We start from the raw sequence: 144,179 nt of genomic DNA on the forward strand, positions 1-144,179 counted from the left end.
CTTGGCCTGGATATGACGAGCCATTGGAAGGGAGATTTTAAGTCCAATAAATGAAAGTCTTTGGAGACCACAATAAAATGTGATTTTAGTGACAGTGCATGTGTATGAAAATTCCCTGCAGTAGCAGACATCCCAGGTGCCTATTTTATCAGGAATTGTTATGCTGCTCAGTGTTCCAGGAACAGTTCTGGACAATGAAATAGCTTTTGCGTTCAAGGAGGTGACATTTAGTCACCAGGTATTTTGCTGCCAGGCATAAAGTCCCCTGCTTGTAAAAGGGATTTGTTTTAAAGAAAAGAGTGCATGTATGTTATTAACTGGAGACAAAGGGTAAACTCTTAAATTAAATGTGCTGCAGCTCATCAATATGTTGAGCTCAGCATCACTGATGGCAGGTGATGGGGAGGTCTGAGTTCCTGCTGATCTTACTTAGAGTAATGACTACCACTGAACCTCACCAAAGATTTAGTTTGAAATCTTGCTTTCGTGAATACATATATCAAATGTAAGAATCTAATAAAGTGAGAGTGTGCATCTGAATTTGCCTCTGATGAATACACACCACAGAGCAAGTAGTCATTTATATACCAGTGCTCAGCGGAAGGCTGCATCCTCTGGGAACCGATGTAATTCAGCAGTCTTCTCAGCTCTGGGAGCAAAGAAATAAGAAATAGTAAGCAAACAGTTACAGTAAAGCTAATTAAACCAAAGCAAATTGATACTGACCAAAAAGCCCCTCCAAAATGTATTCTGACCAGAAAACCATTTTATAAATTAAGGAATCTTGCATTCATGGGAAGAATCTTGTAAGTAAAAGGTGGAACAATCATGTGATTGGTAATAACATTATGGGGTTGGGGGCACTGAAGAGGTCTGACAGGCAGGCTCATGACACAGCCCTCAGACATGCCTGCTGTGAACAGTGTTGAATACTGTCACTGTTCCTCAGCTGTGACAAATAGAAGTAGAGCTAGAAAGAAAGAGATACAGAGAGAGAAAGAAATATTTCTTTAATTTTTAGAAAGTTTTAATATGAATCATAAGAAAAATGTGGTTTAGCACAAAAGCCTGTTGGGAAGTTAGTCATTATTTGTAAAGATTTGACCAGGAAGCCTATAGAGATTAAAATGCAATTTAATATTTACTGGGGAAAAAGCATTACAATTTTCGGTTTCTTTTCCACTTTCTTCACCTGTTGGATTCTATTTTGGATTGCAGGTATAAGAAAGCAGACTCATGCTGCAGCAGGAGCTCCTGCAGTTTTAAAACCCAGGGACTGTTCTAACATTGAGTATTCCTGTGGAGACACACTGTCTTTCCCTTTCATTTGCAGTCTGGTTAATGAGCCTGTAAATTGAATTAGCTCAGTCTAAGTGCTCAAAATCCTGAGCAGAAATGAAAACAAGATTAGTATAGTGTATGGAGGCTATGCTTATTTTGGTGTCTTTGGTTTCCTGAGGAATGCAGTAAGGCTGAAATAATAATAGTAATAGCAAACAAATAAGTGACTGAAGGTATATAATTCATTATAATGTACAAGCCGACCTATTAAACAGTGTTCAAATATCAGAGTGCTGGGTACTCAGCTGATGAATTGGTGTTTTCTGGTTCTAAAGAGATTAAGGGCACTGTATTTGTGGTTCCTCTCCCCCAGTTCTATGGTATGTGCGTACCCTGTTGGACAATGTTTGGCAATGTTTAGCTTTTTGTTTTTTTTAATAGCAAGTGAGTGGCCCAGGGAAATGACTGCAAATTAGAGTTGTAAATAACTGGATTTATGGTAGCAACAGTGCACTGAAGCAGAAGGAAAAATCTGGACAGCACTGCACCATTTTTTTCCCAGTGATTTTGAAGCAATCAGTGCCAAAAGAAGAAAACATAATCTGTCCTTCTAAGCTTTTCCTTCTTCCATCGATCAAAAAGTACTCATTTTTCTGTTAGTAAACAGAAAAGGAAAGGTTCTCTCCTCTGTTGGTGGTGCCTCTCTAGCTCCCGCTGCACCTGCCTGGGGCTGCTGTGTGCCAATCTCACCCAGTGACTGGCTCCAACAGCACTTGACATCCCTGAGCCCACATGAATCACCAGCCCAGGCTCCTTCATTTGCACTAAGCTCTGAATTTCTGTTGTTATAAGGCAGCAATCATTGGCATGTTTTCATCAGTCAGTCCAGACAAGCATTTGCTGACATTATTTCCCTGAACATAGTAAGGGTTTCTAAATCACAGAATCAAATTAAGGCAATTCCCAATTCAGTGGCTGAGATCCACAGTCAAATTGACTTAAAGATTAATCCCTCTTGCAATTATCTCAGGCATTAAACAGACCAATACCCTAATCACCTGCCCTCTGCCTACTTGTCCCGGTTCAAGCCCAGCCACGCAGCAGCTCTCTCACTCTCCCCCCTTCCTCCCCCCAGCTCCCAGAGGGATGGGGAGGAGAATCGAAGGGATGTAACTGCCATTGGTTGAGATAAGAACAGCACAGTAACTAAGGTATAGCACAAACCACTGCTGCTACCACCAATAAGAATAACGATAAAGGAAATAACAAGAAAAGAGAATACAACTGCTCATCACCCACTGACCGATACCCAGCCTAACCTGAGCAGTGATCTAACCCTTCCGGGTAACTGCCCCCAGTTCTACATCCTGGGCATGACGTGCTGTGGTATGGAATACCTCTTTGGTTAGTTTGGGTCAGGTGTCCTGTCTCTGCTTCCTCCCGGCTTCCCCTCCTCCCTGGCAGACCATGAGGCTCAGAAAGTCCTTGACCAGGGTAAACATTACTGAGCAACTAAAACCATCGGTGTTATCAGCGCTGTTCCCAGGCTGAAAGTCAAAACCATAGCACTGCACCAGCTACTGAAAAGGAGAAAAATGACTGCAACTACTGAACCCCGGACACTAGTCTTTTTCTGTTTTCCCTAGACTTAGTTATTTGTTACTGTCAAGTGGAAAAGTCAAAGCAGTCTCACCTCTTCTGTGTCTATGGATGGCTCTTACCTTTGAGAAGGCAGGGTGATTAAACTCTCCTCATGGGCACACAAGACATAGCTGATATGTTTCTGATATCATGAAGGCTGAATGAAGTGTTAGCCTTTCCTTTCCAACTAGCATTTAATACATTTGCATATACGTAAATAACTCCTTGCCAAAAATTGTATCTTAAATTAAAAATTTAATTGGGGGATTGGACATATTTTCTTATCAGTTACTGGCCATATGGGAAAACAGTGTATGCAGATTGTCTTCCTCAAACAGGGGTCAGTCTGATGTTTACATACATGAACAGCAGTTAAAAAAACCCAAATTCACAAGATTTTGGACTCTTTCTTTTCTTGGAAATGATCTGAAGACATGGAGAACAAACAATATGTAAGAATTTATCAAGTTTTGAATAAAAGAAATTCACAGAAAGAATACTAGTGGTAATATTTACTAGTAGCAATAGAACTAAATGAAAGTCCTTTGTCTTTTTTTCATCACTCTTATTCCCATGTGTGAAATAAGAGCTAAGCTGCATTATTGTAGGTTACTACCTTTAGAGTATCTACTGTCTACAGTCACAATGATGATGTAGTTTTCTAAAGAGGATAAAATGATAGGAAGAAAACTTTGAATGTGATTTTCTTCTGTGAAAGCAAGAAATCAAAGAAATTTTAAATCACCAGTAGTCATATTTTTTACTCAAAAATCTATGCAAAAAATACTACATAGTGGAATGTTTGAGAAAGGCATGAAAGATCGGTGCTTCAAATCATATTTAGGGTTTTGATTGACATTTGCAGGCTCAGCAGCAGATTTTCCATACAGTGTGCAAGCATTAGCTTGTGTGTACTCCCACAGAAGAATAAATATGACCAAAAGACGGCTGCTTACATGTTAGCATTGATTCACTCTGAATTAAAGTCCCAAAATAAATATTGCCTATCCAAAAACCCAGGTGGATATAAACTGACCTGAAAAACATTTTTTTAATCTAAGAATAAAATTTAAAGACCACAAGCCTACTCACAGTATTTATAAATACTTTTTGTTTCTTTATAAGAATCTCAGAGTTCTTCCAGTAAAAGTACATAATTAAATCTTTCTTGTCTCCAAGGAACATTTAAGAGATGTGTTTAAATAAGGTCACTCACTAATGAAGTATTGACAGCTCAGCAGTAGGACTCAGCAGCTGTTTAACGGAACATAACAACATGAGGGGAAGACCACCAGATATAAAATTTAACAATGCAGCATTCAATGATTTATTTAGAATTTATTCAAAATATTGGAAGCAACATGTAGGCCTAAGATACCTTCCTTACAAAAAAGCCTATAAGGATTTTGTGCCTGGAATGCATATGTGTTTATGAGTCGAGAGATGACAGAAGTTTGATAGAATTTGTTTTAAATTTTATTCAGTTGATATTACCCAGAGATGCTATCCATGAACATGGGTAGCCTGGAATGCTATCATGGATGGCTATTAACAAACATAATTAATCGTATGAGAAAGAGCAGTATTAAACTGAATTTCACCAGAGTTAGTTCTTTCCACCCATTTTATTTCAGTGTAACTGAATGCCAGATGCCTTTAATCCCTATGCTTGTGTTGTTTTCATTTTTCAATTATAGGCCTGACACAGAAAGATGGCCTGTGTCTCTAGGGGGAGCTAAGAGAAATAGATGCATGAGGAATCTTATGACAGGGTTCAGGTATCTTTGCTTCCGTTTCATGTGGAGTTCTGAGAATGGAAATGACTCTCAGAAGCTTTCATATTGATTTTTTCATTTTTGTTCACAACAAACAGGGGCTGTTAGCAATCCCTGAAAATTAGCCTTGAAAAATACCATGAGTCTGTGCATCATTTTTCTTTCCAAGCAAAGAATTATTTTTTTTTTAAAGTTCCTGTTGTTCCTTTGTCATTGAAGCAACGAAAAATTAAGAATGGGCACAGAAGAGGATGTTCTTCCTAATGAATCAGTGCTTCCTGTAGCAGGTTCTTCTTCCAAATCTTTGGTAGTATTTGGATTGTGACATTTGATGGGCAGTCAGATTTTAGGCCAGATTTCAAACAAAGGTGTTATAAACCACACCAAAAAAGAGGGGAGCACATTTTCACATTTAATAAGTTTAAGCAGAACTTACAAGAAATGTTTACAAATATTTTGCTCTTCTAATCTCCATTTTTTTTCTTTTGCCACACAGCCTCACCTATAGTTTCCCATATTAATGACAGTAAACCTTATCTGAGATGGGATCAAGCAGAGCCATTGTGGAAACATCAGACAGAAAACAATATTTTTGTCATATATTTTTATGGTTGCTACACAGCAATCCTTTAGTTGACAGTGACCCTCAGATACATCCTATGCTAGATTCTGGCATCTAGACCTTCTTCAGGGCTCACTTGTCGTGCTCAGTTGGGAGGTAGATTGTGGGAGAGGTGTATGTTCTGTTCTTCATCTTACAATGAGTAGGACTGGACTGAATGTCTGTACTGAATATGTGGCCCCACAGACTGGTAAGTTCACAATTCACCGCGATGTTACTTGGGTAGACAGAACTTAATGTCTTGCTTAATAACTAGCCAGTACATTATATAAGGGAACAGTCTGGCTGAGCAATTACCTCTTATGACATGCTTTTTTGTTCTCTGCTGAATTGTTTTTTTTTTCCTGATTCATTTTATCTATAAAACAATCTTTTTTCATAGAACATTTCTTTCCTCTACAAATTGCTGCTAGAATGGAAATATTTTTCTGTCACTATTTTTCCTGTTCAGCTAGAACACAGGAGCAAAATATATCAAAGGTCTTAATGGAGATTAGCATAAAAATTCAATCTTATTCTGGACTCTAAAATTTCTGACCACCAAAGATTTTGATGGCCAGCTACTGATTAAAGCTTATGGAGAGAGAGCTAACACCTAAACACAGCCTTTGGTGACGACTTATGTGACTAGAAAAAGTGGAGCTACAAACAGTGAATTTTAAGACTGGCTGTGTTAGAGAAGAAATAAACAATTATGCTTGTTATGAACCATAGGACATGGATCAAGGTTCCCAGCCAGTATTCCTACTATTCTTACTACTGTAGTCAGTAGGCTAGAAGTATGACATACTGTCCTGAAGGAGAACTGGTCTGTACCTCATATAACTCAAATATTTAACACATTTAAGAGCTGATCTTTTAATTTATTTAGAGTAAATAAACAAAACACTTCTTCAGCAGAAGCTGAACTACTGCATAAAGACAGAAGGTCTTCATGAGCTGCTGCTTCTGCATTTGGCTCTGCAGCTTGGCTCCTGTGTAAACCTACTGTGGAAAAAAGAAAAAATAAAAGAATATACTTGAATGGCTGTGAATTTCAAGTTAAAGATAGTCTTTGACTACCTTTCCAGGTACAATGCAGAGCATTTCTCCCTAAAGAGTTTGGAAATGGAGGCTTTCTGCTACCCCTGCAAGAAGGGTAGCAGAAAGATCCCATATGTCTTCTTACCTCCATTTGCACTTGTGTACATGGCCTAGATACATGTGTTGATTTCCTCATTCAACTCCTTCATTATATAAATTGAAAAAACAATGCACCCAACTGTAAATGTAAAGAGTAATAGAGACACAGAAACCCTGCCATTCTGTCTAACAATTGTTTAACAGAAGTTAAATGAAATCTACAAATAAAATGAAATGGCAGTGTAAAGCACTTGTCATATGAATAATTAGACGTTATAATAGCAACAGTATGGTCTGTCTGTTTTCATCTGTAGTATTTCAGTTTAGCAGCTGCTATGCCTAGCAAAGAGCTGCCAGATGCAGAAGTTCCCTGATGGGTACCTGAGCATGCTCTTTGTCCTCTTGAACTTCACTACAGTTAAAATGTTATTCTGGACCAGCAGAAAAGTAGACAGATGTTTTGCCAGCTTGGCAAATATAAATATTCCTTCTCTGAAAAAGTGGGAAATGCACTATATTTGTCTCAGCTAGAAACAATATTTGTGTTCACTCTTCAAACCATCTGCTTTTGTAATATCTAAAGCATAGATCATGTTGTTAAAAAAAATTACATATTTGTAACTGAACAAACTCAACTTTCCACACACGCTTTTACAAACCAAAATACCTGCTTCCCAACAATAGATGGGAAATGTAGGGCTCTTAAATATCTGGGTTCTGATGACTGCTCTGCTAATTGTGCTTTAATAATTAGAGGTTACAGATTAGGCTTCTGATTACTACCCATGTAATGTAGTCAGAGGCAGGTGCAAACAGACTTTGTAGAGTGAAGAAACATTAGTATCACAAGACATGTCACTGTGAATCCATGCCATCTGTGTAATGATGAATGACACCAGTTTGGATGGTATCAAGTCAGCCTACAGATTTTCTATATATATATTTAATAATCTGCAAATACATAAGGCAAAATGGCCCTACTTACACATTGCATCAAAACAGAGAGTGTAACGCTTTGTCATAGCGTAAACTGGTCTATTAAAATTATCACATCATCATAAATGAAGAAGGCACTTGTTTATTTCAACCTATTTCATTTCTTTCTTCTTTGGACATGTTTCTGTCTCATATTCACGATTCACCTTTCATTTTACTGCTATTTTAATGCTACCAGTTCTAACAGTTCTTTATAACTTTTATTGTCTAATCAATGAGAATGTCATGAGATCCATTTTTACAGTAGTTTCAAATAACATATTTACATTTCTTCAGAAAAATGCAAACGATATTTGCTGCTTAAAACACATGGCTAAAGACTCTCTCAAGAATTTTGCTACAGTTTAATGTTATCAATCTGTGGTCCTTTCCTGAGGTGAAGCTGGTAATAACGGAGAGTCTAGGACAGAATCTTTACCTGTATAAGCTGATGAAATTGAAGTATATATGTGTGATATATATGATGAACTCTGACAGCTAGATCTCACCTATATATTAAAGAAATAATGTCAGGGTTATAAATGAGACTAGAATCATGGGACACCTTTCTGCTAGACCAGGTTGCTCAAAGCCCTATTCAGCCTGGCCTTGAACAATGCCAGGGATGGGCAGCCACAGCTTCTTGGCTCAACCTGTTTCATTGCTTCACCACCCTCACAATAAAGAATTTCTTCCTTATATCTAACCTACTTTTCATCAAATGAAATAATGCTTTGAATGAAAAAAAAATTGTTTAAAGAAGCTAGAAAAAGATACATACAAATATAACGACTGGCAGGGTGCAGTGTCAAAAGGGGTAAGTGGAGTTAGTGTCAGCATTAGCTACAGATTTTATTCTATAAGAGGGACAGAGATGCTTAGTCAGTTCATCCTTTCTGTCTTTGTTGAGAACATGCACGCAGCAGATGGTACAAATATATTCATTTAAGGTCTTGAACTCTCAAATGTCATATCATGAATACAATCATGAGTACACACGAGTCTGTAATCTATTTTGTGCTGGCTCTGTGCGCTTACCCCCAAAGTCACATGTTTCTTCAGATAAGGTCCACAGCTGGAACATCAAGATGAAATCCCAATGAAAGTGTGTGTACATGCCTCTATCAGGGGTACACTCCACAGTCAGTTAACTTATTTTGCTGCAGAGAAAACTGTGCATTCAGTTTCCCATTTGTCATAACCAAACATAAATATAATGGAATTGCCATGAAATTAATGATGAACTAATTTCCTACTAACAGAGAATAAGATACTAACAGTATTTGGAGTGTTTTTAAAATGTGATGCTGATTAATTCTTCATTTATTCAATGCTACGTTAACTCTTTAAATCACTCAGCATCATGTCCTTTGTACTACAGACTTTCCCAGTGGTTGCAACAAGAATAAAGTGGTTTCTATGTTAAAGAGTATATAGCATCAATTAGAGGGGATAAAAATATTATTAAAGTATTGTACAACATATTTCTGTTATCAAAGCTCAGAATTCTGTATCTGTGGCAATTCATTGCAAAGGACTTGAGTTTTATTATTTAATTAAAATTAATATAAAAAAAATTACTGCAGATTTCTAAGAGGAGATCTCTCAGATAATCATGGAAACACTATGATATAGTTAACTTTGGGTTTGGCACCAAGCAAAGTGGTTTCTTTAGGTATCTTGCAACCCTGCTTGGATAACTCCATAAAAGATATTTCAAAATATTAATTTTGCTACTAAGAATGTTCTTAGTTCTCAGTTTTTAGTAATAATAATCTGTACTTGTTAAAGCACCTGTGGGCAAGTAGCTATATCACAATCAGTGATTCAAACCACCCCTCCCAAATGAATTTCACAAGGTGTCTTATAACTGTATTCATTATTAGTACAGACATTGATTCAAGCTATTTTTCTTCTCTGAAAGATGAGTATCAATACATTTTAACTCTCATAACTTTATTTTTACCTTTTTTTCCTGTGTAAATCAATAATTGATAACACAGTGAATTATCTCATTTTAGAAAGAAATGTGACAACCACAAGAGCTATGAGATGCCGCTAGTAATTTGTTTTTCCATTTTGTAGATGGAAAATAAGTAATTTTAGAGTTTAGTCACAAGAACTGTGATTTTGCTTAAGCTGAAGAGCAGTATTTTCATGCCTCTTGTTCAAAAGAAATTTCCAATAACCACCACCTTAATTGAAGAAAGATTTGAGCCTGCATTTCCAAAGTCTTGGCCAGAAAGCCTCTTCAGATGCTTGAAGCTCTGCAGCTGCTCGTGACTGCAGGCTGGTTTGGCTGAGTATCTAGGGACTCATTTCATACCTATACCTGTCAGGGAGTCACAGGTTTCAGGAAGCAATTCAGTATTCATGAGTCTAGAAAAAAAAATGAAGCTGTAGGGAGTGTGTAGGGAATGCTTGCCAGGAAAGTGAGAAGGAGGTGGAGTTCTTGATGCTGCTGTAATGAATGCTTTGCATTTTGCTTTAAATGAAGAAAATGCAGGAATAGCACTGTAAGTAGGGATCATCATGCAAACTCAGGACCAGCTTGGGGGTCTAAGGTGCTACTACATGATAGAGAGTTGACATAGGCTAGAAGCTTCAAGCATGGCTTTGTTATATTTACATCTAGTGCTGGGTGCTTAACACCACGCCAACCTCTACTTGTGATTTGCTGGGATAGGGTAATTTGCTTCCCCTGTGGTTGATTCCACCTTTTCTTTGGTTTATGCCTGTTGCCCCAATTAATTAGCTTTCTCCTCTTCCTTGTTGAGATTCCTTGGCCCAGTCCCTTGAATAATTGACAAATTAGACAGAGGCTGTGGTTAACGTGTGGTACTAGCTGTGGCTCAGTTTTATTTAATAATGCTGTGTTACTCTGTGCAGTGAATTGTGACTAATTGCTTCTCCACTATTCTGCCAGTCTGTGAAAAGGCCAGCATTGCAAAGACCGAATCAGAACTCCCCACCAAATCTCTGTAAGCATATATAAAAGGTAAACTTTGATGAATGAGGTCTGATTGGTAGAGGAATGAAGTGTTTTCATGAAAGAAATGTGCTCATCTCTGACTCCTCTTCAAGTTTGCAATTTTCCCCTCAGGTGTAATGATAGAATCAACTGGTTGGAAAAGACCTTTAAGATCATCAAGTCCAACCTTTACACTAGCACTGTCAAGTCTACCACTAAACCATGTACAAAACAGGTTTAACCTGCAGATCTTGTGAAAAGCTCTTCCTCTTTGTCTTTCTCAGCAAACAAAAACTGTGTTATATAAACCTGTGTAGTTTCTGTTATTTAGTTTATCACGTGTGGTTTTGATTTTTTATTTTAATCAATAAATATAATTTCTCCCTCTCTTGCTTGCTTTCTTAGTGGCAAAAAGTACACAATGGCTTTTTAATATTTAATTAATGGGATCATTTTACAGGTTTTAGTTTAAAGGTAACCATAGCACAAATGCATTCATTATTAACTGCAGAACGGCAGCGTAGCTTCTTGGGAACCCTCTTTAGTATAATATGAGAACCCCTGTCAACAGAAAACAGCGCTGATATTGTTGTTAAGTGTGACAAACTGGCAAATGCAATGGGCACCACACTGGAACAATGCAAACTGCTCATATCAATGGAAGAGGCGATGTTTAAAAGTGAGGTGAAGGGAGACAACGAGAGGCTCTCGAGGAAGGTTCGATTCCGTGTTGCATCCTCGCACAGTGGGAGAGTGCTGAAAGAGGTATATGCCGACGGGGAGGCTGCTGACTCACTGGACTCTGAGTATGCTAGTAGCTCGGAGACCGACCAAACCAGCCGGCTGAGTGAAGTGGATGGGCAGCAGAATGGACACGTAGGGTCTGAGTGTGACGAAAATGAGAATGAGCAGGACGACTTGCTCATTTTAGTCAGAGCCACTAAAGAGAGAGGTTTTGGTACAAAGCGAGTCAACATCCTCAGCAAAAATGGCACAGTCAGGGGAGTCAAGCATAAAGTCAGTGCTGGTCAAGCCCTCTTTGACAATTTGTCAAAAGTATTTCAGGTAGGTGATGCGGTTCTGCTGGCTTTAAGCCCTGTGTCTGTCCCTTTTAACTCCCCGTGTTATTCTTCCCTTTGTCCGAACCTCTCTCATTTTTGATTTCTCAATATTATACCTCATTCCCATTGCTATCCAATTGCTGCTGTTGCACAGAAGGGGCTCATTGCTCTATCTGGTACACGACAGCTCCACACTCCAAACTGACTGAATCTTTTCTTTCAAAATTGAGCTAAGGTTTGCTGAGTTGAAATGTGTAAGCTGTGCTTCCCATCTATGGACCAGGAAAGAAACATAACATAAGAATTAACTGGGGCTTTATTGGAGATCTCTATAGATCCACTGTACACAGACAGATCCTGTTTCCACTCCTATTATATTAGTCCTAATGAGTTTGCAATGTTATCTGCTGTCACCCACATGTAAATATGTATACTTGCAAATTCCATTGTGTTTAAACTGCAAAGTAGATCAAATTAGGTGCAGGATGGCAGCAATGATGGTTTCCCCATATGAAAACTTCAGAGGAATTAAACTGTAGTCAGTGGTCTCTTACTAACATCTGTTTTCCATTTGTTTTGTAGAAGGAGCAGAATATCTGTATTTGAAAGAGTATATGCCATATTGATGCTTTACACAGAGAAACAGAGGCCTCAGAAAAGTCAAGATGAAAGTTCTAAAAAATTTAGCTCATGTATCTAATTTATCTATATACACCATTCAAGCCTTTATATCATTAATATACCACTGAAAGAGCAACAAATACGAAACCAAACACTTTCTAAAGGTTTTTATAATACAAAATTATGAAGGTCAGTTAAATTAACCTATAATTGATTTCAAGGCATTGTTTTAAAAAACATTTATGCAGTTTTAAAGCATGAGAAATTTGATATTAGTAATGACTTTTTGTCAATTGAAATGAAATCTTCAGTTATTTTGTACTTTGAGGCTAAGTAATTTCATAATTCATTTAGGAATGGCTATAGAATAACAGTTTCTTGCTTCTGAGTATAAATTTATTCTCTGTGTTGTACATAACTTATAACAGTCTTTCTGTCAATACCAATGTTCTTGTGAAAGTTGGATGTTTCAAAGATGAATTAGCTGCTCATTTCTGTTCTTTACATCACATAGCACTCAAGCAGCTTGCTCTCTTTCAAGCCACTCATTGAAGAATTTGTCCTTGAGTTCTCTACTCTGATAAAATGTGTAACAAACTCACTTTCTCTAAATAGGTATGAGTTAGGAAGTGTTAACTGGAGCATGTCTGGGTTCTCCAAACTCGATTCCTAACACTTTTCTGTGTTGTTTCACTACATGGAGTACATCATTCCATCTCAGTAGCCTCATTCCCTCCTAAAAGCTTTTTTCTGTTGCATCAATGACACCTAGATAAGAAATCTGAATCAGCTAAAAAAATGGGCCCATCTGAAGACATATGTACCTTATTAGTGTCCCGGTCACCATACTGTTTCTACCTCTGTTTTTGGGTTGGAAGTTCTTCAGTCGAGGTTCATGAAATCAATGTACTTTGATTGCAGTGTTCTTTCTTTCATTCCTAGAAGAGCTACAGCTAGAACCAGCACTATTGCCATGAGGTGTTTTGATGGAAGAAAGTAATGCTTGAGAGGAGGCATGGCCATTTGATAACTTCATGAATTTCTATGTAGCTAAGTTTACCACAGACCATAATTAAAACCTGTAAAACACTGAATGGTTTACAAGATGATGAGGATTTTGTATTGACAATATTTTACAGCAGAAGAAAGTGGAAGAATTAAATTGTCAGGTGAAAACAAACAAAACAGTTTTTCATTGAGTATGTAATTAAATTTAAGAATTCTCTGCTACAGGCCAAAAGAATAGAATCATAGAATCACAGAATCAAGTAGGTTGTAAAGACCTTTAAGATCATCAAGCCAAACCATTATCCCAGAACTGCCAAGACCACCACTAAACCATGTCACTGAGGGCCTCATCTACACAGGTTTTGAACACTTCCAGGGACGGTGATTGCACCACTTCCCTGGGCAGCCTGTTCCAATACCTGACCACCCTCTCTATAAAGAAATTTTTCCTAATATCCAATCTAAACCTTCCCTGGCACAGCTTGAAGCCATTACCTCTTGTCCTAGGCAGGTTTTGAAAGCAGATGTGGGAAAAAAATGGGAAACTGAGCAGCTTCTGCTTAGGCAAGTCTGGATGGCTGATTTCCAGAAGTAGCTGTATATTCTTACCTAAAGCATCTACTGGATCAAAGACATAGTAATACAGAGAACATAATGATTTGAAGTTTCTACACAAACAAGTTCCCATTTCCCCAGAGATAAGAGTATAGTGAAGCAGAATGACAATTTGCGTATCTTTTATGTCATACTGTGAGCCAGTTTTCTGTGCCACATAGTGAACACAGAGGAGAGAAAAGCACAAGGGTTGGCTTTGGGACTGATTTGGAACTGTCTGATCCCAATGTGAAATATGATAAAAATCCATCCAATTACAAGTGAAGTAATGACCTTCAGGGTGAGATTAGAGGATGATTTCTAGTTTTCTGTAAGTATATTCCAGATAAGTAATTGCACAGTAATGCCACTTAGAGAGCACTAGAGTTCTTTATTCAAATATATGACAAAATAGAAATATGTCTTTATTAAAAGATACAACTCAAAATCTCTTGATCTGGGCATTTTTGTAAGTTCTCTCCTTGATTATGGGAGGTCATCTGCAGTTACAGGTTTCATTTCTCTTAGGTAAGAAACAGCAGGTATATAACTATAGTTAACATGTACAAAGTCCCTCACCCCTGAGGAGAGCCCATTTATGCCCCTTTGATGATTCAGCAGTAGATGAGCTCATTACACATTTCTAAGAGTCAGTGTCAAAGCAGGTATTTATAATCTGAGCATGCACATGAACTCTTGACACTCCTAAATCCAGAGCACTGATAAATTCTTGAATGCAGACACTTCTTATTCTTATTTAATGGATCACTTATTAACTAAAATGTGCATACAAGAAGCCAAATACTGAGTATGTTTGTATCCTGTGAGCAAAAAACTAAATTTTTGGTGATTTTCTGCAGTGTCAGCATTCTGATTCTTCAGCTTTTATCTGCAAGCTCCTCTACTGTGCTATTACTGTAAATCTACAGATGCTTCCTGTGATGGAGGAGAGGTCCTTTAATACAAATAATTCTGCTCAGATAGTCAGGGATTCATTAAATGGGCTTTGTTAGGTCATGCTGTCAAGATCTTTGGTGTTTTCTGTTAAAATATCTGTGCTAAAAGCACTCATGTATTTTTATGTTCCATACAATATTTTTTCCATGTTTTCTAACTACAGCCTTTCTACAGAATTGGTTCAGGCAGTTTCTTTCCACACCAGACTCATCTGAAAAAGTCACACCTTCTGTAGTTTTGGGGAATTTTAAGAGAGTGATGTAATACAGGAAGTATTTCTAGATGAAAAGGTGGTTTTAGTTGTTGTTGTTATATGATACAAGCCTGGCCTGAGAACGTATATCTCCTGCCAAGCAGGCATGCATCCCCTACTACATCCTCTGTACACTGAGCACTACTTCTGTATTATGCTTTTATACACTGAGCACTTCTATGAGCAGCAGAACCAGCGATTTCCCATTTTCACTGTTCTCTGAGAAGAGAAGCTTGCAATGACTGTCTGTGTCCCTGGATGTGAGCTGCTCCAGTTCTGTGATAGCCAAAGGCCTGCCCTGCACCACTGCTGAAGCTGCTGTGAGGCCATTGGGAGCAGCTGTGTATGTGGCTAGGACCAGCATGGCCATGGGGACAGGGTTGGATAGAACAGGACATGTCCAGGGATTTTCTGAGCTTCATGGCAGGACATTCTGTGAGCAGAAAGGTGAGGGAAAGACCAGCCTTATTGATGCTTACAGGGATTGTGGTTTCTATGGCAATCTCTGCAGCCTTTCCCTCCCAGGGGTGGATGCCATAAGGAGAACGTTGACATGGCAACCACATCCTGGGGTGGATCCTGCTTGGTGGAGAAGGCAGAAGGCCAGTCAGTGGTCATCAGTGGAGGGCAGGGATGGTCACATATGTCCACCTGTCATGTGCACCTATCCTGGGACTGGAGGGGTGGCCTCCTACAGGGCTGGCAATACAGCAATCAAACAGTTGAGAATATTTTATTTGTGAAAAATGTGCACTACTGAAAAACCTGAATAATGGAAAGGATCTGGAGCTCCCAGTTTCCCTATTCATGCACCTCCTTGGTATAAGTGAGATTATCTCCTGCTGAAACACTAAAACTGATGGCATCAGCAGCTCTGGATCTGACCTGGGATGTGACCTGCTAATTGCATAAGAAGCATAAGTCCCTTCTCTGCATATCCAAAAGCAATTGTGGTCTTATTTCAGAACATTACTAAAATTTTATTCTCTAATGCTTGGAATACTGTTAAAGTGCAGATGGGTATGAGTATTTCTTAAATTTTCCCATAGAAAGTAGTAGAGAAATGGTTCTTGTTTCCTTGAAATAAATATAATTCTCTTCATTTCCAATTTTTATGACTAGGCCAACCCTATGATGTCTTCCAGGTGACACAAAGCAATAATCCTTGGGTTTCCTGCGCTAAGTAGTGCAGCAATCATTTCATGCCAGACCGCGTTTCCTTCAATGTAATGGAGCTCAGCCAAGGTTTTACACAGGTGTCTCCTCATTTGCACTGTTTCAGCATGTGTCTGTTCCTCCATTTCTGTACTTACACACTCCACTGGCCTTCCAGCCTCCTCTGAAAGGTCACCTTCTGCTAAATTAGCTACAGATCTCACTCTCAGGCAGCACCTGCTGACATCTATTATGAAAGGGCAGGCCTGGTTAACAAATGTGATTAATGCCTTTGTGAGCATTGCATCAGAGGGCATATGGGTCAAAAGTCAGACATAATGTACCTTGCCTTTACCATATTTTCCAGCTCAGTGTCTCAGGTAGAGCTAACATCTAAGGTTGCCAAGTGCAAGTCAGTGTTCAGCCTGATAAAGAATTAGCTTATTAATGCTTAGATAGAGAGGTAAGAAAGAGTTAAGAATTCAATGGAAGCTTGTTAAGAGGAGAGCTTCTGGGATATTTAGGTTCACCTTCGCATTTCTTTACTTCTAGGTGACCTGGAAAAATGAGTACACAGCAGGACATGCAGAGTTTACAGATCAGCAGGGCTAGGTGATACCATAGAGAAAATAAAATTAAAGTCAGCAGCAAAAACAACTGTCTCCCAAAGAAGGCAGATACAGAAAAGTGCCATTAATGAAAGTTTCTGGTTCAATAGTACAAGCAAAGGTTCTAGGGTGAGTGGTGCATTGGATACCACTCCAGTCCCTGGAGCATCTATCACTACAATCCCCCAATCTCTGGGGAAAGGAGAGAGAGAGAGAAAGGTCTGCACTTCCACTGGAGAAATCATGAGGTTGTCCTTCTCACTTCTTCGGTAGATGATCAGAGCTGTCACTCCAGCATCAATGGACTGTGAACTCACAGACTTCTGATAGGACTGGACTAAGATTGTAAAAGGTCTCCTGAATTTTCCCTTCGTATTTTTATCCATACACACTGATCTGTGACTCCCAAGTAAGCATAGCTTGTAAAATGAAAATACATGCTTGTACCTACTAATAGCAATGTTAGGGAAACCTGACAATAACCTAAAGCCTTAGCATTTGCTGTGGTAACACCGCTTACATGGGTGGAGATGAATCTCAGTTAGCTATAGGTATGTAGGTACTTCCTCTGAGATATAATGTTCCAGTCTATGCTTCTAGTGCTAGCAAGTCTAGAAAACTAATTATTGAACAGTGTCACACTGAAATCCACTGAAGAACAGGAAAAATTGTAATGATGCAGGGCATCAAGTGATTATGAAAAGTAGGTTTCTGTTGTTACAGAAAAACTGTTAAGACAAGTGGATCACCACTGGACCAGGCATCATGTACTTTCACCACTTCCTTTGTGCTTTCCTAAGTGCTTTGATCTGTGATCACAGTGCATGGGACAGTGTTTCAGCTAATCCAGCTGATTAAATCACAGTTAAACCAGGCAGTTTCTGGAGCTGGTGGGTGAACAGCCACACTGTTCCTTAAAAAGGGTCTGTGAGATTTTAAAAGGAGCCTGGGGTTAGTGGGTAGTTAGGATATTGTATTGGCATTTATTGTTCTCATAGAATCCTATAAATCAGCTGTAAAGCACTGAGCTCAGACAAGTGTATTATTAGACTGTTCATGATATTTTGGGGTTTGCTGCTATTGGACTTGAAATACATATTTGACATGGCCTTGAAATGATCATTAAATAGACTTTAAACCTCTGAAAGTGATACACAAACTTTGAGTTAAATATGTAAGTAATAGATAAAGGATATCTTGACTTTTCAGCACACTCAACACTAGGAAGCTTAGTAACAAAACCATGGTTAAATTCTCTACTTCTTCAAGACTGAATCAATAACTGAAGAAAAAAAAAACTGTTAAACTTCTGTGCTGGTGGTGTGATGGGCATGCACTGGACACATTTTGAGAGCACCACATAGCCTCCAAGTTATCTTTGCTGCGATGCATCTTGATCCTTAAATGAGGATATATAAATGAGGACGTGTTCTTGAGACACTCAGGTGCACTGTATGAGACAAAGCAGAGGGAAGCCCTAACACAAGAAATATTTCTGTTCTGTGTTCACACATATTTCTGCTTCAGAAGATATAAAAAGCAGGTACTTCGTTTGTTTCTTGAATTACACCTACATTTGCAAGTGAGTGAAAATTGTTATGCCACTGAATTAATATTTTTCCACTCCCTCCATAAACATATTTTTATGTTTAGCATAGGCAATGACTACATAAAGTGCAAGACAACTGAGAATTTTCACAAATTTTGCAGTAGACCTCAAGCATTAGTGGCATGAGCCATACAATTCTGAATCTGTGCACACCAGCCTTCCCTGAGATAGAGACTGAACTGACACACTTCCTAGTAAGGGTCTGTGCAACACACTGAAGTCTCACAGAATCACAGAATCAGCTAGGTTGGAAAAGACCTTTAAGATCATCAAGTCCAACCATTACCTCAGGACTACCAAGACTAAACAATTTTCACTGAGGGCCTCATCCACATGTGTTTTGAACATTTCCAGGGATGAAAGCAGCAGTAAGGAAAAGATAATTTTGCACTTCATTAGCACATTCTCTCTTCTGTTGCTAGAAAACAGCTAATAACGACTGACTGGTACTGAGTAGTATTGTCTCAGGCTTGCCCCAGCCAGGGTCTCAGTACCCGTGGTCTAAGCAGGCTGTGCAGCCTGTAAGAAAATACAGAGCTGCTGGCCCTGGGCTGTGAAAGAGAACAAAATTAAATTGTTCCCTCTTGTAAAGTCTATGCCATGTGTCTACTTTCCCAAACAGAGTCACTTATTAATAAGCCTCATTCCCTGGCCTGACCCTTTGCATGACAAAAGGCACAGTACCAAAGAAGGTATGGTGATACTGCAGAAAATATCACTATACAGAATATGTAGTACTAGAGTGAACTAAGACTTCAGGTCTTCAGATTCAAAAAACCCATAGACTTCTGTCTTAGACATCAAGATCCAAAACCGTAATACTCCAAACCTCTCTTTGGTGCCATCTTGTCTCAAATGCAGCAAAAGCCTTTCAATGATGAAAATTTGACTAATGATCTGCCTTGGCCTTGTGTCTCAGTATCTCAGGTATTGACAGGACATGACAGTTACCTCTCACTCATGTCCCATGGAACCACAAAAACAGGCGTTTCTTTGCCTGTTTCACCTGCAGAGGACTTGATGCATTCCTAGTGGATCAGATCCTACACAAACTCTACATAAGCAGACGCTGCTTTGTACAGATTGTGTCTGCAGGAGGCAGTGGTAGGAGTTATACTTTTAATTAGACAGTCACAAGACAGCATGAATAAGTTACTGGAGCAGGAGTGGGACATAGGCTTGCTGATTCCCAACTTGCCATAACAGATACTACTAATATACAGCATCATGCTTGACTTCCATTTCTTTCTTTTCTGCCATTAAGCATTATAGTGATGGCATTGCGTTAGCATGGAGATATTCTATGAAAAAGCTAGAAAAGCTGTGACTTGCTTGCTAGGGACAAGAGGTAGAGAGGAGATTGTATCCAAGTAGCCCAGACATGAGAGACTGTGAATATACATGTTTTCCCACCTTGTTTCATCCTCTCTCTTTAAATCTAAAAATAATTTTGCTTTCTTTTTGAAAGAAAGAACCAGTGTACTTGCTCTCAGGCAATGTATGTGAATGCCAAATGGAAAAAGACACCTCCTAGTTGTACTGAGATTCCTGAAACATATTGGCCTCAGGAAATTCTCTGAGCTGAAAATAGTAAAAAAAATGAGAGAATATTAAAAGGAAATACCATATATGCTTGTCATCCTCTTACTTTTAATTATCTGTTTGATAGAAAACCTGGAATACCAGGTGAACACTAAGTCCATGCCTACGTAGTGCTCTGGGACTCTTGTATAATGTGCCTTTGTGGAACTGCTCAATAAGGTGCTCAATCTTTGAATTAACATGTAAAATCCTTCATCTTACTTCAAATGGACTTGAAAAAGAGTAATGCTATATAAACAGCCTATGAAAAAAATCTTAGGATGCCAGTACAGAATTTCTTCTATTTATTCTAACAGCATTTTTTTTTCTGAATTCCCCCTTATAACAGAGATGAAAAAAAACGAACTGATTACTCTTAATCATTATTAGTAGCAATAACCCTTCACTTTTTCAAGCTGTGAAGCTCAACTCAGTAGCTCAGCAGGACAATTTAGAGAAAATATTTTTTGAAGTATTCTTAAAACTAGGAATGTCAAGAAAATTTGGGGCTATTCCCAACTTGCTAGCTCATCTGCTCCTGAATATCTTCATACAATTGGCACAGCACATACAAATTTTGTGGAACATATAAAGCTGAAATAAATTTCCTACAAATATGAGCTGTTCTATATGCTTAATTGCTAGCATAATTTTTGGCCCTTATTTTATGACTCTGCAAGCAAATATTTAAGGGTCCTCATTGCATCTTGAGTGTCTTAGGTGAGGTGTGTTTTAATTAAATTTACAAATACGGAAGCAAACATTTGGCTACACTGGACCAATGTGTCACAAGATCGCACAGCTCTGCAGTTGTGCAATTACAGAAATAGGGTAATAAGGAAGATGAAACACAGCTCCATTACCAAAAAAAAAAAAAAATTCAACAAAGTGAGGAAGTTTTACCTTAGTGGTGTGATTCTCCAGGCATGAGCTAATGCATTGGTTTCATGCCATTATAAGGCATTAGCAAAGTTCTTCTAATAAGTTAATTATATTACATCCCATCTAGTTTACAGATTTCAGAACTTTTTGAGTTCTGAACTAGGATTTTCAATTAATTTTACTAGAAATCTGACACAAACTGCACAAATATATATGTACATATGCCCTAGTTACTGTGTTACAATGACCCAGGAAAAGTGTATTTTAGCAGTTGACCAAAACCACATTTCAGGAGTCACCTGCTGCCAATTTAATTGGCATATAGGTGTCATTGAAGACTATTTCCTTCCCTAAGAGAGAAGAAATGATGCCATGCTTTATTTGCAGATAACACTTGCGAGACTTCTCTGGTCTGTCAGCAGCCTGCTCTGACATTTGTCTCCCAGTATTGACAGTTTATTACTCGCTACACCAAACACAAGGTACACGATTAACAGCTTGAAATAAATAGTCAAGAAATACTACTTTTTTTTTTTTTTAAATTTTTCTGGAGCTATAACCTGTGTTTGGAAGCATCGTAAATTTATAGCTTAAGTTCAGTAAAATGTGCTTCAGAATGGAATTTGCAGCTAGAGAGAAAAGGGTACAGCTTTAATCCATCATTGCTGCAACATTCAGTACTAGGTAGTACAAAGCATGAAACTCGGATATCACTGATTTTTTCTAAAACTTGATGATGAATAATAATAAAGCATCCCCATTCTGTTGATTTTGAAAAGGAGCTGGAAAAATACATCTCCTCATCCAAACAAGGTAATACTGTGGTTTTGGTCGACAGAGTAGTTATGTTGTGGAGAGGCTGCCACAGCGCAACTCTTTACAGCCTCCATCATACAAAGCAACAGAAATGGTCACAGATGAGCAGCTGGAGTCAGTGAAGTAGAGACTCATTTCACACATGGCAGAAAGAAGACAGGAAAGCCATCATTCATTGCTAGTGCACATTGTGGAAAGCATTTTAACAACCATAGTACAATTTTGCTTTGGAACTATATCTGGAGACACCATCCATCAGTAATGTCAGAGGAGAATGTCTTCTGTACTGCAGAAGTACCACACACAGGCTTATTCTTTCTCCACTTCTTACAAAGAAATATAGAAAATCTTACTGGCCAATACTTGCACATGGTATATTCTGCATTGACAAATCAGTCAATGCTGGTGCAAAGGCATAGAATTTTTTCTTTGGGATTGACTCCTGCTAGCTGCGCTTGGAATACTACTGATTGATAGTCATCTAACAAGCTTTAAAAATATTAAGAATTGACAGCAGTCATACACTATTACTTAAGAAAAGTCTATTTCTCCATATAACTTCGGTAAGACAGAAAGCAGTCAGTTTCTAAATCTGCAACTGAAGTTACAGTGTTTTAAAGAAAATGGGATCTTTTCTTGCCCAGCTTCTCATGTCCTGCTCTTGGTCTACTAAAACTAAATGCAAAGGACTCTGCTTCCTAGCCCCACAGGCAACTGTGAAGGATTCTGTTGCTGCTCAAGTGGAGAATGCCATAAGAGACATATTGATCGACACAGCAAAATATGAGACTTTAAACATTATTGCTGGAGTTTTTGCCATGTATCACAGGTCTTAATCTACCTCTTGAGAACTTCCCTTTCCAGGTGTGCCTGATGCTTTCAATCATATTCTCAAACATGCAGCGGATAAGTCCAGTTGCTCTTCCAAATCCCACCATGATTCAAAAATATAGCCACCTAATATAGTCCCTCCAAGCCCAAACTTAAGCTGTCATAAAGATTTAAAAGAGACAGACATTTCTAAATGACTTGTTCGGTAAATAGATTCTGTTCATTTAAATCCGTCTGCAAAATTTTGCTGGGGCATCTGGTGTTTTTGTATCTGCTGGGTGGTCAGGCAAACAGACAAACCTGTGTGCTTGGTACATGATGTTCTCATGGATCCTCATGTGAGATATTGTGGGGTAGAAGGGTACTTCTACAGGCCAGTATTTGCAGCTGGATACAGGTGACTGATACTATTTTTTTTTTTTTTAAATCTGCTGCCACTGATCAGAAGCAGCCTTGAACCATATAATTGCTTCAGCCAGGTTGTTTTATCCTCAGCTGCTCCAGCAGTTCTCTTTTGAAGTCACAATAGATAAGGGCAAGAGTTGTCAAAAGAGGGGAGATGTCTAGTGAATTTTCTGACCTGTCTTTCATGCTGCCTCAATTCTCATTTTGGCGCAAGGTTACACAACTGGCAGAAGTGTAATCAGTTTGGAGTTTCAGCATTGTTTGAAGACATGATATAATATTAGACTAAAGCTTATTATTGATTTGTCTTGCTGCAGGGGATTAAATGATACCTATGCAAAGGAGACACTGAAATACTTTTCCAAAAGAAAAACAGCCAATTTAATCACCTCAGTATCTGCAGATGTAGTCGTATTCCTTGACAAGAATGCATTTAACTCTATGACACGATATAGATTTTAATCCTATTATATGAACATTATGATATGAAAAGCATGATTATACGAATATCAATTTTTGGTTCATTTTAAAAATAGACATCTTTGGGCCAAATTCTGAATCAGACTACAGCATAGAGCTGTTCACACCGACCTTTCTGAAAAATTACCCCAATCACAGATATGATATATATGGAATAACAAACTTGGCAGTTATTTTGACTAACAGGTTTAGGAGCCAATATAAAGCATACAACATGGTACAGTCTTATTTTACCTGTTTGGTTAAAAAGTAATAAAAAAAAAAAGCTTACACCTTAGGTTTTTTTTCAGCAACAATATTTGTAACTCTGCTCCATGGAGATGTGTTCTATTTTGCTCACACAGAAACGGTAGATGAAACATCTGTCCCCTTTTGTACACCAAAAGGGTAGCAGCTGCCGTATAGGCTATTCTAGGGCAGAGCTGGTTTATGTATGCTGTCTAGGAGTTGTATCCTCTATTTCTGTACCAAAATATCAAGCCCTTTATCTTTCCTTTTGGAATCTATTGTATGAGAAAATGAATGAGGCACTTTATGTGTGCAATGAAGATGAATTTTTAATTTAAAGAAACGAAGATTGAGTGTATAACTAGTAATTAACTACTCCAGCTTTAAAAATGGAGGTACCAAAGTGCTTGGTATTATTAAGTAATGAGATAGCTGAGAGTGTAGTTCCAATTAGATTAAGTAATATAGGAGGGAAACAAGGTCCTTCTTCACTCAGTGCTAATACAAAACAAAGTAGTGCTATAACAACAGATTCCATTTCATCACTCCTATATATTGAGTGATATAAGGCTCTCTCTCATTGAGGAGTAAAGACTGAATCAGCACTTTATCAGCACTTTGTTGCACTAAGCATGATTTAACTTTGCCTCATTCAAAGACCTGTGCAAAATTCGTGACAGGTTGCAGAGTGCTTTGTGACTCTATGTGAGTGAATGCTCTGTGTCCACCTGCACAATGGTCATCCTTTTCCTTAACTGTGCAGTACCAATGACAACTTCACCTTTTACAGAATAGCCTGTTTTTATCTCAGCCCAGATGAGTAACATTTTTAGGTAAAATTTTAATTGTATGAAGTGTCAGGAGGAAAAAAAGTACATTTGCCAGATGTCTGGAAATGAAAACGAACCATACTGGGAAGGGCAGGGTTTCCCAGTTGTGTTCAACACTCCTTGGGAATTTCAGGATCTCAATGCATCTCACTTTAGCTTCCATTCACAGGAATGCAGTAAAATAATAACTTTTGACAGAAACCTTTTTATCTGCCAAACTTAAAAAAAAACCCAGGTATCTGAATCAAAACCAGACTTCGTTTAACTCTTTCCTCTGATTTTATTTCTTAGGAAGACCAATTGTGAAGAATGGATTGTAATTTTGAACTTTCTCTGCAATTGCAGTTGAGAATTCTGCAATTTCATATATAATATATAGCATATATTTCATATATGCTATTACATTCTTGAATTGTATTCCAAATGAGAAGTAGTTCTGTTGTATAAGCCAGACTGACTCTAAGGTGTAATTAATCCATGATGAAAGGCTGAAATATCTGCCAATGGAAATGCAGTAGATTTTCAACTGAGTTAAGTCTAACTGAGATGAGCTTTCCTGAACACCAGTTTTTATATGCTGATTATCTTTAACGCTAAGAAAATCAGCAGTTGCAGTACAGGTGCAAATAAGTCAGAAGTCATTCTTTCTTGGACTCTTGTGCTCTTTCCTATGATATTCTGGTATACAGAAGGTAAGTCTCAGGAAAACAGATCCATTAACCATGCAAAGCATAGCCTGGCAAAGAAGGAAGAGCCATGTAAAATCATAAGCAGGAACTCACCAGCTAAATGTTTTATTCACCAGTCAGAAATATGATGAATCACATTTGTAATAAGCTCAACAGACTAGAATTCGTTTTCATAGACCACTAATGCCTTTTAATTAACCAAACTGTAATTGACATTTGAGAACTATAAAGGGGATCACTGCATGAGTAAACTGCACCTGGCTATGTTTAAATGTAAAACGACTGAGTCAGAGATTCATGTGTTTTTTCATTATTATTATTAGCATCTGCCAGTGTCTCCAGCAGTATAAGGATACATAGGGAGTATTTTAGAAAGCATAAATGAGCGTTTCATCAAAGAGAAAAGAAAAAGAGGGAAGGGATAACAGTCTTTGTTTTTTTGAAACAACCTTTATCTGCCTGCCATAGAACACTAAACAGGGTGGGTTTTCCAAAGCTGCTGCCAAGTTAAAGAGAAATGGACTAGGGCAGGCATAGTAATTTTCATGACAGCCATTTGCTGCTGATCGACACAAGTCTGTTTCTCTGCAGTATGAAATATTCTGTTGAGTGAAGCAGCAGTCTTTACAGACAGATGGGCCAGCGTGCACATGATCTATCAAACACCTCCTTCTTTAACTGCCCCCCCTCAGCAAGTCCTCCTCTAGTTTACTTCTGGCTAAAGCCATCCTTACTTACAAGGATGTTAAGTGCCTTACCTCAAAGAGGACATGAGCTCCTCAGTGATCCTCCCCAGAGAGGCGACTAAAGATTTAAACATCTGAACAGTGTGATAAATAAGCAAAATAAAAAGCTGCTTACAGCAAGAGAAAATAGGATTTGGCTCCCATAGCTAAGGATGTTGTTTAGGACAAATGTAGTGTGAGGTTTTGTTGTTTTTTAATAATTCTGGATGACATCCTGAGAAACGGTACATAAGTAAACAGTAAAACTACCACCAAAGTCTGTATAAGTAACAGGACATTTCCTCTCAAGACAATTAAACATATTTGAAAAATCCTATTTGTATTACTGAAAAGCAAGCCCTAATGTAACTTAAAATTTGAACTGATAGTAAGAAAAATAACTTCACAAGAAAAATAACTACTCACTTATTCAAGTATTTCATAGAAATATAGCAAGTCTAGATATATTTAGCAGTTCTTTTTGGGTAAGTGACCAGTGATAGTCATAACTCATTCAAGTTGACCTACATGCTCTCTTCTTTTATTTCTAGACCTCCTTTTGTTTTGAGTAGAACCAGAAAACAGGAAGGCCCAGAAAAAAATGAATGCAAGAAAAAATGAACATTTTTAAACTTTAAAGCTCCATTTTATTGAAGTTTGATTCTCATTTTACTGAGTCTATTTCACTCCGTTTCTAAAGAGATAGAAGTAAAATAAACACTGATCAAATGTTGAAGAATAATTATTGTTCATACTCCTACATTTAATTGTTATCACTTGGTTGTAATTCACTACTGTTAAGCAATAGGAAATAAAATGGAGGATAAATCTTCTTCTAAGAATAGAGACTTATTTTCAGCTTTCCAGGGCTTGCACATTGTTTGGAATTGTATAATTAATACTAGCATTCTTTTCATGACCCATCTGCTATCCGTTGTTTCAGTTCTCTGGTCTTCTACACTATTTACAGACATGACTTTAGGCAGGCAGATGCTATGCAGCTCAAGCCATACATTTTTAATTTACTGATAGCAGCATTTCTTTAGGTGACATACAGTCGGTTTGTTTTTTGTTTTTTTCTTTTTTTGCTTTCCTTACATTAATTAGTTTCTGTTTGCAAAGTATGTTGGAGAAGTAACAATGACCTCCCGATTTGCCTGTTCTCTGACTAACTTCATGTTGTCTTATAGCAGGCACAGAAAATGCGTAGGGATGATAAATTGTGAATCTACTATTTTTATGTTCAAATTTTGTTTGAATTCCTGACTTTCTGGACATTTAAAGATGCCTGCTCCTTTCTCATGTCAAAGCTACATTGCATAAACTGTTATGCATAAACTGTTCTGTGATCAGAGTCTTCAGAAAACTGTCTCAAGGTAAACATCTGCAGACAGTGAAAGTAGAAATTTAGCTTTTTTTCTTTCCTTGTTTTTCTTGTTGATGTAACACAATCATAAACCCTCACTGGGTTAATTAAAAAGCTATATCCCCTTAGTTTTGCATACATCAGATATGCTACTGGAGCCAAAATTAGTCTAATATGCAATGAAAGTTCAGGTCAAAATTTAGACCTAATCCAAAACACCTCCAAGTGGTCACATGGTTTATGCAAAAATATTCATACGATCTTCATATGAAAGAATAAGATGTGTGACACTTTCAGCGATTAAGACATCTCCAGAAACCTGGAAACTGTGTTCACTGCAAATGCCTCTAGGTTTCTATCTGATTAGTGTTGTGGGTCCTCTGGTGGGCTTCTGTCCCGTTTCGGCTAATTCATTATATGCTCAGCTCTACTGAAACACAGGGCGGAGGCACTGGCTACTTTTGTGCTGGCACCATGGACATCTCTGTCTCCCAGTTATTCTTGTATCCCTTGGGCAGCTTCTAACTCTAACCTTGCGTAAATCTTAGGGAAAGATAAGGGCTGCACTTAAATCAGTTCCTCAATAGCTGCCAAAACCATCAAGTGTGGCAGTGAAGAGCTCTGTCCTGAGAGAATAAAGCAGAAAGCAAGAGACAGAAGAAAGGCTTCTGCATGCTGGCAGTGTTCGAAGAAGCACAAATCTCTCCTGGAGGCCTGGGGAAAACTGCTTGTTAAAGTCCTGAGAGATTACTTCGACCTGGAAGAGAGGTGAAGAGTAATCAGCTTTGCTGGAGGGGTAGGAAATATTAGTCTGCAGTCCCATCAGTTCTCTGAAGTAAAGAGAAAGAAAAATAGACTAGGGAAACATGAGGTTTGAATGAAACATGAATTGAACATGAAATGAAACATTTGAATTGAAACATGACCTTGAAGTCAGAAGGTTTGACAGAGCCAGGTGAATGGGAAGACGTAGCTTGTTTTTTACACTGCACCGCAACAGCACCTGTTGGTGAGCAAAATTAAGAATAATCCTTTTGTTCATTCTTTTGATTACAATTTAAAAAATACCTGTATGTTAACCACATCTATGGAGAATTTCCTCCCTAACTTTGTTTTAGCCAGAAGAACAATCTGTAGCATAATTTTCCACCAGAACTTCAGTCTTGACCACAAGGGAATTTGAAGTTTTGCAAAATTTTTGCAGTTTTTACCATTTAATCTTCCTGAAATAAGCTGCTCATCTGGCACAGCCTATTTTTTAATGGGTGATACAAAAATTTAATAAGCATTTCTAATTAATATTTATTTTCTGCATTCAAGGACAGAAGCAGCAAATCAGAGAGATTATATATCCTGTAATTTTTCAGAAGTGTAGTGTTCAATTTCCTAGTCGAGTAATTACATCAAACAAAGGGAAGTTTTTTATGTTGTCTCTCACATTGTTCAACTAAGAGGCGTTTATCAAACATAGCAGATAATCAAATATCAGCAAAATTAGAATCATAGAATAGTTAGGGTTGGAAAGGACCTTAAGATCATCAAGTTCCACCCCCCCTGCCATAGGCAGGGACACCTCACACTAAACCATCTCACCCAAGACTTCGTCGAACCTGGTCTTGAGCACTGCCAGGGATGGAGCATTCACAACTTCCCTGGGCAACCCATTCCAGTGCCTCACCACCCTAACAGGAAAGAATTTCCTCTTTATATCCAATCTAAACTTCCCTTGTTTTAACCCATTACCCCTTGTCCTGTCACTACAGTCCGTAATGAAGAGTCCCTCCCCAGCATCCCTACAGGCCCCTTTCAGATACTGGAAGGCTGCCATGAGGTCTCCACGCAGCCTTCTCTTCTCCAGGCTGAACAGCCCCAACTTTCTCAGCCTATCTTCATATGGGAGGTGCTGCAGTCCCCTGATCATCCTCGTGGCCCTCCTCTGGACTTGTTCCAACAGTTCCATGTCCTTTTTATGTTGAGGACACCAGAACTGCACACAATACTCCAAGTGAGGTCTCACAGGAGCAGAGTAGAGGGGCAGGATCACCTCCTTCGACCTGCTGGTCATGCTCCTTTTGATGCAGCCCAGGATACGGTTGGCTTTCTGGGCTGCAAGCACACACTGAAGCCGGCTCATGTTCATTTTCTCATCAACCAACACCCCCAAGTCTTTCTCCACAGGGCTGCTCTGAATCTCTTCTCTGCCCAACCTGTAGCTGTGCCTGGGATTGCTCCAACCCAGGTGTAGGACCTTGCACTTGTCATGGTTAAACTTCATGAGGCTGGCATCAGCCCACCTCACAAGTGTGTTGAGGTCCCTCTGGATGGCATTCCTTCCCTCCAGCATATCAACCAAACCACACAGCTTGGTGTCATTGGCAAACTTGCTGAGGGCGCACTCAATCCCACTGTCCATGTCAGCGACAAACATGTTGAACAAGACTGATCCCAACACCGATCCCTGAGGGACACCACTCGTTACTGGTCTCCAGCCAGACATTGAGCCATTGACCACAACTCTTTGTGTGCGGCCATCCAGCCAGTTCTTTATCAACCAAGTGGTCCATCCATCAAATTGATGTCTCTCCAGTTTAGAGACAAGGAAGTTGTGTGGGACAGTGTCAAACACTTTCCACAAGTCCAGGTAGATGACATCAACTGCTCTACCCCTGTCCATCAGTTCTGTAGCCCCATCAGAGAAGGCCACCAAATTGGTCAGGCAGGATTTCCCCTTAGTGAAGCCATGCTGGCTGTCACCAAGCACCTTCTTGATTTTCATGTGCCTTAGCATGCCTTCCAGGAGAATCTGCTCCAAGATTTTGCCTGGCACAGAGGTGACACTGACTGGTAAGCAATTCCCCGGGTCATCCATTTTCCCCTTCTTGAAAACGGGGGTTATATTTCCCTTTTTCCAGTCATCGGGAACTTCACCTGACTGCCATGATTTCTCAAATATGATGGCCAGTGACTTAGCAATTTCATTTGCCAGCTCCGTCAGGACCCGGGGATGGATCTCATCAGGACCCATGGACTTGCGTACGTTCAGATTTTTAAGATGGTCTCGAACCAGATCCTCTCCTACAGTGGGCCCAAGGTCTTCATTCTCACAGTCCCTGCATCTGCCTTCCAAGACTTGGGTGTTGTGGTCAGAGCCTTTGCCAGTGAAGACCGAGGCAAAGAAGTCATTCAGAACCTCAGCCTTCTCCAAATCCTGCGTAACGCCGTCTGCTGATAGCTTCTGGAGGGGGCCTATGTTCTCCTTAGTCTGTTTTTTATTCGCTACATACCTGTAGAATCCCTTCCTGTTATCCTTAACATCCCTAGCCAAGTTTAATTCTAACTGGGCCTTAGCTTATAACTCTTCTACTAATGCTGCACCTGTAGAAAACAATTGTTTCCGTGGTTGGATGCCAGGTTACAGCACACTCCAATCAGTCTTTCCACAGAGAGTAGGCACAGAGGGCAAATATGGAATAACCCTTGCCAAAGAAAGTTCATTGTTAGGACAGGTGCTGGCTGAAGTTCGTATGATGTGTTCTCTATAGGTGAAGGTAGGTATGAAGTGTTTTCATATTAAATATACTGTAAAACAGCTATGAAAAGTGAAAACTGTTATAAACTTCAGCATTTCCCCACTGAAAACCTGAGTTTGTTCTGCCTGAGGAAAAGTCGTATAGATCAGTGTTGGTCATTGGCTCAAAAGAGCCATTCTGCAAACGCTGTTTATAAGTAATCTAGCACATTTCCTCTTGTATAAGAAGTCTTGTTACTCTGAAATGAATTGATGAGGGAAAAGGAGGGTAACAGGCTATTTGATGAGTAGCATCATTTGATGAGCAAATTTTAACTTCCTTTACTCTCCCTTTTCCCTATTAGCTGATTTCAGAGCTGATATTACAGTTACTGAGCTAAGAGATGAAAGAACAAGACTGGGTTGTGCTGTGGCCCTGCCGCTGAAGGCTGAGAAGCAATCAAGCTCTCAGTGAAGACAAAGATCAGTATCAGGAGAAGCAAGCATATTTCCCATGTGGTTTGAGGACACTTTGCTCACCTGACAAGCAAACACTGTACTTTGTAAAATGCATACAAGCAGGAACTCCCTTGCAACTATATCCGGGTGAATTGTCACTGATGTGTGCCCAAGGGATTGTGGTCCAAGACACAGGAAATCACTGTAATTTACTTCCAGTCAACCTTCTTAGTGACAAATACTTTCACTTTCCATAGTGTATTCTAGGAAATCCTACTTTTTCATTCACTTTCTTTAATGAATGCCTCACAAATTGCAAAGTATTCCCTCCATCACGTTTACTTTTACATAGCTGAATCTTGGTTATCAATTTGAACTAGCTAAAAACCTCCAAATGTGTCTGTATCATTAGACAAATTAATTGATGTAAAATAATCATCACAGAGTAATACTTTCCATGACTTGTAATGATTGATATGCTCAAAAAACCTCTAAAGCAATGGGACAACACCAAAATCCTGATTTTAAGAGCTACTTAATCCAAGAAATATATGTCTCCAGAGCCATATTTTGTAGGCAAGATCATAACACTGAAAGATAGCATATCAGGTTTCAACTATTTTGGTGTAAGATCCCACAGCACACTTTGCAAAGGGAAAAGTTATATACCTTGCTGAAACTTGGTTTAGATATTTCTTGACTGCTGCCTTAAAATTGCACTGAGAGTTTCCTGTGCAAATGGCAAAGTAAGAACTGAATCTGCCTGTCCTAAAAACATAATTGCACATTATTTTTGCATGGTTATTGCACTGGTTTATGAACACTTTCTGAAATCAGTTTCTCTGGCTATTGCTGTTAAGAAAAGTGATGAATTATATGTCAGATTTTTCAGATATGGACAGAGTCATAAGAACTTTCTTTGTAATGGTAGTGGCAGTTTCAAAGTTATTAGCAGTCCAAAGTTTATACAGGCCATCTTTAAAAAGATTATCTGTGGGACCATTTGTCTGTCTCTAATATTTTGTTGCTATTTTCTTTGTGCTTCCTAAAATTGCATTTTTCTTGGTGTCTTTGTAAGGCTGATGAGAGGGAAGGAGGATTCTAGCCAAAAGCATCACAGAGACCTCATTATTTTTAAATGAAAAACTGAAATAAATTAAGTAACAAACACCCATGCTTCATCATTGGACTACCTGAGAAAGATTTTTCAACTGCATTTTAAGGACAACGCAACAGCATTTTGTAAATTAACACTGTAAATTATATTTCACTTATAAACAACTTTTTTAGGCAGTTACATTAATAGATACATAAACAGTATTTGATGAGAAGTGTGTCATTTGAAGGCTTTTCACAACACACCAGGACTGTGTTGGAAGGCTTTGCATGGAAATTGAAAAAGGGAGACCAAATTTTGGCAATTTTGTGGTATCTGTTGTTTCCAGAATGATATTTTGGCCATTATTACTCTTTGCTGTAATATTTTTATCTACTGTTCTCCATGAATAGATGGAGATTATGATGGTTGCATCATAAAAAGGGATAAGAAAGATAACACTTCACTGAGATGTGGTTTGATCCTCTAAATGCTTACCTTTTATCAGCTATAAAATACATTACTGTGCTAACTATGTAGCATAAGGTACTGCAGGGACCAAAACCACACTACCACTTCTTCTGAGTCACCTTTGGAAAGAAAAAGAAAAATAAGATCTACTAATCTGACAAAGACTGTAAGGTATGGAAGACAGAAACACAACTTGTCCATTTTCAGGCCTCTTCTGTTGAATGCAGGAACTGTTCAAAGATCTGCATGATGTGAAACAAGAGTGTTGGACACTTCTTTTTTTAAACAGCTTCTAGTGCCTCATGTAAACTGCAAAGGACAAAACCTCCTTGTTTGGACCAGATGACCTTTGAAGGTCCCTTCCAATCCAAACTATTCTATGATTCTATGCTTTTCAGTAGCTCTTTCTTCTTCCCCTTCTGTCTTTGTGGCAGTTTCCTTGCACAACAAAGAAATGCTTCTCCTTTCTTGCAAACCTATGTACCATTTCCAAGGGTCTTCTGAGAGACACTTTATCTTTTTAATCTGGGAAGAATTTATTGGAGATGGGTAAATATGAAAAGAGAATTAAAGAGCGAGTGAGCAAGCAAGAGATCAACAAGCATTATATCACAGTGTTGTTTCTTCCTGGGACAATTGCAGAATGGCATAAATAAACTAATAAGAAAATATTGATAGTTCTTCCAGTGCTTGGTAAGTAAAATCCAATTAGGAATGGGCAGATATGGATCTTCTTTTGACTCATTTGAATACTGTAATAAATTTTTCCAGGCTGAATTCCACAGCACAGCTGTACCTCATTGAACAGCAACTACTATTTTCCCAAGAGTTAGTGCCAGCAGGCAGTTTGACTTTAGAAAGTCTATGCAAGAAGAGGCACCAGGGTCTATCAGAGACCATGAACCCAAGGGAGATAACCTGTTCTCTTATCTGAGCTCTGGTCAACTGAGAGCAGGATGTAGCATGGTTGTATGGGTGTGTGCTGGATGAACAGTAATAAGGACATTGGAGACAAGCTCAGCTGTGGTCTTTGTACTTTCTGAACCTGCTGATAGCTGAAACATTGCAAAGAGCAGGGAGAGGCAGGGTCATGCCCTGTACTCCTTTGCTCTGGTATTGTAAGTATTTTATCTGCTTTGAAATGAAAACAGTTTGACATCCCCTGAATGGCGATCTGAGCCAGAAGATACGTGGGAAAGCCTGCAGTGGCAGAAAAAAAGGTATGATGTTACACCGTATTATCTGAGGAACAGAAAGGTTAATAGCACACATGTACATGGTGTCAGAGCATGGAAAGACCTCCTTCGGATTTCTTTTTTTTTTACTGTTCAGTCAAGTGATTTTAGGATGAAAGGAACAATATAAATATCACATGCAATATTATTACTATTTTTGTTATTTTCATCTAACCTCTCCCCAAAATTGATACAGCCTGAAAAGCATGAATTAGTTACAGGCATATATGAATATACAATACGGATGTCTTAGTTAAAATGACATCCTATATTTTTTTATGCTGCAGCTGATGAACAATTTTGAGGATGCCAACCTTGAGGTAAAACTGTGCTATATTACAATCAGCAGTGTGTGGCAATTGTGTGGGTAAGAGAGACAAGAGTTGCTCAGGAGTTAGAAGGTCAAAGAATTCAGGTTCTTCCAGGATCACATCCTTTCTGTATAACTGTGACCAGCTCCTCAGTTATCTATCCCTATGAAACTGGATTATATGGTACATTCCCTGAGTTGGAACCCTTGACCCAGCAGAGGAGCCTGAGCTCCTGTGCAGTTTTTGGAAAATGGTATATTCCTAGGGTGTTCTTTGTGGGGGAGGTGAGTGTCAGAATACAGGCACATGAGTATTTGTTCTGTTTTAAAAGATGAAAAGAAATGTGACCTGACTGCTTTCTTAGGGAAAACAAAACTAGTATCTTTGTTTGGGAGTGTCCCAGACTCTTTGGCTACCTTGTTTAGGAGCGCAGCTCTTGATGCTCTCGATTGTAAAGTGGCATTGATAGACTTTCCTAGTTTGCTGATGGTTATGAGGATGATAACTGGTGATATCATTCCATTGTAGACACCAAGTCCTACAGTTATGGTCCCTGTAGCTACCAAAACTGGTAGGAAAAAGTGCAGTGTTTTTGAAGTGATGTATTTAAGAGAAGGTGACATGAGTATACAACTTGCACTATTGCAGAAATTAGTCTTTATTCCACTGAGCTTTGCTGATATGCATAGTTTTCTGAATTCAGTATAATTCAAGTTCTAAATAAATATTGATATAATGCCAGACACTTGAACACAGTGCAAACAGGGCCTAACATAATAAAGCACTTAAGAAAGTACTTAAATTTAACTGTGCACTGTGATCTGCTGTGTGAGATCCAATGGAGAGTTGGAACTGCAAACAGTTAAGTAGAAGGGAATGTGATTTTGTACTGAGTGCACTGTGGCTGGGAACTGCAGTTCCTCCTGTATGTGTACATAGATCTTACCTGCCAAAGAAAAATATTTTACTTTGGTTGATAAAGTCTGTTTGTTGGAAGAGGTCTTCTGGCAAGTGAATCAATTCTTGCTGAAAAATGTCAGTGAACCTTTCATTTGAAGCAGGCAACCAGCAACGACAGACAGAAGGGACTGGCTCACAACTCCATTATCATTGTATGATGGTGTTGTGATAGCAAATATTGTAGTTTTCACTAGAACACAAACCTTCAGTCTCTAGCCATTTATTTCAAAGAATGTTGCCCATTTTCATCTAAACAGTGGCAAGATGGAAAGTACACTTTTCATTAAAAGCTATACATTTTGGAAAATGTATGTTCTGATGAAGTGTCATGTAGATAAAAATTGATACATTTTACTGATAGATTTTTAATTGAAAATTATCTTTCAGAACATATTCATTACTTTCAGTATACGATTTGAAAGCCTTTTAAAACTCAGAAGCTAGTAAGAGCTTTTCAACCTTGCAGAAATGAAAAGTTTAAATTGATTTTAGTATTTTAATTTTTTTTTCCTGCAGAAGTTCTTCAACAAGAAAGTCATAGCTGTTTTCTTCCCTTCTGTTTCTGAGTGGAAAATGAAAAGCCCAAACCAAACTGTGGTCAGAAAATTAATGTTAGACAATAATTCTTCTTGCCACTCAGTTATTGGTACTAATTCAAGCTATAAGCTATACAATACTGACTACAAAGTGAGCAGCTTAACTCAAAGCTTCTACAAATGCAGGGCTACATAAATATATATATGTATGCACATATATGCATAGATACATATATGTATGCTTGTTTTCTCTTGCTCAACATTTTCACATTTCCTCTACATCATGAATGATGCATTTTCTCACCGAAGTATCTCTGGAACAGGGATTGTAATGTGCTCTAGATTTCTGCCTCAGCCTACTTAGCGGACAGCAGATACTTCTTCCAGTCTGATAGTATCTAATTACAGAGCCAAGGGGTGCGTATTTCAGTAGAACAGTCTGGGATGCTGAAAGGTGATATTCTGAGACAGAGAAGGGCATATCAGCCATTAATTTAGGTCACAGAAGCAATTCACTATCGTGTGAATAACATTAAGTTGAATGTTATAGCCGAACATAATAAAAACCTATACGAATCTCATATGTGAGACAGGTTTGTGTTAACATTTCAGATTTGTGGAAGTACTATACCAGCCCACTACTCTTAGCAGAAAAATATTCTGCCTTTTCTGGAATACAGTTGCTCATATAATGAATATTATGTATAGAGTGGGTTTGGTGGTGGAAATTTTTTTTTTTCATTTTTTACTTTGTACTCTGAAAGAACTGACTCCAAATTTATGAGTGACGCCACCACCGAAATAGACTATACATGGATGTGACGGTAAATAGCTGTTCTTTTCACACCAATGAGGTAAAAAGGTTGATCCTTTCTACCCAGAGAGAAGATTTAAAAATTAAATAGTCCATGGTTACTTTCGCAGTGGTGTTGTCATAGTTTTCATTTACAGCAAAATAGAAGTGAGGCTGAAGTCATGAGTGTTCTTACTGCTGGGCTTGTCTGCCTACTTGCTTACAGACATGATTGTATACAACGGTTTTCAAAAACCAAATATTACTGCTGTTTCATGAGCAATCTTTTTATTCCCCAGGGTCCAGCAGTGGTCCTTACACCACGAGTAGAAAAGCATTGGCTTGGACCACTTCCTGTGCTCTGAATTTGGCCAGCTCTTAGCTGTGCTGCAAAAATATCCATGTTATGAGTTCTGGTCCAAAGATAAAGAGCCACTCAAAGTCAGCAAGGCAGATATAAAAATGCCATGAAAGATAATCTATAGTCTTGGGAAAGCAATTTGTGTCAGACATGCTGAAGAAATTATCTAGTATTATTATTCAGTAATTCATTTTATAAATTCCCCTCAGAAATAGAAGTGTGAGAGATAACTTCTCAAGGTAGGGGGGCAGGACAGAGCAAGAGCAGTTATGGAACAAACAGAGAAACACAAAATGCTGTTGCTGCTACTTCAGTTGCAGCTGGATCCAGAAGCTAAGGATAGAATACAGTGGGAAAGGTCTGAACCCAGTGACGTCCATGGGAGCTTAATACCATACATATTCAGCTGGTTTTCAGAAGCACCATGGAAACACCTGGCTGTTACACTATATTTTCAGAGCTGCTGAGAAGATTGTTATTATTGTCATGGAAGCTAAAAGGGAAATTCTCAGACACATATTTTAGGAGTAAAATTGCCAAATATTTTATATTTCTGCAGCTCCAGTAACACACAAAGCTTTCTTAAAAAATATTCCAAAATATTAAAACCACTTGGAGATTCACATATTTGTTGTTGGACACTTACACTGACTACCAGGATTTCTTTTAAAAAAAGATGTCATATTTCAGTGACCTTCTCTACTTTATAATTTACCTTGTTTTGTTTTACAGTCTCTTTCTTGTTAGATTTTTAAGCTGTTTGTTTACACATCTTTATACTACTCTTCCTTTGTCAGTATCCTGACATATCAGATTTTGGTTTATTATATATTTTTTGTTATTTCTGGCTTTTTCACCCGTTTCAAGTTCCTTGCATCCCTCCATTTCTTGCTTACCTGCTCGCTCTATGAGGCTTTCTCTATTTCACCAGCAATTTCTTCCTTTGTTCTGTGGTGTCTCTTGATACTAAGCTCATGTATTTAGCCTCATGGGATTACATCCCTTATGCTTTTTGCAGAAGATTTGCTCAGTTAATGATTGCAATTAATTGCAAGCATGTCAGATGGATGCCAGTGGGATGGCAGAGGGATAGATTTCCCCAGTTGTGCACCAAAGTGTAACTAACTCCTCATTTGCAGAAGCTCTGATCCACCTGGTAGAGAAGTCTGTGAAAAGACTGAGTCAGGTGCAAAATAAGAAAGATCTTTTCTCATGTATTCTCATGTTCAGCCTTGAACTGATAAAACAATTCCTTTTTGTCTCTGGACTGATCAAAAAAGGGCAGCTGTTCCTAAGTACTGAGAGTGGCGTGTGTGCCATGAAGTGATGCTGGTCGTGCTACTGCTATTGCTGGTTGCTTGATGCTCCCAAGCAAAAGACAAGCTCTGCAGGCTGATGTAGTAAAACAAATACTGCATTTGGACCTCTGGGGAGATGGTATCACTGTTAAAATAAGACCCATGAATGTTGTAGAGGATTATTACTAAAGCAACTTTAATTCCCTCAGAAACCTTAATCCGTCTTTGGCAGCCTTTCTACATGGATGCTTTCTCTGAAGCAGGTTCTAGGCCCATGTGCCTGGGGTTTTCTGAATCTGACACAAAAGTTGCCACATGAGGCCAAATGATATCTGTAAACTTTAGGTTTCAATGAAAATCCCACTTAGAGGAAGTATGAGAAAGTGGTCAGTTGCTCCAACCTTTTGTTCCACAGCCTAAGTAAAGTTTTTTCATGCTCACTAACCAGAAAATTACCCTCTTCTTAACTTCAGCTAAAATTTTATGTGTATTTGTGAGTTATATGAGATTATTCTAATTTGAAGCTTGTTATGCAAAAGTGCCTAAACTAATTTTCTACAATATCTTTCTATTCATTTGTTTACATAGCTTGTCATTTGTTATGTTTTTGCCACAGGAATTACGCAACCTGGGAAGAGCACAGCGTTCAAACATTATTCAAAGGCATATTCTAGTAACTGAATATTACAAGCTGTAGCCAGTGAGTTGGGTAGCAAAAAAAAATTAGTATATATTCTCATTAATAAAAACCTTGTAAATCTCTCTGTCTTGACTCCTATTTTTAATTACCAGTGTGGTTCCAGGCAGGTGACAGGAAGAATTTTCCTGGTATGATAAAGTCCTACCAAGGACAAGTTCTGTGGCATTTGTAGGAAAGAAAACAAGTGTTTACTAAAATGTCCCTAAAGAATTATTTAGTCTTTGTGCTTGATGTTTCTTCACAGGGGAAACAAGGATATTTCTCCACTGCCACATGAGGAAAAAACAAAGGAATAAACATAAAAGTGACTCTGCATACACACCTACCACTTGATATCTTTCCAGATCACTTTACAACTTTCCATTTTTCCATCTCTTCAGCTGCTTATTTGTATGCTGCAGAGACACCACAGTCCTGATGCTTCACTAGATAGTGACTGTCTGTATCTATGCTGCCAGCCTCTGGTGTCTAGGAACAAACAGAATTTCCATCCAGTTGAATATTTTTGTACTTCAAAATGTGTTTTCACTCCAAAAAGGAGAAAAGCAGCCCCCCTTTTTTATACCATTTGTTAATCTGGATTTTTGCATCCAAAGAGAAATAAATACTGACCTACCACAACATGCTTCCTTCCAGAATGGGAGCTGGAAAGACATTACATTACATATGTTTGCATTTACACTTCCAGTGATCTATAAATGAGCTGTGAAATACAAATGTTTTTCCTAAGAACTCTTCTCTGTATGTTGAACCTTGTAAACACCTTTCTAAGCAGAATATGATTTTTGATAGGACTTTTTTTTTTTTGGTAAGATAAATCATGACTTTGTTATGAGGCAAAATCTGCAATGGCATCTGCCCAATTTTACAACTATGTCTTTACAGTTATTACATGGCATTGTTAAAAAATTACCTATTCATCCATCAAGGTTCATTTTCCATAGGTTGCTACATTATTGTCTAACTTGTGGTTTTACGCTGAAATACTGCTGAAATAATTAAATATCAGCTGGTGAATGTAATGGATAATTTGAAAAGCTTGAAAATGTCTTTTTAAAAAAGCTAGAGTTTTAGCTATTTTTCTGAACATAATATCTTCATTTAAGGCAATAATTCTCAGGCTCTTTGAAAAAGTACCACACTCTTGGGCAAACTAATTCCTGCAATGTTTACACTCCCTAATTGTTTTCATCCCAGAAAGGAAAGATGTTTATGTGCAAAGAAGTGGGTAAAAAGTGAAAACTGAACTGAATTGTATTATGAAACTTTTTACAGCCAAGGGAACTGCCTCCTCTAGCTGCAGCAGGCTTTGAATCAGATGCTGAATATTCACAGAAGGTACTTTTTAAATTATCTGTTGGATGTTAGAGTAACTCGATGTGGATCTGTGCTAAAAATTAGAGATATGACTGTCTCCTCTGCAGTCGTAATCTAGTTTAGAGTGGAGAGACCTAAAGTGTTCTAAGTTAACAGTGGCTTATGGATGTGATGAGGCTTAAACTTAGGCTGCCACCCTTGCTTAAAGGAGGCTGTCAACAGCACCTGAGCTAGCACGTTTTGACTTAGTCTGGGTACTACTAGGCTGTGATTGTGGAACCATGAGTCACTGTTATAATAGAATCAGACATCAATAAAACAGTGATGATTTATTCACATTTCAAATTCTGCCAGGATCTAAAATATATGAAACATTGAAACTTGAAATGTTTAACTTGTTTCACCATCTCCAAAACTTTCCAAAGGAAATAAAGTTGCATCTTGCTTAGAGAAATGGCTTAAATTTCCTTAAGTTGGGCATTGCAAGACCTTAATTCCTCCCTTTCCATCTTTACATTTGGAAAAAGTAGAATGTTGGATTGTGTTTTCAAGATGCAATTCTTTTTTTCTTAAATAAGAATTGAAATGAATTTTTTTAACACTTGGAAGTTATTAACATCTTAATGATAACAGAACCTTTTTCTTTTTGCAGGTATCAACGGTGCTGGAGTTTGGCCGCATAGTGATTTATACTACCAGCCTTCGTGTGGTGAGAACCACTTTTGAACGATGTGAACTGGTTAGAAAGATCTTTCAAAATCACAGAGTTAAATTTGAAGAAAAAAACATTGCTCTGAACAGCGATTATGGAAAAGAACTAGAGGAAAGATGTAGGAGGGTCTGTGAAGTTCCCTCACTCCCTGTGGTGTTTATTGATGGCCATTATCTTGGGGTAAGTAAAGCAGAAGCCTATGTTTTATTTTGCAGTTTGGAAGAGCAGATGAAAATCTTGATGAATTAGAAACAGGGCTTTTAGAAAATTGCTTGCAATGCTGGAATGATGGGTACAATCAAAGACTGAGATCCCTTTGGGGTATGTGCTGCACGGATACACACTAGTAGGTTTGACCTGAAGATGCAATAGACAGCCCAAGAGAAGCTATCAGGAAGGGAATAAGAGTTAGTAACACAATCTAAGCTGTCCCATGTTTCTTCAGTAATAGCTTTGTAGCTGAAACTGAAAATCTAGAGAAATAGATTTTATTTTTTCTTCCCCTTATGGGAAGTTGTATGTAAGATTGATGCAAGAAGATGAATACATATAGCATAAGCCTGTATTTTAGTAATATCTATTGTGAATATGAAACTAACAGCTGAGGAGCCAGACCTGAAACACATACTAAATTTTATGATGTAGTCTGTATGAGGATCTGTAACCAACTGAACATTATTTTCAATACAGAATTGATCACTACTTCCTTTTACAAAAGTCCAGCAGTAAGAGATAAAAAAACAGCCCAACTCTGTCCTGTTGCCAGACATAAATTCCAAATGGATAACTCTAGTCCAAGTTTGGTCTCTGGTACTCTGGGTATAAAAACCTGCTGATATTTGAAATTACCTTTCCATTAACGCCAGCCTGTACTTTCGAAATGCGTTTCTTGGAAACTGAAGAAATCAGAGTTTAGAAGAAAAAGATTCTAGAAAGTGGCATAAAAAAAACCAGCTTGAGAGCTCAGACAAGGTATTTGTCTTAAGTGGTAAAGAGCTAGCAATTAGCTCCAACAGGGAGACTGTGATTTGTGAAGGCAAACTATATTTAAACACAGTGGGGTTATTGTGTTTGTATCGCTTAGCACTTTCATTTTCACAAAAGAGTTAAGTAACGAAAGGAAATGTAATCAACGATCAGCCCTAATTGATATTGGGCCTGTATAAACACTTGAATACCCTTTCTCCTCTTCCTCCTCATCTCCTTGTTAGCTCTCTATGTGCTTTGCATGAAGCAGGCTTTCTGAGCACCATAACAAATGCATTTGCTGCGACAGGGCTCACCAGACTGCTACAGCAACTGCAAAATCACCTATGTGCAGAATAATAGCAGACAGTAAATTTTACTTCATAATAGAAGATGCTTTTATCAAACCCCTGAATTGGAGAGTTCCCCAGGAGGGGCAGAAGTGCTTTATTCAAAAGCAGCTTAAAATTCAGCAGGATTCAGACTAAGATTCACACACCTAATTCTAATGTTAAAAATAAAAGTAATGAATTATGATGGACTAAGAAAATCTCCGTGAGTGATCAATTTGTCAAAAGAATTTAGTTAAAGTACTGAAATGGATTGAATAAATTATTTGCTCAGCTGTAGGGGAAACCTGATTACAGTCATTTTGATATGATGGATAGCTCATTAATTCACTGCTTCTCCTTTTTTTTTTTTTTTCCCTAAAGATGATAGAATCATCATAGAATCATAGAGTAGAATCATGGTATAGCTAGGGTTGGAAAGACCTTACGATCATCTAGTTCCAGCCCCTCTGCCATGGGCAGGGACACCTCACACTAAACCATGTCACCCAAGGCTCTGTCCAACCTGGCCTTGAACACTGCCAGGGATGGAGCATTCACAACTTCCTTGGGCAACCCATTCCAGTGCCTCACCACCCTAACAGGAAAGAATTTCCTCCTTATATCCAATCTAAACTTCCCCTGTTTAAGTTTTAACCCATTACCCCTTGTCCTATCACTACAGTCCCTAATGAAGAGTCCCTCCCCAGCATCCCTATAGCCCCCCTTCAAATACCGGAAGGCTGCTATGAGGTCAAAGCATAAGGTCATGGGAAACTTGTCTTTTAACAGAGGAACAACAGTGTAACAAGCAACACAATCTCGTTAGAACTCTTAGCATTGTATTAGATTCTTTGGAGAGGTATAGGAATAGAAAGCAAGTGAGTTAGGAAGGTAGCTGTCTGTGGGAGAGACAAATCTAGCTGGCCAACTACCTGCTTCCAGGTAGTCAAGAGGTTTTATCTCCTGTAGGTTAAAAAAAAGAAAAAAGAATTTTGTGTTCTGGTCTACAGACATTTATTACAGCATGACAGCGTATTCACACTGTATAACACAAGAAAACAAAAGGAGTTGATCTTCTAAAAATAACAGAAGAAAATCAGGCATGGGCAGTGTTTTTTTTCTTCTCCCCCCCCTTTTTCTTTTTTTCATTAAATCCATGGGGAACACTGTAATTAAATGGAACAGATGTTAGGTTGAGGGGAGGATTAAAGTTACTCCATGTAAAAGTGCTATTTTTGTGGAGAATCTGCTTTGTGGGCAGGGAGAAGTCCAGGAGATGCCAGCCAGGATAGCAGCAGCCCTTAACTTTGCCAGTGTGGGAGCCCCCAACCTCTGCTTGCAGACAAGGTATCTGTCCTCGAATGCTCTCCACTAACTGCCATCGTGCTGGGGGAGCACTGCTGCTTGCTACAGCACCACTCTATTGTGTTTTAGTTAAGATGAACCAGGATGGGAAAACCAAGTTCATTGTGAGCCCAGGGGGCCACCAATGGAGCACAGTCCGGGTGATGGGAAAGGAGACCCCCCAGAGTGAATCTGTCATAGAATCAAAGGATCAACTAGGTTGGAAAAGACCTCATCAAGTCCAACCGTTACTTTAGGACTGCCAAGACCACCACTAAATCATATCGCTAAGGGACTCATCTGAAGTTTTTTTTGAACACTTCCTGTTTTGAACACTTGCATGGGCAAGGGACCTGTGCTCACACACTCTGGTAAATGTGGCAAACCCCATTATTTTATGGCAGAGTTTTTCCTTCATAAGAGAGGCTGGCATTCATCCATTTAGGAAAAGAAATAAGAATGGGGGAACTCTGCTTATTGTCAAGGTCTGGAAATGAACTATTCATCTCCCAGATATGTCAATGCCTGGTGGATTTGGCACCTTAAGAAGACAATGCATCAGTGACTCCAAAGACAGCAAGTTGGTTGGAACCTGTGCTGAGGTTCCATTTTTATGTTTTTCATTTTTATGTTTCATTAAAATGAAATTGAGAACTATTTACAGAATTTGGTCTCATTGGTAACAGTGGACATTTCTATAATGCTTTTTATGATAATTATATTCTGACATACAAGCGCAACACAAGTTCAGAAGCCTGGTGTGTTGGTGAATTAATAATGCAATATCTTTTTCCCTCTTCTCTTTTAATTTTGAATATTTTTTTTTCTGGCAAATCCCTTCCTGAAGGAGTATGCCTGTAGCAATACAAAAGGGAATCTATATTAAGCCATCCATGCAACTTTTGGTGAGTCATAAGGAACAAAAAACCCACAAAACCACACACAACCCCTAATTAAAATAGGTACAGTTTTGAAAGGGAACAAGATTATTTTTAATGAGATAAATGTAACAAAAGCACCATAACACAGCATATGTGCATCTAACAGAGTGTACAGTATCCAAGCCATTAGAAGCATGGACAAGGTTGCTACAGCACTGCAGGCTGTGAGGGGAAATCTTCACAGTGCTGTGGAATTTACCGTTATCTGCACAGGAGGAATGAAGCAAACCTATGACTTGGGCAGAAGCAATAGAAAAATCATATTTAGCTTCTGTCAAGCAAAGCATGACAGAGGCTAAATATGAAGTACAGCAGGTATTTTAATCTTCTCATATTTTTAGGATTGATTTATGGTATTTCCTGACACACACTGTCTAAATATCAGTCTGTCAGGAAATTGCAGGTTCTTTCTGCAGCATGCTCTTTACCAGCTGATCTAATCCCTCCTTTTCACCTGAGGCTGTTTCCATTTGAAATAGAATTATGCCATCTGCTGGGACACCAAAGAAGAATAAAAAGTGACTTCCAAAAAATAGCTACACAGAAAAAAAAAAAAAAACAACCAAACATTTATTTATGCTTTTACAAAGGCACTTGGACTGTTAGATGCTCATGTTGTGCAAAGACCATTCTGCTGGAAAAGGGATGCACATAAAAAAGGCCAAATAGAGTAATCCTTATTAAACATGTTACCTCACTGTATAATGGATTTAAAATACATTTATTTTTCACTTTGAATACATGATTGAACTGTGTTCACTTGCTATGCAAACCTACTTGAATCTTTTTCGTATATGTGAATTCAACATTTTTTTCCTGACGAAACTCTCCTATTTAGTTTTCCCGGATGTAACGAATTCACAACAGCATGAGATTTACAGTAAAATTATTTTAACTCATTGCTTATGATTATTTCCCAATGAAGCTATTTTTGTAACTGACTTTTAGAAAATATCTGTGTAACATATTTTTAGTTATGCAAGAATTATTATATATATTATTTATAAGCTTATTTTTGCTGCTCACCAGTGCCCATATATAATTAGTAGCTCTCAGTTGCCTCCAGGTTTTGTCAGAGTAAACACATTCTCCTGGTGTTCACTTGGTGGGGTGGATATGAATGGCTTTGTGTCAGTAGAACCATGATATAATTATTGCAACGAGTCACCTAGCATGTTCCCATGTATTTCCTCCATTCTGCAATTTAACATTTCAGGAACAGCAGGGTTCAATTCATTTGATAGCTCTTTATTTAAATCTTTTCCATAACAAATCCAACATTTCTGGTACTGGTACTACACTGCAGTGTCAATTTTCTCAGTTAATGGGCAGATTTCCAGGCATTTAATCATGCCCCATGTGTTTGTGACCAAGGGGCACCTCACTGTAGGAGGTGTAGTGGTGTAGGTTGACAAGTGTGTGAGCTCTGGGCAGACAAGGGTGTATATACAGCCTGTCTCCTTGGTAAGCCACAGTGAAAAATCATTGCAGTTCCAGCGTTGGTAAGATGTGTGATTACATTCTGATGCCTTAGCAAGAGGTCTTGCCTGTATACATACCCAAAGTTCATTTTTAAGAAAATAAGGGACACAGAGCAAGTGTGCGTCACAAAAGAGATGTCCCAGTGACATGCTGATTTTTGCCTGTAGAGAAAAAAAAGATGTGGAAGAGAGACTGCTTCCCAAAATAAGCATTCTGTATTCTAGTATAGCCAAATGCAGAGCCATATACTGACCTATGTGTATTCCTTGATGAAGAATTACATCATGAAAATTGTAATGTTGCATCCAAGACAGGTGAGCAACAGACAGGTTTAATGACAGGTCAGGACTGGGGCAGTAGGAAATGTAGCGGACTTTGGATTTGTCCTAGTTCTGCAATTAGTGCGATAATACCTGAAATACTATGCTAATTTCTGGATGTTATCAAGAGAAAACGGGGAAAATATTTTGAAGAATGAAAATGATCTAAAAATGTGTTGAGTGATTTGTCATTTCCTTGCAAAAAGAAGGGTGAAGACCTGACCACAGCTCTGAGGCTCCTCCACAAAGATATGGAGCTATTGAAGGGAGTAGGTAAAGATTCACAGGCTGGTAGTTTAAAATGTCACTGGTTAACAAAACTGAAAACTCAGTTCTCCCTGCTGCTTCTCTAACTGTTATGGCCACTGTCCCTCATGCTCCCTATGTGTGTCTTAGGGGGGACAGACTCTTTAATGTTCCACATCCCCTTGTGGGTAAATAGTGACTGAGCACAATGCAGGAATAAAAAGAAAGCATTTTCTGGTTAGAAAACAGCTAATGGGCTTATTAAACAGTTGCTTTAATTATTCTGTTAATTATAGACTCTTGTGTTGAAATTCACAGATCCAAAGGGAAGGTTAACCTCTGCAAAGTATCTTGCAAATTTCACTTGAGGCAGCCATTAATCTGAAAAGATATGCTGAAACACTTAAAAATTTTGATAGCCATTTGGATGTTTGTTTTTTAATTTTAAAATCATAATAACAGGGCTTTCCACTTTGCAAGTAACACAGCTGGCCAAGTGAATGTCATATGAAATATAAACCTTTTAAAGTATGAATCTATAACGGAAAGCCTGTCAGAGTTGTAATTATACTGCTGTAAAAGCCAGTCAGCATTGTCATACAGCAGCACTGTCACATGGAGCAGGAGTCACAGGAATGTTTTTGCCAACTGCTGCCTTAGAGATCCTTTCCTAAACAGCAGCAAACCGGGGCTTGTCTAGCTTAGGTAATTTGCAGTGCTGCAATTACATCAATAAGCTGCAAATTCTTAATGCCTCTGCATTAGATGGGCAGTGAAAGCTTTCTCTTAAGCTGCTGCAGTGTACTCAGGCCCAGAGCAAACACTTTGCGGGCTGCCTTGGCAAACCCTCATTTTGTAATGCCAATCACTCCTATTGCCTGTTCTGTGTGCAAGAAGAAAAAATTAGACAGCAAGTGTGAAAGGGGCCGATAGACTGCTAATAGCTGCTCTGCTGGGGACACAGAGAGCCATAATGCATATGTCAAAGTTGGTAGACCATGTACCCATGATCTGTAACAGATTTCAATAGAAGAATCAGCACAAGTAGGGTTACGCAATCTGTCTTCTGTCATTTTCTGTGACTAATTGATCACACTAAATACCTTGTAGATAGTTTTTTTTTTTTTTAAATAATGCTTTTTGTCATGCACATCCACTAAAATACTATTTTGCTTTCTAACTGAAATGAAAATAAAAAAGCTGAGTCAAAAGTGCTTCTTTTTATATGTATATGTATTTGTGCAAAGCCAGAATAAAACACTTTCTGTAGGGAAACTAACCTTAGTAGGGTGTCATATAAAATCCTTTGCAATATTTTGCTGGCCTTTAGTTGACTTTTTGCCTGCGCACTTGCAGCCTTTGCAGTCCCCAGCAAGGCACTATAAATGGCTGGACACTAACAAGTACATTAGTGATCCTAATGTGTTCATTGCGCTCTGCAGCAGCTTTTCCTGTGCCTTCCAGTAACAGGAAGAGCAGTACTGGTGGGGGGCTGGGGCTGAGACCCCCTTTGGCTGACTGTGGGCAGCTCAAAGTAATGGGACATTCCAGCCATGTGTCAGCATCCCACCTCACCTCAGCTGTGTACCAGCATCCCACCACACTGCAGATGTGTACCAGCATCTGACCAAACCTTGCAGCTCATGCCAGAAGCAAACTCAGTGATAAAATTTAACAGTCTACACCTGCAGGGATCAGCAAACTGGGGCAGAGTGATGGCACAAATCCACCATGGTTTAGATGTGGCCAGTCACCCTTAGCAGCAGGTACCTCACTTTCAGCCTCAGTTTCCTCAATTTTCATTGATTTCTCTTGATCCACTGATTGAAAGGGCCTATAAGTATTTGGTAATATTTAGTATTCAGTGAATTTGGTTACATAAGTAAAATGTAAACCTTCAAATGTGTCCATCCAATTAAAAAAAAAAAAATAAAGTTTTATGTCATCTTTGACACTTTAATTTTGTCTGCAATAATCCCTTAGCATTTACCTTCAGGAGGAAAATAGAAAACCCACTTCAGGACTGCTCAGGTTCAGATCATAGAACCCCTCAGAGGCCTAATGCAGTTGCACTAAATTATTATTATTCATTGCTGTGTCTGACTTTAATGTTTTTACAGTATTTTCATTACCCTTTCTCTCCTTGTGTTATACATTAGGCATATTATGTCTTAATTCAATGCTCAACTGCCAGAATAGTTGAAATACAATTTCCTCCTTTAATTTTGCTACATTCTCTGATGTGTTGTATATTTCTGTAATTGTAATTTTTGACAAGGTAACTAGACATATTTTTTTATTCTGTCAGGAAAGAGAATGTTTGTAAAATAAAGAGAACCATATCAGAATTCCAAAGCTGTGTCAACTTTTCCCAAAAGGCAACGTGATATACCACCTGGTAACAAACTTCAGGCACTACTGTCAGAACTGCAATTCTGTTCTCCTTCTAGCTTTCCTAAGTTTGACCTAAGGACAAAATACTTTATTTTGAGTCAAATTTGTCCTCAGCCTGATAAAATTTTCAAACCCAAATCTTCTAATTATCTGTGTTTTTTTTTTTCATGCTAAAATAGCTGACCTTTTCCTTTTTCTTCTTCAAATAGGGTGCTGAGAAAATTCTACTAATGAATGAATCTGGGGAACTGCAGGATCTCTTAACCAAAATTGAGGTAATTGTATTTCTGCAAATAAATATAAGACATTGCATTGGATATTTTCAATTGAATAAATTTCCTGTTTTAACAGTTACTTGTCTTCTGTTATGAACTTATGATCCCAAATGTTTTTTTCTCTTTGAATGAACGATATGAGAGTATCACAACCCAATTAGTTTGAGAAATGTGAATGACAAGAACTTCAAACCAAAATGTCCACCCTTATTTTCTCTTGATTTTGTCACAGCAGGAAAGGCAGGTAATTTTTACTTTCCCATAACTTTTGACACCATTTTTAATATTTAACCTTCACCATGCCCTGGGGGATGCAAGCCTCTTGTGTGGATGCTGAACCCCTTCCCTGTGTACTGCCGTGAATAGGCTGGGTACCTGCACATCTGCATTCTGACCAGAACTGAAGCTGCGCATCTACAAAATCTGGACAAATGCTGGAAGTTTCTGAATCCACCAATTTGCACAGATTTCAAATTACAAGTTATCACGCTTTTTTTCCAGCTCCTAGCTTGCCATGTACATTGAAGTTCTCTGGGTTAAGTTTGCCTCTTATCGTGGTCAGCTGATGCATGCTCCCTGAAGACTCTTGAAGTGTGAGTTTGCTCTCACAGCTTTGCTGTAAACTAGGAGCTCTACTGGTCACCAGTTTTCTGCTGGTCTTGTGCTCTTGGCCGCTCAAGGCATTTTCTGTTTTCCTTTGCATAGTCTGCATCAAAGTACATTTTGGGGAGACCTGCGTCATAATGTCTGGGTTATACGGATAGCTGTGTCCTTAGAAAAGGAATGTATTGCTTTTAATTATCTTGTTATTTTGAAAACACCCCTAATCAAATTAAGATAACACATAAACTTCAGAAGTATGTAGTATCAACATTAAAAATAGATAATGAGGATATGATATTTGTAAAACACACCGCTGAAAAAGCAAAGCTTCATCTAGTTAGTTTAACCCCAAAGTTTTTCTTGCCCTGCATTTAGCCAAACTACAGCATATGCTTTCCTAACATGCTCTCAGTAACTCTTTGTATACCATACACCTTTGAGTTTACCACTTTGTGAGGCATGTTGGTTTCTCATAGCCAATCTCCTTCTTGAGTTCCACCAGAAGTTCCAGTTAGGCTGAGCCCAAGGGTTGTTCACCCCTGTCTTATTAAGGAGATAGATTTAATACTGTCCAGCAAATCATGAACTGCCTCATCCCCTAAAAATACAGGTGGTACCTTCTGCATTTGTGTGGCCTGTTCCTTAACTCAGCAAAACTTTCCTTGCCTCATGATGTTTTATGTGTTTCTGTATAAAATGCAGAAGAACCGGTTGATATTGAACAACATTGGATAACTAACCAGAAACTATTAAACAAAACTACAGATATGATTAAAACATGCATCATTCTTATGGATGAATGCGAAGGTTAGCTAATACACCTCCTTAATATGTTTCATTATTTCGGAATTAAAGATCCTCAGATCCTACTTTGGGGGGGTTGCATAACATTATTACCTAGAGCAATGTGTGTCCTAAACTTGGGAAAGAAATTACATCTCTAAACCAAACAATGCCAGACTATAGCAGACTGATAACTGCTTATTGAATACAATCACTGCTTCACTGGCTTTTGTTTGTTAGTTTTTTGCTATTGTTTTTTTTTTTTTTAATGGGTTTGCTACAATTGTAAGGGTCAGTCAGGTTTTTCCATTACTGAAGATGCAGAAGGTGATGATGGAAGCTGTCATCAGGTCAAGAAAGGAATGGCCATTTTTCAAGGAACTGAGCTAAAGCAATTTTTCATTTGTTTTTTTTTTTTTTTCTGTAAGTTCTCTTAACTACATGGAAGGGTAGTTACTTACAAACCTAACAAACAATAATGAATGTAGAGATTAAAATATTATTCTCTTAAGATTTTAAGATTATTTACAGCAATGTCCAATGAAGTAAAATGCCATCATAAATTATAAAAGACGTGAGTACTTCTGAGATAATAGGAATGTTAATTTTACATTAAATATTTATCAAAAAGTTAATAGTAACTTTTAAATTAACATGTAGCTAATCAAGTAGCTTGCACGATGAAGAAGAACAGCAAGTTTATGAGCTACTGAGCAAAAAGCACCTTTTTTTTGTGTGTTCATCTGAGTTGTCTATAAGTGACTGCTATTATTAATGGTTTTGCAGAAAACTCTAGTTTTCTCTATGAAGCTACAAGAAAGACTATCTTATCTGTATATATTTTAGTATACGCTGGTAACAATTTGTGACTGATTTTTTAGTGGTGCATAATCCTCAGACTATGGAATTGTCTGGATTTTTCTTCCTTTGTCAATAAATCTCTAAAGTCTTTACTCAACAGTGTAATGTTAAAACCACTTATCTGTACTGTGGTAAGTCCCCAGCTTGGTGTACCTTTTATTTCTCTGATAGAGAACTTTAAGGCTATCGTTAAACAAACCAGCCACATTTTCAGCAAGTTAAACTTAAAAATGTCTTTGAATTTTCTTATTGTGTTCCCCAGTGCCTTTAATCCAATACAAAATAGAGTAAAATTATTGTTTTACTCAGGAATTAGGACAATTGAGGGAGCCCAAGCCTTGCTTGCAACAATTTTCTCTAGGTATAACTGTTGAACACAGATAATTCTTCTTTACACTTAAAGCTTCAGCATTTTACACCCATAAATTTGAATATACCACTTATTTCCTCAAGCAGTACTTGTCAGAAGCTATGAATTGCTTTCTGATATGATCAACTCTAACTGTAATGGGAACAATATGTTCAACACAAGCATGCAAATGCTAGAAATCATAATATCTTAATGTACAGCATAGGAAATATCAACATAAACTGCCTAGAGTTTAGATTCAATCAATTGCAATACTTCTTAAAATTGATCTAGACCTAAACTATATTAGCGTAATGTACAAAAGCTATCCTTTAGCTAACTATTTTGGCAAGTATAGACACAGGCTACTAAGGTATAATGTGACTGATGATCCTGCAGTGAGCCTCTCTGACCATTGCATATAGATCTGACCAAAGGAAAAGGCAGACATAATGGCCTTCCATGGTGGTATACTGTGAGATAGGGCAGTGGGTGTTGCTCAAGATGGGAACCAGAATGTGTGCTTTCATCTGTCCTGAAGCCCTCATTTTCTAGAGTTTATGGTAGTTGATAAGGTAACATTTTTGTCTTTCTCACACTCTTCTTTAAGCAGAGAGTCCAGCATCCTCACGAGTGCACCTCTTGTGGTGGCTTTGGTTTCCTGCCGTGCTCAGCGTGCCATGGGAGCAAGATGTCTGTGTTTCGGAACTGCTTTACAGACTCATTCAAAGCCCTCAAGTGTACTGCTTGTAATGAAAATGGGCTACAGCGCTGCAGGAGCTGTGCAGGCTAAGAATGGCATCTCCACATGTACAAACTGATTTTATGGCACTGCGCCAGTTTGTAATATGATTTTTTAAAATTAATCTGTTTATCCAGTTCAGTCAATAAAACTCCATTTGTAGTATACTTCTGTTTGCTTGGTCATTTCTGCTGTTTTAAATTTAGGTCTCTAACCATAAATATATATTTTCTCTCTAACCATAAATATATTTTTCTACTTCCTTTATAAAGACATTTGTAGTCTTTAAAAGTTATTGTATAATCAGCCCTTTGGATGTGGTGTCTTCCCTTTTTCTATAGGGTATCATGAGTGAGAGTATGTGTTTCTGCACAATGCCCTCAACATTACAGCAAAATGAAATTTAAGCTTCAGATAATTGAATAGTTGCTGCTTTCAAGATCAGTGAGAATGCAGATTTTGTGATATGGATTAGCCCAAGATGGCTGAATTTTAAGTAGCAAGAGAACAGAAATGTTTCTTGAAAGTCTATGAATCAGTTTTCTCTTTCAGTACTGCTTTGTGTTTTGTACTAAATAAATGTTGTTAAAGTTACATAAATTATTAATATAGTAGATATTAATAACTGTTGTACTATCTCAGAGATTTATGATCCTATATATTACAGTAGATCTTACAGTGATCAACTGAGAATATCAAATAGCTTTATAAATTGCATATAAAGCAACTGAAGATGAGATTTCTGCTTTTTCAGGTTAGTAACTGTTGTGGTTTGATTGGCTAGCCTGGCATGAGTGGTTTAGGGGTTCTGCTCCCTACAGGAGGGCCACTTCTCTATCCCTAGACAGTACAAACACTATACACACCTTTGTCATTTTTGGTGTGTTTTCCCACGAGCACAAGAGACAGCAAATAGACTCATTGCACTGTGTACTTTCCATATTGAAGATATTTCAGTTTGGAATAGCACTTATGCACGTCCACAGAGTATTTTTTAATAGGGTACTTTACTGGAGCACCACCTTCTGCTTATGTAGACCTTGCACATCTTCCTCCTGTTCTTATAGTCAGTTTGTACTGGCACAAGCAATACATAGGTTTAGCATGTTGTTGAAATTGGTGTTGGTTGTAAAAGACTTCCAAAATAAATGGTAGGCATTCTATCCTGCCCAAACTGCTTTAGCAAATGTCAAGCCATGTAAATTTTTTTGCTTTTTGTTCATTCTTTGTAAAGCTGTGCTCATTAGTGTTAGGTAAGTGGAGTTGACTTTACCAGATGCTGCTTAATCTGGTGGGGATCCCATTTTCCTTCTCACTTCCCCATACAACCTTCGTTTGTCTGTGATGGGAAACTCGGCTTTCCATGTTTTTGGGCACAGCATAGTTGTGGTATAAAACAGGATAGCTACAGTTGCACAATGTGTGGCTTACAAAAAAAAGCCTCTTCTGATAACGTTTGTGTTTCCTGATGCCTTATTTCCCTCATCTGAAACAGCAGACAACAAACTTTCCTCTACCTCCTCTCACTTGCTATGTCTAGAGGTGGCAGCTGTGCTGGAGAGTTGGACAAGCTGGGCTAACTAATCTTTTTGACCATTTCAATCTAAGGGAATTATACATATTCTATGAGATATTGAATGTGCAGGCTTGATTCTACTGCTCCTACAGCTTCTACAGTGAGCCTCAGAGGGAGTGTCTGGATTCTGTTTCTGATAAGAGGAGAGAGACGGTTTTCTGCAGAGGTCATTCACAGTGCTTAGCATCACTCCAGCTATAAAACTCTGAACTGCAGATGTGCTTAACTTATTACTGCCTGGATAAAAAGAAAAGAAAGAAAATACAGTTCCCTTTTTCTATTACTGTCATGTAGCCTCCACTTCTAGCTAATATTGTAGACTAGACTGCTATGATAAGGAATGGAATGTAACATAAATATTAATACCTATATGTAGAATGTTGTCATTACTGATGCACGAAAACTTACTTCAGTTGTTAACATGCTATGGATCTAGGGAGTGAGCACATTCGCAGTAGTGAATACTGCACTTAAGATGTCATAAGCAAATCTGTCCTTGAAGGAAATTACTGTTGAAGAAAATGCCAGTTTTTTTTTTTGTGATACTGCAATTCCACAGTCTTCACCCCAAGACATTTTGCTTGATGAGATAGTCCATATCACCATTCTTCTAAGTAAAGAACCATGTGTCCAAGCTTCTATAACTCGTCAAAGTATGTTACACATTTTCAGTTTCATTGAAAATGTTCTTCATTGACCTGGAATAAGGGTTTGAAGTAGGTTTTCCCACCACTCAGGCAATCAAAAGATGACTTATTTTCAGAGTAAGACAAATATACTAAGAAACTAAAAGTTTATTTCCTGATTTATCTCAGGGGCCATGAAAGAAACCTAGAGAGTCCTAGTCAAGGCACTACTTTTCTAACAGAGGCGCTTAACTTCTTCAAGCAAAGATGCAGGAAAACCTCCTTAGTTCTCCTTTTAGAAGTAGAAATGATGAAAGCAAAAGGTCATGTTCAGTAAACCCTTTTTTTCAGATACTTTTTATGGGAGACTAGAAGATGACAAAATAAAACACAGGAAACGTAGTACTCTCAAATGGAGCATTCCTCAGACACTATATATTTCTCAAGACACCTATAACAAGTTTCCAATACTGGAAAAGTTCTTTTCTCCTCTGTCATTGACTGAATTACCATCTTTTTCTCTCCAGCTCTATTTTCCTTGTAACAGCCTTCATGAAAAAAAATAATAAGTTGTGTGTTTTTTTTTTTTTTTTAAAGAGGGTGTTTTTATTACATGCTTTACCACCTTTGCTGGGGTTTTGAGTCTGGCTTCTCTGCTTGCTCTGTCTTATAAGGACTAAAGGTGACAGAATGGCAACATTACTAAGGCAAACCTAGGAACCAGCTCAGGGATATGACAGTTCCTGGTATAAGGTATGTATCAGGAAGCTAGCAGTACAACTTTCAAGTCATTCTGAGAAAGGACAAAGGAATGCAGCTCAGGTCTGATTTATACTGGTATTGCAACTTTGCTTTCAAGGAGTTAGCAGCAATCTCCTCTGATAAATAAAATTAATTCAGCTTTATCTTTGTATAGGAAACTTTCTAAGTTCATCAAGCTCTGCTGCTCTTGTTTCTTCCCTCATCACTACACTAAAGTAAGGATCCAAGTAGATGTTCTTTGGCTGTCGGCTCAGCATATTAACATATATTATAACATCTGTCAGAGAGCAAGGTAATCCATAGGCTTTGCAAAATACTCTTTTTGATCCTGAGATCTTGAGTTCTCAATCTTGTAATTTGCAGCATGTTTTCCAGTGGGCTATGTATTTTCCATACTTACATGCTACAGCCATCAGATGGCTTGGCTTTACCAGGATTCACGTCCTAGTACTTGACATGATGTAATTTGTTCTCTGATGTTTCTATAAATTCAGTTTTTCACTTCTTTTTTTTCCTCATGGGCTCTAGCTAGTGGTTACCTTCATGTAAAAGAACTAAAAAGTAGAAACTGAAATACAGGGAACTGGCTTCTACATCAGGGGCATGTGAGGTCTTGGGTGCTTGAACCTTCATGGTTAAATGCACGCCCTGCCATGGCAAAGGCTCTTACTGACTGACAAATAAAAGAATTGTTTTAGGTACAAGCAACAAACACTTTGTGACTCTTGCTCTGGGGACTGTATATATCGCCCTGACTGACTAAACAAATATGATGTTGCAGTATATAATGACCTGCAGAATACACATGCTTTGGTGACTTCATGACAATTCTGAAAGGAGAAAACTTTTGAACTAACTTTACCTAACTGGAGAAACTTGAAACAAAAAGAAATAAGAAGAGTGTTTAAAACAGAGGGGGAAATGAAACAGATTTAGACAGAAAACACTAGACTGGATATGGATAACTTCCTCTGGTGAATTTTTGGGAAAGAAGCAACTGCCTGTTGTGAGGTAGAGGAAAATATAGACGAGTACTTTCTAAAACAAAATCAAATGCTGATGTGATAGGGACTAGCAACCTAATTCATACCTGGCCCAAGATGTCTGCAGAGGTTAGGTGCCTGTTCAGTATCTACACACAATCACGCATGTGAATTCAGACCCATCTGAGATGAAAAAGTACTCGGAGAAGTTGTGTATGTGAAATTTTAGTGACCAGATGGTGATTAGGGGCTTTTTTTGAGATTTCTTTTCCTGAAGTTTGACCCCAAGGCTGAAGTAGTAGGTTTTCCTCTGTAGGTTTTGACTTAAAATATTTTTTCTTCACTTCATGTTATTAATATTGATCTGATGAATTTTAAGAAAAGAATGAATGTTTCTAATGCATGTGGCACTTTCCAAGTAAAAAGCCACGTCATACTGAAGAAAATAATGGCATACTCAATTTTAGCAGATGATCACATGTTGACAAGCCTACATGTACTTTCATTTCACATAGTCTCAGGCTGGAATCTGAGCATATAACTGGTCTTCTACTCTGCAGAAAATTTTACTGTTCATAAGAGCAGAGTGTAAGCAAATTTCTTACTCTAAATAGGGAGGAACACTTTAAGCAGAGTGTTCATCTTCCTCACTTTATTTTTTTTTTGCAATAATATTGGGATATTTCAGAGTAATATATTTCTCAATTGCACAGTTTAAGACCATAGTGATTATGAATTTGATCTAATATTACACTATTTAATATTACACCATTTAATAAACTTTTCTGGGTTTGCTCTGTTAGGGAGTAGCTTAGATTTTTAACACACTAATGGATATTCATATGCTGTGGAAAAAAATCCAGCTGTTTTCAATAAAAACTAGTGTGTCTGGGGGTTGATTTCCATTCAATCTCTGGTTGTTTCCTTGGAGTACTGTTTCTAAAGATGCATAAAAGAGATAGACTGTCTTACCTGCCAGCAGCTTACTGTAATAAAGTTTTTTATATTCATTTGGAATGATGAGAGTTTTTGCAGGCAATGCTACAAAAACAAGTTGCCTTTCAGCTCATATCTAAAAATTACATCAGGTATAGAGCTTACTGACCTCTGAACCTAATTCTAAAATTTGCTGAACTCAGACACAGTCCTCTTAAATCAATGCAAAACATTCTAATGTTTTAAATTCTTGGTTGATTTGGTCTAGGCTATCTTCCCTTTGTAAGTGATGCACTGTGAAATACAGAGTTACATAATTAATGCTATATAGCATATAGTATAAATGCCTCTTTTAAAATAAGAATGCAGTGTGTCTTGATGCTCTCCAAGGTGTTCAATCACTCTGAGTTGTTTTGCCGCACCTGGGAACTCATAATTATGAATGAATAGAACATGACAGGCCTTAAAAGAAGAGAAATTAATTATGCTGTAAGGAAACACGTATTGGAAGAAAACTTCCTACTTTTGACTCCAGTGTCACATGAAAAAAGGAACAAAAAGTTCCTGAGGGTTTTGGGGTTTTATTAATGAAAATAAGAAACAAATTTTACTGAGCTAAATTTTACAATTTTTATGAGTCAATACATAATGGAAGACACTGCAGGTACTTCTTTTAGTTATTGCCTTTGTATTATTGCATTAAAATTAATTTTATTCCTTAGCCTGAGATACATTATTTGACCACAAAAACTTTCAACAGGATATATTTATGGTCTAAATAATTAAGTAAGGAAAAGAATTTAGATTGGTTATCTTTTAATAATGTAGAGATGATAGTAAAGAACATTGTAATCCATTAATAATTTGAAAAGTAAAAATTATTAGAAATAAATCTTTATGTTTAGTCTTATTTTTCTTTCCTCTTGCAATGATTTGTTTAGGGGTGATGAATCAGGAAATAATTGCATTAGAAGGAAATAGCTGTTAAAAATGCTTGCAGCTTAAGCTGCTTCTAGTTTCTAGGCTCTACTTCGAAAAATTGGTTTCAAATTAATTAAAAGTTTTTTGAAATCCAAGAAGTTTTCCAAAGAAAAACCCTGTTGCAATAAGACATGAGGCCTCATTTTTTTCCCCACTAAGTGAAGGATCATCTTATTGAAAACCAAGGTTTATTTAAAAGATACTCCTCCCAACAATCAGATAATAAGTTCAACAAAAATTATTACCCTTTAGTGACCCAAAAGTTTAAAGCATATAAAAGAAATATGCTGCAGGTTACTGCCTTCTGATGACTGACAGTCATATTTTGATTTGGAGAAAAAAACTTTTGTAACTGTACAAAACAGGCAAGGGCTATGTAATCAGTCATAAGGGTTGATTACAAGCTATTATTTTCATTATTGACCTGATTTGTTCAAAGTAGAAAAATAATGGTAGATAGAAAGCCTTCAAATGTCACGATTTTAACGTGAATGCTCATCAAATTGCCACTTAACAGTGGCTATTTTACTTTATAAGTATTAAATCTGGTGGATGTATTTTTGCCTGTCATATATGGGAGAAATTCCTCTCTGATGTCAAGTCAGGTAAATTATAAATAAATGAGAATGATAAATCTAAGAAGCATCATCTAAATCTGAGTATCCTCTGAGCTAACGCCTGATACCAATTTTAAAGTGTTCCTGTTTGGGATTCTGCCCCTGATTTGAGCCAATGTCTGAGACTTTGAAGAACATCTAGACTGTGTCTTACCCCCAAAATTCATTTGCACATTATTTTTTCCCATCATATGACAGGTGGGAATAGCACACAGTATGACAGAGACATTGTACTCCAGCAAAAAGTCTCTAAACCTGTGGATGATACATTTATGTTAAACTTTATGTACTAAAATAGCTGGACTGAAAATGAGTGTTTTATACTGCCTCAGGGATCTAATAAGGCAGAGAGAAGAGTTCAATACCTCAGTCTGCAAAATTAAACAACTCAGTAAAAACTTGTAATTTTTTTGTTAAATAAGCACAAATACAATAAACAGTAATCTCATATGTTTGAGATAATGCAATCATTGCTTTTAGTGTTATAGGAAAATCAAGCAGCCTCTCATTACAGCTGGATGGCAATAACTGATGCTGATAAGTTTTTCTTTTCATCATAATCACGGAATAAAATTTATTAGAAAACTATCAAACAGCTGAACTACTTCTAACTTGAGTAGACTATCCCTCAAACAGCTGAGAAGCAAGAATAACTAAAGCAAGACAGACAAACAAAAACCTATCAGAAAGTTTAATCTGTACTCCTCTTCCTCAGTGTTCTAGAGAAACCCATTAGTGTGCTTTCTATGGGATGCAGGTTCGCTACCAGGCTCTTTGATATTTGGTGTTGCATTATTGCGATATCCCCCACAATGCCACAGGGCACTGAGTTGACTAGTGCTGTGCTGCCTTTTTCCATGTCCCCCATTTTTTTACCAGCTTGGGGAATAATGATCCTAAATTTATCAGTCTTTTCTCACATTCTCAACCAAATGTTCACATCCTGTATCAGAGAAAATTTAACAATAAAGTCCTCTCCTCTTTCTATAGCCACCATATCTGATCTTCCAGGACATTCTTCATGAGAAATATGGTTTAAAAAACCCTATAATATTTTTCCACATTTATCCTCCACTCCTTTCTCAGGTTTATGATGTCAGTAACTCATTCCTATTGCAGCCTATACTTGAAGAACATCTAATGCTCAATAATGCCAAATATATCATGCTGCACGTTATGCTTACCTTCAGCCAACTTGGTATATCTATAGCCCCAGTGCCCAGCCGGAAATCCTACTGTCCTGTCTTGGAGATTTCCTACTACCTGTCTTTCCTTACTGTGCTATAACTTATGATCCAGAATATCTTGCTATGCCATAACTTGGTTTTAGAATTTGATCCCAGATTCACTCATTTCATCTATCCCTCAAGGAGTTTAACTTTGCTTAATGGAGGTAGTTTATTCCACCCTCCTCTCCTAAATCCTCAGTTTGTGTGAGCCTTTGTCCTCTGACAAAGCCACCCTGAGTGGGTCTGTTCTCATCCTGTAACCAGCTGTCTTAAACCAATGTCGATCTGCAGAGAGGCAGCTTCTTTTTTCTCTTCTCTTCTCTTCTCTTCTCTTCTCTTCTCTTCTCTTCTCTTCTCTTCTCTTCTCTTCTCTTCTCTTCTCTTCTCTTCTCTTCTCTTCTCTTCTCTTCTCTTCTCTTCTCTTCTTTCTCTTCTCTTCTCTTCTCTTCTCCTTTCTTTTTTCTTTTTCTTCTCTTTTCTCTTTTCTATCTTTTTTCTTTTCCCTTTTCTTTTATCTTTTTTCTTTTCTTTTCTTTTCTTTTCCTTTCCTTTCCTTTCCTTTTCTTTTTTTTTGGCATAACTTCATGGTAAGTTTTATTTTCAAGAGTTTTATTCACTCCCCGAAGCACTTCTTTTCCCCAACATGGCCTTTCATGTCAATAGTAATAGAAATAATTGCAAATTGATAAAGGGCTTACTGACTGTGAATCTGAAAGTATTTCACAATAGTGAAGATCAGCACAGCAGTAACGAATGGTAAATCAGATTTAACATCCCTGTTTTAACATCCTTGCTTGCCTCAGAGACACTGAGGGAGAGAAAATTAATCTGAAGCTCCAGACAAAAAACAATCTTTGTTGATGCCCAGATTCATGCAGATGTTATCAGGAAGAAACTGGAATACAGTAAATTTTCTCACCCTAAAATTTTCTTTGCAGTATTTCCCCCTTTTTAAAGTATAAAGTTTCTGTTTATATCTGAAAACCTAGCAATTTCTGACTTTCCTTCTTTCCTTTCTCAGTTGATTCTATTAGATAACTAGAAATGATTAAATTAAGCATAGCTGTAACATAACTGTTTTCCCTTTTTAAATCTGATCGTGTATAAAAATCAAATATGTTGTAATGCAAATAAAAAAATTGAGCTTTCTGTTGGAAATCTGCTACATAACACTGAGTGGCAGATTCACCACGTCATCCCTGTTTATTCTGAGTGCATTTTACATGATATCACAAAAGGATCATATTTTGTCTGAAGGATTTATGTTTCATACTAAGAAAAGATGTCACAAGTTTTTGGAGCTCTTCTTCACTTTTGAGCTTTTTTGCTTAGTGATATTTTTTCTCCTGTAAGATACAATTGAAGCTGGCCGCAAATATTTTGTCATTTTGCACAGAGATTAAGTGCTGCTTCTGTTGGCTAAATACTGGAAAACATCATATCTATGAGTGACCACCATTGCCTTAATTGCAAGAGAAAATGCTTAATGATGATGACACTTGCATTAGGTGGATGCTTCCCCTAATTGAAGGAAAGAAAACAGCCACCCTTCATGGATGAAATAGTTTATGTGTTTTGTTATTAAATTAAATCAACCAAGTTAAAACTATTAACTAGATTTTAGCTTCCTACTCTTGTGCACTTCTGTTCTGTAGCTTGATATATATGTGTTCTGTGCAGAATGTTCTCTTTCATTTGAAGGGAGATTATGGAAAAAATATAAGTATTATTGACCACAAGTAACATCAGTTATTGAAAAAAAAACCTTCATAGACCTCATATCTTCCTCTCTTCAACCCTGGAAAGCTCCTTGCTGTATTTCGCTGTGTCTTCTAACTTCTCAGATTTTTTTTTTTTCTATTATGGAAATTCTTCACTCATTTTCTTTCTTTTATACCATAGAACCTTGAGTTGTTCACAGAAATTTGGGGTTTCTTTATTGAAAGAAAATAAAAAGAAACAGCTGTCTTTCTGGTCTGAGCTGGGGCAGAACATCATACAGACTCATTACTCCTTGGATAGGGAATTACATGAAATTTTGAAATCACATGTAAGTTGCTGGCTGGACATTTTTGTGTTCTGGAAAACAGCCACTTATATTCTGATTCTGAGCATTGACCCTCTGAAGCACAGAACAAAAGTTAAATCATTCCTTGGCATCTTCAGCAGTTCCTTTTAGGTCTACTTGATTCACCTTTAATTTCTACTGTGTCAATAATCCAGCTAACATAATTAAATAAACAAAATTTGTGTGTCTTGTATTATAATTATATTACATCACACTAAATTCCTAATGGTTTGAATAGTGAAAAGATATTTTGGTACACAGCATTATTGGAATCAAAGTCTTCTAGTGCAAGTAAGGAGGAATTTTTTCCTTTGCTTTAGAATTAATTGATTTTTTTTTTTTTATGACAGTGAAAATTAATCTGATTAAATCTATTAGAGCCTTCCAACAAATGGAAATTGCTGTCTCAGTCCAAAGTCAATGGTCATATTTAGGATACATTGAAACAGAGCAATCTCAAAAATCGTATTCAAGTGGTGTTAATGTATAACTTCACTAAAGGGGTCGGATAGATCTCTGATGACACTCTGGTCTCATGTTGCCTGTAAGATGCAATGAAATTACTTGCACTCTAGCATTAATTGTGAACATCCTTGCTGTGAAATTACTATATTCCTTTTTTTTTTCCCCCTGTCCTGTGATATTGGAGCAAATCACCATCCAGCACAAAGAAGTTTATAATAGTTACATTAAAATGCATGTCCTTTCTTCTTAATATAACATCATATATGCATAAATCTTATTTCTATGGGGGGAAAAGGACTGAGCAGAATAGCCCTAACCCAGAAGTAGTCTAGGTAGTAGTGTAGGCAAGCCAGAGTAGACAGTAAGACTGTGAGACCTGTAATGGGAAAAAAATAATGACACATAATGCTGTAGTTTGTTTTACTTATGCCATGTGGCCTTTTGTAGATATTCTATCAAGTTTAGGATTTTTAGCAATGTATCTTCTGCTGCAAACTCTGAAGAAGATCCTCTGCAGCAGTTGAACTTGTTAATGCATTTTTTTGATAGATTTTTGCAGCATTGTTTTCTTTAATAAAATAAAATATTTGAAACTTGCACACAGTAGTAGCTGTAGAGAAGCCAGAGGCTGGACAGAAACGTTGCCTAGATGTGCTCAAAGTGATGTGATCTGGGGGCAGTCATTCATGGTTCTATTTTTACTTCATTGGGGAAGGTCATAGAAACATGAAGAATATTGCTTGAAAATGACAGGCTGCCAGTAGTAATCATGCAAAGAGGACATGTCTTCATGATTGAATGAAACAGAAATTGTGGCACAGTAAATGGGATGTTGACTTTGAGAGCAATCCTAAAGTAATCAGTAACAGAGGGGCAGAAGTGTTATTTATTTCTGAGGAAAGTAGGGATACCTTTGAGAAACAAGATCAGCCAAAAGGTGTCATTGCTTCTCTCCAACCTTGCTTAATGATATATCTATATGAATGATGTAAATAAGATGGGGATTTTTGTAAATGAGAACTATGATGAGCAGGAGTGAACAGGCAGTGCAACCCGTTCTAGAAGAAATGTTAATTTCCTTTGGATTTTAAGTTCCTGCTAAAAAATAGATGCTGATTGTTAAGGTACCTCTCTTACTTCAGGGGTTTACTCACTCTAATTTAAGCTGCTCTAATTTAAGCTGCTCTAAGCTCATGACTTAAGTGCATATCATATATCACAAGAGATCAGTTAGATGAGTTGGCTGAATTTTAATGTGGTGGAAGAAATCCCTTTTGTGAGTGTTCTTGGTGTGCCAGTGTGATAGCTCAGGTGTCAAAGCTGCACAAATATTCCTTAGCATCACTTGATCCTGTATTTTTCTTGAAAGAAAATACTTTCTGCTTAGATATTTCACACCTAATGTCATATGTGGCCATAGTACCTGCACTGACAACAGGCCTGAGCCTATCATGTTACCCAGTATGCCAATGTGAAATATGACACAAAGGAACTATGTAACCTCCGTAATATGACACATGTTGGAACCATTATCTCAGCAACTCATGATCTCTGTGGAAGGTGAATAAAATGCTGTCAAAACCCAAAATGCTGATGCTGGCCTCAGTTTGGAAGGTGCCTTGTCAGCTTTGGCACACATTTATTATAGACCTGGAAGTCAAGCAGAAAGTTTTAGAATATTTTGGGGATTTGTCTAGTTTTCCATTCTCAGAGATAAGATAATACCAATCGGGGAACGAAGTTAAATAATTTGGCTTTTGCTAAATACTTGGAAACTGTGAAAGAGCCAGGTTTTCAAAGTAAAGTCCGCTTCTTTACTTCATCTTGAATTGAGGAATAATAATAAAAAAATATATGGTGTTTTAATAGTAGGGCGATACAAGAGATAGGTTCCTCATGGGGAAAAGGAGACTCATATTTTATTTTGGAATACCCTGCATAAGTTAAAAAGCTTAATGAAAGTGAAAAATAAATAAATGAAAAAAATCCCTAAGAAACTTCGGATTCCCAAAGCTGAAGCTACTATCTTCTTACTTCTTCAGTCTTGTTTGACAAATCCAGGCCTGCTGCCAGAGATGCTGAGTGCCTTTAGCTTTGAGCAGCTCTTGGAGGACCTCTTGAAGCACCACTCAGAAGAGGTACAAAGTGATGGTGTAGGAGAGCTGAAGTGCTTTCCTTTGCTTTCTTACTGCTGTACTGAATCATGATTTAGGTGGACAAAAGACAGGAAAGAATCTGCCTATGGCAGGCTGGAGCCTAATTCATCCTTTAGATCTGCACCATTCCTTCTGAGTGCTGCATGCTTAGTATTCCTCACTGAGAAAGTGCACAGTCATGCGTAGGTGGAATTGCAGTCAAAACCTGCCATATGTGGTTTGTGCTCTGAACTTTCACATCCCAATAACAGCTGTTTTTGGAAGTACGACATACACTGTAATATTGGCAATGAACCGAAGGGATCAGCTGAAACATCGCCAACCACATACTAGACTTGATTTTTGTGTGATATCACAACTTTGATGAAAATGATGGAAACGGCATCTGGAGCACATCAGAAGACAATATTCTTCCTAATAAGGTTGTAAATAAGAAACCAGCAGAGTAGGTAGAAGCCCATATGGGATATGCTGTATATTATCAGTGAAATTTTGTCCTGAAAGCATTTTATTGTCAGCAGTTTTACAAGATACCAGAAGTAATTCAAAGCATTTGGGAAGCTCCTTAATGACTGTATTGTTCACACGTTGGGTAAAATTTGTAGTCACACTGAGACAACTAGTGATACCACAGACATGTCAACCACACATTGTTACAATATGGTTTTGTCATATTGTTGCCTTTTCTGGTAATAAAAAAATGCACAAGAATAAGAAAATGCCAAGAAGCTAGCTGAACTTGATGGTTGTTCAGGAGTGTTTTCAGTGTTCCCAGTTGTTTCTGTCCCAGGCAATGCAGCTCTGCAACCTCAGCTTCAAGCTCTCTTTTATCATGACAGCAAAATCGTCACTGCTTTTCCCAGAGCTGCTCTTGCTTCTTGAGGGCTCACAGGTAATGCTGTGTACAGCGATGTAAGAGAGAAAGATCTGTTTACTTGCCTGCTGCTTTCTCTGCTGGCAGCGCAATTCCCTGTTTCCCTATTCTGTTGCTTAGAAAGCTTCTGTCACTTTGATCAAAAATGAATCATAAGAAAAAGGCACAGTAATATGAGAGAAAATTTCTGTTTGAATAAGAAACAGGGTCACTACAGCTCCTGAAATTTCAGGACAGGATAAGGTTAAAAGTGAAGGACAAAGCCTCCAGCTCTGGAACACTGGGTTTATGTTTTCACAAGAATAATTAGTTGCCAGTGGAAAAGGGCTGTTCTTTTTCATAGGAAATAGATTGCACAGAGACAACCCAGACCACACTACAGGTGGACAAGGAGATGTCTGGTGAGCATCAGCGTAAGCTGTGGACCTTCATTCACAGGCAGTTATACAGGAAGAGAGGCAACCCAGGATGAGATTAAAGGAACAAATAATGTACTGACATAAAAGGGAACCACTTCTTTTGCTCTAATGTGCCTAAACCATAGCTTAAAAGAATCTTCTTCAAAGAAATAATCTTCTTCAGCAAGTCAGTCTTTCTCAACCCAGAGGAACAAACAAATAGATTGTTGTTGTGGTGTTTTCTCTTCTGACCCATGCAAATATTACTGCATTTAAACTCGTAAAATTACATGAAAACAAGTTTTTAAAATGCTTGTGATTGTTTGGATGATGTAAGCAGGTTTGAAAATATAGGAATGGATCCATACTGTTTGTGCAACTGTAAATATGTATATGCAGATAATACCTTCCAAACTGAAACCATGCCTCAGAATATTTTAAGTAGGTCATGGGCATATTAATGATACACAAGTATGTGTGTGTGTATATATATATAATATATATGAACACCAAGTGTTCATAGCGATGTCGTTTTCTGATCCTTCGATGTCTGCTCTTCCTATCATTGTGAAGCAGAGTTCACCAAGCGTTGGATTGTTCACCCACTAATAGGGAACGTGAGCTGGGATTAGACCGTCGTGAGACAGGTTAGTTTTACCCTACTGATGATGTGTTGTTGCAATAGTAATCTTGCTCAGCATGAGAGGAACAGTGGGTTCAGACCCCTGATGCTTACGCGTGGCTGAGTAGCCACTAGCACGAGGCTACCACGAGCTTATGACTGAATGCTTCTGAGTCAGAATCCCACCTAGATGTTTGATGTTGTGCTGTTGCGTCATCTGTCACTTGAGATTGAGCCAGGAGATGACAGTCTTGTTCAGAATATGTGGGTTAAAGCCCTTCCTGAATCTTCGTTAGCGAAGACAGGCCTTCCTCATAGGAGAAGGAAAACTCTTCTCTTCAAACCCGGGCTGATGGAGCTCGTCTAGCCTTGTATGGTCTTCCATCAGAGAAGGACACTCTTACAAAACCTACGACCTGTGGACTTTGCTGTCACCGTCCTAGCTTGCTAGGCCGTGGCAGTTAAACCTCAGGTGTAAAGGGTGGGGCCAGTTCTACGCACACTGCCCTCACCTAAAAATCCACTGCACAGGCTGGAAGGGCTTACTCTCACTTGTCTATATGGACAGGCGAGGGTCAAAACCGCTGGTGACAAGGTGCATGGGAAGCTGCAGACCCAACCTTGCATGTGGATGGACCAGTGCATGGGTAGCTTTAGATCGCTCAGGAGATGACAGTCCTGGTCAGACACTTCCTGATTGCCTAAGCACCCTTTTTTCCAACCAGATTTGCATATCCCACATGCCTTTGGTCATCGTGCTTGTAGTAAGCATAGGTAAAGCCCTTCCCAAATCTTTGCTCGCGAAGCCAAGACATCAATCAATATATACTATTGATATAACATCTATATGTATACACATATATATAAACAATAATGTTTACACCATGAGCAACCATATGGGTGTCTGTAAGCTTTCCCTTTCATGCTTTGATATGCATCATCAACTATTCATCAAACTCGTATTCAGAGCGCATGCACTTCAGGATGCTGAATGCTTTCTCTGAAACATTTTTGTTGGAGAAAATGCAACAAATAACAAGGATATTTACGATAACATTATTTTTATATTGTCTGATAATTTTTCTGAGGTCTTCCAGCATCACTGAGAGTTCAAGAAACAAGACTGCTCATGATTTAGTAAGACACAGATTTTCCCTCCAGACTTGGCTCTGAAACTGAACCAAACTAAAGCGTTATCTTTACAGGGCATTTCTGCAGTCTGCCAAGAGATGACAGATTATAAAAATGCTGATGAATTCATGTAGGAAGTTACCAAGGTAGAGCTGTCTCTAAATAAAAATATAATATTTGTCATACAGATAAAACATGAAACTATACTGATCACTGATGATACTATGAACTGTGGATGAAAATATAAAATAAAATGTGCTTGTGTAGAATAAAAAATATTCTATAATTCATAATTTATAATATACAGTAATTTATATTTTTCTCCTGTAACATCAAATCCTGCTAATATAGTTTTAATTTGTCAGTGATGATAAGTTCATATCAGATAAATGTTTTGGTAGTAATTAACGAGCTTGGGGTATATGAAGGTTTTAGGCTGGGTTATATGCAGTGAAAAAAAGATCATTCAGTTCCTAATTTCAAAACAATGTTGTTTTCCATGTTCCTTTTCCTTCCTTCCTGCACCTTCTAACCCCACACTGACCAAGCACAGCACTTCAAATGTGAGGTTAAATGTACTGTAAAACACACTGGGCTCCTGTAATTCCCACCAAAATACCATTAAATAAAGAAAAGCTGCCAGGTGTAAAACCTGCTGATCCTTAGGGATGATCTAGAGGACATTTTGCTTTTAATAGTTTCATTCTTTGCCAGATGATTATTCGCTTATATTTCTGTCAACAGCTTCATCAGTGTATGATTATGACTTTCATGAAAATTACTGTACTATAAAACTTTCTTAACTGTGTGATCTTAATTGATTTACAGGAGCAGAAAGACAATGGAAATGTGACACCTTATTATTTTGCCCTCTGTTCTCAATAACATGGAATAAAACGACAGGCAGAACCTTTGCAAACAGTTCTTACATGTCTTTGAAAAGACCATAAGCTAAAGGGCAAGCAACCTTAACCAGCAGTAATCTACAAAGGTGTTTTAAAAAGGCACCTGAAGTGAAACACGCTGCTCAGGCTGGGGTTGGTAAGTTAGTCCAGCCCATGAGTAGCAGAGTTCATATGCAAGGCACTGCTTTGAAAAATGAGGCTTTGCAGTCTCTGAGCACTAGGAAGAATTGTCAGCCTAGCATTTACTGAGAGATACTGATATCAATATGACAATCATTATAGCAACACAGGAAGAAATAGTTATTTTTGGCTGTGTACATTAGATGAGCTGGGTCACATTGTAAAATGCAAGGGAAGACTGAAAACATTTTGAGGATGGCTTTGGCCTTACCCTGAAGGCAATGGCATTTTGGTGAAGGAAGCCCATAGGAATAAGACTCAGGCTTCTATAAGCAAACTGTGTAAGAGAGGTGGCAATGAAAGCTGCCTTGTCCCAGTGTGGAAAACTCAGCTTGCATTGATTGAGTCAGTGTGGTCACACTGGAAACAGCTGGTTATGAGGGAATTTAATTGACTTTGGCAAAATTTGGGAAAAGACAGATGTTGCAGGGCTGGCTGTGTTCCTGCAATGTGATTGTCATAGTGTAATTTCCCACTGGTGTGTTTCGCATCCTCGAAAGCCCAATTAACCAACCAAGCTTTGCTTGCAGCAAGCAGAGCTAGGAATGCACTGGTTTTCCCTGGGGCAGCTACTTTCTTTTTTTTTTACATGCAAGAAAGAATAAAAAGTTGTGTTTTCAGTTAACTGAACCAGAGCACCAGCAATTTGTATACTATCAAGGCTTTGAAAAGAGGCTATTCTGTACATTCACAGTATCTTGTATCTCCAGTGCACTTTAATGCTTTCCTTTCAGAATGACACACTCAGGACTTTTTGTTACTTTTGTTGGGCAGCACATAGCTTTATAGCCAGCTCAACACTCCTCTCTCATTTCCCCTCCTGCAAGCAATTTCCAAAACACACTGTTTCTTTAGCTGTACAGCTCTACAATCACTCTTTTCAGGAACTTAGACCTCTCAGCTAGGTGATTCTGCTTACTCTTCTTCTCTGGATTCTCCTATTCTCTTTAGATCTATCAAAACCAGCTGTTCTCCAGCCAGCTCCACATATACAGCATCCTTTCAATTCTTTAAAGAATTCAGGGAAGATGCCAGAGGTGCTCTGCCCTATGCAAGTTAGTATGTGTACTCTACCTCTTTCACGTGGACAGAATGTGTTGAACACTGCATCTATTAAAGAACAAATCTGACAGCAGATGATTGAGGTTATTCCTCTTATTGTCAGAGAAACAGTTTCCTAGATTTCTCCTACCTCTCCCCAAGACAAGATGTGTGGTTGAATTTCTTGCCAGTCATGACCTGGGGAAGGTGATTGTTCACATTTGTATGAGCTCCATCATATTTAGTCAAGCTATCAGCATTTATTTTCTATGTAAGCCTTGTGCATTGCCAAAGATACTGCAAAAGATACTTCTCATTCAGTTGACTGGTGTTTTGGAAAATGTTGTTCATTACCATAGGATCCATACTGGAAATGATTTTGATAACCCTTATTTTATGGTACAAGATGTGAAGATCAGCATTTGAAGACTGATTACCAACACATGGTCAACAACAAGAGTTTCCACTGATACTCTGGATGACTTGAAAATGTATATGAATAGTCCAAACTTCTTCATCTGTGGAATCCAAAGGTGTTGAGGGAGAAGAATAATTCCTGCTTTTTGCAGCAACCCTAGAACCAGGCCCCACTGTGAAACAGAAGAAATGCACAAACAGAAAGTCCATACACATAAAAATGAAAGTTATAATGGAGAGTTACTAACTCTCCATAAAATTCATGTAATTAGCAAAGATGATAATCTACCTCCATCTGTTGAAGTTCCAGGCTTACCAAAACACCAAACTGAAAGTTTGTTGTATATTAACTCACAAAAAATGTCCTATTATGATAAGCAGTGAGAGCTGGAGGCTCACAAATAGAAAAGAGGACTTTAACACAAAATGTGACATTGGTACTGTATGTGAATTATTAGCATTATCAGGTGTTCTCAGACATCCCAATGAAACATGAGTATAGCCATTGTCGTGGCTTAAACCCTAGCCAGACAGCTTGTTCACTCACACCCAGTGAGGGGTGCCGGGCTGAGAGCAATCGAGGCTCCCCCCCCCCCGGGGCTCTCCCCTTCCCCACTCCCAGAGGGACAGGGAGGAGGATGGAAAGAGTGCAGCTCCCATGGGTTGAGACAAGAACAGTCCAGCAACCAATGTACAACACAAATCACCACCGCTACCACCAACGGCAACAATGATAAGGGAAAATAACAAGGGAAGAGAATACGATACCACCGGCCAAGAAACGAGTCCCACCCGGAACCCTGTGTCCTTCTGCGTAACTCCTAGTTACCCCCCACCCCGGGCATGACGTGCTGTGGTATGGAATACCTCCCTGGCTAGCCCGGGTCAGGCGCCCCGTCTCTGCTTCCTCACAGCTTCCCCTCCTCCCTGGCAGAGCATGAGCCTCACCGAGTCCTTGGTCAGGGTAAACATTACTTAGTAACAACTGTTCCCAGGCTGGAAGTCAAAACACAGAGCTGCACCAGCTGCCATGAAGGAGAAAAAATGACTGCTACTGCTGAACCCAGGACAGCCATATACATCCTTCCATGTAGGTTAATAGCTTCAGAAGATAAAACAGTTACTGGTGTATAGATCTGCAGGATTTATGAACATTACAGGATCTTGAATAATTTTCTTTCACTTAGTTAACACCAGACAGGTTGCATTTAACAAATGTGTACCTCCAGGAGAAACTTTTAATCTTGAAACAAAGACATGAAACAATTACAAATTCACCATTTCCCTTAGGATTTCCCTATAACGATTAATCATCTTCATTGCAGGAAAAATGTCATGCCAGAAATGTCTGGCATTACTTTCTCTCCATATGTTCTTATTATGACCCTACTGTATTAATTATCCCCTTAATACATGATTTATTGCTGTGAAGGCACTTGCAAGCAATAATCAAGTCGCCTCTTAGTTCCCTGTTCTTGGGCTAAACAGACTGGGCTCTCAGATTCTCACTGCAAAGAAATTTCTCCAGCCTTTAAATTGTTTCTGATGTGACTTTCATCTAGAGATTTCCAAGCTAGCTTTTTATTAAGCAGACAGTTTTGTAATATTAGTAATGGCATAGCTAAAAAGAAATTAATTTATTTTCTCATATACCTATTACTAATTTAAGTATCATGTGACTGCTGGTCCTTTTTAGTGCTGCATCAGATGGGAGCTTATGTGAAGTTGTTTTTTTATTAGCAATATGATACCAGATCCGTTATTTTTTTGAAGCCTGCACTTGGTTTCTAGTGTTAAAACCTTGCTTAGATGTTTTATTTGAGTGTTCACACAAATACTAATCTAGTTAACTCATCCTGCTAACCTATTCATCTTTTTTGCCGTTGGCCCTGTGTCCCCCAAGGAATCATAGAATCAGCTAGGCTGGAAAAGGCTTTTAAGATGATCAAGTCCAACCATTACCCCAGGACTGCCAAGACCACCACTAAACCATATCACTGCAGGCTTCATCTACTTCGTGTCTCAACGCTTCCAGGGACAGTGACTCCATCACTTCCCTGGGCAGCCTGTTCCAATGCCAGGTCATCTTCTCTGTGAATAAATTTCTCCTAATATCCAACCTAAACCTTTCTTGGTGCAGCCTGAGGGCCATTTCCTCTTGTCCTGTTGCTTGTTACTTGGGAGAAGAGAAGAACACCACCTCTCTACAGCCTCCTGTCAGGTAGTTGTAGAGAACAATAAGATCCCCCCTCAGCCTTCTTTTCTCCAGACTAATCAACCCCAGTTCCCTCAGCCGTTCCTCTTATGCTCCAGAGAGTTCATCAGCTTTGTTGCCCTTTTCTGGATCTGCTACAGCACCTCAATGTCTTTCTTGTAGTGAGGGGAACAGAACTGAACAGAGTATTCCATAATTTCACTTCTCTATCCTATTCACTATGGATAAATATTTTAACACTTCTGCTGATTGCTAATGGACAAAGGCACTTCATAATGCCTGGAGTAGAAACATAAAATACTATCACAAGAAAAAAAAAATTAAAGAAACAATACCAGACTAGTTATGAACATGTTTGCACTTCCCACATCCTGAGTGGCTGTGCGGACTGTTTCTTAGGTTTCTAACTTTTTTTTTTCTTTTTGTTCTTACCACAATTTTAAACTTTTTACAAACCTTAGCTCTCTTTGGCATAGTGATCAATGTTTTTCATTGAGATCTTTAGCTTTGGTTTTTCATTCACAGCAAATTGATTGCTCATAAGCTGTATTGATTCTATTTTTATTTTCCCCTCTCCATGCGCATTTGCCAGACACTGATTTCCCACCCCATCCAAACTGGTGCCTTGACTTCAGTCTTGATCCAAGTCTTCTAAATAAGATTTTCCTCAGTCTTGGAAATAGAGTTCTTAAGGCAGACCCATCTTTTATGGGTCTTTAACAATACTCTAGGAAAAGGTTCCTCATGTTTCCTGTAGATCTCTTACCCTTATTTTTTTCCTCAGTCATAAATATAGTCAGTTTGGAAATGCAGACTTACTGGGCCCCGTCTGTTCTTCCTTAAAAAGCTGTGTCTTTAGCTCTTATTACTGATATTACTAATATTACTTATTGCCAATTGTAGAAAAATCTTCAAGAATGCAAGGGCCACAAAAATACCTGGCAAGAGTTACGATATAAACATGCACAATAGAGAAACATAAAAAAAACCTCAGCATAAACCACAAAATGAACAGCTAGACTGCACTGCTTGAAGAGGTTTATTTTTACCTGACTAAAAGCTTGTTCTGCTTAAATAAGCAGACCAAACAAACAAGTTACAGCCTGGTAACCTACATATAGCTTGAAAACAAGCAGAGGCAGAAGGAAAATAAATCACTCCTTTGCCTTAACAGAGCCTACCTAATCGTCTAGTGTTTTCCCTCTTTTTTTTTATTTTTTCTTTTTGTTCTCTCTTTTTAATGTATATCCTAGGTTTTTATTTTAAAATGGTTTTGAGATTAAATATATTCAGATGCAAACAGTTACTTCCCAGCTGAGATGTCACCAAGCCTAAATGCTGATTCAACTTGCTTGGTACCTGCTCACAGCCTAGCAAACAAAGGTCATATCTTTAGGGGAAGGACTGTGTTGCTGAGAGCTGCTAAACCCATGTGTATCTTCCCTTAAGTAGTACAGGAAAAAAAACTGCTCTCTCACCCCTCAGTTTGCTGTCCTGCAGTTCTGTGGTGCTGTAGTATAAATGCAGCCTTGGCAGTCTGTATTACAGCGGGGTAAATTCATTGTGCCTTTGCAATTCCTTAAAGCTTAGAACCTATTCCTGGGGTGAAATCAGTCCCTTTGGTAATGTTGTGGGATTGCTCTCACCTTTGCAGTCATGGAAGAAGAGACAGACTTTGGTCTTCCTCTGTGAACTTTAGAAAACCCTAGTTGTTGGAGTAATATTTAAAGCACTTTTTTGATGCTTGGTTGATATTATGACCCCCCCCCTCTTTTCATTTCCTTTTTCTTTTTGTGCCCTTCCTTCCACTGCAGCCCAAGGGATCTGTACTGCATTTTCAGAAGAAGCTGTCTCTCCTGCTGTGTGGAATCTTATTCTATCTTAAATAGGAGATATTCATGAAAGGAAGCACCCAGAGGTTACTGAGAGGTTCACCATAACCTCAGATGCAGCTTCCTTGGTATTAGAATTAGCACAATGGCTAGGCAAAATATGCTAAGTAACTGTAATTGAATGCCCTAGATTTTCCACCAGATTAACAGCTGAGGTGTGAGAAGTATACATGTAGTCCCAGAGATGGTGAAGCCAGTATCCCTTAAATGTTTATGTGCAAAATAGCAAACATTTCACTAGAGTATGCTTAAAAAAAAAAGAAAAAAAGAAAAAAAAAAAGTTTCTTTTTCTTGTCTTTCAAACTGATACTTAACACTTGGTTGAGATCAAGCACAGGAAAAATTTCCTCAGCAACCCCTTGTTTCAATTTTTTTTTTTTTCCTCCGGTCTGGCCCCTTAAAGCTTAACAATGAAGGAAAAATGATTCTTTGTTTAGCATATCTGCAAACAGTCAGGACTTGGTCAGAAAAATGCTTTCCCTGTCTTTGGTGTTATAGCTCTTAAACTGGACTCAGTGTTGGATGAGTTAATGGCTACATACCAACCTGAGGTCTCCTAAGACGGTGTTCTCTCATCGGTTGTGTTTACTTTGCTCCCCCTCTGCACCAGCCAGATTTTCTTGAAAGAAGCTGTAAAATACAGGTTTCACTGGTTTCTATCCAAAATTCTCATCCTAACAGTACCTCAGATAATTTTATTTGGTGGGCATAGGAAGTGAAAATGCTGATTTACAATTTTTTATGAGTAACATGAAAATTATTCATTTTGACATAAAATCTATCTTATCTAGAAAAGACACAATCTTCTGAATTAAAAGTAAGTAGATCTTGAGACGACATTGTTAATGCATTTCTACTGAGTCATCTTTGATGAGGGGACTTTTATTGCAATCTGACCTGCTTTCACTACTCATCTTGGTATCAGCGGGCTGCTGCAAGTAAATCTCTTACCCATACTGGTATCTGGGTAAAGCTCTGCAGAAGCAGTTTCAGCAGATGGAGCTAGTGTGCTTCCAATCTCTGACAGCTGTGCTCACCGCAGGAAAAGATGAGCAGAAAAGTGTACAGGGCTGTGGCTAGGGATATGTCAGGGTCAGTGGTGAAGATTTTCTTTTGGCTTACCGGAAAAGTAGCAAGCATAAATGGGAATTAACCATCCTTTATTGAGCACTGGTGGATAAGAGGAGTGCAGCTTTGTGATTTGGATACCAACGATGGAAAAGAACTCCGAGAAAAATATTGAACATTGCTGTGATCTCCAAAGGTTTTATGTTCTTTTGCGCTGTTATTCTCAAAAAGTGTCATAAAATATTAAAGTATTCAGAAAATGTGTAGTCAAATGTTTAGGTCTTATGGGATATGGTGGTCATAGTGGTCTACAATAAACAAGGAGATGACTCTGTTGAGCTGTAGTCACTTAATTCAAGCCTGTACTGACCTGAAGAACATCAGTTGTGTTCTGTGACAAGGGCTTTGTACATTGAAATTTGCTGAATCTTTAGAGTAGGGAGATGCTAGAATCATCCTGCTTCACGCAGAGTGGTCATAAGATGTCTGATAATTAGTAAAAAATTAAGCCTGTTTTCCACTTCTTAAACCATGAATTTCGACACTGAAGTCCAAGTTTCCTAGCTCCAGAGGTACTTCCAGCCCCTCAACAGTGAGGGTATATGTTGCAGTGAGAGCTCATCAACAGTTCATAGTAATAAAAAGTTCTCTCCTTTTTAGCTCTGAGCTAATTTAAAGGGCCCTTTCCTGCAAAGGGTGTTCCTGGAATAGTAGCTCGTGCTTATGTGAACATCCATGGCTGTCCAAAGGTCAAAAATTTAGGAGAAAAGGATAGGTTCTCAGATATAATGAACAGGTATGTGGCACCTATAATCCATATAGAGGTCTATGGACACGTGGCATTTCTTCCTAGCAGAAGGCCATGAGCTATACTGAGCAGTGTACGTAAGGGAGACAAAGAGATCATGTATATACACCAGTAGGTCTGTCTTTTCTGTAGCAATTGTGCTGGGTTCAGTTCTGAAGTTCAGTGGTTATTATTCAATATACTAACAAGCACAGAAGGTGAAAGCTTGTCACAAACATCTGCTTCAATACAGTGCTGGAGGTAAGCAGCAGATTAAAGAAAATGCTCGGAGAACTCAGCCAATTTTTGGAGTTGTCCTGTCTTGGGTAGACCACGTAAGAGACTTGGGATTTGATTTGCATATCCATATGTGCAGACAGGGAAGGCAAGGCAAAAAAGAAAGGTTCAGGAAACTTTCTAGTCGGCACAAAACTTCAGGATTTTCTGTGTGTGACATAACCCTTTGATAGCAAAATATGCAGATGCTGATGGTAGTGAGTGGCTGTGCTCTGCCTCAGGGTGGGCAAGGATTCACCCTATTCATACTCCTGGGAACTTTATTTCAGTGAGCTGAGAAGCAGAGTTATGTGCTACTTTAGCAGAAGTTAATATGCGGTACCAGGGCTATCATGTCGTACCTCTCTGCAGTTCTTACACTGTGATTTAGTGTTGCGTGTTATCAGAGCAGTGTGTGAAAGTTTCAAAGCCATCATTGGTCATTGTTACAGCAGCATAACGCTGACAAGCAACTGATGGAAAGAAAGGTTTTATTGCCGTACTGCTCTCTACTCCTTGCCTGTTTAGGTCTTCAGCTTCTGTACTTTAGTGACTTCGTGTGCTATTGAATTCTTGAACAAAGTTTCACTAGGTATGAAGTAAGGCATTATTTTGTTATCTGCATGCCTGATACTGAAAGGACAATTATACTTTACTGTAAATTGCCTACTGCAGCAATAAACTGAGCCATGGTTTGCACACACAAATATAAAATTATTGTTCTGCTATTGAATTCACACCGTTTTCATTTCATGACCTAATTTACATTTAGTTGACTTTAAAAGATTCTCTTGTGCAAATTGTTACCTAGTGTTAGTATTTCAAGACTTTGTCCCATACATCTGTAAGATTTTTTAATCCTGAACCCTTACCGGGGATTACTGCTCTCCAGCACTGGGAATGTAGTATAAAAACATAGGCAAAAGAACTAATCATTTATCAGAATCTCCTGTTTTCATACACCCAATATCAGTTACATATAGCATACATCCATCACCAATTATACTTGAAATGTAATTTGCTTTAGAGGAGTGAATACTATAAAGTGTTGCTTAATGTTTCTTGTTACAGTGACTCAGCTGAATACTGATGCTAAATTCCAGCTGTAAACCCAGAGATCTGAGAGTTGTCACACATCTCTAACTGAAGTCCTGAATTGTGTCGCTTGCAGTCTCAGTTTCTAAAACAGCACTTGTGCTCATCTGTTTATATAAATTCCTTAAAATCAATGGATGAAAAGAGTCTAAAAGTTTGGTTTAACATTGCAGCATTGTCTGCAAAAGATGTCCACAGTTGCCTTTTTTTGCCATGAATGACTCGTCTATATGGGAAGCTGGTGCACAATAACTTACAGTGTGAATTTACAGTATGATTTACTTTGCACTGGCTCCAGGTGAGGGCATTCTCAGCATAATTATCCATCTTGCCTAGCTGCAGGTGTCCCTAGTTTTCTGCATTGCCAATAGAGAGCCTCAAGCAAAGGGAGATTCAGAGCACGTAAATTAGACATATGCTGTGATCTTCACTTAAGAAAAACCTCTTTTCCTCTTTCCCCCTTCCTGCTCTCCCTTCTCTTTTCCTCTTCCTCCCCTACCAGCCCCCCCATCAATGACTATAAAAAGAGTTTAAGGAGATTAACTTCCAGTTCAAATGATGTAATAACTTTCCTTTCACCTGCTCTGCCTCTTACCACTGCCTGCAAGACAAATTCTTGCAGTTTGGAATTAGTTGTGTGTGCTCTAAGGGTTATACTAGTGGGCACAGACTCCTCCTAATCCCTGAAACTGATTCAGAACAGGAGATTGAAATAGGTGTAAGAGAGATGCTTCTGCTTCTCTCTCTCTTGCATTCCTTATTAGAAATGTTAGCAGACTATTCTTCCAAGCATAAAGTTAACCTTTGTGATGAGCAGATAAGAGAGTGGCATGAAGGAACTCAGAATTCACAAAATGCCTAGTTTACAGCACTCTCTAACTTCTTCAAGTTTTGAAGTCAAAGAGATACATAGTTTAAGAACAAAAATGCTGTGTAGAAATTCCCAGAAAGCAAATCAGGGGTCCAGGGCCAAAGACTCCACATCCACTTCTGGGAGTTGTAGTAGTCCAGGTATTGCTGGCAGAATGCTTCGATAAGCCACATGCGGTATTATTTTCCCAGTGGTAATACTTAATGAAACTAAAAGTACTTTTGGTCTTTACTACTGTGAAACTTGGTACTTTGTTTTTACAACTGATATGACTATTGCAATGAAATATCATCATCTTACTCATGCTGTGTTTTTAAACCCATGTGACCCACCAAAACTGCATTATGCAGAAAAATAACTTTAAAGGAAATGGGATCATATAGGATGGCCAACAACAGCACATGAGAGGCAGAGCTGTGCAAAGACTTATGTAGGAATTGCAGATTTGCTAATAAATGCTTCCTGTCAGGTTTGTGGCAGGAAACAGAAAAGCTGCAAATCTATTGCAAAGACAAGTAGAGATGCTGTCTTCTTGAACACCAGATAAAGTCTGATGACCTGCAGATGAGACCTGAATTCGGGGCTGGCAAAGAAATCCCACCCTCTTGACAACATTGGTAAAGCACTCATCAAGGGCTGGAGTACTGAAAGTATGCGATGGAAAAGAGCTTCTATATTTTATCAGTTATGGTTAAGGAATGCATCAATTAATAATTATTGAACAAAATTCAGAACATTATGTAATAACATTTTCCTTTGAATTATCCCTGCACACAACTTCATGAACAATTGCAGTGATGAATGAGATCTTAAATAGTCTTTCCAAAAGTGGGGGGGGGCAGGAAGTAGAAGAAGGAGAAAGAGGTATAACTGTTGAAGTTGTTTTGATTCTTCCTTAATAAGGAACCTACTCTTAACTTCCTTATGTTCTAAGAGTTGTGAATGCCAAAGATTGTTTGTTACAATATGAAAGGTTTTTTTTTTCTGTGCTGTGTATTATAGGATCTAACATAGTAGGCTTTTGGTATTAATTAGCTACGTTAGTATAAACAATTATTAATAATGGAACTGAGAGATCAGCCTACAGTGAGATAAATCCCCTCAGCCAAATATAATCTGAATTTTATGGATTGTTTCCTTTGAAGTTAGCTGAAAATTTTTCTGTATTAATATTTAACATTTTCTCCGCCAGTGTGGATGCTTCATTTTTATCTTTGGCATTGTCGTGGTTTAAACCCTAGCCAGACAGCTTGTTCACTCACTCCCAGTGAGTGGTGCCGGGCTGAGAGCAGTTGAGGGCCTCCCCCCCCGGGGGTCTCCCCTTCCCCACTCCTGGAGGAATGGGGAGGAGGATCGGAAGAGTGCAGCTCCCATGGGTTGAGACAAGAACAGTCCAGCAACCAATGTACAATACAAATCACCACCGCTACTACCGATGACAACAATGATAAGAAAAAATAACAAGGGAAGAGAATACGATACCACCGGCCAAGAAACAAGTCCCACCCAGAAGCCCGTGTCCTTCTGGATAACTCCTAGTTACCCCCCACCCCGGGCATGACGTGCTTTGGTATGGAATACCTCCCTGGCTAGCCCGGGTCAGGTGCCCCATCTCTGCTTCCTCACAGCTTCTCCTCCTCCCTGGCAGAGCATGAGCCTCACAGAGTCCTTGGTCAGGGTAAACATCACTTAGCAACAACCGAAAACATCGGCTTCACCAAAACTGTTCCCAGGCTGGAAGTCAAAACACAGAGCTGCACCAGCTACCACAAAGGAGAAACATGACTGCTACTGCTGAACCTAGGACAGGCATACATTGGTTTCTTATCATTCTCCATTATCTTTGCTGATAGGAAAATAGGCAATAGAAAGTATTTTTAACGCTCTTCTTTTGTACATAACAACTCTGTGTGGAGCAGATGGAAAGTGTCCTATGCAATATATTTCATTTGGCTGACTATTCACAGGCTGTATATCTTGTTTAAAACTCAGGAGTTTTGTAAATGCTGTAAGAGTTTCAGTTTGGTTTACAGACTATTTTGTCTGGAGATTTATTTTTATTAACACGCATACGTGCACTTTTTTCTTGGTTCAAGGTTCTTGGTTCAACTTCCAAACTAAACTTCCCCTGTTTAAGTTTTAACCCGTTACCACTCGTCCTATCCCTAAAGTCCGTAAAGTTCCCACAGTTCTCCTCTGCCCTAGGGCTATTGCATACACCTTCAGTCTCACATTGTGAAAACACCACTTCAGATGTAGGCACCTATGTAATCTACTCAACATCCTTCCCTTTCTGGGCAGTTTTACAAAACAGGGATGAAGACATATAGAACTGCCCAGGTAGGTGAGGAGTGTGAAAAATAGAAAGCCTCTCATGTAGAAATTAAAGGCAATCCTCGCTGCCTTTATGGGCAATATTTTGCCATTTTGGGAGGTCAACCTTACAAAAATGTCATGGGTAGAAGCTGGGTAGAAGCAGGGTAGAAGCTATCAACAATAGTGTTGAAAAGCATGTTTGACAGGAGAAAGAAAACACATTAAACTTCCCACAGCACAGAAGAATGTACTGATGAGAGGAATGCTGTTTTCATCTGCGGAGTGACAGAAAAAGTCTCAGAGGCCCTTGTTGCTCTTTAGAGTCTCAAAGACAGCATTGATTAAAAAAATAAACTATTCTGAGTGCCACACTATTGATGAAAACAACACCTGGAAAACTTGTCTCTTGATTGTGTCACAACAGATGGTGCTTCCTTTAGTATGTTGAGCCAAAGGGGTGTTGCAGCACTTATGAACAAAAAAAGTTGTAGAGTCTGGAGATGAAGACACTGTTTTATTCATTTGCAAACTCTTATTGCACACCTCCTTAAAATGGAGCATGTCATTGATGTTAAATCTATGAAAATCTTCATACCCAAAAGCTTAGTCCTCTGGAAGTCAATAAAGCTGAATTTAGAGATGATGTGTATTCACAGCAATTCAGTGGTAATGAGGGGTGCAGACCTAAAGCACATTCGGTTTGTTTTGTTTTGTGGGAGGACTTAGATGTATTTCTGCAAAAGTGGAACAAAGCTAACACTATCTATGAGGTACTGGCTGGGACTGCATGAGCTGTTTCAGTTTTTTCATATCTCAGTGAAGTGAAGCAGAAGCTGTGCAGTGGCAGAAGTTCCCATCTGCCCTAATGGACTGTATGAAATCTTTGAAGAGAAATCTCAAAATACTGCAGAAGCATTAGAAGCAGAGTGACACTGACAGGTTGCAGCGAAGGAGGAGCTAGTGGGGGGAAAAAATTCCTTCAGGATGTGAGAAACAAAGGTCTTTATCCAAATCCTTAGAGATGTTAGAGCTCTTCCAGGAGCAATTCTTGGATCTGCAAGCAAACACTTGTTCTTTTCAAATGTGACCCAAGAAGTGCTCTGGAGATGTGCAGGTATGTATTTTTTACCTCAGGTGGACTGTGAAAGCAAAGATAAACATAGCAAGAATAATGTCTTCCTATTTTCCATGAAAACTTTAATTACGAACCTTCCTAACTACTGCTGGCACTCCTACAATGTTATGATTTCTCTTCAAAGAATACCCATTTGTGAGCAAATATTAATAAATTTACTTTGTGATCATGACAGACCAATGGTCACTTTATATCATTCTTTTGCATTATGTCAAGTTTCAAACTCATGTCACCACTAGTAATCAGCAATAAAAATCTGCTGTGCAAGTCCCAGCCAACCATAAATTAAATAATGATACTAAATTCCCCTTTGTATATATGTGAATATACACAAGAATATACATCTGTGAAACTTTCTGAAGTCTTGCATTGCAGATGGGACATTTTTCTATGACTTGGAGCTTGATGCACATTCAGTATATCTCTTCTGAATAAATTTGTAGGGGGAACACCTGAAACAGATGTTTCTAAGGTAACAGTCAGCTTTTACATATGATTCTGGATTTTTCTTCTTTTTGGAATGCCCCAGATACAAAAAAACTAAAATGGATCCAGCTGGCAAAAAATGAGTGAACATCAGTATTTCACCTCATATACCCCTGGAATCTAGTTCTCACAGTGCTGATTTTGCAATAGATTAGCTACTCTAAAAGTAATGTGTATCAAAATAAGAAAAATCTATTGGAATTTCCTTAACAACAAGGGTATGCCCCTTGATTTTTAGCACACAGAGTTACTGACTCTTTGGAATGACTATAGCTTTTGTTGAAAGCAAAGATGACTGTGTCCTGCTCTCTGCTGAGGTAGAGTTGTTCTTCTTCCTAGTAGCTGGTGCAGTACTGTGTTTTGGCTTTAGTCTGAGAACAGTACTGATAACACACCAATGTTTTAGTTGTTGCTCAGTAGTGCTTACCCTGATCAAGGACTTTTCAGTTTTTCATGATTTGCCAGTGAGGAGGGGCACAAGAAACCAGGAGGAAGCAGAGACAGGACACCTGATTCAAAGTAGCCAAAGGGGTATTCCATACCACAGCATGTCATACCCAGTATATAAACTGGGGGGAGTTACCCAGAAAGGGTTCTTATTTCAGCCTAAGGGTTTTTACATTTCTCCTGATTCTCTTCCCCTCCTCATCCTACTACGGTAAGTGAGTTGCTGTGTGGTACTTAGTTTCTGGCTGGGTTTAAACCATGATGGACTGTGACAAAAAATGCTACTTCTAGACATAAAGGAGCTTTCTAACTTTCCTGCCACAGTTTCAGTTGGTTTGCTTAGGATATCATCCGCCTTTTCAGAACTGTTGGTTTCACAATTTATTTTCTTTAGGAAGCAGAGCTGTTGCAGTGGACTGCTGTCCATGCCCTCTACTGTTTTTTTGCTGAGTTTGTTTTCACTTTAACAGTGCAGTCTGGGAACAGGGGTTGTATGGTATCTGTTTGCTGATCTAAAAGTATTTTCCCACCTTGCTGTTTCCTTTTGCTTTACAGCTAGGAAAGGTACAAAGCAGAGAGAGAGTTCTGAATTTTGTATATTCTACAACTTCAGGTTCCTTAATAGCAAATAAAGTCCACTGTCTGTAACAACACTCTGGAAAGCTGTGCCAGGCAAGCTGAAGTGTGTAGGTTGGGGTGACCATGTACAGCTTCATGTCTAAGACTTTTTGCCAGTCATACCAATGGTCATGGCCAAACATAAGTTTTTCCTTACATACATAGAGAAAAATGGGTGTGTGTATGTAGATGTTATATTTGCATCCATATATATGCATACTTCTAGTTTACTCGGATATGTTACCCACTGAATCAAGACAAAACCCCTTTGTCAGTTTGAGAGAGAGACAGCTAGATGTTTTGGGGTTCAGGATTTGAGAATCTCACCATTTATGTTCGTTCTGTAAAGAACATAATGGGTCTTGGCTGTGCCTCCATCCTGGAAAATGCTAAAGGTAGCAACAGCTCTAGTTCACATATATCCAGTAGTTCTTCATGAAAAATAAATTAACAATGGAACAAGTCCAAGTTGTGATGATACTTCTGGCTCTAGGAAATGCTTTAGAATAGTTTATCACAAATATATATCTGAAGAATGAGTGCTCAGAATGTATTTCCTTAGGTATTATAATCCAAAAGAGCTGCTTTAAAAGAGTTTATTTTTTTTCTTTTGCTTTTTTTTTAATTTTTCTTATAGAAATGACACTTTTTCTTTCTTTCTTGTCATCCTAAAACAGTGATGTTTTTTGAAGCCTGAGTTTTCTCAAAAATGGGAAGAGCAAGCAGCTAACACTTAAAACTGCAGTATGCAGTACCTGTTGTTTTGGGCAAGTGGAATGAATTAGCACCTGTTTGGTCCTTGGATAGCATGTCTACATACTTCTGGAGAATAACAAAGAATAATGTTCTGCAGGATTTTGCCTGAGTACCTGTTGTGGTGGTAAATTGAAGGAGTGGAGCTTCAGGTTTCTCAGAGCTACCCGTTTCACACAGTTCTGGTTGGGAAACATGCAGCTACCTTGTTTGCTTCTGCTTTGGTCCAAACAAACCGTGAGAGACAGTAGAATAAAGTCAGTGGCCCATCTGAGCAAAGGGGTGATTCATGATCTAGTGTGAAATATCCGTGTCCATTATTGAATCAAGTGTCTCATAAGGAGAAGGTGAGATATCTTAAACATTTACTCCTTCTGAAGCAAGTAAAAAAATTCAGTAATTAAATGAGGAAAAAAAACCCCAAACAATCCTCCCCCCAAAAAGCAGACAAAACTCTCCCACAAACAAAGATGTTGCTTAAATATATTGCAGAGCTGCAGCAGTTTTCTGGTTTTCATTTGTTTTAATCAAGTAATAGGATGCTGTCTGTAAGGGACCAAGTTACTGTTGGTATATGGAGCTAGAGAGGGGACAGCCTGGTGCCACTTTGGCCAATTGTGTGACCAAGGGGGATTGTGCTGGCAGCATTTTACTCTAGGAGAGATGCAGAGGAAAGAGCAGAGTTGGTTGCCTTAGATCTTCTTCACCACAACTTCTTAGAGAGTCCTCTAAGATGCAGTGAATCTTTTAGTATCTGATAAAACTATTCCTCTCCAATGCCAGAGATAGTAATGCTTAACATGAAGGAGTAAAACTTTCAGCGTGGTTGATGCAAAAATGTTATCTGATGTGTCATGCTTCTCACAAAATGATGCTGATCTGAAAACCTTAAAAAGGCTTTATTTTGTATTTGTTTAATAAATATTGTCAAGAAAGACTCACTATTATTAACCAATGATGTTCTATATATGCATTATTTTGGACCTTTAATATACCAAGCTTTCACTACCTTTAATCTACTTAATCATCTCTAGTTGCAGAAATAAACCAACAGGCAGCTTTAAAGTTTCTAAAATACTTTATTTTTCTTTCTTTTATTTTACTCAAATGACAAATCCTTGTTTGATAACTTTTAGCTCTCAGATTTCTCTTTTAAATCTGATTAAGCATTACCAGATCTTTGAAAGATTCAGTTTTTCACTTCTCATGCTTTTTGTGATTAAGGAGATTACCAAGTTTTCAACAATTCAGAAATGAGTCCACAGTAATTAATACCTTTTTGTGTCATCTGTTTGCTCAGCTAATTTCAAAATAGGCATTTTGGCATTTTGATAAAAAATACGTAAAGACTCCCCATAAAGACTCATATAAAGACTTTTTAAAAGTCTGCATAGAGACATTTAAATACTGTGAAAATTAATGTATGAGGAATCTGAAGAATGTTAATCACATTTGAATATTGGGTGTTGAAACTTGTAAGAGGTGATGTAAACAGACAGCTTTCTCTCTAGCCGAAACCAGGACAGGGGTAGTTACAGCCATAGCACACTGATTAGGTGTTACATCCCATGGTCTGTGAGGTGCACAGCTCACAGGTTCCTTAAACCCTACCATTTTCCTGTGGAAAATCCAGACCTTCACTGCTGTTTATCTTAGATCAGATCTCAATAATGGCATCAGTAACCTCTCTGCAATGATTGGTGTCACCTTCTAACTCGCATCCCGTGCTCTTGAAGGATTTTGAATCTCAAGCATTCAGAAGTCATGAACTAGTCTAATAATTTACCAGAGTAATTTTTATTTGTTTCTTTTTTTTGGTAAAGTAAATAGAAAATGAGAGGGAATGAAATACTAAGTTTGGGAGCAGACTTTCCTTTTAGTGCTGATATATTTAGAATTCATGCTTCTGATTCCCAGAATGAAGGAACTTTTGTATTTAACGTAAACTGAGGTTCCAAGCAATACCATGATTGTGATATTTGATAACTGTGGTGAGACTTGCTGAAGAGCTAGATATACTGGAGTTAATGTGACAGGAATAAAAAAGGAAAAAATGGTTATTCAGCTTCCTGAATGCTAGCTTCTTGGAATAGGTTGGTGTTATTTGGTGCTTGCCTTAAATGTGGTTGAAAGGTTGGAATAAGTTAGCAGGGTAAAAGCAGGAATTAGAAACAAATTAAGTTATTTAATGTTTTATACATCTGCATTAGAGTTTCCTGTAGTGCTTGTTACTATAATGCCTAAGTGTACCCTAAGTAATTTAGATCTGCTCTGTGGAGGTGTTAATGGACTTCAGTTGAATCATCTGCTCTTTTACTTTTCCCAGTAGAGAGATATTGCTCAGGATCCCTCTCTCTTCATTTTTCTTACTTGCTAGGTTTTCCTCATGCTGTTAACAGTGGTAAAGCTTGCTTGGAAAACATAATTTTGCATGCATTCTGATGGTGGTGAGATATTTCTGAAAGCTGACTGCAGCTATACCTGTCTAACTGAATGCTTTCTGTTTCTGGTTTACATGCTCTTCGCTCTTTGCGAACTGCCAAGCTGCAGCATAGCCAGCCATGGCTAGAGATGCATTTGCTTGGGGTCCCAGGTGACTTTAAAGAGCAGAACTTATGTTCTTGAAAAAGTAATAAAAATACCCTGGAACTGAGAGAAATGGGACACAAGCATCATGTGGTTTAAAATCACAACAGTATTAAGGAAGCAGCACTAGGCAGTCTCTCAAATCAGTAGAGCAATGACTTTCCGTAAAACTGTGTGGAATAACCTAAGAAAAGCTAATGTTGCCAGAGCTTCCTCAACCAGTTATTTAATTTGGTTTAATACTTGCTTATGGAGTGCAAGGCCTTGGCATCATAACAGTGCTAGTTTAGTACCTGGAAAGACTGTGATAGGAGGCTCAGTGATTAATTATTATTGACGTATTTTTGAAAAACGTTTTAAAATCTTATGATGCATCTACCTGCCTCTTCTAATCCCTAATTATTTCTGTGTATCCCCTTATTAAAAGGCTGTACCTTCTCATTAGTGCGCTTTTCATTCATTCCAATAGGGCAATCTTTAGTCCAGTCTGTCACCATAACTATCCAGGACTGGCATTACCAGGACTAACAGTACAGTTAGTACTGCTCCTAAACAATAATTGTATTTGCAGATTATTGCTTGGAATGTGTTCATGTATGTGTTCACTTCCTTCAGTATTTTTACATGCTTGTTACAATGATAAATGTTACTTGGTTACTTGTACCTGTTTGCAGTACTCTCACTAACATTCACTTTTTCAATAAGGTGTATGAAAAACTGCCAGTGGAGGTGTGGCAATATATACTTTCCCGCTTACAAGATAATGGAAGGATGTAGAAAACATAGGTGTATCTGATTGCACACCTTCTTTTCTGCCTTTCTTCTTAGGTCAACAGTCCTTAATCTTTGACAAACTGAGAAGTTGAAACCATACAAGCCGTAATCCATATTCCTTTCAGCCACAATGAAACTGAATTATAGTTTGAAGCAGAATGAAACTGAAGGAGATTATAGTTTTTTTGAAAATAGCTTTTGGTCTGCTGAGATATAACCCTATGACTGAGACCACTTGATTTCAATTAGCAAGCAATGCATGTATATATGTATTCATAGAGCTTTTAATGCCATAGATGTTCATCTCTGGACAGCAAAGATACTTATATTTGAAAAATGCATTCATGTGAAGAACACATAATAAAAAATCATGGTCTGCTAGTGTTCCTTCCTACACAGTCTTCCTTTCAATTTTTTTTTGTATTCAACAACATAGTATTTGGGAGGGTTTTTTTAATTCTTATTGAATCTAGCAGAAAAGATAAAGCCAAAGGCAGTTACGGCCTTTTGTGAGCTGTCTAATTCTTTCCTTAAGTCAGGTATTCTTATATTTTTGTCTTCTCTTCCAGATGTGCCATGTGAGATTCATTGAATGAACAGTGCTGACTGGAATATTGTTAAAAAGAATTGTTGAGGGGATGGTATAAGAACATGGCTTGTCTGGTGAGACTTTTGAAATAGCTCAGGACAATTTCAGAAGGAAGAGAACTGTAATGTATAGAGCTGACAGATATCATCAGCTTCATCTCTCTAGGCTTTGCTTTAAGGAGCCTAATTAATGACAAATCTACAAGAAAGGCATGCCTGTTAATACCCTGTAGATATTCTGCTACTGATCTGGGATAAAACATCTGAATACTCAGGTCACTTAGGATGACATTTGGCTCTCTGAATGATGTTGGTTCCAGTCTAATCTTGTCATCAGACCTGAAATCTGAGATCTTCAGCTCAATCTAGAGCTGCAAGAACTTTAGAGGGTATTTTTTTTTAGCTCAGAAGCTGGTAGTGGAAGAAGGAATAGTGAGAAACAACCCTGTTTAAACAGGATCCATGCAGCTCCAGTAGTTACTTTTCTGGAATCTGATTTTATGCTCTGCAAACAATACATGAGAATACTAGCTATCTTTCAAAAATTGCATTATTGTAAGATACATAGCTGCATAGTATTTCAGGGATGTGTGCTGGCTGATATTTGTAGCAGAAATCTTTGCATATGGAAAGCAGAAAATATCAGTGGAGCTGCTGGAGAATGAAACTTGTCAGCAGTATTTAGCTTTTGTAAGAAGACACTAGAGATAAACTGTGGGAATTTGTTGCTGTGCTAAGCAGCACAGTAAATCTGAGTAGCTCAATTTCAATCCACTAGAGGTCTGTGAAATCATTTCCGAAGTATGTTCTTAATCTTGTTTTGAAGCAACCTTGCTGAGTCTGATTAAATAAAATAAACTTTTTATCCAGTTCCTATTGTTTCCAAATAAAAGACTACAGCTATATAGAGATATATTTAATATACATGACTGAGTTGGAAAACAGTCCTAGCTGGTCCTTTATTCTTGTATCAGCATAGAGAATTGCTCTAACTACCAATTGACTAATATTTGAGGGGAAAAAAGGCTTTCTTTACAAATAGTTGTTCTTTTTTTTTTTTTTTTTTAAACAGGAAAAGAGTATTGTGGTGCAGAGAGTTCACTAGTACAAAATACCCACCCCATCATGGTTCTTCATATTACTAGATTTACTTAAGAGGTAAAGGAGACAAGATCCATGGTCTGACATGGCTAATGAGCCATTCCAGAGCACCAGAAAGACACAGGTTGTTATTTTTTAGAAACTAGCTCAGACTGTTTGACTTGCTTTCAAATCGCTTGTTAAATCTGAAAGCTTGAGGCTCCAAATATTTCTAAGGTAATAGTTTGGGTTTGTGGTGGTTTTGTTGTTTTTTTTTTTTTTCTATGTTAACTCATTTCCTTTAATTTCTATCCTAATTACAGTTATATTAGAGCATATTTTATCCCTAATTATATGTTGCATATGTAGTCATTTCAACTTGGCACATAAATAAGAGCTGAAATAATGTTCTAAAAGGTGTTAGTAAATTTGTGATTTCCATAATAAAACCAGCGCCTGGCAATAGCATTCAAGAACAAGAGCACAGCATTACATATTGTAAGATAGTTGTAGCTATTCAGAAAAATTCAGGTAAGCTCCATACAGCCTAATCTTTAATCCCAGTTGCTGCAGTTCAGAGAGTTATTGTTGAAAGCATAAGCTTCAGTAGAAATGATGGCATTCAAAATTGCCTGAATTAATTTGAATGCATGTTTTTCATCCATGTTCAGAATTTAATATTTCACTTGGTTTCAGTTAAATTCCTTGTATTTGGTTCCTTTTCAGTATGTGGTTCATTTGTGCATCACTGGAGTGCTGCTGCACAATGGTTTCTATGTGCCTTGAAATATAATTAATGTAAAGCTGGGTATCATTGATAAATGGAAGCTACTTATCAGTATTTAGCATATAGGGAAATATGAAAGGAATAATGTAATTTGTCTGAAGCAATTAGTTGTCTAAATTAGAGATAAAGGATTAAGGATGAGACATTTAAAGAACCAAACTGAATAAGTACATTGAATGTTCAAAAATACAAACATGATGCTTTGCAGTTCATAGCACCTTGTAAAATGGTGGATGCCTTTGTACTTTCTATGAGCAAACACAGAGTACACAGTATTAAATGATGCCTAGGTGTGATATATATAATCACCTTGAAAAGTAGCAGATAGGAAAGGCTGCAATGCATTAGTCTTGAAGCATGCTCATTGTGGCATATTTCCATTAAAATGAGTGGGAACTACTGGCATAATAAAGTGATGGAAAGCCAAATCCTTCACTTAAAGAGACAGAAAATAGTATATTAAGTAGCTTACAACAGCGTTACTTTCATTGTTTGAAATACGTTGTTATGCCTTATTTGAATGAAAGGTACTGGTCCATTAGGCAGCTTGAGAAACAAGTACAAGAGAATGAGCCTGCTCCAAAGGGTAGAATCAATTGCAAAACAAGGACCTTAATTCAAACAAGAATACAACACATTTTTCTCATTTCTGTGAAATATGGGCTGGTGTAGTCATCATCACTACTATCATGAATAAAATGTGGTACAGTAATGAAAAAAAGTACCTTTGAAATAATTTTTCATGTATAATTTTTAGAACAAAATATAGAAGTATTGGGATGACTTTGTAAATTTATTTTATGGGCAATTTCACAGCCTTTCTCTCCTGTTGAGAATTTGATAATTGATATTGATTGTCTCTAAAGTGAGTGCAGGTATGTGTGTAATGGTATTGCTATGGTCTATTTGCTTTACATGCATTGTATCTGGGAAAATAAATAAAAGTCCCCATGTTAACAATTATGTCACAAAGAGATCCCTTTTGCATTTCTGGATCATGGGAATATACTACCAAGCAGAGATGAGTCCTCAGTGTAACATATAAAGTGTCTACTCCCACTTAAATGTCTACGTTCAGATCCAGAATGCAAGACTTCATACAGTGCCATTCTAATCTGTGATTCTGGAAGGTGAAAAAGCAAACCGTAATGATTCTGGAACAGCCTTTAGATAAAAGATTGACCATTTTTTGTAACAGGAAACAAATACACTGTATTTAGCATAGACCTACTGTGCTGTGTGTTATCAGTGTATTTTTACTGACTGCTATGGTTATCAACCCACTGAAACTGAAGAGAAGCAGAGTGAAGTGTTATTTTCTTCTGTCCTGCGAAGTGCAGATGTAAGGGTCAGTAAAAGTTCAAGAATGACTTCATGCCACTCTATTTGCTTGTACAGTGCAGAGATTTAATGCCAATGAGTAGAACCAAAGAGCAGATAAACCTGCATCCAGCAGTACATTATGGCTTGCATGTGGAAGTTACAGTGGTTTTTAGATGAGTACTGGATTTGTAGGAATGTGAGAAGATCAGAATCCTGAATTCACACTACCTGTGTTTCAAAAGTAGATTGGACTTGCAACCAGACCAGCAGCATGTTCCTTTTGTATTGCATATGAGTATTCAGCACATTAGCTACAGTTAATTTGTTTTGTGTAAGTTACACTGCTTGCTCCTGCTTGCATTAGAAGGTGGAAAACTAAGAATAAAAACTTTGAAGATTCTGCTCTCTCTTGCTCCCTCCCATGTTTTCTTAGAAAGTGTTACTAGCATTTGCATTTCTTATCAGTTCGACAATTTTTAGAGTGAAACTGTGGTTTTAGAGGATTGAAAGAACTTCCACAAGGAGGTATGCACTATTGTCAGAGTCCAATACACTCTGTCCAGGTTCTTTTAGATATTCCATACATGGAGGCTGTAATCTTTAATATCAAATTTACTTATTTGAAGATATTTGATGTTACATGGGATTTCTGATTTATTAAAGTGAGACAAAATATACTGAAACCACAATACACATTGATTTGTAGAAAAATTCTAGGAACTTACCAACAAAGTTTGACAAGCAAGTATTCTTTATTGCAGCACCGGGAGACGTGTGGGATAGCTCCTGTGAGCTTGTCTTGCTTGAGCACCAAACAAGCCATGATTATATAGTCATCAAACATACATATTCATTACATTACATGGATACTCATAAAGCTACTTATACACAACATCATTCTTCGAGAAAATTCCTCCCACATGTGCACAATAATGTGGTAGTGGTCTCTGGAACCCCTGGTGGTCGTTTCTTCAACATCTTCCTCTTCAACACTCCGTCCTTCAGCTGAACTTTGGAGTTGGCCAGCCTTGTGTTTCGTTAGCCAGCTCCTTAGTTGGTTCTAACTGGTTTCCCTAAACGTTAACTGAAAAGTTCTCTTCCTTATCATTATAGACTCCACCTGGAGTCCAGGTTGCTTAGTTACAAGCAAAATGTTAGTTCTGTTTACAATGAGCTGTCCTTCATCCTGTCTTTCTTGTTCTTTCCCCATCTCAACATAAGTTACGCTTAGCAAAATAGCAATTGTACTGCACATCCTCAATCACCAGGAAGGAATATGTGGGTTGAAGCCAGCTCAAGCCCATTGCTTTCTTCAGAATTATTTTGCTAGTTGTCTAGATTTATACTTTATATTGGTCTGAGCCCCTTATTCACTCCTCTGCTCCCATGCTGTATTGGCTAACTCAGGCAGACACTCACACTCTTCATGGAGATAGTTTTTCACCACAAGTTAATCTATTCAGCTGTTGGTAGCTTTTTCTAAAACAAATTCCACCTTCTACTCCCCTTTGTGTTGAGATAAAGTCAATTTCTATGCAACAGCTTTAGTCAGTCACAGCCAGCATTATTCCTGAGCTTCACAGGTTGTCCCCTGAGCCCATCTCATCTGAGCCTTCTTCCTTTGTAGGGGTTTATTGTCCAGTCATAAGTAAGAAAAGCAGCACTTTTTTGCTTTTCCTTATAAATATTGAAATGACATGATCCATGACCACACCATGTACCAAAGTGGATGTAAAACAGTAGTGCAGTTCTCCAGGATCCTCAAAGTACCCCGGCTTTTCTATACCAATGTCTTTTTAAGAGGATGAACACATGTAGTGTTGAATGTCTGAACAAATTTCTGTTTATATTGATACAGAGCTCCCAATAGTCTACTTCTATCTGTGTCCTCAAAGAAACACCTATTTAACAAATGCATGTAGCAGCTCACTACTGTAATGATCCCTCAAGAGGAATTTAATTTTTAATTAAGTGAAGCAGTGTGTTTACTCTTGCTATATAACTGATTAATCAGGGCTTTGTTAGCTGTGTAGGGGAAAGAGGCTAAATTAAATGCACCTTTAATGAGATGATAGGGAATTGACTTTTGCTGTCAGGTGGAGGGCAATATATAAACAGTCTTTCAGGAGATTGTTTCAGAGAGGTCAGATTATTCATTAAAAGGCATCTTAACTAGTAGCAGATTGGTGGTGTCCTGGGTTCAGCAGTAGCACTCATTTTTCTCCTTCTTAGTAGCTGGTGCAGTGCTGTGTTTTTGACTTTTAGCCTGGGAACAGCGCTGATAACACCGATGTTTTTAGTTGCTGCTCAGTAATGTTTACTCTGACCAAGGACTTTCTGAGTCTCATGCTCTGCCAGGGAGGAGGGGAAGCTGGGGGGAAGCAGAGACAGGACACCTGACCCAAACTACCAAAATACCCCAAATACCAAAGAGGTATTCCATACCACAGCACGTCATGCCCAGTATATAAACTGGGGGCAGTTACTCAGAAGGGTGAGATCACTGCTTGGGTTGGACTGGGTATTGGTTGGTGGATGGTGAGCAGTTGTATTCTCTCCCCTTGTTATTTCCCTTATCATCATTATTACTATAGGTAGTAACAGTAGTGGTTTTGCATTATACCTTAGTTCTTATCTCAACCCATGGGAGTTACATTCTTTTGATTCTCTTCACCACCCCTCCGGGAGTGGGAGGAAGAAGGAGTGGCAAGTGAGCGAGTGGCTGTGTGGCTCTGGGTTGCCACCTGGGCTTAAACCATGACAGGTGGCAAAAAACCTAACCCATATAACTGAAAGAGTTTCATGGAAATTGTTGAAGCACCTCTAGATTATTAATGATCAGGTCTGACAAAGGATCTAGTGTAACACAGTTCACCCATTTAGAAATATTAAATGATTTTAGGGTCCCCTGCTGTTAAGGTCCTTAGTAAAATACATGTTTTATAGAAAGATCATTGTTATTTTCCTGAATATCTTAGTTGGGAATTTGAGCAATGAAGAAAGGTGACTTAGAAGTAGCACTAAGAGATTTCTAGTCAAATTTCACTGCAGTGAAGTTGGTGGCAAAACTACCGATTATTTCTATAGGACAGAAATTTCATACATTTTCCTACTTTATCCCTACTGTAGTTATAATCTTTCTGTAAGTGCTTCTTTCAGACAGATAACAACCGTTATTTTGTCAGTAAAGTCATTTTACTGGGTTAAATAGATCTGAGCATACACATCTTGGCAAGTCAGAGGCTAGGGAGTATATTGACTCTATCAGTGTGCTGGTGACTCAAGGCAGAATATATCTTGGCATATCATTCCTGTAACAGCAATAAATTTGTAACCTGAGAAATTTGTAACTTGTACTTTTATCTCTGAAAAGGTACTTTGTGGGATGGTTATTACATATTATACTTTAACAAGGGATCATATTTTATGATATGAGGTTATATTGCAAAAACTTCAAGGATTCAGTGGTTAAGAAATAGAAAAAAAATGTTATTAATTGAGAGAAAATTGGTTTTGTGTTTTCCTGTCTTGAATAAAGTATTGCATAAAACCAGTATTAATAAATTCTTCCTCTACCATTCAATCAGTAGAAAGAATATTTCTTCAGACTTTATATTATCTTTTCTCTCCTCTGGCCATTTTGGTTAAATAGGTATGTGGTCTCTGTACTCAGGACACCAAGGGGAATTAACCTTAATGATTTCTTCAGGTGTCTCTGCCCTCATTTATGCCTTAGGCACCACTCCAGGGATACAACTAGAAGGTAATTACCTAGACACAAGGGAAGGGAAAGTTAATGAATTGGAAAGCAGTATTGAGATGTAGCCTTTACTAACATACACATTTGTCAGCTCCATGGAATAATATCCATGGAAAGGCAGATGCAATAATGGCAAAGTTTCAAAGGGAAACTCTTTAGATATCTCCTCAAGTCTTTATTATATGCAATTGTGCATTGACTTACAGATGTGGACTCATGAAATCGTACAAAGTGACATTCCGAAACAACCTTCCAATATGGGTTGTAGGGCTGAAAGTCAAATTGGTTTTAAGGTGGATCCTATTTAGTTTATGAAAAAAAATCATGTGTTTGAAAACTAGTGATTGGACTGGACCATATCAATCTCACATGGTTTTGACTGTCTATGTTACCTAGTGGTTGATCATGAAGTCTTTTTGATCAAAAAAGATCACTTTGAGCAAATTGCTCATGACTTCTTCACAATGATTTGTTTTCTTCCTGATGAAACAGAGTCAAAGAACTTTGAAAACTGCAATGTATACTTACAGAATAAGATAATACAAAACACCTTTCTGCCTGATACCCATAGCTAAGTTGCCCTCTGTTTTCTGCTAAGAAATACATCTGGCATGTTGGATAGAGGTGGAGATGAGTGACTCACACTATGCATACATGGTGTGTGAAGAAATCATGATTCTCCTTAGGAATACCAAACGGTGCAAATCATGCAGGCATGCAGCTGAACCTGCATATAGCTACCTCTTTAGCTCTGTAGCCATTCCCAATGTATAGGGAAAAGAAGGATGTTTCCCTTTTGCTTCTTCTTTCAGGTACTACATATTCAGAGGCTGAGAATGCACTCAGCTAGTGAAGCCTCTCTGGTCTACGCTTACTGTCAGAAATGAGTGGCTTATTCTTTCCTGCTAGAAGGAGGTAGCCTAATTCCTAAATAAGATGTCTTCCTTTCCCTTTGTTGGAGGATGCTGGTGTGAACTTTGCTTTCACTGGTATCAACACATTGCCATATGTGTTCTGTCACCAGTTTGCCCTTGTAAGTCACCAATTTGTGAGCTGGGTATTTTGAGATGTCAGGGTCAGGCTGTTTCCCAAATTCCATTCAAGGTCTCTTTCCCATATGGCTAATTACAGAAGATGTGTTCATCTAACATCTAGCATGAGGTTTAAATCTCATTGTTGTAACTTCAGGAGGTTCCAGCATAGGTGGTGAGATAAAAGGCCCTGCTGTGAGGTCTCAGAGTTATTTGTGTCTATCTATCTCCATGACCACTTCAATGCATGAGTTTTACTCCAGTGCTTCTGACTTGTTCTGCACTGGTCTGGGATCAAAAGGCCTGTCTTCTGTATGGAAGAATACATAACCTTTCCTTCCATTCTGTAAAAGAAGATGGCTATATTCTTGATTTGTCTTACATGGTAACTCTGGGATTGCAAGACCCTGGGCAAAGAGAATTTTCATTGTGCTTTATTTCTTTCATCCTCAACAGGCACAGACATAATTTGATCTAAAGAAAAGCCATACTGAGAGAAATTACATATCTTTGAGCCATTATTACTATATTGTAATGGCTGCACATCATGGACAAGCAGAATTTCTGAGTTTGCTTTAGTGACTGAACCCTGCCAACAGATTGGTTCATATTCTGGGAGCTATTTTTCCACTTCAGTTCCTTCTGTTCACAGGTTTTTGTAAATGACAACTTAGGATGTGATTTACTGCTCCTAACTATTGTCTCTACCATATCAATTAAATAAATACATATTAAGCATAATGATAATTGGCTAATGTTCCTCAGGGTTCACTCCCTGGCCTTCTGTTCTGTGCAGTTCACACAGTTCATATCTGTACATTATAATGACGATCAATCAGTGTTGTAGAAGAAATATATTTTGCTTACTATAAACATTTTTCAGTCTCTATTAGTGATGGTGTTTTGCTGAACCGATGAACTGAATGTCCATAAAAAAACTGTGCTTTAGTGGAGATCAGATTTAGCATTTGAAATAGTTAGCTGAGTAACTACTGTCAAGAACTTGAAGTACTCTGCCTTTGACTGGCACATTTTACAGTAAAGACACTATTCATCATTGCCATAATAAAAGGTATTTATTTACATTTTAGTTTCTAAGACAAACAATAGGAAAAAAACCCTTTCTTTATGTTTTTCAATAAATCTCCGTTGCGTAATGATATATAAAATGCATGAAATGTATTTTTTTACCCTTTGCTTTCTATCAGGATCGAGTAACAGAAATTCTGATTAGTCTTATGGATGGCTTGTATATTTTTCTCTTTTAGACTAATTTATATTTTACACTTTTCTAATTAAATTGCAATAATACTTTAAGAAGTTACTCCTAAAGTGGCTGGGAGGGGCCAATCACAAAAATTGTTTTGATTTTATTACCTGGGCTCTTAATGAATTCTGTATAAACCATATAAAGAAAATTAAAGTAACCAACTATGTAAATTTAATCAGATATGGAAGTCAACAGGGGAACATTTTACAATTTTCAATATGTTATCTGTAGTAATTTTTTAAAAGGAATCTGAATAAATCCATTGGTGCTGTGTGAGCTGGAAAATAATCCACATGTGTGATAGCTTATTTTACCTGTTGTGATTAAAAATGGGTAAAATCTTATTTTTTTTTTGTTTCACACAAATTCATAGAAATTAGTACAGTACAGAAATGCACTAAAATGTGTTTTACAACAAGCAAAGTCATATGTTTGGCAGGCTGTATTTTGTGTGCTTGTTCTAGTATAGATGTTTGTCTTTTTGTAATGAGTGACAATGTTGATTCCTGGTCCTCTTGTAATCCATTATAAACTGTATATCTTTTCTGCAGAACTGCTGTCTAGGCAATCATTCCTGATCCCGTGTCATGCAATTGATTATTCTTGGCTCTATATATGCACACTCCTGTTGAACTGTATTATTTTTTTCAGTCTGTTTCCCTATTGGTCAAGACAGATTGAATTGTAATGCTGCTCTCTAACATAGTAGTGATATATTCCAGGGTTATATCACCTACTGATTTAGCGAGAATAATCTCTCTTCTACCATTCAGGTCTTTATGTATTAAATAATACCAATATATTAAGGCCAAATTGTCCTGGGTTCAGCAGTAGCAGTCATGTTTTTTCCTCTGTGTTAACTGGTGCAGTGCTGTGTTTTGACTTCTAGTTTGAGAACAGTGTTGGTGAAGCCGATGTTTTCGGTTGTTGCTAAGTGATGTTTACCCTGACCAAGGACTCTGTGAGGCTCATGCTCTGCCAGGGAGGAGGGGAGGCTGTGAGGAAGCAGAGACGGGGCGCCTGACCCGGGCTAGCCGGGGAGGTATTCCATACCACAGCACGTCATGCCCGGGGTGGGGGGTGACTGGGAGTTACCCGGAAGGACAGGGGCTTCCGGGTGGAACTCGTTTTCTTGGCCGGTGGTATCGTATTCTCTTCCCTTGTTATTTTCCCTTATCATTGTTTTAGCTGATAGTAGCGGTGGTGATTTGTTGCTGGACTGTTCTTGTCTCAACCCGTAGGAGTTGCACTCTCTCGATCCTCCTCCCCGTTCCTCCGGGAGCAGGGAAGGGGAGAGCCCCGGTGCAGGGGGGAGGGGGGGGAGACGGACACGGACCTTGATTGTTGTCAGCTCGGCACCACTCACTGGGAGTGATGGGTGGGGGAACTTTCAAGCATTGGGATACACATTTACCAAAGGCCATGGGGTTGGTCAACACCAGAGGATCTGCCAACAGGGCTGGCCCAGCCCAGTCAGAACTTTTACATATTGTAGAGGGGGACAAAGTTCCCGTGGTCATGTGCCAGGCCATCTGATCCACACAGTCCAGTAAATCCGATTGTCCCCTACCTCCACCGGGTGGCTGGAAACGTATCCCCGTTATTCGGCTTGATGTGATAGATCATCTCTACGATGGCCGATTCCCTCAGAGACTGGATGCCTTTGTCTAAAGAACTGTCGTGGTTTAAACCCAGTCAGGTAACTTGTTCACTCACTCCCAGTGAGTGGTGCCGAGCTGACAACAATCAAGGTCCGTGTCCGTCTCCCCCCCCTCCCCCCTGCACCGGGGCTCTCCCCTTCCCTGCTCCCGGAGGAACGGGGAGGAGGATCGAGAGAGTGCAACTCCTACGGGTTGAGACAAGAACAGTCCAGCAACAAATCACCACCGCTACTATCAGCTAAAACAATGATAAGGGAAAATAACAAGAGAAGAGAATACGATACCACCGGCCAAGAAAGCGAGTTCCACCCGGAAGTCCCTGTCCTTCCGGGTAACTCCCAGTTACCCCCCACCCCGGGCATGACGTGCTGTGGTATGGAATACCTCCCCGGCTAGCCCGGGTCAGGCGCCCCGTCTCTGCTTCCTCACAGCCTCCCCTCCTCCCTGGCAGAGCATGAGCCTCACAGAGTCCTTGGTCAGGGTAAACATCACTTAGCAACAACCGAAAACATCGGCTTCACCAACACTGTTCTCAAACTAGAAGTCAAAACACAGCACTGCACCAGTTAACACAAAGGAAAAACATGACTGCTACTGCTGAACCCAGGACACAAATAAAGAACCCTGAAAAACAACATTTAATATTTCTTTCAAATTTGATAATGAACTAGTGATACACACTCTGCTAACAGTTTTCAAGCCCATTTTTCAATCTATAATAGTTTTTCTGTAATAGTTTTTTTCTGGACTAGGCTTCCATAGCCTGCTTGTAAGAATGTCACATGAGAAAGTGTTAAAATCTTATTAGATTTGGAAAGAGATTGACTATTGATAAAAAGGTTCTTGGGAAAACCTTAGCAGGTTACTGGGAAAATTGATTTGCCATGTTTTCTCTCTTGCAAAGCCATCTGAGCTCTTCTTCTCCTCTTTGTCCTCTTCATAACTCTTTCAGCTTTTTTGGCTGTCCATTCCTGGACTGAGGTTACACTGGTTGATGGTTCCTCAGTTCCCATCCCACAGCTCTGTGTAAAGGCAAGTCTTTGTCATCAGGTACCTCACCACCTTCAAGCTCTGCAAAAATAACTCCTGATGGATCTGAGATTGCCGGACTCATTTTTTAAAATATTTTTAATTTATTATTAATAATTTCTTTACATTTGTGAAATTCTTCAGGTTTAACCATTCAGAAACAGCTAAGCTACCTAGATATCTTGTAGCCTGTTGCTACCCTACTTTTTTTTTCCCCAGTTAGTACTTTTTTCCCCCAAGGTAAAAATAAATAATACCTGAAAATGCATATACATTTAGAGCAAAAAAAAGATCAGATGTTCCATATGTTGCATTGCTCTGTGAAACTTGGAACCTTTATTATTACTAAGCAATGCTAGTAATTTAAGATAATTTCCAGTTATAAAACATGAGGCAAAATAGCTGTGAAATTATGAGATCTTCTGTGAAATTGTTTTATTTCACACTCAGGAATGCACTTACTATGTTGATAAAGTTCAGTCTTATCAGCCATTAATCCATTTCCAGTCATCTTGTAGACAGAAGGTATTACAAGGGAGCCTCGATTTGGACAGAAAGCAATATTGTTGCCAAATGCTCGCCAAGGAAAAAACTGCAAAAGGCTCTGAATATTTAAAGGACTGTAGAGATGTTAAGGGTCAGTGTTACTGAAGTATATGATCTGTATAAATTGATGGTGTTCAAGCAGCTAACAGGATACAGTCTTCTATATCTGCTGAGTGACCTAACTTTCATCTTGTTTAAAAGATAATTTCAGGGTCAGGAGAAGTATTGGGAACTTCGGGATCAGCATTTTTTCAGAAAAAACTAGGGTATTCTCTTAGCCTCACTTTCTAATCTCAGAAACTTTTTAGACAATGTCAAAGAAGCCATTTGCCATACTGATACGTAGTACTCACTTCAGGAATATTTTATGAAGTTATGATCAAGATTTTATTATGACTAGGATCATCCATTTACCATTTCCTTTAAAATGTGAGACATCTGCTATTGTCATTACATCCCTATGTGCCCTATAGGCCACTTTTCATGCTGTAAAACAAGATATTGTGGGTTTTGTTTTTCCCCTCAGAAAATGGCCACAAATATAAACTTTCTGTTTGCCACCTTGACTGTATTCTTTGCCTTTTTTTTTTTTTTTTTTACAAAGTAAAGGTGATTATAGAACTGTTGTATCAGTTTGCTTCTATATCCTTTAGTCTGGTGGACAGCTTAACCCCCTTGGAAAGAAGGCTGGAGGGTCTGGGGGTGCAGTATCTCGCATCCTAAATGTTCACCTTCAATGTCTGTCTTTCTGCTGGGCGCCAGCAGGTGCTGGGTGATGTAGCAGCAGGGAGGGGGTGGCTGAGAGGGCACCTGCAGGCATGGGCTATGTGGGCTCTTTGGCCAGCCAAGGAGCAAGATAGATAGGGTACATGGATGGGAGCTGAGAACAGCAGTGGTGCAAAACTGGTGGTACTGAGGTCTGTCCACCTGTGGCTGGTAAAGCTATAGGTTTTGCTAGCTTTTCTACTCACAGGACTAATTGTTGAAATAGTCTTTATCATCTTTATTAATGATACAGAATTATGTTAGAGGAATAATTTTTTTCCCGTCAGATGTTTAATCTGCTAGTTATTTGTATATATGCATTAAACCAGAGATCATTGTGATGTTACAAGTTTCTCTTAAGAGAAAAAGCACAATTTTTGTTTTTTTGAAGAAAAGAATAATCTTAGTGTTGCTTTTTTTACACCTTTTGCCCTCTTTTGGTCCAGCTGTTTATTATCTAAAGGAATATAGGGATTATTTTATCTGTATTACTGATGTACCCATTCTGTTGTGTCTAGAGGCAACATTTGAGTGACATAATTGAACTTGGTGCAGAGAGTGTTTTAATTACATTAATTTTAATTATATACAGTGCATTTTAATTACATAGACTGAGACAGAGGGGCTCCAATCTATTAAGATACTCTGCAATGAATTTGCATAATGGGACCCTATTTCTGTGTGCAGTGTTACACTTCTTCATTATGGCTTCATTATTTGTGGAAAGTGGACTTTTCTTTTTAATTTCATTCACATGTGTTTTTAGCAGGCCATTTGAAAGCTACCTGACAGCCTTCATTTCCTTGCCCTGAAAAGATGTATTTTAAACCAAATATTAGAATTAGAGGAAAAATTAAATCAGCTTCTTGTTTTGTGTGTTACTCAGTTCTGTGCCAGACAGGGCTTTCAAGGACTCAACTGGGAAACCAATATAAGAGCTTTAAGAACAGCTGGAGAGCACTCATGTAATAGATGAATAATGCCCTAACAGATGAATAATGCCCTACCTCTCTGTTCATCACAAAAATTGCATGGCTATGGTCAAATGCATGTTGACAAGGGATATATATATTTACCAGTAAATACAGATTTCCCAAAAGGGGGTTTCATCTCTGATACCCTGCTTAGACCCTTATTTTAATGTCCTTGCTGGGTCCCAGGTCACACTTACCTTCTGCTGTGCATTGTGTAGCTTCCCTTGAGTCCCTAAAGAGCCTGTAGCTATTTCCTGTCCCAACCTCCCCCTTGGCACTCAGACCATGCAGGGTAATTAATTTTGCTTCCTAGAAGCATTATGATGAATGGCTGGCACAAGCTGGCTTGGTTCCCATTAATGGAAGCTGAAGCTACTGGTGACCCCAAATACGAGTCTCAAAATCATGGATCTCAGCCACAGGAGAGGTGTTATTTAGTTAGCCATATTGCCATATTATTTGGTTACAGTGACCTGTGCCTTCGCATTTTGTAGCATGCTTTGACAGAGTGCTGCCTGATACATTCGCAACTGTCCCTCTGCTTTGTTTCTGAAACAGTAGTCATGCTATATTAAATCAGTGAGCCTAACCTCATTAAATTTTCTTCTCACAGAGCAGTATTTCTTTGCTTAAAAGTCCTTTCTTATGGTATTTTGGATATTTTTTCTTTCTTTTTTTCTTCTTCTCGTTTTTACTGACATCTTCACTCTAAAGTGAGGCACTTATAATAGTAATTACAGCAAATACAGCAAGGGACAAATTATAATTCATTTGGGAATAGCAAAGCCTCAACTATATGAATGTCTGACTCTGGGGGGTTATTTATGGGTACCTCTAGCAGTCTGGAATCTGGACCATAAGTACACATCCAAACATGCTTGAATGATTCAGTAATTTATGTTTGGTCTTTCAAAAGAAATGGAGCACTTGGTGGGATTTGGGGCACAGTCAGATGGACTAATCTGATTAACTATCCCCATATATCATGCTCTTTTTTATTTACTCCTTCCAAGTGGACATTTCCCCCTCCCAAACCAGATGACTGCTGCCTCCATTTATTTTTGACTTAAATCATTTTATGGTACTGGTAAGACAGTAGTCACACAGGTAAACTGGCATGTGGGCTGGGGAAACAAGCACAATTTTCAGTATAGGGATAGTGATAACCCCCTGGAGGTAGTAGTGATTAACCTGGAGTCATAAATAGATACGGTAGTTTAGCCTGTGAATTCTCAGAATACTGAACTGCTTCATTAGCACACCAAATTATGAGACCTGGTCAGATATTTCCTTGTGATATTTTAATGACAGTAAATGATTCATGAAAAAAATCAATTCTTTTCCTCCGTGGAAAATCTTGATTTTGGCATTTACTAATATTTAAGAATTAATTAAATTAATTGTTTTTAATTAATTCAGTATTTAATAAGAAAACATATGCTGGCTCTGGTCATAGCCAATCTGAAGCAAAATTAATCTTTTCACTGAAACAAAATAAAATATTTAAATTCCAATTGGTTTAAGAAAATATTCATATGCAATTTTCTTTAGTTCATTACTGACTTAGTTGTAGTTTTGGTCCCTTTCTCCCTTACCAGCTACACTCCCTGAAGCTGTATTATGCAGCGTGTTTTTATTCTGACCAAACTATGCTTAGTAAAACATAAGAATCATGTTACTATCAGTGCATTTCAGGAGAGACAATTTCACCGTATAGCCTAACCCAAACAGAAAACAGGCCTCACAGGTCACAGAAACAAGGTTGTCCTCATATCAGAAACACAGCTAACGCTGCCCTTGATTGGAAAACTCATTTGTAGGAATCCAGAATTGAACTTAATTTTGGATCTTCCACTATGTAAAATGTATTTGTATTCCAAAATGTAATCATAATCTGGGAGTCGAGCTGTTGATGTGACAACTTTCTTTGCAATACAGTCAGTCATAAATCAACAGAATATGATACAAAAATTCTGTGTTTGTAATTCCTTTGGATCTAATACTGAACAACTCCAGGAATGAACAGTTCCAACATCATTATAATGGCTTTTGTTGTTTTTGTTTTCTTTTTGCTGTGATCATTAATTAATTAATACTACTAACGCTAAATTTCATCTTTCATTTTTATCACTCTGTCATTCCACAACATATTTTAGTTTTGAATGATCTGAATACATTACTGTGGTGCAGCTAGAAGCCAAGCTTCCTGCCAGCTGTTCACTCACTCCTCCCCACTTAGCCGGAGGACAAAACAGGTAAAAAACAGGAACAAGATAAAGACAGGTAGATCCTTTATCAGTTAACAAAATAAATAAGTAAAAAAAGAACTTGATCTGGGGAAAGTTACCTTAATTTATTGCCAGTTAAGTGTTTTATTACTGATTTGGGTAGTGGGAAACAAAAAGACTGACAGTAAATCATCATCTCTTCTCCTTCTTTCCCAGGCTCACCTCCACTTCTTCAATCCAGACTCCTCTCCTTTCCCCTTGCTGTCACTCCAGGTCACATTCAGACCCTTCAGTGAGGTAAGCAGCAGGACAAATTGGTGGCATCAGGACACAGCTGTTCCTCTCTGGTGTTCCTTCCTCCTTACGCTTCTGTTCTGCCCCAGTGTGGGCTCTACACAGGTTGCAGTGCACCTGCTCTACCATGCAAGGCCTCATCCCATGCTTCATGTACTGTAAGGATATGTGTTTAGCTTGTGTTTATGTGGGATGTGTCATGCTTCTGTTTATCTGGAAGCATGCACTTTTGTAGCCTGTAAAGCATTACCACTCATGCATTGGGCATCAAAAAATTGTGCTGGATCTTCTGGCAAAGTTTAGTACAATTATTAAAAGAAGTAGAGATTTTTCTAAAATTAAACCATTAGGCTGTTCTGTGAATTTAAACTTAGCAGTAGGATCTGTAGAGGTATAAGTGCATGTGATATATTTGTTACAAGAAATTACTCTATAACCTCCTTCATGCATGCTGTCCTTGAATGCAGCATTGCAGCCCTGTCTTAAACCCTATAGGATGCTGCTTTGCTCATTAGTTTTGAGTTTACTTCACAAAAGATACGAAGTCAAAAGGAATCCTTTTTTTACTGTCAACAGGTCCTGATCTCCTGTCAGGAGCAGGATTTGGTTCAGTGGGAAGTTGTTGATGCAACATAAAAAAAGTGTGCAAAAAGTCTCACACCGCAGAAAAGATACATACAGACTGAGGAAAAAATTACACGGAGGACAGGGAGGGCTGGATGGACTGAGAGGCACAGGACACAGAAAAGGTTAACAATCAGACATAGAGCGAGTATGGACAGGAACAATAAACCTTGTTAAAGAAGAAAGACTCCTTGTTCTTATCAGAGGAGGTACAAACTGAGCAGTAAAAAATTACGTTTTTTAAATGAGGGCTGTTGTTTCAGAAAACTGGGGAACTGGGCCTTCCTTCATTCATGCCATGAGTCCCAGCAGCATATTCATCCCTCTTGCCAGCCAAAACTGGTGCAGCAAAGCAGTGATGTTACATACTATCTTACAAAGGGGAAATTAATCTTTGTTGTTACTTTATTTTCTTAGACTTTGAATTGCTTCCACAGTTATACTATTGGCCTGAAGGAAGACAAAACTCTTCATCCATTTGCTGTTGTCTTCAAGGGGAAGAGGGACTTTGAAACAACTGTTTATACCAGCACAATGGTTACTGAAGGTTAATGCTCCATGCTGCTTGTCTCTTGCTGAACACATATTTCAATAAAATTTCTACTGCATTATATCCACATATTCATGTGCTCGAGTCTGGAAATCAATTCTAGCTTGATTTCAGGATGTCAGTCATAGGTTTCACTGTGGCAGCATTTAATCTGTTGCTCTCTTCAGGATTTTCCACTTCAGAAATAAAATTGAAAAGATTTTGTTTTCAGCTTGACTTTGTTTTATTTTCTTCTTCCAGATACATTTTTTTTCTTGCATGTATTATAGCCTGAATAGGACGTAAGCACTAGTTAGCTCATTTTGCAGTACTGTGAGTTTGACTTTTTTCTTTGTTGTTTTGCCTTTTATTATACCATTTATGAGACTGTTCTGATTGCTAAGTGCTCTGAACTCTGAGCAGACAAATCTGCAACTTTCATTTTACAATCTGAATGAGAACTCAGTATTACCAATCAATAAAAGAATGCATAAAGATGTGCTGACTCATTTGGAAAATTAATGGTGCTAGCAGTGAAGGAGAGTGGACAGAACAGGTGTTTGATGTCTGCCCTTGAGTAACTAAACCACTAAAGCTGGGATTGAATTTGAGACCAGGTATGATATCTGAAACAAAACCATTTTCTGCTACACTGGCTCACATCAGTCATATTCCACCACTCACCTGGTTTCAAGCCACAGTTCCATAGCAATGTTTTTCCACGTGGGGAGCACCTGAGCTGATTATTTTAGAGAACAACTTGCCTGAGGATATATTCTCATAGCTTGCATACAAGGAGGAAAATTGCATGTGATTTATGTAATAAAAAGATACTTGCCCAGCCATAAACAGATATTAAAAAAGGGATCAGTTCTCTTCAGCAATATTTTTTTCTTTTTCAATTATCAAATTAGTGATATATTTCTAGCAGAAGGCCAAATTTTCAGGCCATGCTTTGATTAGTCCTGTTGGGAATCAGCTCAGTAAGATTTGACAAGACCTAAGCAGGAAATTACTGTGTATCACATGAAACATAAAGAATCTAAAAAAATAACAACAACACCCCCCCCGACAAAACAAACAAATACCCTCCATCTTTCCCTGGTCACTAATTTGGGCAAAACAGGCAGTGATCATGTACTCTCCAAGTTTTGGAAGCACTTGGTCCCTAGGTATTGATGTGGCACTTAAGGATATTGTTTAATGGTGGACTTGGTAGTGTTGGGTTAATGGCTGGAATCTGTGATCTTAAGAGTTTTTTCAGCTGAAATGACTCTATGATTCTATTTTGAGGTGCCCTGCTGTCAGTTTATTGTGGAGAAGAGCGAGCTGTCCGAAAAGAAGCGTTGTGAAAACTGGTGCTACAAACATCAGTTTTTAAGAGATCATATTCCCTGATGAAATGCCATAGTTTCAGAAAACTCCCAAATGGGCATAGTTAACGTCCTTGGAGTACAGGACCCAAAAAAAAGTACAATTCATGTAATTTAAATACCTTTATAGATTAAATACTTTCCTAGCCAAGAATAAATTTGGGAAGTGGAAACATTTATAAAGGCTTTTGGCAGGGGTATTTGCTGAGATACGTCTGCAGATACCTTCTATATTGCTACAGTAGCAAGGACTCATTATGCAGATGCACTAGGGAGCAGTATCCTATAGGTGTACAGAGTGCCTGATGCTGTCACTCCAAAAAATATGGGTGCTCCTGGGCAGTGACATTAAATTCCTCCAAACTTCATTATTCACTGACTCACCAGCACTGCTCTAAATGGAGCAAGGACAAAAAAAGAATAAAATAAAATCCTCATATATCTCTTGCTGAAGCACCACCTCATGCTTCTGCTATATCTGGAGTCCTTTGCACAAGCTGATGTGAGAACACGATTTGCCTTTTAGCACATCCTGGTGGTTTGAGCACAGGGAAATGAGAGAGAAAAGTGAAAAGAGGAGCAGGTAAGGGTCATAGATGCACTTCAAAGGATTTAGGGTTTATTCACAACACATATACAGAATGAAATGACCTCACAGCAGCCTTCCAGTTCCTGAAGGGGGCCTATAGGGATGCTGGGGAGTGACTCTTCATTAGGGACTGTAGTGACAGGACAAGGGGTAACGGGTTCAAACTTAAACAGGGGAAGTTTAGATTGGATATAAGGAGGAAATTCTTTCCTGTTAGGGTGGTGAGGCACTGGAATGGGTTGCCCAGGGAGGTTGTGAATGCTCCATCCCTGGCAGTGTTCAAGACCAGGTTGGACAAGGCCTTGGGTGATACGGTTTAGTGTGAGGTGTCCCTGCCCATGGCAGGGGGGTTGGAACTAGATGATCTTAAGGTCCTTTCCAACCCTAACTATTCTATGATTCTGTGATTCTAAGTAGCCTTGGATAGAAAACAGTCTGAGAGGTGATAGGAAAGAACAAGAGACCGTAAAAAACACAGTATGTATATGCTCAGTGTAACTACTTTTTTCCCTCTGATATCCCAGTGCTCTACAAATAACTTTTGTAACTCAATCCAATCATGTTTTTTACTAAAAGAATGGTTATGTCTCATAGCAGGTAATAGAGATGTTAAGAAGCATCAGTAGTTTAATATTAAATTTTCTGAATTGAGTAATACTGGCATCTCTTAGCAAACCTCTCTGGAGGGATCACATACTTAAATGTATGCATCCTAACCAGAAGATACAGCTTTTAATACCCCTCTAGACCTGATGTAGGTGATGCAGGTATCCAGATATAGCGGATAGCTTCCTAAACAGAAATAGACAAATTTTTGCTAAAAACCTGATTCAAAACCAGAACTATCCATTAGGAAATAGTACTGCATTGCCCTTAAGTATTGCTTTCCATAAGTTATATGGTGGGTTCCATTCTTTGTGAGCCATCAAAGTACTTCAGCAGTGCACCAGTTATGATGTCTCAGGAGAAATGTAGCCTGACTGAGAGGTCTGAGGAATATAAGGAAAGAGGAAATGCGAATATCTAAGCATTATCTGTGATAAAATACCACTGCAACATTTTCCACCACAAATCTTGGTGCTGCAGATAACTTTTCTAGCCATTGAAAAACATGTTTTCTTCAGCAAAAAGCACATTTTCCTGTCAAATTCTAGTTTCAAACAGATAAATTTCTTCAACTGTATCTGCAAGTCATCACTGTTTGGCAGAACTCCTTGCTGGTTGCCTGATACTCTGCATATCTGTATTACTGTCATTCCAAAGAAGTAAATGTTTCACTTGGGCAGAGACTTCCAACTGAAAAGGTTAATCAAATATAGGCTAACAGATTGCAGGAAAACAGAATGGATGCATCAGCCACACATGACTAAATCCTGCTTTTGAGTGTGCTAGGACTACTGACAGCAGTGTTCCCATTCCTATTCAGCTGTAACTCAGCAGATGCTGGTTTTAGTACTTCAATGCTATAGAAGCTTATGTAAAAACCTCATTAAATTTGGGGTGTTTAAGGTAACTTTTTGGTGTATGGAAAGGACTCCTGATGGGTTTCAAGGGATGCTGAGTTTATTGTATTTTAAAAAGACACCTCAGAAATGAAAGTAAGTTCTGAAGATGTAATTGGGAAATTATAGGACTTTCTTGCTCATAAAATAAATTTAATTTCTACATACTACATTTAAAGCAAGACATCAGTCTACAGTGCCCTGAATCTGATCTGCAGAGAAAAATTGCCCTCAGTGCATACATTTAATAACCCAAACTGTATAAACAGACTTGCTAATGGAGATCCCCAGGCCTGAAGACAACTTAAGCAATGAGCTGAAGACAGAACAATGTTTAGAAGTCGCTTTTTTCCCCCTCAAAATGTATTAGGTGAAGAATACCAGCATCATTCACCATTAGTCAGCAGTTCTAAACACTGGACATAAGGACAGCTGCCTTCCAAGCTCCTGACTGTACAGCTTCCCCGGCAGCATGTGGGCTCCTGCTGCTGCTATCACCCACACAGCTTTGCCCAGCTCATGCAACTTCAGTGTTTTATTCTAGTTCATCAAATTCACTTCTGCCCATTGCTAGCACTGTAGAAATGAACTAGGTGGTCCCTCAGGATAGTGTCCATGCTGGATTACTAAAATCATAGAATCAAAGAATCATAGAATCATTAGGGTTGGAAAGGACCTTAAGATCATCTAGTTCCAACCCCCCTGCCATGGGCAGGGACACCTCACAATAAACCATCTCACACTAGGCTCTGTCCAGCCTGGCCTTGAACACTCTACCCCTGTCCATCAGTTCTGTAGCCCCATCAGAGAAGGCCACCAAATTGGTCAGGCAGGATTTCCCCTTAGTGAAGCCATGCTGGCTGTCACCAAGCACCTTGTTGTTTTTCATGTGCCTTAGCATGCCTTCCAGGAGAATCTGCTCCAAGATTTTGCCAGGCACAGAGGTGAGACTGACTGGTCTGCAATTCCCCGGGTCATCCATTTTCCCCTTCTTGAAAACGGGGGTTATATTTCCCTTTTTCCAGTCATCGGGAACTTCACCTGACTGCCATGATTTCTCAAATATGATGGCCAGTGACTTAGCAATTTCATTTGCCAGCTCCGTCAGGACCCGGGGATGGATCTCATCAGGACCCATGGACTTGCGTACGTTCAGATTTTTAAGATGGTCTCGAACCAGATCCTCTCCTACAGTGGGCCCAAGGTCTTCATTCTCACAGTCCCTGCATCTGCCTTCCAAGACTTGGGTGTTGTGGTCAGAGCCTTTGCCAGTGAAGACCGAGGCAAAGAAGTCATTGAGAACCTCAGCCTTCTCCAAATCCAGGGTAGCCAGTTCTCATGACAGTTTCCTGAGGGGTCCTACGTTCTCCCTAGTCTGTTTTTTATTCCTTACATACCTATAGAATCCCTTCCTGTTATCTTTAACATCCCTAGCCAAGTTGAATTCTAACTGGGCCTTAGCTTTCCTAACCTGGTCCCTAGCTTCCCGGACAACATCCCTGTATTCTTCCCAGGCTGCCTGTCCTTGCTTCCACCTTTTTTAAGCCTCTTTTTTCCTTTGAATTTTCCTCAGGAGCTCCATATCCATCCAAGGAGGTCTCCTGGCCCTCCTGCTGCACTTCCTTCTGGTTGGGATGCAACACTCCTGAGCTTGTAGTAGGTTATCCTTGAATATCAGCCAACATTCTTCGCCCCCCCTGCCCTCTAGGTCTATATCGCATGGAACCTTACTGAGCAGGTTCTTGAGAGGCCAAAGTCTGCTCTTTTGAAGTCCAGGGCAGTGAGCTTGCTGCACGCTCTTCTCACTGTCCTGAGGATCTCAAGTTCGACCATCTCATGATCGCTGCATCCAAGGCTGCCCTGGAGCGTCATATTTCCAATGAGCCCTTCCCTGTTGGTGAGCAGGAGGTCAAGCATGGCACCTCTCCTTGTTGGCTCCTCTGTTTCTTGTTGAAGTATTTGTCTTCCACACAATCAAGGAACCTCCTGGATTGCTTGTGCCACGATTGCTTTAGCCACATGAGGGCTGCCTTTACCCTGTCACATTACCCAGGGGTAGGGACATTGGCTTTTGGGATAGTTTTGATGTATGTGTGTTTTTTTTTTTATGATTTATTATCATTGATGGTTTTGTAATATATAAATATGGTTTACTTGGTCTTTATGTATGATGGCAAATGGAAAGAAGTGACAAATATCATAATAGAAGCCCTGTCTCCAGCAAGAGTAAGGAACTGCTGGTTTTCCACTTGTCCATGGGTGTTTGTTAACAGAAAGAGTCCTCTGTCTGCTTAGAACTCTCTTGCCTGATCTTTTGGTTATAAGAGTAACACAGGTGGTGGTGATCCTCCTCTAACTGCCTGAAGGTCACTATGGATATATTCCTGAGCCCTGTAACAGCAGATGCTTAAACACATACAGCTAGTGAGACAATTATTATAAGGGTGCAATGTGTTAACAGGGATTGCACCAGGCTCTAAAACATAGCAGTCATTGCTAGCTCTGCATTGTAAGCCATATGCCAAAACTGTAGAATTAGATCTTTTTACAGATGTCCACCTGTTGCTCTATGACCAAGAAGAGGAAAATGATTATAACACAAGGACAGTAATAAGGTTAAAATGCAATTACAGTTCTAAATGGATTTGGTAAAAACAAATCTTAAAGACTGGGTACACATTTATAATTACTTCTGCCTTTGCTTGTGTTATAGAATATTTTAAAGAGGGCCTGACACATCATTCTATTTTAATACATGACTGACACAGCTTGGCTAAAATTTCTTAGGAGGAAGTGGTGAAGACATTGCATGTGTTAACTTAAACAAAAGCTAGGATTTAAAAACAGAAAGCCTATAATATCTTTGGAAATGTTTTTGTTAGAATCTTCTGTCTTAGTCTGAAGGCAGTTGAGGGTGCTGCTCAAGGAGGGAGACAAACTTCTCAGGATGCATGAGCAAATTCTTAGTACTCTTACATGGAGTTCTGCAATTTTCATGTGATTGCATCATTTCTCTATCTTGAAATATCAAATCCACCCAGAACTAGATGGTGTGGAGCAATGAATGGAGCAAAATCCAGGGCTTTTTAAAGCAGCTGAAGTAGTCAAGAAATTCCTGAATATCTTTAAACAGATTTTCATTGTCATTTTGTATTTTATGGGGGTTTGAATACCATGGATAAGTCATCTTAGAAGTGCTTCTTATATTTATGTATGGAAGCAGATAAGTCCTGTCATTTTGTACAGCATTTAACAGTAAAAGGTATGTCACTAATGCTAATGTAGGTATATCTGTTTATTTACGGAGAAGTTTGTTTAAATCTTGCTCTTTTCATAATGTTTTGTCACTTCTCTTAAATTGATCATAAGCCTAAACCTTGGACTTAAGCTACCAAATCAGAAGAGGAAGCAATTCATTATAAACACCTTAGATTTAAGAAATTCTAAATTTGTAGACAAATTAGAAAAATGAAAATATTATAGAAAGGAAAGGAGCTTTACTTTAGGTTTTGAACAACAAGTGTATGTGAGAAATTACCAAAGCATTGTATGCCTGCAGACAATTCAGAAAGCACAAAAATGTGGTCAGATGAGGTAAATAGTTTGTAGATATGATTCTTGAGGAGTTTCATGTTTAATTTTCTTGTAAGGAAGAAAAAAAATTCATTTATTGTTAACTCACAGATTTGACCCCTCCCCCAAGTCAGTTCTGTCAAACACACAGCTACATTATGCTGATTTCTCATTTCTGAATCCTTATCTCATTTGATGATTTGGTATTACCATTTCATTGAACTTCTATGTCACTTCTTTCTACTTATGAAGTAGAAGACATCTTTTACAAAAGAAACATTTTTTCTGCACTCCTGTAAACAAATTCTAAAAAAATTTTTTCTTCTCAATATGAGCTATTGTTAAAAAGGTCTATCAATAAAGCAATTTCTTAGTGATTCCTATTGGCTTATTATTGCTGCTGATCTGTGCACTGGTAGCTTTTTCAGTCTGGTTTCATTTATTCAAACACTGTGAAATGCCAGAATAAAGTTGCTATAGTCCAGCTTTTCTATTCCTAAAACTCAAACACTCATTTCTTCCAGCTTTTTATGGATTTTTTTGAAACTGAGGGATTCCAGGAACTATATTTCCAGCTTGACAAAGATGTAGTTTGTTATTAACACTATGCATCAATATGTATATAATAAAAGAACGTTTCTAAAGTCCTGACTTCAGTTAACCAGGAGAGATGAACATTACATGGTGCTATTTATCATTACTTGTAAAATCAGCTTCCATTGGCTCCATTCCATACAGCTGGTGGTAGTTCCACTTGCATCTTGTCTGTATATTATTTTGACCTTCCAAACAATATATTTTGGCATGCTTTGAAACACTGTTGGAGGAAAGTTAGTATTGCTCTGTTGGGGTTTTTTTCTGGTTTTAAAAACAAAACAACACCTCAAAAGCTAGGAATTATTTATTATATCTACAATAATACCTAGCAATAAAATGCAGAAAGAATTATCAGAGAAAAATAACTTTAAAAAATGGTATATGGTTTAAAACTCTTCATTCCATAGCGTTTCCATTAACGTTTATATCGCCATAGAAATTGTCTTAATAAAATTTTCTCCACACCCTAACTACACATACCTGTCATAAAATTCTAGGGCTGCTAGTGTTCTGCTTAGGATATTTCTCAGTATTTTAGTGATCTCTGGAGAAACAGGATCCACATGTGCTCGCTGAGCAGATGATGATTATGAGACCCCAGTGCAGTACAGCTGTGAGAAAAGTAAATGTTATCCTAGAATATAACAGCTGAGATATCTCAGCAGAAATAAGGGAGATAAAGTACCCTGTACTGGTGCAAACTTCATTTATTGCAACAGATTTTGGTTACCTACAGCCAGTAAAATGCACAGCAAACTTTCAACAGCCACAGAAAACTGTGAAATGATCCTGAAAACAGAAGAGTCTCTTAGTCCATCAAAAACAAAGCCAGAAGTGACTAACTCCCTTTAAATAACTGGGAGAAATAAGCATCAGGGATGGAACAAGAACTGTTTGAATTCTATGACTTTCTTTTGCATTAGACCAAATCTTTTAGACTGATGTAGAAACCCCCAGAAATTCAAAGATGGGAATAAGTGAGCTTCTGGAATAGCACTGTGGAAGGAGCAAGGGTCTAGTCCCTCAAGATCTTTGGTCCAGTTCTAAGATGCCTTTCTGCTTTTTTGCCTCTACTAGTCTTATAAGCTATCAAAGTCTTCCAGCTTTTTCTAAGTGAAGTGAAATAATATTTGCTGGCAGCACCTAAACACACTCATACTTTTCTCTTTTCATTTTTCATTTTTTTTCTTTTTTCTCACTGCTGCAAGGGATAACAAGCAAGGAATGAGCTCTGAGGTGAAGCATGATGGTTTAACACCTGCTTAGAGATGGAGATTGAACTGGATAACTCAGGATAGACTTTGTAGTCTACTTCATATCAAAAAGATAGATACAAGCTACAAAAATCTTTTGGCAACACATAAAATGATCTTGAGGTTCAGGTGGGTTTCATGATTATTTCTATACTGAAATTCTATCAATGGTCTAGAATTGTCCAGATTTTCTTTCTTTCCTTTTTCTTTTTTTTTTTTTTTCTTCTATTATATTTGTAATCTGACGCAGAGATTCCTCATGAGAACCTAGGGAATAGTTGGTACAATTTCAGGGGCATGATAATAACCCTTTAAAAGGAAGAAATTTTCAGCTTCCAGGAGGATATAGAGATGCATTAAATTTCTGTTCTTTAATTATGCTTACGATCTACATTTACAAGGTTCATAATCATTAGCAGGATGGTTTTTTATTGCTGAGCAGATCCCTAAATGAGGAAATTAAACAACAGGAGCATCCTTATGTTTCACTAATGATTGATCATTTAACCTCCGTGATGTTGTGGTCTGGTAATTGCCCAGTGTTCTAAACTTTTTGCTGTAATACAGTACATTTTGCACTTGATCAGGAAAGTGCTCTTTTGAGGGTGTTTGGCATAACACAAAGGGAGAAGAATAAGAATAAAAGAGTGGAAAGTTCATAAACCTGCTTGCATGTATTTAATTTGATCTATGCTGAGATCTAAATAAGGGGAAGTTTAGAAGGAAGATTTACCTGTTTTCACAGAAAATGGAACAAAGAGTTTTTGTGAAAACAGATCCAACTTTAGAACAGACTGTAGCTACATCATGTTAAATTACATCCATTCTTTTCAGGTGGCAGTAGTTTAACTTGACAATGAAGCTCAGATCTAGATCCCTCCTCTGTCTCTGACTGTCATGGTTTAAGCTGAACCCAGGACACTCATTAACATGCTTCCAAGAATGCTGTGGCTTCCGTACCACATACAGACCAAGGACAAAAGGAAGAAAGAAATAAAAAGCAAAAGCAGAAACTAAACAGATACAACGAAAGAATGAAAGTAATAAGAAATTCTTAATCAAAATTTTAAAAAATAATATAAATAGTACTTCTATGCATTTTAAGTTATAAATGAACTTCCTGTGCATTCAAGAAAACAGTAAGTATATCTGTTCACTTTTAAATACTGTCGTTGCTTAGCTTTTTCACAGTTACGGTTCCTTTTTCCTAGTCTTCCTGGTGTACTATTGAAATAAGAATATTCTCTTAAAGCTAAAAAAGATGATAATTGGGAACCATCAACTTAACAATAATGATTTTGTCTGAAATCTATTTTTTCTCCTCCACACAACACCACCCATAACATTACAAGCCTATTATTTCCCTTTTTTCACTTATGTAATCAACTGGACAATCTAATGCCATCAATTTCTCTTCTAACTATGTGGTCTGTCAGTCAATATTCTGTCTTGTTTGCTAGGGTTTTTCACAAAATTGCAGGAGTGAGGAGAATATTTAAAATGAAAAAAATGTCACAAAAGCACAATAATACCAAATAATAGCAGAGAAATGGGCAGTAGAATTCAACAATATATTCCCCCCAAATACTTCAGACTCATTTTCTTAAACTGACTTTATTTTAGTTTGTTATCATGCCCTTTAATATGTAACTCATCTTTATTCAGTTTCCCTATTGAGTGTTAAGTTCTGAATAAAATATCTATCAGCTTAAATAAGTGGCTAGATACCTTTTTTTCAAAAAGGTTATTCTCTAAGAGAAGTGAGGTCTCTGAACATCTTGTACTTTATTGTCACAAACCTAAGCTATTATTCTTATGTCAGATAAAGAGAAGTCATGACTTATTTTACACAGCCTGGAGAAAGAATAAATATTGTTGTCTGGTGAGGTTGCAGGGATTGCTAATGTTATGTGACGGAAATAAGTAACTTTCTTAGACAAAAGATCCCTACTTAAATTATGTATTAGTACTTACTTAAATCACTAGCTAACAGTCTCTGATTGGCAACATTTATATAGCAGGTATCCCATCTTGCAACCAAAACAAATGAATCCATTGATTTACCCAGTGCAACCAATATAGCCACATTCTTTCAGACATTTTACACCTAAAGGGAAGGGTCATTCCAGTCACAGAGCTAGTAATCTAGCCTGGCTTGTTAGAGGCTTCAGTTCTGCATCATCCCCCATCTGTAAACACATGCCAAGAAAAGCATGGTGATAGAACATGGTCTGATTGCTTAGGTTTCATTTGTGCTGGGAATTACAGTGGAACCCACATATAGCACAGGGGTAAACAGGAGCAGCAGTGAAGGTACAGCAGCCTCGGCTTTAGTATGTGCAAAAACATGACTGGGACACAAATTGCACAGACCTTGAACTCTTGCTGGTTGCTGCAGTGAGCTAAACCTAACATAGCTGCTACTAGTACTTGGGCTAGCTGAATTTAACTGTTTCATTATTTTTGCTGACACATGTAGTAATCACAGCTTTATCCAGGCATGAACTATAACCCAGGTGCAGGGCATCCTTGAGGGTCCTTGGTATGAAAAATATCAATTCTTGATGCTTCTTTCTGCTTCTTGTCAGGGCTGCCATCGTGACTGCAGTGACATTGAACATGGGTCTTTGGGTCACCGTTCAGCACGAGATATAGCATTCACCTGCTTCCAAACCCCATTGGTAATTCTAGAAAACAGGGCTATGAGCCATCCAACTCCTTCTCTTCACAAGTGAACCTGAAAAAGTGCTCCTTCCCAAGGCAGCTCATGAGCTGCTGAGATGTGAGCAATAAGCTTCTCCTCCTAAGCCTTCAAACCACAGGAATATGGCACCAAATAAGCATCAGTAATAACTACTGATAATGACCTGCTCCATATATCGTTTTTGGAGCAGAATTTTATGCATTGAGACCACTGACAAGTTTAGGTTTTTCCCTCTTCATAATGAAAATTAACTCAATTTCTATAGCTAATTAAGTGTAGCAGCCTCTTCAACTTCTAATTTGTCCTGCTGAGAGACTCATTGCTCTGGAAGGTACTCGCTAAGCATATACTGCCTCTTTGAAAGCATAAGCTTTCCAGTATAGAACGCATAGGCTTTTCTAGCCTCTTTCAGTCACACTGAAGTGTTAATACAATTACGTGCCTATGTTGTCCCTGTGTTTTCCAAGTTAAAAGCAAAATTACAAAAAAAAATAGGGAAAGGTTTCCCCCTCCAGAAAAAGATATGGGAAAAAAAAATTCAAGACTTGCAATGCAAGGCATTTGAAATACTCAATCTTCCTCAATGCTTTTCTTTCATATTCAATGGAAAGAAAAAAAATAAGGAAGTACTTGTTATTTGTTCCATGCCAAATTACTTCTGAAGATGACAGACCTGACTAAATGAAGTGCAGTTCTCTGGAGAAGTCTTCCACTGAATACTTAACAGCCCTCTCCCCACTACTCTTCTAAAGACAGACATGACCCCATGAATGGGAGATAGCTGGCCAGGTTGCAGGGGGTCAGTGTCAACTCAGGCTTATGAGAGCTCATGGGAGGCTTGCCCCTTTTCTCCCTATCCAGAAAAACTGTTGTGTTTAACACTTTGGTTTTTATGAACACAGTCACTGCCTCTTGATTCCCACTGGCAAAAGACCATGTGCTATTTCAACAATGTGGCAATTGGTTTTAAATATAATGTCTGCATCTCTGGGGGGCCTGAAAGACATCCAAAAGTTCCTTTATTGTCCAGGCTAGCACTGTACTTTTGTCAGATGCAGATCGATGGTTTACTTCAGCCCTTGCAAATCCTTGCTGAATGTTTTGATATATTAGTTCAACCTTTCTTCTGCAAGTACAATTCCCTTTGCAGCATCAGGCACTCAGACAACTCTATGGGGAAAAAAAAAGCCATGCAGAAAAAATGCTACCAGACTATTTCATTGTACATACATACTAAATGTTTTTGGAAACTTCAAAATAAAAAGCAATTACTTTGTGACAACAAAACAATTATAACGGAAAGCCAACATGAATGCTTTGCAGCCTTACACCCTATGCCATTGATAAAGTGTTTTGTTTTTCATTTGAATGCAAAACTCTCCCATCTCCACATAAAATGCATAATTTCAATCCAGACTGACACATGCAGTTTCCATGACTGCATATATGTGATGTGCACATTTCTATTGTGTACTCAGAGCTCCCGAGCAAGGCAACATCACTGCTTGTGTACTTTACTCAGAGCTTTCAACACTTCTTCTATTTTGAAAAATAAGTACTATCTCCTAAATAAGATTTCCTGTTCATAAACACCATGAAAAAAACACTCTGAAATGGTATCTTTAGATGCCGTATTTTAACAGCAAGTTTAAATGCCATTTTAATTGAACTCTTTCAGTGTTATTGCTGCCAATAGTAAAAAATAACTTTGTTTTATTGACCTTTTTTCCACACCCCCCAAGGTAGTTAATTTTTCATGCTAGACTGAAAAAGTGAAAAACAAAGAAGTCGGAAGCAGTCAGCAAGGATACACAAATCTCAACCAAACAAAAGTCTTTTTTTTTTCCTCCTCAAACTCAATAAACAGATTTTTAAAAAAATCGCTTTGTAGCATTGTAAGGTTCTTCAGGGTTCTGACCTTTGCTTTTTTCTATCTTTTGTTTGTCATGGGCTACTATTATTTTACCTATGCAGCAGGAGGTAGGATGTACTAAAATAGAAATGCGCATGTTGCAAATTAAACCCCTGAAACAACATAATATAAAATATCTCCAGATGTTATCTGAAGTAAGAATTAAGACTTTTTTGTCAAAATAGTTTGCTTTGAGTTTCAAAATTTGAGAGTTGCCAGTGTACTTTCATTCCACAATTAACTATAGGCATGACATTAAATAATTCCTTGGAGAAACTTTCCCCCAGAGAACCTGTAATCATACACTGGCATCACTCTGATATTCCTCTGCAAAAGCAACAAGAAAACTGATTGCTGGAAGTAAATTCATCATAGCTATACAGTGAGAAATCTGGAAAGAAACTATATCTACTATAATTTCATAGGTTTCTAATTCCTTTCTCTCTTTGTATTCTATTAAGCTCCTTGCCAGAATACCTGAATAAGTGTTAATGAAGGGGATTTACAACATGCATTTACACGCAACCTGTAATTTTTGTTGATACCTTCTTAATTCTTTTTTTTTTCTGTAAACTCACAGCTGTTCTTTTATCCAGGACCCACCAGACTATGAGAATTATGAGCTTCATGAGGCTCTCAGCTGAGATTCTAGAGTATAATTTAAGCTGCCTGAAACTGCAAGCAATAAAGATAAAATAACAAAGAGCTTAGCTATATTTGTATATCTCTGCTCAATCAGCATCTAAATTACATTCACAGCAAAAGACTGCCAAATGGCTTCTTTATCCAGACAAGTCAAGGAAACATCCCATGATTCCTCCATCTACTCCAAAGTGAACCTGTGATCATATACATCAATTGGTTTCCATTCCCATGAGAAAGGCTGAAAATCATCAGATTATTCAGCAGCACACCCCAGGGGACCTTCATAGCCCTTTCTTCTTTGTAAGTCATTGCACAGTCTGCTCTTTTTCCTCTTCCCAAAATCTTCCTGAGTGTCCTACTCTTTCTTGCATCAAAACTGACTGCTGTTTTGTCAGTTGTTCATTTTAATTCTTCCACCTTTTTCCTCATTTGGTGGGCTGCTTCTGGAAATTCTTCTTCAGACACTACTTCCTTAGCATGGTGACGTTAATGTGTTTTGCCTCTTGTACTGTAGAAACAGAAATCAGCTAAGATATCTTTTTTTAACAGAAGCTACATTCAGGGAACATCATCTGTCCCTATCCATCCTACAAATTGTCACATATTAAACAACTGTACAGCAAATGTTTTTCTAATTTAGCTGCAAACTTAAAACTTTTTAGTATGCGTTGGATTACAAAAAAGTAAAAAAAAAAAAAAAAGGAAAAAGGCCAATCCACTCCATTGTCACCAAAAGGCAGGTGACATTATTACACTGTCAGCATCTATAAGCATTTCAGAGAATCACTTGTGACAGCTTTTAAACTGCATTTAATTTCTCTTTTTCCAATTTTTCTTCTTCAGTGCTCTTTCAGGGGTCATTGTTAACTGTATCTTGTGCCTCCTGCAGACAGTCTGGCAAGTTTGAGGGCAACAAGCCTTTTTCTCTGGTCATTCTGAGCAGACCACTATAATGGGATCAAATAAATTGTTGTTCGTATATAGCAATAATAATAACAATCACAACAAAAACAATAATAATAAGGCATTTCATATTTTTATAATTATAATAATAATAATGAAGTTCTTAGAGATTACTGTTTATGCAGAACAAATTTGGAGACAGATAGTTTTGGTTTCAGAAACAAAATTGGAAGATTTTTTTATGTCCAACATGTACTTTGGATGCATGAGGATTTGGTGCAATGATCTGTTTGCACACTCCTGGAAAAACTTTTTTAGACTTGTTTTGTGATCAGATATTCTTATTTGAGGCTGAGTCTTGAATGCTTTTAAATGCTCTCACAGGAGTGCTGAAAGCCAAGATTGTAAAATTTAGACTTGGTCCTTCTGCTAGATTACAACTCATGAGATAATCTCTGCCCATTATAGAGCGGTCAGTTGATAGCTTCACTTGAAAGCAAGAAGCTCGCTAAATTTGTTCATAAAACAGAGTATTGATTTTTAATTGAAGATTTTATTCTAACACTGCAAAATTAATACACTGACTTTTAAGAATTGTACATAGAGTCCCTGGAACATATATACAAATTCCTGACCCAGCTGTGACAAAGCTAATACTACAGTAAAAAGCCGTATTAGGAAAATAAAAATGCCATAATTTATGGTCACTTTATATTGTATCGCTCTGCTTTATGAATTGCCTACAGATTTAATTAATCTGCCACAATCTGCAACACTAGCTTTGTTTCAAACTATTAAGAAAGTACTATTGCATTGCATAAATCATACTTTGCATCACAGAAACGCTTTGTTGAATCACCTTGGTCTCAGCTAGTACAGGTCAGAAACAAAGCTTAGTAACAGCCTCATAGAGATAGTCTGGGATTTATACATGAAAGAAAAAAAAAAAAAACACTTTTCTGTCCCAAACTAGTATAGCAAAAAGAACTTCCATCAGGTTCATGGAGACAAAACATTCTGCAGACCTCATAATCCATATGCCTCAGTTCTTTCACATACCAGAAGAGGTTCAGAACTTTAAAAGACTCAAAATAACGGCTCACATCCCTCCCCCAAGAAATTACCACTAAATGAAACCCCTCTTTAAAAGATTTTCCCCAAAACTCTATATTTCAGATGGCATAAGTACACTGAAGTTGTTATAGCAAGGAAAATTCATGTGTTTGCAGTAAAACTGGCCTTAAACAGATCTTATTAACCGCCTGTAGGAGTAAAAACACTTCAGAGAGATAGCAAAAGTAGCTGAACAGCCCAGATATTTATGTTAAACAAGTGCAGGTACAATCACCAGAACTACAACAACAGCAGTACAGATGAGTATAACTCTGAAATAACTTTCCAGATTCACTCCCCTCATGGCATTTGGTTAGCAGTTAATCAGTAGCAATTTCACACCAGTCAAGCAAAGAAAAGCCCCCAAATCAACCCAATTAGGCTGCCTAATTTCTGAGAAACCAGCTGCTACATCTGCTGAGGGATTTATAGCCTACAGCCCTGTGTGTGGTTCAGTGGGATTTGTTAGGAGCAGAAGCAATGAAGCATTTGCTAAAGGCAGGGGACTGCACAGGTGCACAAGTTCTTCCACCTGGATTAATGGCAAAACTCTGCCACATGGGAACACTTCATCCCAAAACTAAAAATCTGAATAGCCTTAATAATTTGAAATAGAAAGATATCATTACTACTGTGCCTCTCCTCTGCAGCTATGGCAGAGAGAGAGCTGCTCAAAGAAAAAATTCTTTCTGTTTAAGCTTTGGTTTTCAAATTTAAAAGAAGTTGAAAAACTTGTGCATGTGTGTTCAGAAGCTCCTTGGGGTACCAGCATCCTGAGGTTTCACTTGGCACTTTTCATTGCTGAGACATATTTTTAATAAAGAAAGCTAAGAAATGTTCACGCTTTTTTTGGTAGTGTAGAAAAACTTTACTCCCTGAGTAATGTGAACTTTAATCTAAACTTTTTCAATGAAACACTGTAAATGGAATTTGGTGTGATTATTAAACTATTAGTTTAATTTATTTTGCCTGGTATGAGATATACCTTTCTTCCTTTACTCAGCAAATCCTTAAGCAGAAACCAACATTTTGTAAGCCAAATTTCTGTAAGTCTTCCTGAAAAAAAACACCAAACAACCACTCATGAAACCCCAGCTCTTCATATGTAAGTGTAATTGATATTAATAAACCTAAAATAATAAAAAAGGAAATCCTATACACACACAAAAATCCCACATTAAAGGAGCAAATAGCTTAATTATGAACACAGAAATGGAAAAGCCCCTCTTGGGTTTTTAAGACTACCTGAGAGTGCTCTGATTTGAAGCATTAAAATTTCAGTGTGAGCACAGGCCCTGTAACAGTCACTAATACTCAGTTATGGATTCAGAGGTCTCTGCAACAAGGCTTTTTCTCCTTCTTGCATCTTGTGAATACACATGGCTTCCTTCAACTTCAATGGTAATTCTTTCAGTCCAAGGAGAACTTCAGCAAGATTTACAAAACTACTGTTTTAACAGAGAGTGTTTCTACTCTCAGTTTTTTAGCTTTGTCTTACTTTTATAGTTCCAAAGTGCTCTGACAGCTGTCAAGACTTCCTTCTTCTTGGAATCAATGCCAGCATTATTAATCATCTCCATGGACTGAAGGCTGCTAAGCAATTGTGTGAACAGCTAAATTAATCTTTGAAGTGAAAGAGGCAAAACTTTTCATTCCTTATAAAAGTTACCCTAAGGAGAGGCAGAAAGGTTTTTTGATTCCAGTAAGACTTGGATTAGAAAATAATGAAACACGCAGCACATACTTGTTGCTCATCTGTGTTTCAGTCAAAGCTTGTTGAAGTCAAAGGGAAGATAATCTTTCTGATGAGAATTCTTTTTAAGAGAGGGGTGTCCAGAATGCTGTAGCACTGCTTTTATAAATCTAGACAAAAACCTCTTGCCTTCCTCTCCCCTTCTTCTGATCTTGAAGTCATTGAAGAGAACATCTGCAATGAAAGATGTAGTTTTACTTAGCTGAAAGCCAATGACTTCAAAACTCAATAATAACAAGGTTTTAGTGGGAGATGACAGGAGAAAGAGAAAGCAGAGAAAATATTGTGGGATATCACTTTAAAAGAGATTGCTTTTGATACTTGCTCAGTTCAGTAGCAATATGAAGAATAGAAATAAAAATTTCTGAGACTAGCTACTGTATAATAAAATATTAAGATGGTGATTGGTTGGGTTTCTTATGAAGAGATGGGCGCAAAGGCAAAGAACTGTTATACTTTAGCTTTCCCAAGGCTGCTATATTCTCATCTGCTCTAGTAGGAACTAATTCCCCCAGATTCTTTGCCATTTTAAAAAGATATCGTTTCTAGGCATTAAAAATCCAAATGATCTAGCATATTGTGACAGTAAAATTCAGAATGTTGAAGAAAATTAATATATTGAAACCTTTCCTCCTACTACCAGTCCAGCTCAGGAATTGCAGGGGAGAGGATAGATATATAGTGTTTTTTGTAAATGGCAAAAGGTTTAAATGTCATATTTGAGAGCACACCAGCTCAGTTCAGAGTTACATTGGTGAAAGTCAGCCTTGTCTCTCTCCATACTGTCTCTAGTAAGACCTTTCATTAGCAGCCTTTAGTTTCCTTTATAAGATAGCCTTCAGTTTCAGTTCTATTTAAGCCATTAGTATGTCATAAAAATATACATAAGCCTCAATTACAACTAGAGAACATTGAATTATAAAGAGAAATTTTGGGTATACAGTTTCTAATGGAACAAGGAGAAGAAATCTACAGAAGAGAAATTCCATGAAGCCACACAGCTGTCGTCCCTGAAAATGTCCCCATGGGCCTCGGATATAGAAGGCAACACATTTTTTTGTAACCACTGTCAAGTTACTGACAGCAGCTTGGAGAGGTGGTCTCTTTCACTTACTTAGATAGGTAGGGAAGTTAGGGGCTCACTGGTGAATGAAAGCCAGGTGTCTCTCTCAGTCCAAAAGGCAAAGTCCTAATTCACTGCTGCACTATCACAGTGATCCTGATGCAGTCAGAAAAAATGACAGCCAGATCTGAGAGCCCTCTGGGAAGTGTAGTTCAGGAGCACCAACCTGTCCTTCAAGTGAGATCCTGTCGTCAGCTGTATCTTGCAGCTGTGAGAGACTATTGCTACAGGGCCAGTTTGGTTCAGACTGCTTCAGGAATATAAAGGGAGGAGCTTGTCCCCATTCATGATGAAGATTAAGCTTATTTCTTAACTATGCAGAAGTGATGCCACATGAATCAACACTGGTTTCCCTTTCATACAGTGTTCTGTAGCAAGTCACAAAAGGTGATAACTGTCTCTGCAATGGTATTTACATTAGTTCTTCTTCATTCTTATGGCTTCCAGGATGTTCCCCTCTTTCTCCCTTCTATTTATAATTCATATTTTGATTTTCTTTTCTTTTCCAAGGTTAGTTTCCTTTCCTCAGGTTACAGAAAGAAATGGATTCTTAAAAAGATATTTAATATTTAACAGGATAGTCAAAAATGTCACAGAGGTGAGAAGTCTCAAAAGGAGTAGATTGGTTCTACTTTACATCGATCAGAGTAGTATGCCCCAGACACTCTGAAGCTGGAGAAAATCTAGCTATTTCCACATTTAATGTACATGCAGAGTAATTTCTTACATGAGGGATACTTTAGCTATAGCAGGATACAATTACCAGAAAAATTCATCCAAGTAGTTTTCTAGACTTCTCAGTCAACTTTTTTCCCAGTGTGTCATCTATTGATGTTCCCTACAAAAATGCACCAATACAACACATACAGCATCCATCCATCTCTTTCAAGATGTGTTGTTTTGGATTTTAAAGGATTACATTCAAGGATGAATGTATGTAATAACTGACTGCATTCACAAACTTTTCAAAACCCTGGGATTTTCCTCACAAAATTCACCATGGTAATAAAGATAGAGCAAAAAAAAAAGAAAAAAAGCAACACTTCAGCCAAAAAACAATAGTGCCAAATTTCTTGAGCTTTCATTTCCCATCAGCTTCATAGAAAATATTAGTTAGATGATATAGACAATTCACTGTGCTTTGGCTTGTTTGGAATTTTCTTTTTAAGTATGTTTATTCTTTTTTAGGTAATAAGAAAAAAAAACTGGAACTGCAAATAAATATTCTACATGATGATGTATTTTTTATACTGGTTGACATAAACAGGAACCATAAATGAGAGTTTCGCAAGTGCTGCTGAGAAAGAAAAGTCCTGAGAGTTTGAAGTGGGTCACTTTATCTTTACAAGACTCTGTGAGCATTCACTTGGTTTGTTGTGTTGACTTTCAGGGAAATGAGAACAGCAACAACGTTATAAAGGCAAAATGCTGTTTATAGAAACTCTCAGAAAGAAAAGTGGAGATTGGTTTTTCCTGGCTAGTGAACAAAATTCAATGGTCTATCTCTTTTCACTTGTGAAAACCCTCAGCCCATATTTATTGCCACATACCTATGGGAACACAAAGTTTCTAATCAGAACAGTTCTCTTGGGCCCAGAGTCCTAGTCCTAGTTTTCTTCAGCTTTTTCATAATACAAAGCATATCTCAGATTGCTTAATGACAACTAGTGGCCATGAAGTCACCTGCTCTGTGTCCCCATCTGGACAATAGAAAGCCACAACGCTACATGAGTTTTGTCTCTTGTTGCTAATTGCACACTTTTCTAAAGAAGAGTCCCTAAGTTTGATTGTGTCTATGGAGGATTTCCTGTCAATAACCCATAACACACGTTTCATTGCCACTTTATAGTGCCATCACTGTTACTATTCACAATTCAACAGCAGGCAGTCAAAAGAACATATTTTACTGAGATGAAAAGAGCCTTAAATTTTAAGCTGCTTTCTCCCAGTGCATAACTATTTTGAAAGCTTTCATACTAGGAGCATTTATGTACCCTTGTTGTGGTTTAAACCCAGTCAGGTAACTTGTTCACTCACTCCCAGTGAGTGGTGCCGAGCTGACAACAATCGAGGTCCGTGTCCGTCGTCCCCACCGGGGTTCTCCCCCACTCCCGGAGGAACGGGGAGGAGGATCGAAAAAAAGTGCAACTCCCACGGGTTGAGACAAGACCAGTCCAGCAACCAATGTACACAAATCACCACCGCTACTATCAACTACAACAATGATAAGGGAAAATAACAAGGGAAGAGAATACGATACCACCGGCCAAGAAAACGAGTTCCACCCAGAAGCCCGTGTCCTTCTGGGTAACTCCCAGTCACCCCCCACCCCAGCCATGACGTGCTGTGGTATGGAATACCTCCCTGGCTAGCCAGGGTCAGGCGCCCCTTCTCTGCTTCCTCCCAGCTTCCCCTCCTCCCTGGCAGAGCATGAGCCTCACAAAGTCCTTGGTCAGGGTAAACATCACTTAGCAACAACCGAAAACATCGGCTTCACCAACACTGTTCTCAGGCTGGAAGTCAAAACACAGCACTGCACCAGTTAACACAAAGGAAAAAAAAAAAACATGACTGCTACTGCTGAACCCAGGACAACCCTATTCCCTTAAAACAATCTTTTTATTTTCTGTTTTGCACTGCCTTTCAAGAAATTATTTCAAAAAAAATCCAACTTTTAGAAGAAATACAGAACATGTTTTTATAGTTTACTTATGCAGTAAAAATGGTGTTAATTGTAACCAAGACCTTTGCTCTACAAGACTGAGTGATGAAGAGGAGAAAGTTACAGCTCTGTAATAAAGTGTTATTAATTTTGTCACTTGAAGCAATGAAATGGATAGACAAAAAGTTGGCAGGCGAGGGCTAGAAGACAATCTCCTCAATACCAGGTAAAGTCAAAAACCTTCTATCCTCTGAATTACTACAGTGATCTGGGTTCACCTGGCATAGTGAGACCTGCATTACCCTTTCCTAGGACAAGGTATTTCATATGCATAAAAACATCTCGAGGCTGTATGTGTTCCACTCTTTTTCTCACAAAGAGAACTCAACAGCATGTTTTTAGCCCGTCCTCCAAACAATAAACGTAAGAAGTCACAGACACCCCTCCAAAAAACATAAAGCATAATCTCAGAGCTGTAAAAAATCTTTACCACAGCTTAGGGGACATTCAAGATCTATTTTGCTTTTTGTCACCCGTACTGTTTCCCATTCAGGAACCTGTTGCAAACACTTCTGTCTGATTCCTCTTTATCATAGAATGGTTTGGGCTGGAAGGGAACTTAGAACCATCTGGTTCCAACCCTCACTGCCACGGGCAGGGGCTCCTTCCACTAGATAAGGTTGCTTAAAGCCCTTGAACACTGCTAGATATTGGACAGCCACAACTTCTCTGGGCAACCTGCTCCAGTGTTTCAGCACACTCATAGTGAAGAATTTACGCCTAATATATCTTCTAAATCCACTATTTCAGCTTGAAGCCACTGCCCCTTGTCTTGTCACTACATGTCCTTCTAAAAAGTCCTTCTTCAGATTTCTTGTAGGCCACCTTTAGTTACTGGAAGCTGCTCTAAGGTCTCCCTGGAGCCTTCTCTAGGCTGATCAAGCCCAACTCTCTCAGCCTGTCTTCATAGGAGAGGTGCTTCAGCCTCTGATCATTTCTGTGTCCCTCCTCTGGACTTGCTTCAGTAGCTCCACCTCCCTCTTGTGTTCAGAGCCCCAGAGCTGAACGCAGTGCTCCAGGCAGGACCTGAGAACTGAGCAGAGGGGGAGAATCACCTCCCTCAGCCTGCCGATCACACTCCTTTTGATGCAGCCTGGGATACGGTTGGCTTTCTGGGCTGTGAGAGCACACTTCTGGCTCATGCTGAGCTTTTTGTCAATCAACACACCCAAGTCCTTCTCTAAGTATTTTTTAGATACTTAGTTTGCTCCTCAGCTCCTCCCTGCTGTTTACTAGGAAATAATCGTTATTATATCTGAAGCTTTTAAAGCACCCACAAACTTCTATGGACGCTCACTGCACATGTGGAGGCAGAGCACTGCGTTGCATACCTGTTCCTGGCTCATGTGACTTCCTGACCTATGGAAAAAATCTGTGAAAGTCTAATCATCCTTCTCTCCAGATGACACCTGCCCTTGTAGCTCTATAAAGGGGCCAAAAGGCTCCTGTTAAACCCAAGGAATGAGAACAGACTTTCTGTTCTGGTGCAGCTCTGCAGCATGGAGGCTCAGTAGACCTAGCAGTGTAGATCTGCGAATGGCTGAACTGCCAAGAACTTAACTGCTGACAGTCTGTGAAATCCCACATGAAAATGACGAGGAAAGCTTTCCCCAATTATAGCAACAAATCTTTCCCCAAAATTTTCTTTTCTCCATTAAAATCCAGGAGGTTGCATATAATAACTGAATTTTAATTTCAGTTTTACTTTCTCCACTGTTTGTTTTTTTTTTCTGCAGCAGCAGATGCTGCTGTCCACTTAAAAACAAATGTGTCTTTGTCAGGCCTTGTACTTCCTGTAAAGTATGTACTATTCTAGATCTATTCTCCTGTAGGTCACAGGGTCATCCTTAAACATTCCTGATAACCTGGACTCAGGATGAACTAACATTTTAATAAATACAGCTCTTCATACAAGGTCTATTATTATATCCATATAAATGTAACTATACATATGCATAGACCGAGGAATCTAGAGATTTGTTGTTTTTTTTTTTAATTAAAATAGCTTCAAGCATATTTAAACATGCATACTTTTGAGAAGCGTGAAGTAAACATTTTACAGAGGCTTAACTGGCTGGATATGATTTTTTGGCTACTAAGGACTTTAGAATAAACTTTCTTTTGGTGGGTTTTCCTCCCTGCAGACATTTCTGTGCCTTCTTTGAGAAACTGCTTGCTATTTCTCTAAAAGTCTGTAGATTAGATTAGAAGTGAATGGCTCTTTTATTTCATACAGGCATCAGTGGGACATAGTTTTCTGAGCTACTGACCCCAAGAGTCAAAACCTACTGCAGAAATTTCCTGTTTTCCATTATTTGGGCTGATAGTGTTCTCCATGCCTTAGGGAAGCAAAAATAAATAAAGTAAGAATCAGGAAGTTTCCTTCTTGTAGAAGATTTTCCTCTCCAAAACTGAATCAGACCAGTTTGCTCTCCAAATCCAGATGAAATTGGAATACTGTTTCAGTTTTGTCGTGGTTTAAGCTCAGCTGGTAATTCAAAACTACGCAGCTGCTCGCTCACTCCCAACATTTAATGTTGGCCTTGTAGGGACACCTTTCCTCTATATCTGCCAAAAGCTGCCTCCAGAGGCTGAGGGCTCATTTCTCTTTTACAATCGCTTTGTCAATTCCTCCTTCCCTAGCAAGTGAGCCCAGCTGCTTGGCTTCCCTACCTTCAAGTACATGACTTTTGGCACCATTGTCCCAGCATCAGAGCAACCAGGTGACAACGTGCTCACCTGGAAGATGGCTGAAATCTTTTTGCATATTCTGCATCTCTGTCAAGGTCAGGAATTGAGAAGTTGCCTCTTTTTTCTCTTCCCTTGATTGCTATAGTAATTCCTCTCATGCAGATGTCATCCCCTCTAGTTTGCATATTGAGTCTTCATCTTTCTTCACTGCCTGAGTTGGTTTTCATGCCTTTCATTTGCTTTTCCTCTTGCTTATAGCGACAACTGATACTGGCATGTTGTGTCTTTCACTGGGGTTGGAGTGGCTGAACCCAGGACAAGTTTGCATCAGTATATTTGAATGATTAATAATATACATGACAGGAATTAATTAAACACAGAGAATGCTATTGTATGCTCAATTTTAAGAGTAAAAAAGCAAGGGAATAAAGAAATTTCAAGGAAAACAAATAATAGGTCTAATTTCTTCATTGTGGAATATCCTGACTTGTGGGTTATGAGCAGCTAGAAATCTTTATTTTGTAAAACATCACTGAAATATAGAATCATAGAATAGTTAGTGTTGGAAAGAACCTTAAGATCGCCTAGTTCCAACCCACTTGCCATGGGCAGGGATGCCTCACACTAGACAATGTCACCCAAGACTCCGTCCAACCTGGCCTTGAATGCTCTACTTTTGTTTTTCAGCTTTTCTTCAGTATATGCAACTGGACATTATCAGACCTCTACATGTGCATTTTTCATTTGACCTTTGATTTTCCCATATCATTATCAGATATGGGAAATAAGACAGTTTTGATCTGTAGAGAGTGGAACTGTTGCAGTCCCTAAAATATTCCAATAGTAAGAAAAGTTTAAATATTTTAACCATCAAAACATACTACTTTCACTCAGAAAGAAAGCATAAAACCTGCAAGCTTCCACATTCATTTTGTTGTTGTTGTTTTTTAATCCTATAAAATGATTGTAACAACCTCGTTGTGTTAGATCCTAGTAAATAAAGAACATATATTACACAGGGTAAGTTACTGTGTGCTGATTTTCGGTTTGCTCACTGTATCTTGTCCAGCCTTTAAGAATGTAAATTTACTTCCACTAGCTCCTGGTATGAATGTATTTTAGCGGATTTGTGCCATTATGGGCTTAAAGAGAATTCTGATTAATCAGCGGATGGACTGTCAGGACTCTTCTCTTGCTTTTTCCATATCTTTGTCCTATTCCTACGCCTCTCCTTCCCCTCAAACGTCTGGATGTCAAGAACATTGTAAAGAAAGGCCAAGGTGTTAGACCCTGCTCCTACTATTCAATGTTTTATAAGTAGCATCCTGATAGCAAGGACCTCCTAAGCTCTATTTAAATTGGAAACAATTGGAAAGCATAAACAATTCAATAATTAAGTATCCTATAATATCAAGAGATGAGATGGTGGTTAGTAAACTGGTGTCTTCTCTCATTTTTAACTTTCCAATTTTAGTAAGTCCCTAACAAATACTGAAATTTATTCTTCATAGGACTTTTCTTCTATTTCTTCTTTTTTGATTTATGTGGATGGCATTTACAGGTAGCCTAACATAAACCTTCTGTGATAGACAAGCTGAAAGGTCATCAGTACTTGTACAAGGAAAGCTGAACAACCATTGGAAATGAAAAGGCATAATCACCTTGCTGGTGAAGGAATGAGGCCTGATGGCGAATAGAGTGAAAAGCTAAAATAAATTCCAGACCCTGCAGTGAGTAGGTAGATGTGCTCATGAAGCAATCTGCTGAGGGAATGAGCTGCTGCTCAGAAACAAGTGCATTTCTCCTGTTTGACATAATATCCCTTTCCTACTGCTCTGTCACCTTTCCCTTTGCATTGTGGGATTGAATGTACATTGCAATGGACCAACACATATATGCTTAACATCCGTCTGTTTTGGAGAGCAGAATTCAGAACTTTGATGTAGGTTTCAGCTGGCAAGGTAATAAGGCATAAGAACAGTAAAATTTTGGACTTTAAAAAATAATTGGCTTGCTGCAAAACAATCAAATTAACTGAAATGTTGATTTGAGTAGGCTTGCTTAGTAAGCTCACAGCTAGCCATGAAGGCCTTAGCAATGTGAGCAAATGTTTAGTGGTTTTAGAATTTCAATTTTTTTTAATGATAAGTAATCTCTACCTTGAATGTAGTAATCAATGTTTACTTCAAAATAAAATTGATTTTCACTCAAACAGATGAAGAGAGATCATTTTGTGCTGTCTCAGATTCTGCCTAATTTAGTATTAGTTACACACTGGTCTCCGAAAGAGATGTTTAATATTTCAATAAAGTTTTATGTGGTCATCAAGCAGCAAATTCTTCTTACTAAGCAATTTTGACAGAATACAGATGGAAGCAATCAGAAAAGTTTTTCAGAAATAGGGTTGATACTTTATCTTCTCTAACTCAATGCTCACCTACATTTTACTGAACACATCCTATGCTATAAGGATTGTAAAAAGAAGAGAAAAAGTAAAATCTCAATGAAAAATACAGATGAACAGAAGATTCACAAAGGCTTTAAGAAGCTTCGAATCATAGATCTGTCTGCCCATAAAGGAGAAAAGAATAACCATTACAGCTGAAAGCAGGACATGGTCTGATAATTTAACTAAAAATAAAATGGATCCTGTCTACACTCTTGTTTTGTTATTGAGCAGATGCTACAGTTTCCATCTCCATGAACTACTCAATGCAGCATTTCAAACTAGCACATGAATAACACTTTTGCTTAGGCGTCTTTTTTTTTACAGTTTATATGGCTCATAAACCAGTTTGGATTCTCAAAACTCAGATGAAAATTTTAACCAGAGTTGTGTATTACAGAAGGAAAAAAAATAAAAATAACTGCAGAATTTCACCTCTCTGTCCCTATTTGCATTTTAGCTGCTGTAAATTTTTAAAGTCCTTTTTAAACATTAGAGATTTCACTTAAACCATGTGAAAAAAGGTTGTAAGATCACTTAGTAAATATTGCTGTGACTAAGCTAAGAATTTATTCAAATATCCTTTTTGTGGAAACTAATATTTTTTTTTATATATATATGTTTATTTTAATGTCATCAAGAACTAATAAATTTTGTGTGAAGCTTTCTCAGATCTAAAAAGAAAATTTTGGGCACTGTCCAGTCAGTACTGTTAGTCATCAGATTAACATTTTCAATTCTGCCTTGTATGACTTATAGCCGAATCTTAAAGCTGAGCTCAATGATCTCCTTCCAGACCTTAAGAGAGTGCTGGGTCACTCTCTCAGACTCTGCTGCCTTTATTTTAATTTAATGTTTTAAAAAGACTATTTTTTTCTTCCAAAGCACACTTTTCATTTGATCAAAGTCTCTTTTTCCACTCAGCCCCAGGGGTTTGACAGTCAAGAACAGAATATGGATGCCTGGCTCCTGGGCTAGTTGAAGTGAGTTGAGGCATATCCTCTAGTGATTACAATAAAGGCAAAAGTAAATGTTTGTGTTTCTCTGCTGTAACTTCTATTTTGTTGATTCACAGATTAACCCACTACACCCAACCCACTGTTCTTTGAGAATGACAAGGAAAAATAAACTGTGGATATTCTGTTCCTTAGGAAGTGCCAGAGTCTAAAATGATGCCACTCACTGCCTTTTTGCTTACCACAAAGTCTTTCCCACATAGCAGTAAATACTTATAAAAAATTGCAGGAGATGTAAATGTACAAAGCGGAAGTTACATAGACTCAGAAACCAAAATTATAATGACTATATTCTAAAAATGATTGAAAACTTAAATTTCTATTCCTTTTGAAGCAAGTGCTTTCCAGGATCTGGCTTTACTTTCAAAGACTAAATTTTGTGAAAAATACACTTACTTTAAGTGTTTTGAGTCAATTATTACAAATGCTTCAGTACAACATACATGGCTGTATTTGCCAATATGTGTACATAATGTGAACTCTTCTATACTACCGAAACTTGAAATCCAACTCATAGTTCTAAAACAGATCTTGGATAGGCTGCTGAAAATAATTTTCCAAACTGTCTTGTTCAGAGTCAATCTGTTCATAATTTCACACTGTAAGCAAATCATCTTGAAAAGAAAAAGGCATGCTGGGGGTATCAGTACTAAAAATTTTTAAAATCAAATGTATGCTTGTTTACTATGGCACACTTGAAAATAAGTGTCAAATGGACATAACATGGAGCTAGCATTGTACTTAATGGAATTTTTAAAGGGAAGAGGTGAGTGCCAGTTCATGCCCCTGTATTTTGGCTTGCTTTTTTTCTGGACTTCCTGTATGCAACATTTCACAAGGTGTCAATAATAAAAGAACAAAAGTCAGAGCTGTGTCTAAGGACAAAGCAGAAGTGATAACAAGAATTAATTGAATAAATGAAACTCATTAAGTTATTATTTCATGTGCAGGCAATGCATATGGGGGGGGGGGGGGGGGGGCGGAGAGTTTCCGTCAAGGTTAATCAATTTATCTATCTGAAGAGAACTCAAGGGAATGGTGAATAACAAATGATGGTACTGAAATCTGTTTCTGATTGGTGACTCAGTAGAAGTCAAGGATTTTGTAATCAATTTAGATCTCATCTTTGTGAAAAAATGACAACATTACTGACATGTGTAGACACACCTTGTCTTTGCAATTTTAGTAGCCTAGGAAAATTGTTAAATGCAATAATCACAAATAGTTGATTTACGAATAATAATGTAAATTATAGAACTGTAGCACTGCTCATTATTTAATTTCCCTGTCCCTGTTCATGATAACTCTTTGTTTTCAGTTGATAGTCCTTTTGGCAATTTCAAATGTGAGTGCTGAAATTTTGAGTGCTGGGTGTATCCTTCAGAGTCCTTCAAAGTCCTTCAATAGCAGTTGTTGAGGTTGTAGTCCTGATTGAAACCTTACACAAAAATGGTTTCTTCACTTCTGAGAAAGGAGCTAAAAATACAGTTATGTTTAGTGATGTTACAAATGAAACTGATTAATTCTGATTTGAAGATTTTGAAGATTTTTTATGAGTACAATAATTTAAGACTTGAACAGGGCTTGATCTGGGATGAAGGCTGGTGCCAGTTTGTCTTCTGCTGTCCTGGAAAAAATGGTCCAAGTCCAGAGACCAGGGCTCCTCCTATGCCAGTAAATTAAACTGTGCCAGGCGACAATCTCAAGTATCAGAAGTGTATCAGTTAAATTCAGAACAGAACTGTCTGTCTCATGATTCTGGCTTGTGTCAACTAGCACAGGACAGGGACTCTGTCCAAGGGCATTATGTGTGCTGCTGACCTATTTTAGGGGCTAATAAAATTTAATGGCTTGGACACTGTGGCTTCTATTTGACCTCTGTAACACAGTGTTCCTCAGCAAGTTTAAACCTTTTTTAGCCAGTATAAAATACAAGTTATGAATACTTGTACAGCTTAACAGCTAAATAACAAAAAAAAAATTATCAAATTTTACTAAGAAAACTCAAATTATTCAAACCTCCAATAATTGACAAGACTTTTGCATGTGGTTGGATTGCACATCTGCTGTCTCACAAAGCAATTAGGCATGCTCTGGGTTACAGGTGCAAACCTGGATTTTTATGTGACATGTATTAACAGGGAGTTTATCTCTGCTTTGATCTCAATTATCCCTCTGGATAACACATATGTTGCTTAAAATGGGAAACAATCTTACTGAAATGAGGAGGTGACAAGAGTTAGATTTCAAGCACTGTAAAAGGGTAGATTGCAAGTCAAGCATCTGAAAAATAGAGTGCGCTTGCAAAAACTTTAGCTGAAGTGATGCCCAGCAATTCTGATTCCCTTAGGCAGTATTCTGTCACTCCACACACCGGAGCTATGTTTTTTTTGCTGTTATTTTCTCATTTCCCACTGAAAGTCTACACAAAAAGAGGCAGACCTCAGTCTCTTCCACTGCATGCTGTTTTCCAGAGAGCAACTAGCATGAGGCAGGATAAAGAATAGCATGACACGGATATTTGTTGTGATAGGAAAGGTAAATTCTTCAAAGCTGTGCACCTCTTGTTTATAACAAAGCATCTTAAAATGTGACCAATAGTAAAAAATATTTTTAAATTTTGTATACTAAAAGATCATACCTTAACTAAAAATTTCCTCTTTTGGACTGCCTGTAAATCACAGCCTTCAGTTACACCCCTAGATTAGTTCTTCATCTTTAGATATTCCTTAGATTTGCAAGAGTTAAACATAGCAAAAAGTTTGTATTTCAGCATCATGAGAGATACATACAATAATTTCTGGGTCTATGGTGTGTCTTTTTGGTTAGTTTTAGTCACTGATAGGAAAGGAGCCAGCACTATAATGTAGAGGTTATGGAACTGTACCTAAATCTTTATGTTTCCTCCACTGTTTTCCTCTGTACATGGTAAACTGAGCATTGCTTTCCATGAGGTTGGTACTTTGATACTAAGTGGATAAGCAAATGGTCAAATAGATTTTTGAAGGGAGAGTATGAAACTGCTTAATTGCATCTTGATGAACATTTATATATGCCAAAAGAAGCTATTTTTATCAGGAATACATAACTTTTTGAAGAAAATAATGTTTTATTTCAGAAGTTTCATAAAAAAACTGTGATACTTTCATGTAAGTGGCACTTACTTGGGTGCAAGTTACCTCTTTTTACCATTTTCTTGTTTCAAGATATGCTTGGTTTTTTTTGAAACTGTCACAATTCCCCCTCTGTGACATTGAGCTGCAGCTGAAAAGAGGTGGAAAACTTAAGCCCAAAGGCAACAGTTTAGTGCTTATATACATTAAATAAATTACTCTTATGAGTAGTTTACCAGAGTCTTTGCGCACAGTTAAAATGTTGCTATAAGAATCTGTGTTTACTGGATGGTCCCATGTCTGAAACTCAGTCCGTAGATTTGTTTGTATGTAATATATTGGGTTTACTTTCACTCTGGAAATGTTATGTATTTCTATGTATCAGTATTTCTCCTAAGAAACAAAAGTCTTGCTGTGTTCAGCATGGGTGAATCTGATAGCATACATCAGTTTGCTACTGGGTATCCTGGGTGCTTTCTGAGTCTTTGGATTAAGAGCATCTTTTTCTTCAAAACCCAGGAATAAATTAACATCTTCTTACTGAAGATTTTCTCTGCTTCAAAGATTTATCTCATGCTTAAGAATTGTTATATATGGTCTTATTCAGTTCTCAAGTATAGCTTTATTTTTATGTAAAGGCTTTGGAACTTCTAAAATGAAAAGCTCTCAATTTACTGGAAATAAAATTAGTGGGGGGTTAATGTACTTTAGCTATTTTAGAAATATTTGAGGTGTTATGAAACTAAAGGTCTTTTCACAGATTGAAAACAAACTGCAGTTAAATTAAAGGTCTTTTAAGAGAGAGGAAAAAATATTCCAAATTGGAAAAGCCAAATCAGGGTATACTGTGAAATAGATATCCAGTGGGTAGGCACCAAATGACAGCTTGCAAATGGATATGAGGGAATGGTCATATAATTGGAAGCCACCAAGTAACCAGGATAAACCAACAGTAAATTAGTGTATACCCTTTGCCCAACTCAGGTTTAAACAGAACTAGTGCCGATTTCTGCAGAGGCTGGTAAATTGCCTTCAGCTGTGTGGATATGCCCTTGTATGTGAAGAAGGGGCAGAATCTTGTTGAGTCTGGGAAGTTTACTCCTCACAGACCATCTTTTTATAATATTCTTTTTCCTGCTTGATTTGATATTGCTAGCAACTGTTGCAATATCTCAGCACCAGATCATCAGCAAAGCAGCCCTTTGGTCACTTGATGGAGTCTCCAATGTCAGATGTGTTAAGAACAAAAGTCTCAGACTGTTGACTGATGGAAAGAAATGCTTACAAAACTAGAGACACATGAAGACATTGGTGGCTGTTTACTGAAAGTCACCTGGGTCTGAACAGAAAGGTAATATGTGGGTTGAATTTGAAAATAATTTATGCTATATATTATATTGTAACAAAAATCTGGGGTTCAATGTATATGTCTCTGTTGAAATTCAAATGAGAAATCCTAAACTTCTACTGTGTATCCTGCAGAAACATCACTGATACTCACTGGCAGTGTTAGGCTTATCTTCTTTGAAAGTCAGTTATCAATGAAAGCAACCAAATAGTCTGCTGCTGCATTAAGAAACTTCCGTCTTTGTAGCACAGAGCACGCAAGTAGACTGCAGTGTCCCTTTGCAGCACTGCTTTCAATTATCTCATTGTGACACTCCAGCAGTCCTCGGTCTTCAGATACATCACTTAAGATGTGCTTTGCCATACTGACCGTGCTACAGCCATATGCACGTACTCCTGTGGAAGCCTCAGGACTGCATATGCAGCATTTCTTTAGTGATGTAGAATCAATTTGGTTTCGGCCCCTTGGCAGTCTTTCTGTGGAAAGGGATTCTTCTGCCAGTAATGATACCTTTTGAGTAAGCGAATGGGATTAGACCTACAGACCACAGGACAATGTTTGGTGTGCAAGGCTGTTGGTTATTTGCTTGTTTTTTTTACCAGATATGTACCTAATGTAGCAGATTTCCTTAGAAATTTCAGTCCCTGGATACACCATGACCATGAAGCAATTCTGTGTTGCCAGCCTGGTTTTTCAAGCGTTGCAACAAGCTGTCCTGAGGTCTGACAGCACAGATTCTCAATTCCATGTCAGGCTAACAGGAAAAAAATAAAAGTACTATCAGCATTTAATAGAAATTAGCTAATGTTGTTTTGTTCCAATTCTACCTCATTTAAACAAAAACATTTTTATGTCACTCTAGAGAAAGAGTTGCCATGAATTTCATGACTGAGCACCTGTCTTGAAACATAAAAGAATGGTTGCTTGCCAACGAGGTCACCACTTCCTCACCTGACTGTGGGTTATCATCTTCTTCCCGCATTGTTCCTAGTTTAAAGCTTTTCTCACCAGGCTAGCTAGTTGGTTGGCAAAGGTGTTTTTTTCCTACTTGATTGGGGGAATCCTTTTTCTTCCTTTCAGGTCACAATCCTCAGAGGTCATAAAACTCAAATACCTGTTGCTGACACTAACTACACCGGCAGGAGTTGACCCAAGGGATCTCTCTCTGTACTACGAATATTCTTGAATGCTCTTGTACTTTCCTTTTGCTAATATATAAAAAAAAAGTGTTCTGAAATGAAGAACTAGGTCCCAACAGACTTACTCAACAGCTACAACTTTTTAAAAAGTAATTATTTTCTTTTTTAAATTCTGTTTTCTGTTTTTTTGAGACTTAAGAGTGTGTTTGGACCATATTTGGAAGCTTTCCTAAACCTTGAAGGTTAAATGCTTCCAAGATATTTTAACAATGCAAACTTTAACATACAAGTTTGGTATCACTGATGTTTTGAGGCAGAAGACAAGGAATCCTCAGCCAAAGCTTGTCAACCAGCTTTTGATTCACAGCAAGCTACAGTGCTATACCATTAGTGGCGAGCAGATTTGTCTATTCCTCAAATGCATGGCTGTTAGGGGGCAAGTTGTCTTCTTAATGTGAGGGTTTTGATGGTTTTACAGTGAAATAAATAACCAGACTGAGGATGCTTCCACTTTTGTCAGGTATTGTGTAATTTTTAAAGTCTTTATAGGATGGAGTGATAGGGTAATGTCATCATTTCAGTCTTTGTATCATTAACTCTTGGCTGGTTTTTATTTTAATTCTTGCAGATTTCTAAAACAGAACAATTACTCTTTCCAACTGTTTCTTTTACTTTGTGCAGTTATTAACAACAATTTATTGACCTGGCTGAAGCCTACTATACGGATTTCCACATTGTATCCTACCCATGGACAGGTAGAACTGGGGCTACTGAGTTCAGACTGCGTGCTTTCAATCTAAAATATTAGTAAAGTATCCAATATTTTTTGAAGGTATATTACAGCTACACTTTTAAATGGCAATCATCTCATCACCCCCTTTCCCAGCCCCCAAACTGAAGAAGAACTGTACTCTGTCTTCTAATTTCTAGAGGATTCTTCCCCACAAAGTGAAGTATTCACATATATGGAGGATGCAGAGAAAGCTTGTGCTATTCTGCCTGATAATGAGAAGAGAAATGCATTCCTTTCTGAAAATAAACTGGATCTTGAAAGGAACTTTGGTTATTTGTAGTATATTGCATCTCTTATTTGTGATGAAAACAAAATATACTTGGTTATTTTAAATGAGAGACACAGGGTGAAGGAGAAGAGTTAAATTATAATTGGTTTAAGTTATAACAACCTGATGAGAAATGGAAGAAAATAAACAGTGGCTTCCTATTCTAGCTTTGTCTTTTGACATGAGCAGATAAAAAGGGAAACAAATTGGAAATAACTCCTTCCTCTTAGAATAATCAATTTCTCTCTGAGAATTGAGATGAGCATCTGCTTTTAGATAACACTGGACAAAAGCATAAAATTTAGGGAGGCACAAAGGGTGACAATGTATCAAAACCAAAAAAGAAAAACATCCATAGAATGCATACAAACAACATGGAAAAGCTACAAGATAGCCTGTCTGTATCTAAAATGTGCTAAAAAATGAAAAAGCTGCTTAAGATTCAGAAATCACTCCATCTTTTTACAAGAGAATATGTTTTTCACATAGGTGTGAGTTTTCTCTGAAACTGAAAAGTTAACTTTTCTGCAAGAAAAAACTGTTTCCTCTTTTGTTACTATGTTACCCAAAAACAATATCATAAAAATAGTTTGAGATACATAAACGATTTTATGCATTAAAAAGGCAGACTATGTATATATGAGCCATTTAGAGTAGCAATTTTAATTTTTTTATTTGTTTTGTGTAAATATAAAAGCAAGTCAATGTGTTTCAGGTTAGATATCTTTTGCTACCAATGGAAAACCTGTTATTCTTCAAAATAAGTGCTTCTTTCTGCTTCCCAAAATTGCTCTATAAGCTAAAATGTACATGAGATATGCAGAATTGTTTCCTTTAGAATTCTAAGGTTATTTATAAATACTTATAAAAAGTATTATAAATACTTATAAAAAGGATTGTGCAAGAAAAGTGGCTGTTGATAGAAAAGTAGCACAAAACACAATAAAAGATTTGAGGGAAGCCATCTCTGGTATTAGAGATACAGGCTTTAACTGCCAGAGGCTGAGAAAATAGGAACTGTTGTATTTCGGCAGATTAAGACAACAGAGATAAGTAAACCAAACTATTCTCTTCACACATAATTTTTTTTTTCATTCAATAACATGTAGCAGCTGCAATTTATCTTACATAAAATAATTGGCAGCTGGTGACATAGTTATTTGCTCACAGATGGCACTTTGGTGTTATGCATATTATTGTTCATGTGTGAAATTCAAGAAGACTAGACAAAGGAATGGCAGGATGTGAAGATACTGGTTTGCATCTTACCTCCAGTTCCCTTTCTTGTCTATGGCTGCATATGGAAAGGATGGTAAATGCATGTTTTGTTTCTGCTGAAGAAACTTTTTAGCTGACAGATGCTGACACTGACCTCTATTTATTTTATTTTTTTATTTCTTACATACATTTCTGTCATAGTTTTGATGCCATCCTAAAAATAAAAGATTGCAAATAGGTAGAATATTTCCATGCCACAATGTGTAGTATATATAGGCAATGTAAACTGTGTTCCTGTCTGTACATATTCACTACTAGCTATCTTTACATTTTATTGATATTGAAAGTGAGGGTTACTTCTAAAGAGAACACACTGCTGAAGAAGGACTGCCACCTCCATTCTTCCTACCCCGTACCTCTCTTCTCATCATGACCTAAGTGTTATTGATAACTTTTATCATGTAAGGGTATGTTCTGTCTCTTTTGCCTTATGGCTCCCTTTCTTATTCTCACTTAGAATGGATGTATCTGTTCCTGCCTTCATGGGCTGTAATCTCTCAGGCTTTAACTGAAGCTGTGAGAGCACAACAGAGGGGATTGGATGAGGTGCTCAACTAGCAGGCATGTTGGTATGAACTATTAGCTATTTGTGTTTCATTAAGGCAATCTGGAAGCAGGGTTGAGCAGGAAGTAGCTTTCCAGAGGATTTACACTCAGATGAAGAATCATGTTTGTGTTGAGGAGACCCATCTGAGGTCACATATCTGACTGTTAAACATCAGAGAAGAGAGATTTCCCCTGACATTCCCCAGCTTAATCTGTTTTTATAATTTTTATTACTGAAGACATCCATCTTGCCTTCCAAACACTTTAAGAAAACAAGAGAGACAACCAATGAGGAAAGTTTTAGATACTTTGAAAATTGAAGGCATATGGCTGTTGTAGACTATGGCTTGTGCTGTGTGTTGTTGTTTGACTTAAAGAAAGAAGGTCTTGGAATAATAGAGCTGCATTTTTTCAGACCTACCTAACTTGTGGTTATTGCTATTTTTCTCCCTTATCTTTTTTTCTTTGTCATGGATTACTTGAGAACTCGTAACCAACTACTATCACATTCTAGTTTTATACAGGTTTTTATTACAAATAATGCTGAGAGGCTCCACACAGGTAAATCCATATCTTGTCTCAATGAAATCCTGGTAGAAAAGAAATGCCATGGCTTGATAGACTGAAGTCTTCAACATATGAATCTTGGCTAGGCAATGATGAGAAGATGATGCAGCAAATATAAGAGACAGTGAACAGAAACAGTTATGGTCAGTGGGAAGCTCAGTGGGGAACCATAGTATGAGGCTCATGTTAGAAAGCCCAGTGAGACAGAAGTAGCAGAGTACTGGGAAGGAAAAGAAAATGGCCTGGGGTAGAATCTTTTGCAGAATAAGCAATAAAATTGTATTAAACTTTGGAAATGTTATGAAGAACAAAACATTCCAGTTTAGTCCGAGGTGGGGTTATGGATTTAGAGGCTAGACAGGTTTTCTCTCAGAATATGAGGTTGCCCCATCCCACCACCACCACCACCATCATCATCTCCACAACCCCCTGCCCCACATCTCACCACCCCTCAGTGTCCCACTGCCCTATCACCATCTCCATCACCGCCTTAGCCACCTGTTGGTGGGTTCCCACCAGCTGTTGTCAGTGTCAGCAGGATCTGTTTTGTACACAAGCACCAGGGATTACATAATGATCAATCTAAATGTTTCAGATCAGAGTATGAAGCTGCAGTGTTTGGGCTATTATACCAGAACTACCACAGCAGCTTGGAGAAATGCTCCAAGGGGTGCTGTCAGTAGTGGTCTGGCCTGCAAAAAGTAAATTTAGTAATCATTAGTTCCATGGTTAGTTTATTGAGAACAGTATACCAGGGCTGCTTCCCTAGTGCTCTGAGGTTATGTTTGGTGATAATCTTCTTTGCAATTCTTAAACTGAGAATATTTGCGCTGATTTCAGTGAAAGTCTGCCTAGCTTTCTGGCTCCTGCATCAAATGATTTTCTAAGAACTCAAAGAAGCCACTTCCACCGAAGCTCATTTCAGCAGAATGGTATCCAAGCTTCTGCACACACCC

General features: G+C 38.1%; 1 protein-coding gene across 1 annotated transcript; it reads left to right on the plus strand.

Moving 5' to 3' along the window:
* The first annotated feature begins 11,056 nt into the window (after nucleotides 1–11,056).
* On the plus strand, nucleotides 11,057–52,648 carry GRXCR1 (glutaredoxin and cysteine rich domain containing 1). Its single transcript, XM_061471774.1, has 5 exons — nucleotides 11,057–11,452; nucleotides 14,211–14,213; nucleotides 40,784–41,023; nucleotides 49,078–49,143; nucleotides 52,353–52,648. The coding sequence occupies exons 1-5, from the start codon at nucleotides 11,057–11,059 to the stop codon at nucleotides 52,530–52,532; spliced, it is 885 nt and encodes a 294-aa protein (XP_061327758.1). The 3' UTR covers nucleotides 52,533–52,648.
* The last annotated feature ends 91,531 nt before the right edge of the window (nucleotides 52,649–144,179 follow it).

Source organism: Pezoporus flaviventris, unplaced genomic scaffold (genome assembly GCF_033815535.1).
Source record: "Pezoporus flaviventris isolate CSIRO_AGI_PZ_B2104156 unplaced genomic scaffold, CSIRO_AGI_Pfla_v1 ptg000002l, whole genome shotgun sequence".
Taxonomy (NCBI): domain Eukaryota; kingdom Metazoa; phylum Chordata; class Aves; order Psittaciformes; family Psittacidae; genus Pezoporus; species Pezoporus flaviventris.

Coding starts and splice junctions, on each gene's coding strand:
- GRXCR1 (XM_061471774.1), top strand. CDS start 11,057: ATGTTTAAAAGTGAGGTGAAGGGAGACAACGAGAGGCTCTCGAGGAAG. Junction 41,024..49,077: donor TTGATGGCCATTATCTTGGG/GTAAGTAAAGCA, acceptor TTCTTCAAATAG/GGTGCTGAGAAAATTCTACT. Junction 49,144..52,352: donor ATCTCTTAACCAAAATTGAG/GTAATTGTATTT, acceptor TTCTTTAAGCAG/AGAGTCCAGCATCCTCACGA.